The 144179-nt window shown below is 45.8% G+C and overlaps 1 protein-coding gene across 1 annotated transcript; it reads left to right on the top strand.

Annotated features, from left to right (window-relative positions):
• Positions 1-23079: 23079 nt before the first annotated feature.
• Positions 23080-142634, top strand: DRGX (dorsal root ganglia homeobox). The gene is made up of 7 exons (XM_086920091.1): positions 23080-23578; positions 45882-45959; positions 69386-69483; positions 72239-72340; positions 84254-84426; positions 94625-94737; positions 142075-142634. Exons 2-7 carry the CDS (start codon positions 45926-45928, stop codon positions 142335-142337), a joined length of 783 nt encoding a protein of 260 aa, XP_086776217.1. The 5' UTR covers positions 23080-23578; positions 45882-45925; the 3' UTR covers positions 142338-142634.
• The last annotated feature ends 1545 nt before the right edge of the window (positions 142635-144179 follow it).

Here is a 144179-nt window from a genome sequence, read left to right as displayed (position 1 = left end):
GCTCAGAACCTGGCTACATGCAAATTAGTCTGTCCCTGGCCCAGTGCATCATGGGAACAGGGCAGACCAAACTACCAAGCCAATTATTTTACTGGAAAGGAAACAAGCTTCCGGGGACCGGTTTCTGGCATTACAGCCGTCTTCGGCCCGGCTTGCTTGAATCCTGATGGTGCAGTGAGCAAGGGACTCATGTCTGAGCATACCCTTCCACGCTTATGGTGGACAAAACGATTCAGAAAAGGGGGTGGTGATGGACAGAGTATCTGAGTTAAGCAGATTACTACTACCCAGTCAACAGATCAGGGCTTGATCCATCACCGTTTTTTAGCTCACTGCACCATCCCAGCTCAGAACCTGGCTACATGCAAATTAGTCTGTCCCTGGCCCAGTGAATCATGGGAACAGGGCAGACCAAACTACCAAGCCAATTCTTTTACTGGAAAGGAAACAAGCTTCCGGGGACCGGTTTCTGGCATTACAGCCGTCTTCGGCCCGGATTGCTTGAATCCTGATGGTGCAGTGAACAAGGGACTCATGTTTGAGCATACCCTTCCACGCTTATGGTGGACAAAACCATCCAGAAAAGGGGGTGGTGATGGACAGAGTATCTGAGTTAAGCAGAATACTACTACCCAGTCAACAGACCAGGGCTTGATCCATCACCGTTTTTTAGCTCACTGCACCATCCCAGCTCAGAACCTGGCTACATGCAAATTAGTCTGTCCCTGGCCCAGTGCATCATGGGAACAGGGCAGACCAAACTACCAAGCCAATTCTTTTACTGGAAAGGAAACAAGCTTCCGGGGACCGGTTTCTGGCATTACAGCCGTCTTCGGCCCGGCTTGCTTGAATCCTGATGGTGCAGTGAGCAAGGGACTCATGTCTGTGCATACCCTTCCACGCTTATGGTGGACAAAACGATTCAGAAAAGGGGGTGGTGATGGACAGAGTATATGAGTTAAGCAGAATACTACTACCCAGTCAACAGATCAGGGCTTGATCCATCACCGTTTTTTAGCTCACTGCACCATCCCAGCTCAGAACCTGGCTACATGCAAATTAGTCTGTCCCTGGCCCAGTGCATCATGGGAACAGGGCAGACCAAACTACCAACCCAATTCTTTTACTGGAAAGGAAACAAGCTTCCGGGGACCGGTTTCTGGCATTACAGCCGTCTTCGGCCCGGCTTGCTTGAATCCTGATGGTGCAGTGAGCAAGGGACTCATGTCTGAGCATACCCTTCCACGCTTATGGTGGACAAAACGATTCAGAAAAGGGGGTGGTGATGGACAGAGTCTCTGAGTTAAGCAGAATACTACTACCCAGTCAACAGATCAGGGCTTGATCCATCACCGTTTTTTAGCTCACTGCACCAACCCAGCTCAGAACCTGGCTACATGCAAATGAGTCTGTCCCTGGCCCAGTGCATCATGGGAACAGGGCAGACCAAACTACCAAGCCGATTCTTTTACTGGAAAGGATACAAGCTTCCGGGGACCGGTTTCTGGCATTACAGCCGTCTTCGGCCCGGCTTGCTTGAATCCTGATGGTGCAGTGAGCAAGGGACTCATGTCTGTGCATACCCTTCCACGCTTATGGTGGACAAAACGATTCAGAAAAGGGGGTGGTGATGGACAGAGTATCTGAGTTAAGCAGAATACTACTACCCAGTCAACAGATCAGGGCTTGATCCATCACCGTTTTTTAGCTCACTGCACCATTCCAGCTCAGAACCTGGCTACATGCAAATTAGTCTGTCCCTGGCCCAGTGCACCATGGGAACAGGGCAGACCAAACTACCAAGCCAATTCTTTTACTGGAAAGGAAACAAGCTTCCGGGGACCGGTTTCTGGCATTACAGCCGTCTTCGGCCCGGCTTGCTTGAATCCTGATGGTGCAGTGAGCAAGGGACTCATGTCTGTGCATACCCTTCCACGCTTATGGTGGACAAAACGATTCAGAAAAGGGGGTGGTGATGGACAGAGTATCTGAGTTAGGCAGAATACTACTACCCAGTCAACAGATCAGAGCTTGATCCATCACCGTTTTTTAGCTCACTGCACCATCCCAGCTCAGAACCTGGCTACATGCAAATTAGTCTGTCCCTGGCCCAGTGCATCATGGGAACAGGGCAGACCAAACTACCAAGCCAATTCTTTTACTGGAAAGGAAACAAGCTTCCGGGGACTGGTTTCTGGCATTACAGCCGTCTTCGGCCCGGCTTGCTTGAATCCTGATGGTGCAGTGAACAAGGGACTCATGTTTGAGCATACCCTTCCACGCTTATGGTGGACAAAACGATCCAGAAAAGGGGGTGGTGATGAACAGAGTATCTGAGTTAAGCAGAATACTACTACCCAGTCAACAGATCAGGGCTTGATCCAACACCGTTTTTTAGCTCACTGCACCATCCCAGCTCAGAACCTGGCTACATGCAAATTAGTCTGTCCCTGGCCCAGTGCATCATGGGAACAGGGCAGACCAACTACCAAGCCAATTCTTTTACTGGAAAGGAAACAAGCTTCCGGGGACCGGTTTCTGGCATTACAGCCATCTTCGGCCCGGCTTGCTTGAATCCTGATGGTGCAGTGAGCAAGGGACTCATGTCTGAGCATACCCTTCCACGCTTATGGTGGACATAACGATTCAGAAAAGGGGGTGGTGATGGACAGAGTATCTGAGTTAAGCAGAATACTACTACCCAGTCAACAGATCAGGGCTTGATCCATCACCGTTTTTTAGCTCACTGCACCATCCCAGCTCAGAACCTGGCTACATGCAAATTAGTCTGTCCCTGGCCCAGTGCATCATGGGAACAGGGCAGACCAAACTACCAAGCCAATTCTTTTACTGGAAAGGAAACAAGCTTCCCGGGACCGGTTTCTGCCATTACAGCCGTATTCGGCCCGGCTTGCTTGCATCCTGATGGTGCAGTGAGCAAGGGACTCATGTCTGAGCATACCCTTCCACGCTTATGGTGGACAAAACGATTCAGAAAGGGGGTGGTGATGGACAGAGTATCTGAGTTAAGCAGAATACTACTACCCAGTCAACAGATCAGGGCTTGATCCATCACCATTTTTTAGCTCACTGCACCATCCCAGCTCAGAACCTGGCTACATGCAAATTAGTCTGTCCCTGGCCCAGTGCATCATGGGAACAGGGCAGACCAAACTACCAAGACAATTCTTTTACTGGAAAGGAAACAAGCTTCCGGGGACCGGTTTCTGGCATTACAGCCGTCTTCGGCCCGGCTTGCTTGAATCCTGATGGTGCAGTGAGCAAGGGACTCATGTCTGAGCATACCCTTCCACGCTTTTGGTGGACAAAACAATTCAGAAAAGGGGGTGGTGATGGACAGAGTATCTGAGTTAAGCAGAATACTACTACCCAGTCAACAGATCAGGGCTTGATCCATCACCGTTCTTTAGCTCACTGCACCATCCCAGCTCAGAACCTGGCTACATGCAAATTAGTCTGTCCCTGGCCCAGTGCATCATGGGAACAGGGCAGACCAAACTACCAAGCTAATTCTTTTACTGGAAAGGAAACAAGCTTCCGGGGACCGGCTTCTGGCATTACAGCCATCTTCGGCCCAGCTTGCTTGAATCCTGATGGTGCAGTGAGCAAGGGACTCATGTCTGAGCTTACCCTTCCACGCTTATGGTGGACAAAACGATTCAGAAAAAAGGGTGGTGATGGACAGAGTATCTGAGTTAAGCAGAATACTGCTACCCTGTTGACTGGGTAGTAGTATTCTGTTTAATTCAGAACCCTGAGGACACCGAGGGAGAGGGCCATCTTGCCCCACGACCTGGACCATCACAACCACCAGCACCAGTACCACCACCTCCCCATGCGGACAGGACCACCCCTGCAGCCACAGGAGGACAGCAACCACCCCATGTGACACCTATGGCAGTGGTACAGGCCACACCACCACCCAGGAGGCAGACACGGCGCTCAGCCACTGTGCGTTCACAGTCCAGCGGACTGATGAGGCAGCAGCGCAAAGTGGCAACACGCGCTGGCAGGGGGGGAACATGTCCAAGATCCAGGGCTGGGCATAGAACGCCGGATGCTAGCTGTCCACCAAAAGCAGGCACAGCACATGGCAGCCATGCAGCTGCAGCTTTATAAGACAGCGCGCAACCTGAGCCAGCTCACTGAAAGCGTGCAGGTGCTGACAGCTACAGTCAGGGAGAACAGCCAAATCATGGTGTCACAGCAGGACATCCCCCGCTGCCACCACCGCCAGCTGCTGACCCGGCTGTCAGCATATACCAGATCCAACCACCTGATTGGTAATGTGACCTCCCAACTTTCACACCGGTCCCTGGCGATGCAGATTCAGATGGTGCAATGCTGCCAGGAGGTTGCTAGGGCGTTGGAACAGGTCACAACCGCTGTCCAGAATCAGCAGGCGTGTGGCCATGGCCATGCAAGTTTGGGGGGATGATGCAAGTGAGGGCGCATCAAGTCTCAGAAGCCTGTCCATGCCGGTGGTAACCGAACGCCGCCGCAGCACCAGGCCCAGTGCAATATCACAGGCCAATACTGGCGAGGAGGTTGTGGAGAGGCGACTGGGCGCACTAGAAATAGTTCATTGTGATGTTGTTGCGGCACCTGTGTCCTTCTGCAGGATTCTCCCCGCGTGCATGATGCACATGTGCGGTGGGCGGTTGTCCCCCTCCGACTCACTGCCAGAGATCTCCACAGGTATCCTCCGCTTGGTAGCAATATTGTGGAGTATGGCACACACGGCCACGATGCGGCAGCAGACCTTAGGTTGGTATTTTAGGGCCCCACCAGTCTTATGTACAATGCGGAATTGGCTCTTTAACAGGCCAAATGTCCGTTCAATGCAATTTCTAGTGCGAATGTGTGCAGCATTGTAACGCCATTCCTGTGGTGTGGCAGGGTTGAGGTATGGGGTGAGGAGGTACTCACGGAGGCTGTAGACGCTGTCACCTGAATGAAAGGAGCAGAGGGTCAGCGCCTGTTATGCGCAGCTACATGGTCTCGATGTACTGTATGTGGGCATGTGTACTTACCTAGGAGGTGTCCTTCGCCATAGTCACCCCTGGCCATGTGGGTGTGTATGCCACTGTGCCGGAAGATGAAGGAATCATGTGTGCTCCCCGGGTATTGGGCCACTATGTCAGTGATGATTGTCTTTGCATTGCAGACCATCTGGATGTTTGGTGAGTGGTAGGACTTGCGGTTCCGGTACATGTACTCTGTTTCAGCAGGTGGGCAGATGTGGATGTGGGTACAGTCAATGCATCCAATTACATGGGGAAATTGTGCAATGTTGTAGAAGGCAAGCTTTGTTTGATTTAAGTCCTGTTGGGTGGTTGGGAAGGTTATGTAGTGGTGTATCCGGGTCAGCATGGCGTCCAGGAAACACCGTAGGCAGCGTGACAGTGTGCTCTGGGAGATCCCCCCTGCATATGCAACTATCCCCTGGAAGCTTCCGGAGGCCAGGAGGTGCAGGCAGCACAGGACCTGGACATGGGTGGGCACGGCATTGGTCCTACTTGTTGGGTGCTGCATCAGGGGGTCAAGGTCTCTGATGAGCTTGTGGATCATTGCCCCATTTAGCCTGTATTTGGAGTATATCTCCTCTTCAGTCTGGCCCAGGAGTGTTATCCGCAGCCGGAAGATGCACTCCTGAATCCTGCGTTGGTTCCGGGCTGCCCGCTGGAGCCTCAGCCGCCTTGCCACGATGTATAGACCTGGCATTGTGAATGTACTCATGCTACTACTGTGTCTCCTTAAGTGTTTTTGTTTTGCTCCGCCCATTGTTCCTGTTTGAATTTAAAAAAAAAAATTCCCAATTGAACTTCATGGTTACCACCTGGTTTGACTTCTCCTTAAATTGCGACTCGCATTTTGCGATTTTGGGTTTTTTCACAATTTGCGATGTTTGATTAATTGTATTTGCGATTTATTTGCGAATTCGCAAATTAATTAGCAGAATTAGTGGAAACTCGCTATTACAGATTCGCTAAGGGGAGTCCACATTGATTCTGCGAATTTATGTTTGCGAATTCGCAAATTGGTGGGTTTTTGCTTCATGAATTGCGGAAGCTGAAATTGCGATCACAGTTGCCGTTTCGCAGCTATTGCGATCGCAATTTCGGTTGATGAATCTATCTGTAAGACTCCTTGTTTCATCAAAGCGAAAGTAAAGGGCAAATGCCTCATTGTGTAGTTGGTACTGAGGAACATAGTAGTATCTTCTTTAACTAGAACTCACCTTAATCTTTATTAACAACACCAAAAAAACACATCCAACATCATTTGTAGGTTTATACTTTATGCGGCAGTTCCGTGATCAAGTATTTGGGGAAACAGACTTTGGTACATCAGCTTTACATTTTGGACCATCCGCACAGTCAATATTTTGACATTAGACAGCCACAACTGTGGCCCAGATTCACAAAGATTTTGTGTTGGATTTGCGTTATTTTTTCAACACAGACAGTGTGGAAAATCCAGGCTCATATTTACACACTAACACAAATGCATTGGTTTGCAACCAAAAGTAATGCAACGCATTGCCTGGTCTTACTTTGCATCAAGGGAGAGTCCCATGGATGGTGCGTTGTCATTCCTGGGCATCCACCAATAGATTTTGACGCAAATCCATATCTACAAAGGACTTTAGGTATAGATATGTGCCAACAACATCCTGTGCCTGCCTGAGACTGACGTAATGAGGAGATATATTTGTATTTCTCCTTTTTTCCTCCCTGTGTGTGTGCTGCACTCTGCAGCACACATACAGAGAGGAAATTACTTTAAAACATATGTTTAGTGCAGGAAGGGGCATCTTCCTGTGCAAAAACTATGCTTACCACAACTCAGATGTCCTTATGGTGCAAGAGTGCCTGCATTGGCGCATGGCTACACAAAGTGCACCAGTTGAGGGAGAGAGCAGGACTGTTCCACTACTTTCTAGATTCGGCTCAGTTCACCTCCTCCAGTTCATGCAACGCAGCACAGCAACTTTGCTTGCTAGCCCTGTGATGTGTCAACACTTTGTAAATCTGGGCCTTAGTTGTAATGACTTTGGGCACATTCGCATAGAAATCTTCTTTGGTACCTTGCAGTTACATTTGCACTCAATAGTAGGTTTACTGAGCGGTGGGGCTCAGCAAAAAGGCATGTTGATTGGCAATGGGACCCAGGGTTAAAGAAATGGGATCTATAATATGGTATAGATTTGGGTGTTTGAGATGCCAAATCCATTAATTTACCAGCCCAAAAGCGGTAATGAGGGGAATTTTGAAGTTTACAAGGCAAATCGCTGGCACTGATATCTAAAAGACATGATGTGGGTTTCACATTCATAACTCGTTTCACATATGGGCCATTTTGGCGTACTGGAATCACTCTATATACACAGCAGTTGGTTCCTCTCGGGCTGTCCTGAAAGGTTGTGGATTGGCTCTGGGAGAGTTGGGTGAACTCAGAATGTTCAGGTTGTAGGTGTGTATTTGAGGTTGGATTTGGACAGCACAATTTCCAGTGACCCAACATCTAACAACTAAACATGAGAAAGCCCCAGAGGTACTGAATCCCGTCAGATTGATTGATTGAATCCCTTCTAGTACTCACTCTGCTCTTCCTCCTACTTCTCAGTGTCTTTCATTCGATCTTCCCAAACTTCCCCTACCACTCCCTTTTACAGGTTGTTGGCATGATTGCATTCGTAGTGACATCTTACTTGACTCATGTGAGTCCTGTATCCTTTCTTGCTCTGACAGGCAGTGATTTGCAATGGACGCCAGATCTGTGAGCCCCATCGTTTGCCACGCAATACAAATGGCAGTGAGTTGTTCCCGGACCCAGGACAACAAACCTTGAACAACACTGCTTCCTGAGCATTCTCATCAGGTTAAGCATTTACCAGAACATCCTTCAAACACATCCATTAAACGGTCAAGAAGATCAGCAGGAGATTCACCTTTCTTTTGTTTGCTATTGGATATCTTCGTCCAGTCGTTCTTCACTGGACATACCTCCATTATGGTGCTTAGTAGTGTTTCCTTTGTATTTGTAAGGGCAGGCGTATCACCATGGGCATATCTTGGCCATTTATTTACTCTTTACTTCCAAACGATCCCTTACCCCACTTGGCATGGCAAGACATAGCAATTGATTCACATATGCCCAACCAGGGCTTATTCGTTAAAAACAGTCAAAAGCTCTTTACAGAATATCAGGGATTCTCACATACAATTTAAAAATTATTTCTTAATGTTGACCAGGTCTGCGGCAGATCCACGTACTTGAATGGTGGCTCGGCCGCCCGCTCCTGGGAGTTCTCTTGAAGTAAGGAGAGTATGGGTGGTCATAGAAAGGGTTTGGGAGATTATCACTTTCTGTGTCACAGGATGAGGGGGTGTATTGGTCATTCTTTGGACTTTCCTCAAATTCTCCAACTCTCCTCCCAGCAGCGCACCTCAGACTATCACGGGTTATAGTTGGGCTGTGCGCATTACTGAGTCAATGTCTAGCATTGGGTCAGTAAGGTGGTGTTTGGGAACAGATCCCAGCGATAGGGTGTGGTGTTGTGGAGTCCGCCTCTTGTCCTGCTCACCCTGTGCCCTCATCTGGCGCTTTGCCGCTGCTCATACTACCACTTTCTATGCTATCTGTAGTCACTGAACCTGCTGCATTCACTGAGCTCGCATCTGAATTGTTTACTGACACCTCTCCCACCAGCTGGTCTGCCAGTGAGGCTCCATTTCAAGATGCTGTAGTCGGAAAGCTAAAGACGTTTAGCAAATCCTCTTTCCCGTCCTCTGCGGGCTGATTTTTCAAATATAATTTGAGAAACAAATAAGGAGGAGATGAAGCAGTAGCTGTACTAGCCCTAACCCTTTCTTCAAACAGGTAAGTTGGTATTTGAGTGGCTCATGGGTATCCTTCATAGTTTGGACTGATTTTTGCATTTGTTCACTTCCTCATACCAGTTTAGGAAGACGGGCCACAGATCAGATTCTGCTTTAATCTTAGGTTCTACCAGTCTTTTTCTAAAGTCATTTGGGTACTCTAGATCAAAGGTACCCTCCTCTGGAAAAAACTTCTTTCCCTCCTTGTTTCTGAGTCCGACCCACTGTTTGATACACCTTCAAATGTGTTAGCCCTACTGATAGTGCGCTGCATGAGCGGGATTCCCTTTTGCTGCTGCTTGCTCTTACTTTGACTTCGTTGTCCCAATGTCCCTTGCTCCTTTTTAAATCACAATAAGAAAACACCTATGGGGCGGATTTACTGAGATTTTACGCTGTGTTTGTGTCACAAAAGTGACGCAAATCGGCGCAAAATCTTTTTATCTGATTTTCTTTCCAGCTCTGAACTTGTTTAGCCTGGAAATAATGTGAAAGTAACGGGAAGCAGCTTTTGCATTACTTAGCACCAAGGGGGAATGCCATGGGTGGTGCATGGCTGTTCACATGCAACCAGCCAAGGTTTCTGATCCTATACCCAAATTACTAGATAAAGTAGACTGAGTTTAGAGTCAGAAAATAGCACACCCTTCAATGAGGCGCTATGAAGGAAAAATGTTTTTTTTTCTCCTTTATTTTCTGACTGTGCATGTGTACTGCACTGTTCAGCAACAAAAAGAAACAACACAATCTCAGCTGTTATCATTAGGGGAGTTAGTTCAACCAGTATGTAAAATACATTACAAGGAAGGAAAGAGGGAGGCTCATGACAAGGTTTTCAAATGTGCACATGGCATCATATATTTAGGTTCAAGGTTTAAAAACGGTACAGTTGTAACAGCACTGTAGGCATAGAATGCATAGGCAGCCCGACTTGGACTTGGTGCACAAATGTTCTCATGACACATATAAGTGGCAACGTAAGTGAAAAAGTGAAAACTTAGAAAGGCGCACAGTGACAAAATTGTGAAAATATGTACAAGAAACTTTGTGGTTCAGCACAAAATAATTTACAATGATTGCGTGGATAACGATTGAGCGATTTAGTTTGAACCACAAGGAGTTAGGGCGCGTCAGTTGCGCTGAGGAGTCGACGACGTTTCGATCCTATAGAATCAGGATCATCTTCAGGACGGGGCTGCTGTTTATGTAGTGCTGAGGGTCAGGCTGGTGGAGGTAAACGGTGGGCGGGGGGTCGGTCCAGGGCTGGCGTGGCGAAAAGTATCTGGGGGTCAGTGGGCTGGAAGCTAAGTGGGACACGGTCCTGTGTCCACACCAGCGAGCTGGAATCAATTCGGAGTTGGGGGCTGGCAGATGTTAATGTTAATGTTAATGTTAATGTTATGGGTGTCTTATATAGCGCTCGGCTACTCCAAGGAGTGTTCCGGCGCTTTCTAACCCACAACAGACTACAGAGGGCAGGCAAAAAGGAGAAAAAGAGCAAGCAAATTACTGTCCATAAAGCCACGTCTTCAGACCCTTTCTGAAGGCCAGCAGGTTCGTTGCAAGGAGGGTTCCAACCGAATGGGTCTTGGACAAGGGCAAGGAAAGCCACATGGTTGGACTATTTGAACGCTAGGCAGGGACGCCCTGAATGAAAAGCGGCGTGGAGGGCACCGGAGACCGGTGAGTCTGGAGCCTCTGTGTTACCATAAGAGGTGGTGCCGTGCTGTAATTTGATGGGTGAGGAGGGAATCTGTCCAGGGTGGTGCTGTAATTCGATGACTGAGGAGTGAATCCGTCGGGGTGGGGGTGGGAGGGTGGGGGGTGGGTGGGGGGTGTGGCGCTTCAATCAGCCAGGCGCACAAACAAAGTGGGGAAATGTTTTGAATTAGTCTATGCATAAGTTTTTTTTGCTGGAAGGGTATCCTTCCAGTACAAAACCTATGCTTGACTTAGGGAGACACGCGTGAACTATGGCACAAAGGTGTCCCCATGACGCACGGCAGCTAAATTCAGCACCAGCTCTAGGGAAAGGGGAGGAGAGAGCCACATTTCTGTAAATTTGGTGCTCTCCTGTTCTCTCCTTCTCTTGCAGCGCAGCATTTGCGGCCTCTTCACTGCGCTGCTTAAGAAATTGGTAAATCTGCCCCATAGGGTCTACTAGCCTAATGCCCCAGCTCATCCCATGCATGGGGTGCGGTAAAAGGGGACATGGGTGTGGGCGTGACTAGCAGCTGTTTTTCTGTCTCTTCTTATGGAGGGAGGTAGGGAAGGCACGTTCACACGTGTTCATTGACCTTGCTTTGAAATTCTTCAGTCACAACCTACAAAAGCTCTCGCTGAGATTCCGGTGAGGCTGGACCAATGTCCCTCTCTCATTCACACATCCATCCTCTAGGGATTCTGCAGGGCCCCTGGCACTCCAGCATGTTGTACCCTCCCCACGCTGGTCTAGGGCGCCCTGCTCTGTACCCTAGCCAACATCCATACTTCCACCTCCATGTAAACCGGTAATCCACTGTACCTACGAACCTGGGTTCCCCTGTTGTCACCACCTCAGACAACAAGCTCTATTCTCACTATAAATAAAATGACGAGGCTTTAAATGTCCACATGTTTTAACTGCAATAATGCTGTCTGACCCGAAGTGCAGATCAAACGAGGGGCTATTGTCCACCCCAGTCCTCCTGGAGAAGAACATTTCCATATTTTTGGCTCCTGGGGTCATCTTGTGGAGTTTGGCCCAGCTCCGGCCCCGACTCAAGCTGACCCCAGACGTCCCCAGTTGAAACAACAAACTGTTGAAGAAACCTGCGCACACATCCGCCAGGCGTCTGAGGCCCTCTATGAACAAAACAGAAACATCACACTGTCAGCAACAGGGGCGAGTGACAGGTGCATCCTTCCAGGACCCGCTGAGCATCATGTTAAAATATACTGATGTGGAAGACAAATGTATAGGTTTTCATACACTGACCCTCTATGGAGGTCACATGGTCCAAACTGAAACAAAGAGGGAGATAGCTGGCGCGACGACAGAATGTGACATAGTACACATTCGACCTTCGAAAAATTACAAAAATGCCAACTTTGGTGCTGAGCAAGCGAGATTACAATCTCTTCCTTTCATGTTAAAGTAGTGCAGCTGCCGAGCACCTCGCGGTGTGTGCCTATATGAGCACTGCTTTCCAGCCGTTTCCGTCCAGTCCCCAGAGGTTTTGTGAAAGCGAGCTCAATGTTTTGACTTCGTCTTTTTTTTATGGGTTATGAAATTTTTTTTGGGGGGGGGGGGGTGAAACTTGAGAGCCGTACCAACACGTGACGGTTACTGACTGATTGATCCTGGTTGTCTTGTCTTTTACCTGCACGCCCTGTGACGAGCAATCTCACCGCCACATCCCGCAACCTTTGCCTTATATACCTCATACATTTCCCACGCGGATTCACCATTTTCCTTCCCACAGCAGGACGCCCGGGTGTTCTGTAACTTTCTTGTTTCGTCCGGTTTGTGCGTTCCTTCTTCCGCTGCGTGACGTTAACGCGGAATGCGTGTCAGTGGCGAGGGAGAGGCAGACCTTTCCAGGAAACTGGACTTCGTGCTGAGACTTTATGAGATCTCTAAACCGACCGGGACTCTCGCTGTCAGTGAAGCTTTTAGATGGCGAGTGAGGGGTGGTGGGTGTGGGGCGTAACATGCTCCCCTGGGATGATAAGTACCTGTAAATAAACATGCCATTTGTGCGACCGTCCATTATGCCATATCTTACTTATTGGAAACGCACTTTGTTGAGATAAGGGCGTGGCTTTAATTAAATTAACATTTCATTCCAAAACGCCTCTGAGTGATTTATAGGATGTTTTTTTAAAACTTCCTGTGCTGTACGGTTGAATTAATTATTAATAAATATGCGTTTCACACAGTAATTAGATTAATGGATAATACGGGTGGGTAACCGAGTAGCTGCATGGATTTTAAATAAAATATAGGGGTCGATCGATGAATGGAGAAATTATGGAAAAGGAAAAAATAGACATAAAGAAATCACAATACAAACACGCGCACGTACGGTCTTTTCACCGTAATGGTTTTTCCTCGACTTTCCTGTTACTTACTATAAAGCATTAGACCATAACTCTTTTTTTATCACCTTCTTATGCAGTGCTTTAAATGGGATGGTACTAGTGCTTAAAATGGAAAAATAGAAGTGCAGGTACTCTGTACCAGGGTATCTGCTTGTTTCTGACAAGTGCCGGTACTCTCCAATTAAAATAATTACGTCCGTCTTGAGAAGTGCCGGTACTCTCCCTCTCAAAATAAAAAAGCGCCGGTACTCCGTACCAGACAGTACCGGCCAATTTAAAGCACTTGCCGGTATGGAGTACGGACACTTTTTATTTTGAGAGGGAGAGTACCGGCACTTCTCAAGAGAAATGCAATACCTTTAATTGAAGAGTACCGGCACTTCTCAGAAAAAAAGCAGGTACTCTGGGGCAGAGTACCTGCACTTCTATTTTTCCATTTCAAGCACTGTTCTTATGTAAGGTTCCTATTTTCTAGTATTTGTCTGCAGTTGTCTGTTGGCAGTGAGCGAGGCCGCCGATACAGAAATAGAATGATCAATAGTTGTTCAGTTCTAGACTGGCGGGTTAATGTGCAGGTGGCCGAGAAACGGAGCATTAGACACGCTGAGAGCTCTGTCTGCCCAAGATATATATCTTCAGATCTCTCCCCATCCGCCTCCGCCGCCCATGAATCTCTTCTTAAACACCAGTCCGGTCGGTCGCCGTTGTGATGAGCGCTCAGTTTTTGTTTGTAACAGGTAGTTTGTAAATAACCGTTAAAAGCAGAAAATCTGTTGCCTCATCAGAACGAGAGGCCGTGTTTCCCGTGAATTATTTATTGCGCGGATCAAATAAGTGCTTGTTTTTTTGGTGCACCTCGGAGTTGGCTCTGAGTCGGGGCGGTGGGGGGTCGTTTCTCGGGGACGAGTCCCGGGCACGCGCACGCGCTGTGCTCAGACGTAGTAGGGGACCCCAGCCCTCATTAATGCGCTGATCCGGAGCGGTCCATTAAGAGGGAGCGGCGCACAGTCACCTTGGCCCCCGGAGCCCGCCGGGGCGACCAGGCGGCACGAATGGGAGCCGCTAATTACAAGAAACCGTTTATGGCGACGAGGCTGAGGGTGGGGGAGACTCCCCCGGGAGGGGCTGCCAGGGGTGGGGGTTGAGAGAGTCACATAGGACTGGGGAAGACCCAATGAAGGGGGGGGGGGGGGAGAGGGAAAGCACGAGAGAAGTTGAGGCTGAGGTCGGAGAGGAGCCCCAAAAAGTGATGGGGCTGCTGGAGGTGGGGAGTTGGGGGCCGGCCGGGAACGGAAGATGAGCCAAATAAGGGCCCGAGTCGGGGGTGCAGGCGGGTGAACGGCGCCCCCCCCCCCCCCCCCACTCTTTTCACAGGGTAGACCCCGTCCCGCCTGCCAAGAAGCTGGTCCCCACAGAAATAAGCTGAACGTCTCCCTGTGTAATTTTCAGACACAGAGACACGTTCAGCACGTGACGTCATGAGGTCATCTGCATATTGTCAGTCCCCCCCACTTCTTTTTATAGGACTTGTGCCCTGCCGAAATAAGTCATAGGGCTGAGTATTTTGAAGGCCTGTTGATTGGAGAGGGCGGAAGAGGAGAACACCCAATTACTACACATTTCGTCCACCTGGAAATGCTACAAAGCACCAGTTCTGACTTAACTAGATGGTGAATTAATCTGAAAGGATAGACATCAGCCGGTTGCGCACACACAATGTATACTGGGGCATTCTATGAGACTACTTTTAATATATATTTTTTTCTTGTGGAAAATTCTATGCATAACGGACAACCTATATTCTTTCCAATAACGGGGTTCTGGGGAAATGTATGGCTGCATAAATTGAGGCACGCGCATGTACATACACGCCCTGAAAAGACAGTGTCTATATATATATGTAAAGTAATCATCCAAATGTGGGTAATACAAGCACCTACGCTCGACAAGAGCTTTATCAAAGGGCTGGTTGGTGGTGGACCGTTTTGCTTGAAGCACACGAAATGTGCTTTATGGCTCACAGGCACTCTCATAAATGTCCTCTGAAGGGTAGACAGGCGCAAAGTTTCCTGGGAAGTAATGGAAGGGGAAAGGAAGAGAGGAAGTGGCAGGATGAAGATTGGAGCGAGGGAAGGAAGGGGTCAGGGAAGAATAAAAAGAGGAGTGAATAGAGAAATAATGAGGGTGAACACAGTGGTATAAACGTGGAACACAGCTAAGTATGGTGGCCAGATTTTGAGAAGCAAAAACTGGGACAGGCTAGACATAAAAGTAGGACTAACCGCCTTTAGTTTTACTTTTATGTTTGGTCTGTCCCGATTTCGCATATCTATCTATCTATCTATCTATCTATCTATCTATCTATCTATCTATCTATCTATCTATCTATCTATCTATCTATCTATCTATCTATCTATCTATCTATCTATCTATCTATCTATCGCCCTCTATATCTATCTATCTATCTATCTATCTATCTATCTATCTATCTATCTATCTATCTATCTATCTATCTATCTATCTATCTATCTATCTATCTATCTATCTATCTATCGCCCTCTATATCTATCTATCTATCTATCTATCTATCTATCTATCTATCTATCTATCTATCTATCTATCTATCTATCTCTGTCTGTCTGTCTGTCTGTCTGTCTGTCTGTCTGTCTGTCTGTCTGTCTATCTATCTATCTATCTATCTATCTATCTATCTATCTATCTATCTGTCTGTCTGTCTGTCTGTCTGTCTGTCTGTCTGTCTACCTGTCTGTCTGTCTGCCTGCCTGCCTGCCTGTTTGTCTATCTATCTATCTATCTATCTATCTATCTATCTATCTATCTATCTATCTATCTATCTATCTATCTATCTATCTATCTATCTATCTATCTATCTATCTATCTATCTATCTATCTATCTATCTATCTATCTATCTATCTATCTATCTACACACATACAGTGTGTGTGTGTATATAAGCACACATTTACAAGACATCTTTCACATAGCATTATCTTCAGACTTTACAGACACGTTCTCTGAAAGCCGGTAATGTTCGGAGATATCCGGGGCGTCTGCTCACCCCCGAGGGAAAAGCTGGGAGGGGTGTGAAAAGAGGAACACAGACGAGACATAACGAAAAGGAGCCATAATTGAAGAAAATAGGGATAGGGGCTGAAGGGAAAGAAAGACCGGTGAAGGCACGAGCAGAGGAAAACAAACAACGAGGAGAGAGAAGAGAAAAGCAGAGAATCCCTGAGGGGGGAAAGAAGCTAGAGGACCCGCGGGAGCAGAGATCCTGAGGGAATGAAAAGCGCTCGGGGGATAGAAGTGCTTACGAAATAATTCTTGCTTGAAAAATATTTTACCATAAATTATCCTCTAGTGCTACTCAAAAATAGTTTGTGAAGGGTCGTGATCTGCAAAGTGGGGGGCACCAATTATTAACTTATTCAAAATACTGTTTCAGCTACATCACAGTGGGAAAAGGTGGAGGGAGCGCACAAAAAACAAAACAAATTGAAAAGATCAGAGGGGCAACGTCACGATGGAGGACAGGAGGACCCCGGGACCCCGGCCACGGGTGTTAGCTGACTTGCTGCACAAATAGCTCCTCTCCTTTGAGGGAGCCGGCCAGTGTGCCTTCTAAAGATTAATGCGAAGGCCAGTCGCCAGCACTTGGGCTCCCAAGTCACTTAACTGGTGCCCTAAGGGCCATCGGGGTGACCAAACACGACTTCAACAATATTGGCTGGGCAATTCCAGTGTATAGCAGTCCAACTTTTTTGTTTGTCCTGTTCGTGGCGCCCTGCCTGCTCTTCTCTTCGTGTTCTTGCCTGCTCTGGTGGTGGGCCCTGATTACTCTGTTCTGGTCCTGTGGCCCCATTCTTGCTCTGCTCTTGGAGCTCTGCCCGCTCTTCTCTCAAGATGCCTGTGTGCCCTGTTCGTGGGACCCTGCCTGTTCTACTCTTCGTGTTCTTGCCTGTTTCGGTGCTGGACCCTGACTACTCTGATCCTGGGGTCCCTTCTTGATCCTCTCCTGGAGCTCTGCCTGTTCTTCTCTGAAGGCGCCTGGTTGTCATGTTCGTGGGACCCTGCCTGCTCTTCTCTTCGTGTTCTTGCCTGCTCTGCTCCTGGAACCCTGCCTGCTGTTCTCTGAAGGTATTTGTTTGCCTTGTTCTTGTGCCCCTGCCTGCTCTGTTGTTGGTGTTCTTGCCTGTTCCGTTTCTGAGGCCGCCCTTTCCTGCTCCCCAGCCCCCCCGTGCCCCTGTGCTTTCAGCAGGCAGCGTCTGCCTGTGCTGTGAGAGGCGAGCTCCTGGCCAGGCCCGGGGCAGACTGTGGCCCAGGGCAGGCCCTGGAAGCATGCACACACAGCCATCAGACCGACTTTATTTTCAGTGGTGCATAAATTAATTACACGCATTTAATAACTAAAATATCATTAGATTTCCCTTGTAATATCCTAGCGGCAGCCCGCCAGGGAAGCACTCAGAGGGGCCCGGGGCCATTACCGCCTGCGAGGCTATTAGCGCGCCAATTAGCTGCCATTACATCGATGCCTGCACTTGTGCTTGGATTCTGTCTTCACTTGATGTTCCCGGAGCTTCTGCCTCGGTCCGCGCGGGGGGGCTTCCCCACACCCCCAACCCCCCTTTCCCCCCAAAAATAAAATAGAACAGCCCCTGCGTTCCCTTGTCCCTTTTACCTCATCGCCACTCGACCCCCTCTGCTTTTGGAGCCATTTTGAACCAATAACCTCAGCCCCCGCATAATATTAATAGAGTGAGAACACCAGCCCATCTTTGAACACCCCCCCCCCCCCCCAAAAAAAAGCGCACTTCACACCCCCAGGGCACAAAATCAAAGGCCGCCTCTCACATTCATGCGAAGAGGAGCTCTGGGCGGGCCCGCCCTGCCCTGGCAGCCCCGGGCACAGCGGTGCCAGCTGCCAGCTCGCGGGCGCCCCTCCTGTCAGGGAGGGGTCAGGGGGAGGGGCGAGGAGCACCGAAGAGGCGGGCAGGGGTAATGGTACAGCAGGGAGCAGAGGCGGGGTTGGATATTAGCAAGAGCAGCAGGCATGGCCCGGCAGGGGTGTAGCGTGTAGAGGTGCTGCAGGTGCAGTGGCACCAGAGGCCCATTAAACACAAATTGCTGCATTTTACTACCCCAACAGCAGTCAAACAGACCATTGCCCTTGCTTGCACGAGGACATGTGGTATCTTTGCTACCCTCCTGCGGCCTGGGTAACTGCACGAGGAGCAGGCAGAGTTGCAGTCTATAGGAGAGCACGCGGGCTAGTAGGTATCTCCATAAAGAGCAGGCACTTGAATGAAGAGCAGGCGTAGGCACCTTTATGATGTGTATGGAGAGGTTGGGGCTGAAATGAGGAACAGGCAAGAGTTATAGGCCAGCAAGGGGGCCAGGCACTGAGTGGACAGCTGGTGGGGAAGGCAGGCACTTGCAAGAGAAGCAGGCGTAGCCTAAACACCGACGAGCAGGCAGGTCTTGGGGCTAGCAGAGCAGCAGAGGGTCAGCAAGAAAAGCACAGATGGAGTAGGTACTTATAGGAGGAGCAGCAGGGGATAGACACCTGCCTGAGGAGCAGGCAGTGATTTGGTGGCTGAGAGGAGGGGCACACAACTCGTCATCAAGAGGAGCAGGCAGAGGCAAACATGCCTGGGTTGAGTACCGTTGGGAGAAACAGGCGGTTGCGTGACTGCAAGGCAGGAGGCCTACAGGGGAGGCACGTACGACCAGAGACCTTCAGAGCGGGGTGGGACGGCCTGGCAGGCAGAGGAGAGGGAGGGGCGAGTGACATCCCCGCCACGTCATCACAGACCGGAGATCTAACGGAGAAACAGTGACGTAGATAAGGTGTATTAGGGCTTAGTGTAAGCAAGAGGGATGGCCCCCCTACAAAAGGTTTGGTAGTAAGAAAAAGGCTGTAATTGGGGTCAGTGGGCCCTTAACAACCCTGCGCGGAAAGGACCCCCAGATAAATAAAGCCTGTAGCAGAGGGCTAAGGCCAGTGTCCTCCGAAGGGGTTTGATGGTTCCTATTCGGAATAACATTATAATTTATTACACATTTCCTACTAATTGAAGTCCGCATAATGCCAAACTATACCGAACTATATATTACATTTTGAGGAACTGGGGCACAAAAAATAATTGAAATATGTTTTTACCAGAACCAAAAAAAATCCGAACTGCAGGAGAAGCAGGGAAGATGCGAGAGCCCTTAAGAGATGCTGGGCGAGAGGGCAGTAAACCTCCTGGGAGAAGCAGGGAAGATACAAGAGCCTTGCAAGAGATGCTGGGCGAGAGGGCAGTAAACCTTCTGGAGAAGCAGGGAAGATGCAAGAGCCTTGCAAGAGATGCTGGGCGAGAGGGCAGTAAACCTTTGGGAGAAGCAGGGAAGATGCGAGAGCCCTTAAGAGATGCTGGGTGAGAGGGCAGTAAACCTTTGGGAGAAGCAGGGAAGATGCAAGAGCCTTGCAAGAGATGCTGGGCAAGAGGGCAGTAAACCTTCGGGTGAAGCAGGGAAGATGCAAGAGCCCTTAAGAGATGCTGGGCGAGAGGGCAGTAAACCTTCGGGCGAAGCAGGGAAGATGCGAGAGCCCTTAAGAGATGCTGGGTGAGAGGGCAGTAAACCTTTGGGAGAAGCAGGGAAGATGCAAGAGCCTTGCAAGAGATGCTGGGCGAGAGGGCAGTAAATCTTCGGGCGAAGCAGGGAAGATGCAAGAGCCCTTAAGAGATGCTGGGCGAGAGGGCAGTAAACCTTTGGGAGAAGCAGGGAAGATGCGAGAGCCCTTAAGAGATGCAGGGTGAGAGGGCAGCAAACCTCCTGGGAGAAGCAGGGAAGATACAAGAGCCTTGCAAGAGATGCTGGGCGAGAGGGCAGTAAACCTTCGGGCGAAGCAGGGAAGATGCGAGAGCCCTTAAGAGATGCTGGGTGAGAGGGCAGTAAACATTCGGGAGAAGCAGGGAAGATGCAAGAGCCTTGCAAGAGATGCTGGGTGAGAGGACAGTAAACCTCCTGGGAGAAGCAGGGAAGATGCAAGAGACTTGCAAGAGATGCTGGGCGAGAGGGCAGTAAACCTTCGGGCGAAGCAGGGAAGATGCGAGAGCCCTTAAGAGATGCTGGGTGAGAGGGCAGTAAACCTTTGGGAGAAGCAGGGAAGATGCAAGAGCCTTGCAAGAGATGCTGGGCGAGAGGGCAGTAAACCTTCGGGCGAAGCAGGGAAGATGCAAGAGCCCTGCAAGAGATGCTGGGCAAGAGGGCAGTAAACCTTCGGGCGAAGCAGGGAAGATGCAAGAGCCCTTAAGAGATGCTGGGTGAGAGGGCAGTAAACATTCGGGAGAAGCAGGGAAGATGCAAGAGCCTTGCAAGAGATGCTGGGTGAGAGGACAGTAAACCTCCTGGGAGAAGCAGGGAAGATGCAAGAGCCTTGCAAGAGATGCTGGGCGAGAGGGCAGTAAACCTTCGGGCGAAGCAGGGAAGATGCGAGAGCCCTTAAGAGATGCTGGGTGAGAGGGCAGTAAACCTTTGGGAGAAGCAGGGAAGATGCAAGAGCCTTGCAAGAGATGCTGGGCGAGAGGGCAGTAAACCTTCGGGCGAAGCAGGGAAGATGCAAGAGCCCTGCAAGAGATGCTGGGCGAGAGGGCAGTAAACCCTTCGGGCGAAGCAGGGAAGATGCAAGAGCCCTTAAGAGATGCTGGGCGAGAGGGCAGTAAACCTTTGGGAGAAGCAGGGAAGATGCGAGAGCCCTTAAGAGATGCAGGGTGAGAGGGCAGCAAACCTCCTGGGAGAAGCAGGGAAGATACAAGAGCCTTGCAAGAGATGCTGGGCGAGAGGGCAGTAAACCTTCGGGCAAAGCAGGGAAGATGCGAGAGCCCTTAAGAGATGCTGGGTGAGAGGGCAGTAGACCTCCTAGGAGAAGCAGGGGAGATGCAAGAGCCTTGCAAGAGATGCTGGGCGAGAGGGCAGTAAACCTTTGGGAGAAGCAGGGAAGATGCGAGAGCCCTTAAGAGATGCTGGGTGAGAGGGCAGTAAACCTTTGGGAGAAGCAGGGAAGATGCAAGAGCCTTGCAAGAGATGCTGGGCAAGAGGGCAGTAAATCTTCGGGCGAAGCAGGGAAGATGCAAGAGCCCTTAAGAGATGCTGGGCGAGAGGGCAGTAAACCTTCGGGCGAAGCAGGGAAGATGCGAGAGCCCTTAAGAGATGCTGGGTGAGAGGGCAGTAAACCTTTGGGAGAAGCAGGGAAGATGCAAGAGCCTTGCAAGAGATGCTGGGCGAGAGGGCAGTAAACCTTCGGGCGAAGCAGGGAAGATGCAAGAGCCCTTAAGAGATGCTGGGCGAGAGGGCAGTAAACCTTTGGGAGAATCAGGGAAGATGCGAGAGCCCTTAAGAGATGCAGGGTGAGAGGGCAGCAAACCTCCTGGGAGAAGCAGGGAAGATACAAGAGCCTTGCAAGAGATGCTGGGCGAGAGGGCAGTAAACCTTCGGGCGAAGCAGGGAAGATGCGAGAGCCCTTAAGAGATGCTGGGTGAGAGGGCAGCAAACCTGGGAGAAGCAGGGAAGATACAAGAGCCTTGCAAAAGATGCTGGGCGGGAGGGCAGTAAACCTTCGGGCGAAGCAGGGAAGATGGTAGAGATGCAGGGCGAGAGGGCAGTAACCCTTCAGGGGAAGCAGGGAAGATGCAAGAGATGCTGGGTGAGAGGGCAGTGAACCTTTGGGAGAAGCAGGGAAGATGCGAGAGCCCTTAAGAGATGCTGGGTGGGAGGACAGTAAACCTCCTGGGAGAAGCAGGTAAGATGCAAGAGTCTTGCAAGAGATGCTGGGCGAGAGGGCAGTAAACCTTCGGGCGAAGCAGGGTAGATGGTAGAGATGCAGGGCGAGAGGGCAGTAACCCTTCAGGGAAAGCAGGGAAGATGCAAGAGATGCAGGGCGAGAGGGCAGTAACCCTTCAGGGGAAGCAGGGAAGATGCAAGAGATGCAGGGCGAGAGGGAAGTAACCCTTCAGGTGAAGCAGGGAAGATGCAAGAGATGCTGGGTGAGAGGGCAGTAAACATTCGGGAGAAGCAGGGAAGATGCAAGAGCCCTGCAAGAGATGCAGGGTGAGAGGGCAGTAAACATTCGGGAGAAGCAGGGAAGATGCAAGAGCCCTGCAAGACATGCAGGGTGAGAGGGCAGTAAACATTCGGGAGAAGCAGGGAAGATGCAAGAGCCCTGCAAGAGATGCAGGGTGAGAGGGCAGTAAACATTCGGGAGAAGCAGGGAAGATGCAAGAGCCCTGCAAGAGATGCAGGGTGAGAGGGCAGTTAACATTCGGGAGAAGCAGGGAAGATGCAAGAGCCCTGCAAGAGATGCAGGGTGAGAGGGCAGTAAACATTCGGGAGAAGCAGGGAAGATGCAAGAGCCCTGCAAGAGATGCAGGGTGAGAGGGCAGTGAACTTTCGGGAGAAGCAGGGAAGAGTGCCGATCTGCATAAGATGGCGCGGGCTTGCACGAGGAAGAGGCATCCATGCCAGGGTGGGTACAGAACCGCACAGGCCATGAAGGAAGCTCAGGTCTGTAGGAGAGAGGCCTGCATGAGGCTGGGCCCGCGGGAGCAGGGAGCCGTGCGGCCTAGGGGTCAGGGGGCATCCCAGTTCATGAGAACTAGCAGCGGCGTGGCTGTCACTGTGCAGCAGGTGCAGCGGCACCAGTGCTCCCAGAGGCCCACTGCATTCAGATTTTATTCCCAACCGGGACACCAGGGGCACTTTTCCTGGTTGGCACCAGGGCCCGTGCCACTGGACCAGTGTCTGGGAGCAGGTGGGGGGCAGGAATACGCACGCGGAGCAGCCGGAGGGAAATCGAGAGAGGGTAAAACACACGGGCGTTTTGCTGAGAAATGACGTTTCTCGTCAGGCGGAGCCTGAGTGGGGCCTGGAGACCTATCCAGGAGCAGAGAGGAGAGAGCCGCCAATAATCCGATTAAAAGCAATTACAGCGAGATTATAAAGGCAAGTGCCGGGCAGAACAGAGAGGAGAGCAGGGCCAGGGGAGAGGGAGGCTGGAAGCAGAGAGAGAGAGAGGGGAGACGGACAGCAGGGACAGATGAGCGCTGAGAGCTGAGACAGGGGAGGCCAGAGGAAGAGACAAATCAGAGACAGAAGGAAAGTGAGAGTCAACAAAAACAAAAGGAGAAGGAAGCAGATGAGGGCTGAGAGCAGAGATCGAGAGATACACAGAGCAGAGAGCAGGTGACAAGAATACAGAGAGGCAGAGAGCGAGAGGGACAGCGGGCAGAGAGTGACTCCCCGGACAAACACTGTGAGGCCGAGAGAATGGACAGAGGGCAGTAAAGACAGGGGTCTGGGAGAGGCGGCCGGATACAAAGTTCAGAGTTAAAGCAGAAATGGTTCAGTGATAAAACACAAGAGAAAGGGGAAACAGAGCAGGAACAGGGACGAAAGGGTTCAGAAGGTCTAGCCGCGGGGTCAGGAGCGTGGAGCCCAGACTCGGCACACACGGCCATCGGACACACACGGCCATCGGAGCAGCACCCGCCAGACCGCACCGGGACCGGCCGGCAGCAACCCCAGGTAGGCAGCCTGGCACCCTGCGGGCACCGTGGAGCTGGGAGAACCGGGCGCACGTGGGGAGGGGGCACACGAGGAACGCAGAATGAGGCTCACGGGACTGGGGCACACGGGACAGACAAACGGGACAGGGGCACATGGGACAGTGGCACATGGGACAGTGGCACATGGGACAGGCAAACCTACAGAGGCTCACGGGACAGGGAAACAGAACAGAGGAACACGGGACAGGGGCACACGAGAGACTCACACGGGACATGGGTACACGGGGCAGGCACACGGACAGAGGCTCAGGGGACAGGGGCACACGGGACAGGGAAACAGAACAGAGGAACACGGGACAGGCAAACGGGGCTGGGGCACATGAGACAGGCACACAGACAGAGTCTCAAGGGACATTGGCACATGGGACAGGCAAACGGAACAGAGGAACACGGGTCAGGGGTGGCACATGGGACAGGGGCACACGGGAGAGTCACACGGGACATGGGCATACGGGACACGCAGGGGAAGGGACAGGAGCACCAGGGGCTGAATCACCGGGTCGGGGACCGAAGCACTGTCAACGGAGGCAAAGGGAACAGAGACACGTGGCACTGAGGCAGGGGGCACCTGGGCAAGGGCACGAGGGACTGACACCCTCGAAACAGGGGCACGGGACAGCACACAGGGGTAGGAGGCAGAGGAGCAGGACAAGAGGGAAGGAGGAGGCGCACGGGGATGCACGGGACAGGGGCGCAGGGGACATGGTGACTTTTACCTGAGGCAGGAGCCGAGCAGAAAGGGGTCGCTTGTCTGAGGCCAACAACAATAAAAACATCAACAACAAAAATAATAATTAAAAAAGCACATTTTGCATATCAAAAATGGACCCAACCTACTGGACTTCCGGAAACGGCTGAAAACCTGGCTTTTTATCTCTCCTCGGCCTCCCAGTTTCCTCCCCTTATACCATTCACTGCATTCTTAGCTAGCGCCAAGACGCCTCCTGTGTTATTTGTGCTTTACAAACCCCAATAACAGAACACACGTTTCCTGAGTTCGTCCCAAAGATATGACACCTTCATCCCCCCCGCAGGCATCGAGATGTTTTAAAGGGAACACAATTAGACTCTGTAGTGATAGATTTCTAGCTGCCCGGGGTGGAGCTCCGGGTGCACACGAGATAGCAATTGATGTAAAGACAGGAGGGATTGAAAGCGACGTTTTGAATCTTACTTTTATTTCTGTAGCTTGTAATTGTAATGTGTCACTAGTATGTAATCTCAATTGTAACAATTGTAATGCTATTAATTGTTATTAGCCCTGGTGTAATAATACCGTTAGCAGTAGTGGTGTAATTATCGATAATACTATAATAATGACAGTGCTGCTACTATCACAACAACATTAACTGCGTCGCCCCTGGGGCAGGTGCGCTCCAATTTAGAGCGTTTAAATGTACTTTAATGCCAGGATAACTGTTTGCCCATACGGTGTGATCCTGGGCAAATTCCTTCCTTTCTCCGTGTCTCAGTTGCAGGATTTGCCAATATAGGAAGCGCTTGGAAACGGACAGGAGGCGCGTTTGATGCGTGGTACCAATACCTCTCTACTCGTCTGATGACGACAATGGATTCAGAGGTGTGACCTCACCTGGCGCACAGGGAGTGACAGAAACACGGGACCAAAGACCTCGGCCAGAGGGGGCGCTCTCTTCTGGGGACAGTGTCTTACTTTTTCAGCATCAGACTTTGTCTCGAAGAAACAGAGACAAGTGTTACAGGGGACTGAGTGAAAGGGAAACAGTGAGAGGGGGTCAAAACTGCGATAAAACAACCTGCAAGCGTGAGGGTACCATCCCACCACCCCCACCCCTCCCGTTGCGCGGTGGCGTGTAATTCTCTTGCACGTGTATAATTTGATTTTCAGAACTGCATTAACTTTCCCGCCCTTTAAGACCTGTCGCAAGTAGAGGCCGCTGCTTCTTAATTGGATTATCGCCTAATGAACCAATCAATAGTTACTGATCCATAAATCACACGCGAGTGCACGTTTCGGATTCGTAGGCGGGTTCACGGTAAATCTGAGAGACGTCCCTGCTCTTCTCACGCACGGGACAGTCATTCCACAGCAGGGAGAGTTCACAGAGATCGCGACCGCCGATGGACCGCCGGCATAATTATGCGGCAGCCACCCTTCTTACATGCCGGACTGGGATCTCACAGTGGGGCAGGGGGAGTGTTTACATGGCCAGGCCATCCTATATATGGGAATATTGTTATGTAGCAGGAACACATTTATATTGCGATTCCAGTTCTTATGTGGTGAATGCAGTTCTGCAGTGAAAGATGTTATGCGGCATGAGCAGTTCTTCTAGGACGCGGAGAGTTCTTATTTAGACGGTATATATTTTATATGGCATGAAAGGTCCCGCTATGGTGAGCCAGTTCTTAGAGAACGGGCAGGAAATATAGGACGGGGTGTTTATGTGTTTAGGACAGTGCTTAAAGTGTGGCCCGATTTTAAATGTTGGGACTAGTACGCGGGCCAGCTCATATGTGGCAGAGCCTGTCCTTGAAAGGAAACGGCTCGCGTTATATGCTGGACAGAACTCTATGTTGATGCCATACGTATGTATATAACACTGAGCAATTGTACACAAAGTTCATACATTGTGACGACAAGTCGTAGATGGATGCTTGAATATTTATACGGCAAGAACAATTGTTATGCGGCGGGACATTACTCACGTCATTACCATTCACCCATGGACGGAAGAGATCCTATAAGGCGGGAAACGTCCTTATTCTGTCCGCATAGCTCCTAAACACCACGGACGGTTTATTCCTTGCACGAGAGTTCTTGTATGACATACAGAGTGCATGTATGTCTAGGCAGTTCGTATATATGGCGTGGATGATGCTTGGATGTATAGGGCGTTCTAACTAGATGGAGAATAGAAGTAAGTATAGGGAGTGGTTATGCGGCACGGGGAATGCTCGTAGTTCTGTTGGGGTGTTTTTTATACGGCAAGGAACACGCGTGCAGGTATAGGGAGTTCTTACGTGGCATGGAGAATAGTGTAACTATGGGGAGTTGTTAAATGGCAAGGAGAATGCCAGTATGTATAGGGACTTCGTATAGTATACAATGAGCGCTTGTATGGTATGTAGAAGTCTTCTATGAGAGCGCACTCTTCCGATGAGCGGAGACGATGTTTACATCGCATGGATGCTTATTATGCGGTAAAGAGAGTTTTTATATGGTGCAGACAGTGCTGGGGAAGGCGTTGCTATGTAGCGGCGGCAGCTCGTATACGTCGCGGGCAGTTCTTGTAAGAGACGAGTTCTGAAATAGCTGGCACAGTTCGGACGCGGCATGGCCCCTTCGTGTATTGCAACGCCGTTTCGTTTTTGGCAACGCCAGTCCCTAAATTATACCTACAGTTCTTGTAGGACTATAAGGCGTTCTTCAATGGTATGGGCAGTTCATGTATGGGATGCCCAGTTCTTATAGGATGTGAACATTTCGTATGTGGCATGGTCAGGTCATAGCATGTGAACAGTTTATATGCGGCACCGTCTGTTCCATGTGCTGCGGGCAGTTCTATCACCTATTCGGTTCATATATGACACATGCATAAGAGTAAGAGGGCTCCGAGACTTGAACCACGGCCTTGCAATGATCTCAGTTTCACCGGTTAAAAATACCGACACTGCAGACTCAGCCGCCCATCCTTCTAGAGTCGGTAATTCCATTGAGCAATAGTATCATCTTTGATTTACAGCGTTACTGTTCACGTGCTCTGGACTGTTTACTTTTGGCATAATCACTTGTTATATTGCACTGTCAGTTCTTATATGGACAGCTCGCACACAGCACTGGAAGCTCGTGGGATATAGATACTTTGCGAATGCAAGGGGCATTTCTTGCACGAGGAACAGTTCCTATGAGTCCCGGCAGTTATCCTCTGGGTGGGGGGGCAGCTCTTACGTTGCGGGCCGTGTTTCATGTACTGGAGACATCTCTAATATATATATATATATATATATATATATATATATATATATATATATATATATATATATATATATATATATATATATATATATATATATATATATATATATATATATATATTAAAAAATCCTAACTATAACTACCTACTGGCGACCGCCAGTAGGTAATATATATATATATATATATATATATATATATACATACATATATATATATACATATATATATATATATATTCTTTTCGCAGATCTATATAGCGCGAACTCGACTTGAAGCGCTTTACATGCGCACCAGTTACATTACACAGTCACTTTTTGGTAGGCGCGGTCAAATTAAGTTATTTGCCCAGAATCACAAGATGCTGAGCCGACGCCGAGGCTCGAACCAGGTACTGCAGCTCCAAAGTCGGCAGCCCTGCAGTGGGAGCACATCCTCTCCCCATATTCCGATCCTGCTGTGTCGATAACAGTTCTGATGCTAAGTTCTCTCACGCCTAGAGTCGGCGCCGAAACTGTCCTCCCACTTCTGGGCCTCTGGTCCCAGGTTCTCGCCCAGCTGCGGGTTCGGCCGAAGTGAACTCCGTCCGGACAGACCTCGGACAGCGCTCGGACGGTCCCCCTCCGTCCGTGTGTTCACACTCTGCTCCTGACTCCTACAAACTCGAACCTGTGTCTACGTGGTGTGGGTGTTTCCTTTTTTCCCCTGAAGTTTGATAAGGGCCTTGTTTCTCTTATCGGTTATTTCAAAGCCCTTTCAGCAGGAAAAGAAATACAAGCTCTTTATTGTGCAGACCTGCCTCGCCTGAACTCTGAGCGCCTTCTTTAGACCCAGGCACTATGAGGAGAGAGGCTGGGGGTCTCTCTCCTCATCCTGCTGCCAGAAGGCGCAGGTATGGGCGTCCTCCCTCCCTCTCATGTGGTAAGCAGAGTGCAGTGTGTGGTATAGCTCCTCACTTGGTGAGGAGCTATACTACAGAAGTCCCGCGCGTGCTTCCGTAGGTGTCTGTGTGGCGGGGTGGGGTCTTGGCTTTATACTTTCTCACGGAAGCGCGTGAGTTATTATAGCGCCTGAGCACGACAGTGCGAGTGTGTGTGCCCGCGTGTGTATGCGAGGGGTGTATGGTTCCCCACTCATGAGCACAGGTGTCACTCACAGAGTCCGAACAATGCAGAGCGTGTGCGTCGGGTGTAGTGCGGACACACACACGGGTGCACGAGTGACAGTTCGAGCAAGAAGGCCGTGCGCGTTTGGTGGTTGTGGGGTGGTGTTAGTATGAGTTCACACACAGCCGGGCGGGTAGTTGCCTGCGGGCCGGACTGACAGACCCGGGCCTCGTAGCACCCCACAGAAGTGCATAGTGAAAGGTGTGTGTGTGGGGGAGGGGAGGGGGGGCGGGGGCGTTGGAGTGATCTTTTTGCCATGGGATGGGTGCTGTCGGCGGTACCACCGAGGGAGCACACACCGGCTACTCCCGGGGTTTTTAGGCACCCCTCATTACAGCTGTGACTCGAGAATGTGCACGCGGTGGTGTTCTGTACTTACACGTGCACGCCCAGGCGTTAACGCTGTGCCATGTGCACGCGCGTGCACGTTAAAGGCGTCCCTCCTGTGCGCGTGTTCACAATGACCGACTGGTTGGCGTGATAAAGTTTGTTAGTTTGCATTCAAATGCGTGACACCGCGGGTGTCACTCCCTCCAGACGCGTTCTGCGCCGCCTGCGCGCCCCCTCAGCCCCAGTGTCCAGTTGTCTTCGGCTCTCAATCGAAGTTTCTCTCCTTCATCTCTGAGGTATAAGAGGGTGTTGTGTCCGCCTGTCTGTTTGCATCATTGTATTCTTAATCGACCCCTCTATTTTTGTATCTCTCCCCCCCCCCCCCCCTCTCTCTCTCTCTCTCTCTCTCTCTCTCTCTCTCACACTGTCTTCCTGTCTCTCTCACTCTGTAAATTTCATTCACTCTCCCCACTTGAATATTTCTCATATCTGTACCCCTGCCTGTCCCTCTAATTGACTCTGTTTACTGTTTTTCTGTCCGTCTCAGTCTGTTTCCCTGTGTATACATATGTTGCAGTGCTTGAAATGGAAAAATAGATGGGCAGATACTCTGCCCCAGAGCACCTGCTTGTTTCTGAGAAGTGCAAACACTCTCCAATTAAAGGTATTGCATTTCTCCTGAGAAATGCCGGTACTCTCCCTCTTAAAATAAAAAAGTGCCGGTACTCCGTACCGAACAGTACCAGCCCATTTAAAGCACTGCATATGTTCCTGTGCGTCTGTATCTCTTGATGGCATTAGTCGTTTGTCTCCCTGTCTCTAATTGTTTGTCCATCTCTGTTTATTACACAGTTCCTGGCCATATCTGTCCCTTGATCACTATGTTTGTATCTTTCTTTGTGTCAACCTCCGCCTCGTATTTTATGTTCCACTTTTTCCCCAAGATCTGTTCGCCCTTCTCACCCATTTCCCTCTCCATATCGCCCTCATGTGAAAGGGGTTCGTTTTCGGAGCGGTTGTCAAGTCTTAGTGTAATTCGTGCCTTGCCGGTCTCACTCCGGAAGTCTCCCAGTCACCGGGCCTCTTTGTGACTTACAGCTTTCGGTCGCCTCATACATACTAACACTGGCGACCCTCACACATCCCACGTCCCTTCTTCAATGGCGAACCCGGATCGATGAAAATAAGGCCCAGCGCCCAGCAAAGAGTGCTGGTGGGCCACCTGTAAGTAAGCACGGACACTTCCGCCAGCTATGAAATACAATGTTCTCTATTTTCGTTGTAAGTACATTTTGGGTTTTGTGTGAGATGTAATGTGTCAGTTTTGGACTGGTCCCTCGGCCATGCTGGCTTTTGCCCAGTGAGATGCAGGTTCGGGGGCTTCTGAGAGCAGGACTGGCTACCATGACACACCCATGCCGACCCCTTTAGTGGCTGCCTCCTACAGTGTGGGGCGGGTTTGAACATTTTTGCCTGGGCTCTTTCTAAAATCTATTCTAGCCCCTCTATTCTTTAGGTGCAAAGTGGTGGGGCGGACGTAAGTGAAGCCAGGAAAGTAATACACTCCTTCCAGTGACATTATGCACATTATTTTCATATTTTTGGTTCAATGACAATTTTACACTCCCACCTCCCATTTCTGCATTCTTTAACCAAATGTTGAGGAAGAGAGTCACTTCATTGCAAGGGAGACAGGTGACTGAGCATTAATTACCCCCCACCCCCATTGCGGCACAAACATCTTTCATTTAATGAATCAGTGTATTGGTGGGTGATTATTAGAGGGGGATTAAAACACAGACTAGCTAAGCATACACAAGGGGGGCCAGGGTGAGACCACCAAACTCACTTCACATCCTATCACAGAAAAATTGTAGGTTTAAGTTATGTTTGAAACTGCATCCGAAGAGATCACAATTTATCAAGAGCCGCTTAGGATTAATGTGGTTCCTCCCTGTGTACAAACACAAATTTAAGAGTGTCAACGCCAAAAGTTACGTCACTGGTAGAGTCCATCACATGTACAATACCCCGTTAAACTCTCCTAGAGAGGGAATAGCAGTAGCACACCATGCTCTACCACAATCTCTTAGAGACAGATAGGCATAGCATTCAATATCCACTTACACTCTGCCAGTGAATAAATAGCTGTAGCACGCAATACCATAATATACTCTCTTACAGAGGGAATAGTCCTAGCATACAATACAATATTACACTATCCTAGGGAGGGAATCGCTGTGGAACACAATATTGTCCTATGGAGGGAATAGCCGCAGGATACAGTATCCTATTACACTCTGCTAGAGAATTAATAGTCGTAGCACTCAATACCATATTTCACTCTCCTAGAAACGAAATAGACATAGCACACAATACTCTACTACAGTCTCTGAGAGGGTGATAGGCACAGCATTCAATATCCAGCTACACTCTGGCAGTGTATGAATAGCCGCACAACACAATACCATAATACACTCTGTTAGAGAGAAAATAGCATTTGCCTACAATACAATATTACACTCTCCTAGAGAAGTAATAGCCGTAGCACACAATATTGTCCTGTGGAGGGAATAACCGTAGCACACAATATTGTCCTGTGGAGGGAATAGCCGTAGCACACAATATTGTCCTATGGAGGGAATAGCCGTAGCACACAATATTGTCCTATGGAGGGAATAGCCGTATGGAGGGAATAGCCGTAGCACACAATATTGCCCTATGGAGGGAATAGCCATCCCATTCAATATCCTACTACACTGTGCTAGTGAACTATTAGTCTTAGCACACAGTACCATATTACACTCTCCTACAGAGGGAATAGCTGTAACATACAAAACCATATTACGTCTGCTAGTGAGGTGATAGCAGTAGCACACAATATTGTACTAGAGAAGGAACAGCCGTAGCATACAGGATCCTATTACACTTTGCTAGTGAATTAATAGTCGTAGCTCTCAAAACCATATTTCACTCTCCCAGAGAGGGAATAGCCCCAACACACAACACTGCCCTACGGAGGGAACAGACGTAGCACACAATATTGTCCTAGAGGGGAAATTGCCAAACCATACAATATCCTACTGCACTGCACTAGTGAATTAATAGTCGTAGCACATAATACCATATTACACTCTCCGACAGAGGGAATAGCTGTAACATACAAACCCATATTACGTCTGCTAGTGAGGGGATAGCTGTAGCATACAATACCCCCATGCTCTTTGCTAGAAATGCAATAAGCCAGCGTTTACAAAACCGTGGGTCAAGGTTGCCTTTAAATCCTGTGTTTAACAAGTCACATTTGGTGATTCAAAGATTGAGGTCAAATGTCAGGTTGCTTTATTCTTTTTACATGGAGATTGTTTTTTTAAAATTCTTTCTCGGACTGAAAAGTGAGAGGAGTTTCTAAAATTAATTATGTGACAATGTAGAATGTTGTTTTTAGCAATACAAAGCATAAGCTAGCTACCTGGAAATTAACTATGAATCTAGCAGTTAGGAAAGCAGAAAGGAAGCACTTTTTTTGTAATTCTGAAGTGTATTGGAAACAAAGTTTTTATTTAGATCAAACAAATCAAGGCACTTGATGATGCACAAATTATAAATCTTCGCAGAAACCCGATTTTCAAACATTATGATTTGTGTGGTATATAATTTTAACAGTAAAACTGGAGCTCTGTACACATTTACTGGCCATTTCAATGGAAAATGTGCTGTCTTTAAATGACAATGGACTACGACGCAATGCTTTAGTTACATTAGAAAATCGCCCGCCTCATTTCCATTAAAGGTTTGTGGGTCGCGAAAATTTATTGTTCTAACAAGTGGGACATAGTTCGAAAAAGTCTGGAAACCACTGCAATAAGCTACATGTACCTTATCCTGATGAATTTTATTTAGTAGTGTAATAACTGTCTCAAATAATGCACTCTGATTTGGAGAGAGTAGACACTGAGAACAAGTTACTGAAACATGTTACAAAGTGCTTATCAATGCTTTGACATAGAATGCTACCAGGTCAATATGGATCAAGTTTTTTTTCAAAACTTCCATTTTGACAAATTTGTTGTCTAGTTTTTTGATTAACCAACAGAGAAAGCAAGATAAAAAAGAAAAAAAAACAATATTTTACACCTTGTATCTCCCTTCACAAACTTTCTTTAGTGCTTAATTTAAGTTGGAGACAATAATTAAAACTACATTTCCTTTGCAGGCAACATCAATAAATAATAATACACTTACCGCTGCATATTCCTTTTTTCATATTTAGGCTCAAAACCTGTGTTAAATATAATTTTAAATTGCAAAGGGGTCCAAAATGTGTTATAATATCTTGAGCACAGCTGCTGACACATATTTCACATATTTGACAGTCTTTACTGTCATAAATGCACTGTTAAAAGACAGACAAACACATTTTTACGTATTGTCAATATTAATTAAATTATTGTATTTATTTGAGAGGTTTTATGTAGCGCAAACATGACCCATCAGGGTATGAGAGCATTGTACATGAAATCAAGTAATTTAATCAGGAGAAGAATGAAGAATAACCCAGGTCATGAGAGATACACAGAAGTATAAAATGCATTGTCGGATATTACAAAACAGTGCAGTAAACAGGAAGTACATATTGTTTGGGTGATTTCAGGACTATTATTGCAAGTAGCTATTCAGGAACAAACTTTTGACTTTGTTTTTTAATGTGGTGATCGAGGGGTTAGTTCTGATTTCAGGAGGAAGAGAGTTCCATATTCTTGGAGCAAGACCAGAGACGGATCGGTTGTATGGTCTCTTTTTGTTGAATTTTTGAGGCTTCAGCAGTAGATTATTCGAACTTCTTAGGGCTCGATTCAAACCAGATAGTTCAAGCTTTTTTGCCAGGTAGACTGGAGTGTTGTAGTGTAGCGCTTTTTGTGGCAGGCAGGCTATCCTAGGATGTACCAGGTTACAACGCATACCATTACAACTACCTACTGTTACAACGCGACCATTACAACGCATACCATTACAACGCATAGCGCTTTGAGGTGCTGGATAGTGGTAAGTATAATTTACTATTCTAACTCCAGTCCCCGTGGACCCTAGGGAAGGTGTTGGATAGTAAATTATACTTATTCCCTATCCTAGAACACCCCCCAGCGCAATGCGTTGTAATGGTATGCGTTGTAAAAGTCGCGTTGTAACAGTATTGCGTTGTAACAAATGCGTTGTAACAGGTGTATACCGCTATCCTAATGTAAGGTTCATTTATACCCTCAGTGATTGGTTCCACGAAAGGCAAATGACAAGCCCCAGAATGAATACAGTAATGTAAAAAAAATGGGAACATGAAGAATGTAGTGCATGTACTATTTTTTCATTAACGACAGCATTTGTACGTTTTTTGATGGCGGCAAAAGGAACTAGTTAAATATGTAGCACCATGTTCTCCTAATATTTTGTTGTAGATTTACTAAAACATATTGCAAGGCAGCAGTCAACGTTGCTGTACTGCATTGTGCTAGAGGGCAAGAGCAGTGCAGAACCATATCAACTAAGATTTAGCACTGCTACTCTCTTCCTCAGCATTGGTGCACAAACAGCAGCCTAGCGCAGCAAAATGCTTTTCACCTTACTTTAAGGGCTACTTTCTAGTTCAATAAACATGTTTTCCCTCGGAAAGTCAATTCACCGTCACTACTTTGCACCTCATTCCATCACTTTGTGTGTCTGTGTGGTGGCGAGAATTGTTGATACATCTGCCCCTTTGCTTTCTTCTGAAAATGTATCATGCTCCTGCATTGACCAGCTATAAGTCATCTTATCTTTTTTTCTCAGCTCATTCAACTTTTGTCATACTTTAGTCAGGATATGAAAGATGACTTGAACCGTCTAAAGTGCATTCCTTATGTTCTACGCATTGTGGACGCAGCCAGGCATTGTATCATACTATAGCATGAGTCACGCTCACAGGCAATAAATAACACGCCGCAGGTACCAGCATTCATGCTTGCTCAGAGACCCTTCTACACACGACAAGATAGGTACTAGCGTAAAGTGTTTCAACTCAATCATTATTTGTGGCACTGTCATGAGGGCAAGTTTGCTTCCTCCTATGTAGGACGGTTTAATGGCTCCAATGAGAGGGACATTTCTGGGATGATCGGGACCTTTATTTTGTTGTCAATATTATTTACTTGGGTCCTTATAGATGGCATATTCATTATTTGGAAGAATACTCAGTTAGAATTGGTAGGATGTGGTGACTACCCGATTAGTAATGAAGCATTTAGGCCACCATTACAAGTGGTTTGACAATCTTCCCAGTAAGATTCCAGGAGGTATAAGCAACTTCAGGGGGGCAAAGTTATAGTGCAATTAAAATTGGGAGCTTTATGAGCCTTTTACAAATGATACATTTCTGGGGGAAGGAGTAATTCTGGGTCCCATTCATGGGTAATTCCTTTATTTGGCACATAGCTTCTCTTGGAGAGTTTGCTACCAAAATCTCAAGGTGAAACAAAGCAGAGCCACAATGTTCCTGTACATTTAATTAGTTTTATTGTACCAGTAGCTATTGTTACCAGACCCATCAGGAGTTTATGGCACCTTAGGGCCTAAGTGTTTAACCTATATTACACAATAATAGAACCAACATAGAGCAGCTGAATATACAGTTCCTTGAAAGAAATTGTGTACTGCATTCTAGGACGTAAACTAAACCGATTGCAATGAAATCCCTGCCATACTTGCCATAGAGTGCGCCAGCAAGTAGGGTTACGTTGGCAAATTTAGACTGCAAAGACATATCTTTCTAAAATAGAGTTTGCTTTTTTACTAAGGATTGTAAAGGATGTTCTGTGGTTCAATGAGAACCAAAGCATTGCTTTGATTTACTTACCATTAAAAAAGCCTGTGGGCACAATGCAAAATTGTACAGCAAGAAACGAGTGTTCATGTGACTCTGAAATAGAAATTGTAATCAGCCTTATAGTATATATCCATCCATAAGTTGCAACCAGTATTGAATTACTAAATTCAGAAAAAAATCACTTCCCACGAGTTTAATGACTTTATTCATTAACTATTCTACCTTCAGCATATTTGAGTGCTGGAGATGAAGAGTTGATTTATTTGCACACATGGGCATTTTTGTAAATCTATATTTATAAAGGCCGACATTTTTTTTGTTCAGTCTACGTTTAAAGGATTTACGCTTTTGCAAAAATTATTTTGCAGTCTATATTTTCACTTGGCATCGAATCAGAAGGTAAATATTTCTTTTGACAAACTCTTCAAAATGAGATGAAATAATAAGCATTATTTGTTATTTGAGGTAAAGGATTATCGTTGTGTCATTACATTTCAGCAGAGAAGATATCAGTCTATTCATTTTCCACATTAGTATGAACAATTTGGAGACAAGTTGGTTTAATATGTTAAAAAGAGGTGTGCCGACATTTATGTAGTACGGCTTGTTACAAGATTATCAGAATACAGTCATGATATGTATTGCTTATTGCAAATATACTGCCGATTTCTTACGTTGGACTTTCCTAATTTTTATGCAAAATGTACTATTGAACATGCTACATATTTTAAAAGCATAGTCAGTCCTGCTGTACCTTATATACAAAAGGACCTCCCCATGTGGTTGCCTTGTGCACCTTATTTTTACGCACGTAGCAAATGCCAAATGAGCAAATTGGGTATAAAAAAGATGGAATCAGAATTTAGATCGATCATAGCGTATTGCATTGTAATTGCATGTATATAGCGCTGACATGGCGTCAAAGTACTTTTTCTGCGTGTAGCACACTGCTCCGGAACCCATAAAGGATTAGTGGTGAATAGTATAGTGAATTATGAAAGTAATTTCAGTGGTGGATATGTTAGTTAGTTATTTGGATTGAGAAGGATAGTGGAGGGATAGAGGGAAAAAGGTTTACATTTATATAGCGCTTACTACCCCTGACAAGGCGTCAAAGTGCTTTTTATATATAGTGAAATATGAAATTAATTTGAGTGGTGGACATGTTAGTTATTTGGATTGAGAATGATAGGAATGGAAGAGGGAAAAGGTTTGCATTGATATACCACTTGCTACCCCTGACGAGGTGCTGAAGCGCTTTTTCAACAAGTAGCACACTACTCCGGAACCCATAAAGGATTAGCTGTGAATTAGTACCGTGAAATATGAAAATAATTTGAATGGTGGATATGTTAGTTACTTATTTGGTTTGAGAAGGACAGTTAAGGGATAGAAGAGGGGAAACGGTTTGCTTTTATATAGGGCTTGCTACCTCTGATATGGTGTTGAAGTACTTTTTTGGCAAGTAGCACGCTACTCCGGAACCCATAAATGATTAGTAGTGAATAAGTATAGTGAAAATATTAAAGTAATTTGAGTGCTGAATGTGTTAGAAATAATTCACTTCATATACTGCTTTAAAAAACAGCATACTTATTTTTTATGGGCCTGTCAGAGAAGCTTAGGGAGAAGGGTGAAAAGTATCAAAGAATGCTTTCAGGGCAGACACATATCACCAGGGACAATGCAATGATATATGTTTGAACTACATAGCTTAATGGAGATCACCTGAAAGAAGGGTACGTAAAATTAATGCCAGTGACTTTTTAGGATTTGTGCAGTATCAAAATACAGAAAATGCATTTCTGTATAGATTCCATATGACAATTTGCATTGTACGCTACACAGTCTACACTTTAAGTGTTCTGTGCTATTTGGAAGCGTGGAGTAACTTTGCCCCGGCACAGATTACTTGATTGGTGTTATAAGTCCTTACATGATGGTACTGTGCTTCAAACAATTACTAATATGATGTGGATATAGAACAGTTCTGTCCCAGTGTTCATAGCGCGCTGTAAACAAAGCACAGCCTAGCATGCTGGCTATGCTAGCAGCACGAGCAAGTTGTGTCCCACCACAGTTGTGAGTGAAAATGTTTTCACTGTTGTTGGGATGGTTTGTCACAGATTTTGCACTTCACACTATAAATCTTTCTAGTTATTTGTAACACATTGATGTGCATTGAAAAGCTGAAGCAAATGGTTCATTTTCCAATAATTGTTGGTTGGCTGTGTGCAAGTAACAATTGGAGATAAGAATTAACATAGCATTAATAGTTTCGAAAAGGCGATAAAAAATCCTTTTTCAGCTTGTAATAAAATCCAGAGTAAAGGATTGAGCTGAGATTAAAAGAAGCACCGATTAACCTTCCTCACCACTCGCCGAAGCGACATGATGCGCCCTTTGGAGAGGAAAGACCTCTCTTAGCTTATGTCCACCTGGTAGCACTAGGGAATTGCCAGTTTTTTTAGCACTTCGTCGTGCCAGGAGGGCCTGCCTCTGCGCTCTCGCAGCTGTTTCAGACATAAGAAGGGAAGTACAGGGACAAGACTTCCTTTGTGATGGACCCAGCCCCATCCAGCACTATGCTTTTAACCCAACATTGGACATGCTCCCCGTCCATCTGGTGGACCAGTGCTCTGAAGTGACTACAAGGTGACAGAACTCTAAAAAACAGTAAACAAATGGACATGGGACACCTGACTGCTGGCTCAGGCTGGAAAAGAGGTCCCACAGACAGCAATCTTCCTTCTGTGCCCTGCTCCTCCGTGACCGGGTGGTTTATCAAAGCTTTTGCGCTGGATTAGCGTCTCAAAAGTGAGGCTAACCAGCGCAAATATAGTTTTTGCTATTTTCTTTCCAGCGCATAACTTGTTATGCACTGGGAAGCACTCTTTAAGTAGCGCTGCGAAGCACTGCTTTGCGTTACATTGTGCTGAGAGGGCGTTGCATGGGTGGTACATGGGCGTTCCCGTAACCACCCATGCCTTTTGACCATATTTACAAATATTTGTAAACATGGTTTTGCGCCAAAAGTTAACGCCCCTTAAAAGGAGGCGCTAACAGGAGAAATGCTTGCATTTCTCTGTGCTTTTCTGACTTTCCATGCGTGCTGCACTGTGCAGCAAGTATGCAAAGTGGGAAAAGCTTTGCATCGTGCTTTGCATAGTATTTTGTACAGGAAGGATACCTTTCCAATACAAAACCTATGCTACACTCAGTCACACACCGTAGCGCTGCGGCGCTAAGGTGTGTGCATGGCGCGCGGCTGCTGAAATCAGCCCCGGCGCAAGGGAAAGGGGAGGAGAGAGCCATATCTCTGAAGATATGGCACTCTCCTGCCTCCTCCCTGGCGCGCAACGCGGTGCTGCCTCACAGGGGGCTGTACGGCATTGCGCGACTTTTTAAAAAATCTACCGCTTAGTGTCGGACTTAAAGTTTTGCTCAGAAGCCGCGGCCGGCACTATGAATATTGGGGATGCCATATGCAAAGGCTGCGTATCTTTGAGCCCACCTCATGCCCCTTCATCCACCAGCAGACACGCTCTGCCCCTTTATCTCCAGTGTTGTCTTAGGAACATTTTCGGGCCTGGGCATGACATGTATTTGTGGCCTCTGTTCGGAAAAAACTTTTAATTTTATTGCCCATTTTCTGCTAATTGAGGCCCGTATAATGGCGATCAAACTTTCAGAAATGGAGGTCTCTCAAGAACAGTTCAAATATGGCTTTAGAGGATGAAAGTGCCTACCGTTCATATTGCCGCTGTATTAAAACCAATAAAAAATTGTATTAAAAAGTAACATGCCTTGCACAGGACCCTACAATTTTTAAGATTACCCTGAAAAAAAGAATGACAGGTGTAGAGGTAGGCAAGACAGGAGAAGTTTCCATACATAAATAGGCAGAGCTGAGGCTGATGGGCCCTCCTTGAAAGGGTAAAAAGGGTCCGGGCAATTGCCCACTTTGCCCATTCCCTAAGACGTCTCAATTATCTCACTCTAGCAGGTTCTTTTTTATCCCTACTTTCTGGCCTTTGTCAGAGTTTGTTTTCCCATTTTTCTCTTCCTCTTTTTTTCCCCGATGTGTTTTTCAGTCTCTTGCTCTGGGTGAGTCAGATGTTGAAAAAATAAGTGCCAGCTCCCAAAAACGAGGGCCGGTGGGCCCCACCTGCAACCACCAGCTCAAATTAAGCACTGGCTTCATCAGGACAGCACCTCCTTCCTTCTGTTCCAGATACTTTCCATCTTCCCTTGTTGTCTCGGTAAGCCATGATCCCCTCTCTTGCCAGCAGTTCTAGTCCACTCTCTTCCCACATCCTTCCCCAATCTTTTGCCTTTCCCCATTCTCCAGCTGCCCATTTCCTACCCACTTTAGCCTCTCTCTTCCCTTCAGCTCTATGTGCTTTCTCCTTGCACCCTCCCTTCTGAAGTCAGTGTCCACACCCCCAAATTTACTGGGTTGGTTAGTCTTTGGCTTTACTGCCATTTTCAGGGTACCTTTTAGGGTTCGGACAACACACACAGGCTCTCACAGGACACTTTACAACACTGTAAACACATCCTGTGCACCACAGATGTGTACGTTGTTGGTCACATGATGCGCCCATCCCCACACATCTCTAGTCACATGCCGCATACACCGCGTCCAGCAGTGTGCCTTGTGCAGGATCTTCCAACCAAAAACCAGTAAAGATACCACAACAGTCTCTGTGATGAGACACCAGCATTATCATTATTATGTTTCTTATTATGTTTCTTATATAGCGCCTGAATCGACCCCCGAAGGGGTATCTCCGCGCTTGCCTTGGGAACCCGTCCTGGCTTTTCCCTGTGAGATAGCTCCTACAGGGCATCCCCAAGGTGAAAGCCAGGCATCCCGCCGCGGGGGGCCGTTGTGGAGATTAAGCAAGCTTAATGCCCAGAGTTGCAGAGTGTGAACCCATGATTAGGTCAGGCACCGAAGCGAGAATTATCGAGTCCATGGACATTTGAGCTCAAGGCCCTGCCGCGTCGGGAATTGAACCCTGGTCCCGGGTCTGACCTCTGCTTCAGGGTCTGGCTGCTCTAACCAGTGAGCCACACTTATCCAGAAAAAGATTGAACTCCTAATATTCACCCCGCACAACCCAAATAGGCATTGTATTTGTGATTATGGCACCAGATAGTACTTGTTGCCAGCAATTTTCTTACACATATTTATTTCTGTGAGCCAGGGCTCATTTGTACCATCTTACAAGATGGGGGCGAGTTTCGGCATGGCCCTTTGGTCTCAATCATTCACCCACAATTTACTGAAGTGGGCACAGTCAGCTGACTTGGGAATACGACCCGGTCACACTACCGACACACACCTTCACAAACCAAATCAGACTCCAGGCCACAATGGAAACCTTGAACTGTGTAGAAAAGGATCCCAGAAATCCCAAAATCAGTGTAATGGGATACCCGTGGCAAACTATGCACTATGCATATACGTACAACATTACATAGCATACCATGATCTAGCATATCATAATGTAATATAACAGTACAGATGGAATAGGATGAGATTTCCTGAAATACAAGCACCAGTTTGTAGTATAATGTAGATATTTACCTATGGATGTACTGTTGTGGTATTTGGCTACTTAATATGTTAAAACAGGACAAGCGTCAAAGTACGCGTGCTTGTTTATCAGTTAAATAAAGGTGAAATGATGCAATTTTACTACTTCTTTTATTTTCAAAATACAATTTAAATATGGATAAATGCCATTAATATGGGCAAAAACTAACTATGGCTAAATCTAGAGAATGTAAGAGAATGGGTGGCTCGGGCTTCTCGGTACTAGGTCCCACTTTGTGGAATTCCCTTCCAATTGAAATTAGACTACCTTCAGAATATTTCAGCTTCAGAAGAAAACTCAAAACATGGTTATTCACTCAAGTCTATTGTTAGAGCCGAAGGTTAGCTCACTTCTCCTCTCAGCGCCATGAGACCGTTGGCATACGAGCGCTTTATATATTCCATAAAAATAAACATAAACATAGATGGAAATATTTAAAAAATGAATACCATAAAACCAAGAGCCCAAATATTACACAGAATGGAATAAACACAGTGTACAGTACTCTACGTCACTCTCCCAGTGATCAAATAAATGTCATAGTCAGTACCCTGATATATTGTGCTTGTAGCAGAATTGGCACAATGTACTACACCCTGCAAGATGCTAGTTACATAATAGCTGCAGTGTGCAATCCATTTTCAAGCTCTGCTAACTATGAAATAAATAAAACATACAGCCTTCCCCAAATACACTATACGATGAAAGTATATCTGACCTTACATTTCTTCCCCAAAGTCGGCTAGTGAAGGAATGTCCACCTTTACATAACTATAATACTGTATGCTGGTCACAGAAATGCTACTGGACGCAATTATCATAAACCTTTTGGTCGTAATGAAATGCTGCTATGTACAATAATGAACAACAGAATGCCAGAACTGATAACCAATTCGCCTCTTAACAACAGCACATTGAAATAAAACAATGTAACCACAGGACCTTTGTTTCCATATGACTTAATCAAAGTTTATTTGTCAACATAGTCATTTCTATGAATTCATTTATTTAATTAAAAAGCATCAAAAACATTATTTTCACCACACTCGCACTGATTCTTCTTTTTGACATACCTCCACCTATCGTCAGTTCACTTTCATACACATTCTATCCAGTCCTTACCAGCATACTTTCACAGGCATCCACTATTCCCACTCAACACCCATTCAAGCAGCCATCCACCCAACCCACATTGGACAAATACAAAACAATACCATATTCAGAAATACAATTACCCTAAAGGCCAAAGAAGAGTAAATTCAAAAACATATACAATTTTTTAAAAGATTTTAACATGTTATATACACGCAATTGGCCACACACAGGTCGACGCGTTTCGAACCCCCCAAAAGTCCGGGGTTCTCCTCAGGACTGACAAGCTCAATCAAGTCACTAGATCAGCCGATCTAAGCTTCTGCTAACAAAAATCTCTTTATTCATGGAAGCCAACCAACGTAAACTGCACGAGGTTCAATCCCCACTGCGTTGTGTACAGGGTTTTGTCCTTTTGGAGTCCTGCCTTTTATTGATTGGACTGCCCATAGACGTGGAGGTGGAGTTTATTAGTGCGTTTTGGCTCGTGTCCTGTTTCCTTTAGATGCGAGTCCCTCCGCTGTGTATATCTTCGCGGGTCACCGAGAAGTTTGGTGCTCGCTTGGGGCGGAAGCGGATGCGTATAAAATGTGAACACTGCGCTGGGGCTCAGCCTTACTGATTGGAGTCCAAACCCTTCCTTTTTGTTTTGCTATATACAATAGCAATTCCCTATTACGTTCTGCCAATGATGGATTAAAATACTCTAATATACTCAGCAATTTATGAAACAGCTCTTGTTATAGTATACATTAATATATTTTGTTAATAGTAATAACACAATACCCTGATACACACATTCCAGCTGAGCTATAACGCATGTACAAGCCCTGTAGACATTGTGCGAGAGAAGGAATAGGCACCTTACAATGCTTCTATACACTCTGCTTGTGACAGAATCAGTGTACAAAATTCTGATGTACTCTATTGATGAAATGGCAGCTGTTTATTAAACCATCATAGTTCCTGGTAATAACACAATGAGTTTTGTATACAAGGCCTTGATGCACTATCAAAGTTATCAGATGTCACCAGAGCTTGAGCCAACTTTCCAACACCCAAGATGTGATTTTTTTCCTAGTTGCTCACATTTGGACTGGGGGTAACACCAAGAATGGAAGGTCCCAAAGGCAGGTGCGGGCCGGTTTGGACCGGCTTAGGACGGCGGCCAACGGTGGGTCCGTAGGTTCAAATTTTCATAGCATCCGCAGCGTCAGCCGTTCACTGGCGTGGGGGTGATGGGGTCACCTTAGGCGGGCGGTAGAGGCAGCCAGGTAGGATAAAATGAGGGGCATTTTCCTCCCACCATTACCTGGTTTTTCGCCTGTCTGACCCTGACGACCGCCAATGCTCCTGGGATCTGCCTGCATCTTGGACCTGCAAGAAGATTCTATTGCCCACCCACCTATCCCTGTAGATAGCCCCTTAGCGGGGTGAGGGATTCTGGTAGGGAAGGGGTCATTTTTGGACACAAAGCAGGTGGACAACCGGGGAATCAGGAATAGAAGTGCAGGCAAATTCAGTATGGAATTGAAAGCCTTTTGGCTCAAAATCTGGGCTTGGCTAACGCGGTAAAGAGAGACCGGCTCAGGTCGCCCGCTACAGCAATTGTCCTGAGCCTCCCACTGAACTCCATTACGTTGCCCTGGGGATGATGTTGGGGTATGGGGACTGCACCCGGGGACCAAGGTATGGTCCTGTTGCCCAGGCCCATCCCCCATTCGGTGCCAGGAGGGATCCCTTCTTTGGGTTGGCTCTGGAATGGTTGTTTTGGGGGTCCAGATTTCATCCTGGCCCACGCTCCCTCTATTTTGACGGAGCAGGTGAGTTTGCCTTTTAAAAAATGCAAGTTGTTGTGGGGATCAGGGCCCCCGAGACCATTTGGATTAGTTAATGCCATAGGTGCCTGGGGGGAGGTCAAGCATGACTCCTTCAAGAGCTATTGTTAAGAGATTCCATGTATTAGATATCCTCAATGAAGTGCTGTACATACTGTAAATAATAGAATGCAAGAATGTTGAAAATGTTTTTTTAATGTCATGTTTATGGATTTTAATAAATACGTCCAGAGAATTGTTATGTTCTCTAACGCAAAAATGACGTTAGCTTGTCTGTCATTTACGGGGGCGGATTCCCATCTCACATGGAGGAGCGGAGCAAGGCCTCTGTATGGATCAGAACAGGTCTCGGTATGGTTCCCCAGCTGCGATCTCTCTCCAGGTATGACACTGAGACTGGTCTGCAGGTGCTGAGATGACACTTTTTCATGCTTATCGTAAGCTGAAATGTGACTGGCTGCAAATTTGTTTTTGGAGGCCAACACGCAACAGGGCTCCCTGTCTTTGTAGCTAGCTTTTTGCTGTAGATGTCCACTGACATAGCTATAGAACATGTCTCCAAGCGTAGCGATCTAAAAATGTCTTGAAGTGTAGCGATATGAACATGTCTCCAAGTGTAGCAATCGGATCATGCCTCTAAGTGTAGTGATCTGACCTGACTCCAAACCCTTGATGTTAAAGTGGTTCTTAGAGTGAACATGGTTACGGCAGTCGTATGATTGGACGAGTGTGGAGTAACTCTTTCATGGCATAGGATTAGAATGACACTGTCATGGGCCCTGATCAGTCTGGGCCTATGATTTTAACTGGCTGGTTAGTTCAGGTTGGAGTGATTTTCAGATGAGATGTGAGCATGGTGGTCCTTGTACTTGACACGACTCAGGTGGGCTAGCAAAGGGACATGGGTGTAGTGGCCCTATATTAAAATACTGCTGACTTGGTCATGGCATAGTACTTGGGTTGGGTGGTTCCTGAGATGGGACCAAGCTTGGGTGGGGTAATATGTCACCTGACTAGGATCATCTCAAGATGGAACATAGCTCAGATGGTCCTGATTAACTTAGCCCTCGTACTCACAACGCAACGTATTGCTATGTCGTGGATATCTCCTTCCGCTTCTCAGCTGCTCTACTCCACTCTCTATCCACTGGGTGTGATCCCCTCTTCTCACATCATTTCCCAACTCTGTTGGCTTTCCTCGTTCTTCGGTTGTCCATTGTCAACCCACCTTACCAGTTCTAATCCACTGTCTTCCTAAGATTCACTGGGCTTGACCATTCCAGTCCAGAGTTAGGTTTTTGGAAGTATTCTTATATGTATACATTGTGAATTCTACAACATACTTCATGCTGGTGAAAGCCCTAGTTTGTATATTGTCCTCCTGCATACCTCCTAATACATTTACACCTTGTTTTGCAGCCACGGAGTCAGGACTCAGAATAACAACCCCCAGGACGGACAGCATGTTTTACTTCCACTGCCCCCCGCAATTGGATGGTGAGTATGATGTGTGCTGTTGGTGCATATAATCACTTAACATACATACATGCATACATAGATACATACATGTATGTTGCAGGGAGCAGAATGTGTGGTGCAGAAAGGTGTTAGTCTGTGTGATCTTGCATGGGATAATCATGTGGGTGTCTCACCTCCCTGGACACCCCGTCAACCTTGCTCAGAACAGTGACAATGATAGTAAATCCAGCTTGATGGAGCACCCAGAAAATAGGGCATATCTCTTCCTTAGAGGCTCTAAGCCGGAGCCAGATCTGCTGTATATACTTCTGCATGATTACAAGGCAATCAATGACTTTCTGCCTTTTACACGGATCGTTTGAGGCATTAATGTATATGTGTGTCATTCACATACATAAGTTGCTCATGTTAAACCTGACAACATTTTTTGCAAGTGGCTTCATGTAGATGTTAAAGAGGGTTGGGTTAGTGCAGAGCCATGTGGGACACCACAGGTGTTGTCTCTGTATGTGGACAGGTAGCATATTACCTGGCTAGGCAAGAAGTGAACCAGTTAAGTGCCACACCAGCAAATCCGTAGTTAGAGTGGCAAGCCTGTTGAGGACTACTCTAGTTTGGTTGTGTCAAATGGTGCAATGAGGCCAAGGTGGGTTAGAACCCATGCCTGCCCTGGTGAAAGGCAGTTAGCAGATTTCCCAAATGTACAAGAAGAATATTCAACTGAATCGTCAAGAACGTGACCCTCAATGGGACAGTGGATAGGGGGACAGCCAAGCATATATAATGTGAAACTGTACTACCAAGAACACAGCCAGTTTGGCTGCCACCCTGCAACGACAAAGCGTTGATGATTATATGTTGTGAAAAAAACAATATAAAAATGATATTTAAATAAAAAAAACAGCATCCTGGAACTTAGAATGTTTTCTTTCTTTGAGCTTAGTAATGCAGCCCTGGAGGTCCCAGGAGGCCTCCATTGCATCTGCCATAGATTGACCTCAATATGACTCCCTCTGTAACACCCAAGAAATACCAAAAATGCCCTGCGGTATTTAGAAAGTATGGTATTACATCCACATTCTGATTTCCACACCTCTGAGTGAGGGTTAATGCAATAATACTGTCCATTGTGTGGAAATCTGAATATATGTGTTTTTGCTCCATAAATTTCAGCAAGTATATCTGGCTAAATTTGTACGTGGACGATTAACTTGGTACAATATAACCACTTCAGTCGGAATCCCGATTCAGTTGCGTACTCCTTACTACCACAAACTGTATCTAACAGAGGAACAGTAGTTAAGGCATCTTTTTATTCTGGCTTCATGCTCACTTCTTTGACTTGCCAAGGACGCTTCTGCAGCAAACAACAACCAATCATTAAAATACATAGTCTGGAAAGCTGCAATTTGGTCTGTGCTGACTATGAGAGCCAATTGATTTAAATGGGATGACAACTAACATTTCCCTGGCAATGTTGAAGAGAATTTGTAAGCAAGATAAACCATAGACCTCAAACACTTGCACCTTAGGATCTGCCATTAATCGTAATACAGTAATTACTATTATAACTCCACACATGCTTTGATACTGGGGTAGGTTAGCAAGCGGACCGAAGCAAATATAACTGCACTTTTACTATTTTGCTACACTTTTTTGAAAGTACATAAAAACATTAGAGGAATTGGTCTTCATAGTGCACTGGTCATCAAAGACCTTCATATATATAAATATATGAGCACAATCTTCAAACCTCCACAGGCAGCGGCAAAAGAAGAAACAGACCCCACGTAGTCCAGGCAAGATGTTATCTATTCCATGTGCCTTCCAAAATGCAACGTTTCGACTACCAGCGTAGTCTTGTTCACACACCACATTTCAAAAAATGGAAACTTCTTTTATCTTTGCAGTGCTGACCCGCCCTAATGGGCCACACCTACCAAAACGTGAGTCACATGGTTGTGCCAAAATGCTGGATACAAACATTTTAAAGATACAGTGCACAAATTCGCTATGTCAATGTAACTTTGTTGCACCAAGGACATAGAACAGAAACAATACTACATGCTTAATAATTATTAAAGGCAATCCAAATTGATTTCTGGTAACATAAATATTAAACCAACAATTTTGCGGGAAACAAAATAACTGCATGAATGCACTGATGTTATTGAGCATCAGTAAATGAGACAAAATGATATGCATGAATGCATAATGTACCTCACAGTAACTCAATTACTGTGAGGTACATTATGCATTCACACAATTACCACTCAGGTGCATAGATCCACCAAACAGAGAAGCGGACTCTTAAATTGATTCAAATCACTGCCGGCTGCAGTAACCTTTGATTGATCCATAAAGTGCAAGTTAATCGAACAAATGACGCATTTCGGCCAGCGAGGTGGCCTTGCTCACATATATGTATATATATAGCTAGATATATAAATCTCTCAATCTCTCTCTTTATATATACACAAACACGATTTACCTAATGCCCATGTCTTTCCTTCCTCTTCCTCTCATCTCCTACGTCCCGATTATTTTTACCCATTTCACTAAGTACACGGCATTTACCTAGGGTGATGCGAACATTGCCCCCTCTCTTCTCTAGATTTTATTTTTCCTCAGTATTTATTTTCTCCCTGCTCTATGCCTGTGTTTTTGTTAACACGTTCAATTCTTTCCGTCACTTCCTTTCCTCTGCTCTCACATTGCTATATCACCCGCCGCCCTCCTCCTGTCCTAGGACGACTCCTCCTGTCCTAGGATGGTCTGCCATGCACCTGGACTGTGCTGTCAAGTGCTTGGGTCCTGCTCACAGAACCATTACTTTCCCCTTGAAACTCCCTCCCATGGCTTTCTTCGCCTGTCATTTGTCTGGGCCATGCTCTTGACAGGCCTCGTCACTCTCCACTCCCTTCCTGCTCTTCTTTTTTTTGCAGATTTATGTAGCACGAACTCCACCCGAAGGTATTTGAGCGCTTTATAGGAGCACCAGTTAAGTTACACAAGGACACATTCATTTTTATTTTTTTTGGTAGACACAGGGCACAAGTCCTAAAAAAAGAAGTGGGGGGATGCTGACGTCACGACAGGAAGTGACGTCACGAAAGGTGGCTTGCACCATCAGACTCATTGCCTCCCCTCGCTCACCCCTTAGATGCGATTGCATCAGAGAAGCCAGCGCGTGAGCAGCGTTCTGAATGAGCTCCGATCTCGCCCCAGAGAGGCCAAAGAGTGAATGTGTGGCTCCATTTGGCTCCAGTTATCAAGCTCCCGGTAAAAGAAGTGGGGGGACGGCGTCTACCCGCGTGGTACCCCGACTAGAGTCCTGGGTAGGAATAGGGAGATGAAGTGATTTGCCCAGAATCACAGGATGTGGAGTCGACCTTGAGGCTTGAACCTGGGTTTCCCAGCTCCAAAGTCGGCAGTCTAGCAGTGAGACCACATCCTCCCCCCTTCTTCCAGCTCGTGCCTGGCTTTGCAGGGAGAGCCCCATTTCTATCACTAAATATCCTTTCCCTCTTTTTCTTGTCCTGCTCTGCTCTAGGCTTCCCTTCCCTTTCCCTGTCGCGGCCTTCTGGCGCGTGTAACTCCGGTTCTCCTTTCTCCCGTTCCTTTACCTCACCCCGACAGAGCTCCTCTCATCTCTGCTCCCCTTTCCCGGGCTCTCGGCCTGTGCCGGGCCAATGCTGACAGGACTCCCCGCCACTCTCTATGGCTCTCTTCCCTCGCCCCCTCCTCCCGCGCCCGGGGGCAGGCTCACGCAGCCCCGGCCCCACCCGCACAGATGTTGGGTGTCATGCCTCTAATTGACACCGTGAAGCAGGCCCGGCCTGTGGCGCATCAATCTTTAATGCTGTTTTACAAACATCCTGGAAAGCGATGAAAAGATGTTTTAAAAGCTTTACAGGAGCATCGATGGCAAATCCCATTTTCAGCATCAATAATACACTCTCCCCCTCCCACCGCCGGCCCCCCACCCCCGGCCTGCTGGGACGGCTCCAGATGGCGCGTCTGGGCTCAGGAGGACACCTTCTGCCTCAAATGAGCAGAAATACAGCAAAACGCGAGCCCATCGGGACAAAATTGCAAACATTTCACCATCGTTATATCTCCAAAATCGGTTGAATCAAAATAAAAGTGCAAACGCATTGTCTCTTTGTGGTGCGTGTAAAATCCGAGCACTACAAGACAACCTTGTGTATTTACCTTGTGTATTTGCGCTATATAATAAACGCATCAATAGGGTTTCTCTATTGCGGCTGCCTACATTGTTCTATTTTTGAGGGACATATTTTTAATTTTACAAATAAAATGTTAACAAACCTATAATATTTCAGGAATAAAAACATCGTATAGGCAAGGATTTAAAATATAACATAAAAAAATTAACCAAGCAAGGAACGTTTACAGAGTAAATCTTTTTGAACTCCGCACTCTAAAATTAGGTTTGCTTCATGTTTGTGCAGGTTAATTGTGTGACGCCCATTGGACGGTTAATTGCATGATATTCGTTTTTTAAATGGTGTATGTCTGTTTTTGTGTGTTGGATAATTTCCATTCTTGTATAGGTATATAAATACAGCATCTCCCTAAACTGAAGGGCAGAGGTCAAGGTGGGTGGGGGTTGATGGCCTTCTAGGCGCACAGCTGGATCATAGGGGCAGGAAAGCAAAAGACACAAATGATGAATCAAATGTTGAACAAATCAAACATTCACCCCCAGTCAATCCATCCTTCTTTTGCTCACCACAGCACCCCAGTTTAGACCAAGCCATGTGCAATGCAGTCTTGACCCTGCCCCTAATGGGAGCAGTCCAGCCTGAACTTCCAAACCAGGTTCTGCCTGAACCAGAAACAAGCATCCAAGGACCGGTTTCGAGGTATCACCCCTCATCAGCCATGCGAACTTGAATCCCATGGCTCACTGAGGCCGGGACCCATGCAGTTCAGGATGGAATGTTCCCAAGGGGAGCAGGGTCAAGACTGATTTGCATATAGCTGGGTCTAAACTGGAATGGCATGGTGTGCAAAAAAAGGATGGATTCAGGCCCAGATCTCTGTACTGGGGTGAATGTTTGACATTGTTTCAGCATTCGGTCCATCAATTGTTATTTTTCTTTTGGATCTTAGGGGAAGCAGAAAAAAGAGTAAGTGCTAGTGGGAGAGAGGCTGAGGAGGAAAGGTCAGACGGAGCAGCATAATACAGTGAGGGGCAGAGGCTGAGCAGGAGGGGACCTGGAGATGGCAGTTATAGAGGAAACAGGCGGAAGTGAGGAGTAAATAAGATGAGTGGGAGCTAAGGGTGACTGAGGTTCGGCTTTGGATGCCATAAGGGGAAGCAGGAAACAAAGCCCTTGGAGTAGAAAAGGGGTTAAGCTCAAGCTAGGTTGGTGTGAGGTCGAAAGAGTCCATTGAACAGCATGGAAGAGAGGGCTGGAGATGCATGAATCCTACTGATTCCTTGGTATTTTCACACAAGAAAATGTGATGTGCAAATTTTAGTTTTCACCCAAAAAGCCCAATCCAGCCATTCTTTGAACACCCACATGAGCAAGCAGAGCAGTAGCATAGCAAGGGTACCATGGGCCCTAATGCAAACCAGGAAAAGGGGTCCTCATCCCTTGGATTGGCAGCAAAAAACAGCAATAATTTGTATGCGGTGGCCCCTCAGATCCATGGGCCCTGGTGCCACTGTATCTGCTGCGCTGTTGGTAGCCAGGCCATTGACTCAGGGCGTTTATAAAGCCACACTGGGCCTAATCAGTTAGGTGCAGCCGTTGCCCTCTGCTATGGTGAGCTCAGCTACACTATGACCAACTTACACCCATGCCAGTTAGAGTGCATCGAGTGGTGGGCTATATTCCCAATTCAATCTCAACCCCTGGGAATTACTCTGAGTGCATTAAGTTATATGGCATTTGATGCAAATATGTGCTCACCCTGCCCCGATGGTGGAGATCCCCTCTGAATTGGAACAATGAGCGGAGAGTGGTCATAGGGAGATAAAACAAGAGAGACTTAGAGGAACAGCATCACTGGTGAGGGAGTGCATGAACGCGCCCTGACAGAAGCTGAAGGAGGCAACGGTAGGGCTGAAGAGATAAACAGATGGGCTCACGGGAGAAGGACATAGTCAGAGCTGACAATGTCAAGAGTGGTCCCATTTTCAAAAAAGTTTTTCTGAGCATCCCTCCAATCGCCCTTCTGTTGTGCCCAGTTTTTTCATTATTTTATCTAAAACGTTGATGAACATCAGGATCCTGCATATTGCAACCATATATGCCAGCAATATAACTAGGAATATAACTAGCTTTGTCATGGAGGATTGCTTACAGTAACCGATTGTTCATGAAGGGATCTGTAACTGACAGCATCATGTCAGTAAGTGTCCTGCGGATGTGTACACAGTCTCCAACATGAGCCTGCTCACCTTCTAGATGTTCCTGAAGGAATCCATGCTCTACAGATATAAAGCAAGTCTAATAAGCTTTTCTAATGCAAGGAATGGGCAGGAACCTTCTCTTCAAAATCCCTCAGGTGAGTCTTCATGAAGGCAAATATTGCGATCTGTGGCTCGTAATTTAACAGGATGGCTTTTTTTAGGCAGAGGTCACATGCAGGTTTGTAAGAAACCTTTAGGGGCATAACATCAAGGGCCTGAAGATATAATTATCTCTGCTTTAGCGTCCGTGCGAAAAGCCGCGATAATCATATCACATAATTTGCAAGGACACGCTATCGCGTGTTTCCTTGCTTCAGCTCCTGTTTTGTTCACGCCTCGCTTTGCATCTCTAATGCCAAACAAAACACCATGGGAAAATATCGCTACCCCAGCTTCGTGATATCATCAATAAGGGGTAGCGATATTTTAAATCCTGGTAACTATGCCTTAACGCAGGAATTTAACGTCTGTTAAATTCCTGACTAAGGCATAGTTAACATGGGAGGTGGATTATGGTGATACAACCACATGGTCAGTATCACAAAGGCTATCTCCGTTTTGGGTGCAACATCGCTAGTTTTCGAGCGATGTTGGCCCATTTGTTTGGAATATTAGCGCCCTGGAGTAACACGTTGTTAATAACGCGTTACCAGGGCGATAAATTCCTGCGATGGATGGCGATAAATAAACAACGCTAAGTGCGCTTTGCGTTTATTTATCGGCGTCCTAGTGAATATGCTCCTTAGTTTCTCTCTCTGTGATAGCTCCTCTTTCTATCAGATGCCAGTCTTCCAAGCCGGAAAACAGATATCTGAAAAAGGGAACAAAAATCCTAGTTCTCCACTGTGTAACGCAATAGGTGGGTGACCATTTATGGCATGAATGAGGAATCTGAAATATATGATAATACGCTAAGGACCAACATTCATTTGACTACCATCACGCCTTCCAGGGCCAGTTCAATAACGCACAGCAGGCTATCTCCCTGCTTGCAAATTTACCATGTTTAAAATAACCCTGGACTTCAAGTGTAGACAAGTCAGTGCTGTTTTGATCAAATAAAACAGCACCCAGGCACTCCTATCTGTACGGACTGCTCTCAGTGGATAGAGGTCATTTAGTTGATTTCATGTCCCTAATCCGAAAGCTCCCAAACTGCTATTGTTCTCCTTAGGAGGTGAACTGGGTACTTGCTTAATCTCGTACCCAGTGCTCAATTTGAACTGGTGGTTGCTGGTACTCTTTCTTTTACAAGTTAAGCACTGATCGTACCTATTAAACATAAGATCCTGGGGGGAGGAGCTATGCCAGCAAACAAGATGGCCGCGTAAGCTCCCGGCTCCGCCGACCTCCGACTCCTGCCAGAAGATCCTGGTTTTTATCCTGTTTTTGCGCCCTGCCTCCGTGTGTATGAACCGGACTGGAGCTTAACGGTGCAATCCCGAGATTTCTACCAGTTTGGTAGACAAAGATACGTCGTGTGGCAGTTTGCGGCCTAGACCAGCCTGGAAGCCGGGGTCTCGAGTACTGGCCCTGCCGGGTTTCAGTTGAACAACATCGGCTGTAGTTGTGTGACAGGGTCCGGTCTACCGAGGTAAACATTTTTTTTTCCTTGGACCGAAGTTGACGATGGGTGGCTAAATTGGTGAATATCGAAGGAGGGGTGACGACGTACAATTGGAGCGGCGGATGGGGGTTCCTGGCCCGGTAGCCCGGTTAGGGCCCCGCCGGTGTTCGCTGGGATGGGATCTCCGCCGGCGGTGGCTGAGTTCGGATTGTTATTGTCCCCAACGATAAGTCCCCCTCTGAAGCCGTCCGTTCCGCATCCACCTATTCCCCTTCGGGGAGACCGGGCTCTCTGGGTACGCGAATATGACCGAAACTGAGCGAGACGTTGTGGAGTGGACTGAGAGTGACCCGTCACTACGAATGGTGTTGGCAGCCATAAGGTCACTTCATGTTTACGTTGAAGACCGCATCCATAAAATGATAGTGTTTTTGTCTGGAACTGGGCAGCTGGGACCGGACCCTGGTCCACTACAAGAAACGAAACGACTCGAGATACCCAAGATGGCCACTTTGATGGAGGAAGCAGACCCCGTACTATGGGAGACGTTGGAGCCTTTGACCAGTGTGCTGGGTGCTGAGAGCAAGCTTGATGCCGCAATTGGATTGTCAGGCCTACGATCGTTGCCGACTATGGAAGGACTACCTGATGCTCCCTTTCCGGAGACTTTTGATGGGAACTGTTGTTGGTTTGGAACTGCGTCACTCCCCTATACATCGGCACCGCTAAGATGGCGGACGAAACAACTTTGGGAATCCATGACGGTGTGGGGAGTCTTTGGACTTAGCGGAGTTCTCAACACTTTCATCTCTCTGCTTCGTCTCGGTTTGAACTTTGCTGCAGCTTTTCTGTGCATTGACTATCCTGCGTAACCAACAGTTTGTCCGGAAGGGGCGCACATGTTTGATCGGAAGGGTCAGGGATGAGACTGTGTGATTGAGTTTGCCATCAGGTATTACTGGACACGGGGTTTGCAACCACGATGCGTTCGGGAGGTGGGGCGGTGTTTGGAGTTTCCCCTGTTGCGCTACGTATTTGCAGCTTAATAGATTTTGAGACCTTAGTCTGGGGATTCTTGGTTTTGGCGGGGGAGCGGAGACCGGGGGCATATATGAAGATGCCCTCCTCCATTTTTCTACTTTTAGTATTTAGTTAGTTGGGGCGACAGGCACACTGCTAGTTGGGGTTAGGCGACAGCCATATGCAGGGGTGCAGGGTGGGGGGATGGGTTTATTGTTTTGTCTTCTTTTTTGTTTTTATGGTTTCTTTTCTTCACACTCTCTTTCACTTTCCTTTTATAAGTATAGTTGGTGGAACATCCTGGCTTTGTTGGTATTCCAGTATCTGGTGCTCATGCTTCTCCTATTATCCTGATTTTATGGGTGGGCAGACTCTGGGAGCTTGCGCTTAATGTGAATTGTATATTGTACTGTGGCACATCCTGTTTCTCATACATTGGCATAGGCGTCTCAGCCATTTCCTCACTGCTTAGTATCCATCCTGTATCTACATCAGTTCGCCGTTTTATTATGTCTGAATGTATGGCACCTGATATGTCTATTATTTTCTTTGTTTTGAAACTAATAAAAAGATTTATAAAAAATATATATATATTAAAAAAAACAAAAAAACATAAGATCAGTGCAGGAGACCTCATGGCTCCAGAGGGCACATGCTGGGAGTGATCCACATGCTGCAGTTTCTAGATGCAGAGTGTAGTACCTGGTGGTGTAGAAGGCTGCTTTACTTGTTGGAGCTCAGGCAGTATTGTCCTTTGGTGAGCTCCATTTGAGTATGACAGGATATACTTCCCTATGACAATATTTGTGTTCAAATTCTGATTTGTCCTGCCATTACAACATTTTGAGTTCAACACTGTGGCAGTACATGTACACTTTGTCGGGAGATGAGGTGCCATAATAAAGAGACAGTAATAGTCACAGTGCTTACTCTGTGAAAGGATAAGTGATGGGTCCAAATGTTTCTCAGAAGCCTGTCAACATGGCAGTCAAAGGTCGCGTTTGCTGAATGCCAAAGCGTATAGCCTTAATTTCACCTCATGACTCTTTCTTCCACCAACATGGTCTTCCTGCCTCTTTATTTCACTCTTCGAGGTGCTTCTCCATCCCTGCTTTAACTCTTTGTTACTGTTACTGTCTTTCTCTTCCTCCTCCTGATGATTAACAATAGTCTTGGTCTCCAAAAAAGAGTGCTGGTGGGCCCCTCTTGAACCACTGGTTTAAATTAAGCAATGAGATTAGTTACATTTTCAGATCAAGTGACCGAGGAGACAATTCTAAAACGTTTTACATTCCGAAAAGTCATTTAATATTTGAAATTTGGGACAGTGAAAGCAAATAGCATATCTGGATTTGTGAAATCGGGACTTCTATACCACTATGGTTGCAGATGGACTGAACAATCTACCAGGTTTCCAGATTTTAGTCATATTAGTCGAAACTTTGAGTATTCACAAATATCCACTGTCTATTTCCCTACCGTAAACTGTCACACAACTATTTAACAAAAAGGTAGAAATAAGCGTAATCTCCCAAATAGCTTCATCTTTGCAGAAGAGGTAGAAACCATTTCTCCACATGGGAAATTGCTTTCAATCAGTGGCATAGCTAGGCATTTCTTTTTGCCACCTACGGTGGTACCAGCCTTTGCCACCACCGCCATAAGAGTGGGGAGGGGGTGGGGGGGAGGTGGGGAGGTGCAAGGGGGAGAGGATCGCCCCTCCCACTCCCCCTTGCTACGCCACGGCTTTCAATTGTGGAAAAAACACCAAGATATTTAAGCCTATGTTGCTGTTGTCTTCACAATTTAAAGTAATTTTCTATGTGGAGAAATGTTTTTTATGTACTGCCTAAAATGGGTTGTACGTGGTGCCTAAACCTACACCTGTGGGGGTTTCCTGCCTGCACATAATCTACAGAGGTAGGCATAATTGAAGAAAATATATCCCCTCGAAATCTACTGTTTTCAGAGATTTCCCAGAGTACCGTTTAGCATTGACAGGTCAACAATACAAAGCCTTAGAACCGTCATATACATTAAAAAAAACTAATTTACTGTCTGATTTTGGCAAGTTTAAAAGGTCAAGTTAATAATTTTCCGCCAATATCCCCCCCACTTACTGTCCCCTGACATATTTCCTGTAGAGTAAGTGTCACATTGTTACTTTTTTTAATTTATTTTTTATAAACTTTATTTATGCAAGTTTTATCAAGTAACATTGTTACTTTCCTTGGAGTAGTCACACCAGAGTAATTAAGCACATACATAGATCGAGTAACAAAGTAACATGTGCCTCCTGTTAGTAAATGCCTCTTTTTGCGTGTTCACTGATGCTGCTGGTTTTTCGACTCTGAGAGTGCACTGAGGCTTGCTAACAAGAGTGCCAGTGTTCCAACCCTAAACCAAGTTATGTTGAATTGGACACACCGAATTGACAAGTACTGGCTTACTTATAAGTCCCTAGTATATGGTATCCCAGGTATCCAGGGCATGTATGACAGAGCGTTCACCCAGGGCTGCAGCACTGTTTGTGCCACCCTGCATGTGACACAGACAAAATGGATCTGACAGAGCAGTGTGTGACACTGCCAGATCAACTCTGCCATTACACCTAATGGCAAAGCCACCACTTTCCTTAAGTAATATATGTACGCCTCCCCCAAGAAAGGCCTATAAAGTCCTACGGCAAGGAGCTGTATATATTAGTAAGTAAGACACATGATTCTCTTAGCAGCAACACTTCAAAATTGTCGTTTTGCTGTGGAAAGGTTAGCAGCCCTATAGGCTAACACAGGGTTATGAACTGGCACCCCTGCTTGGCTAACGTCTGAACGGGACCACCTAACGAAGTCAAGAGAGGAATCAAATTAACCCCTTCGATGCTGATGACGAGCTGAGCTCGTCATCAGCCACGGTGGTCGTGTGCGGATGACGAGCTGAGCTCGTCATCTAACGCAGCTTTTAGAAAAAAGCCGCGTAGCGGAAAAATAACCGCCGCAGCGATGCGGTTAATGGTGACATTGAATCTAACCAAATACCCAGGCAAGATTTAAAGTCACTATTAAAGTTAGGCAACTTTCAGAAAGTTGTCACTCTGCACTCAAGGTAGTACAGTGGCTTCACAAAAGCACTGACACATAGACAGGTTTCTGACCACCTGGGTAGACATGTGAATGACTCCCAGGCCCGGGAACAGAGGTAGTTGCTGCAGAGTGAGGTGTCACCTCTTCTCTCAGGATGGCTACACAGAGTGTTAGCCCAAAAGTCAGGTTTCAAAGGTGAAGCTGCCTTTGCTGCCTCTGCCTTTGTGACAACATCCCTGAGCAGGATACCTTTTGTTCCTCCAGACAATCAGGAGGCAGGTGTAAGGAAGGGAAACCTCTAGGGTGGGCTACCCTGCTCCCGACGACTGAGAAAGGGTTATGGCCAGATACCACACATCACAGGAACTTCATCGCTAGAGAGGAGGGAAGCCAGTAGCCCGTTGGCTTGTGACAGTATGGTTCCCTCAGGGAAATTTCCTGGGATCAGTAGGGCACCCCTGGCATCCTACCCTTCAGTTCACAAACAAAATGGGAAAAGTACTCAGGAAGCACTTCCCAGATGCCTTTTAGCTGCATGAAGAGAGGCTGCACCGTTGTGATGACTGAAGCCGCTGTACCTTTGGGCTAGCAATATTGGGACTGTGAATGCGGCTCCTGCAATGAGGGAAAGTACATTTTTTGGCCTTTACCAAGCCCAGTGTCTCTGAAGATCAGTCAGCCGATCTCCTGGAACCAGCTCAAGGACACCAAGAGCTGAAAGAGGCCAAACAGACAAGTTGGTAGCCACTGCAGAAGCTTTGCCCCTACCAGCCGCAGGGAACCAAAAAGATACAATCCAGGATAGCCAAAACTTGTACCCGAGTCTTCTGGACCCAGGAGTGCTGTCTGAGTCCAGAGTCGTTGCACCCAAGGGACACGAACCCCCACCAAAGTGTCTGCATCCAACAGCAGTCATGCAAGACCGGTAGTGCAGCATCGGGTCCCCGACTACTGCAGCGTAGAGGACTTCAAGTGACCCCGATCTCAATGGCCAAAGTCACCCCATGACACCCATGGTCCGAGGAACTACCACCAAGACAACCCTGTCACCACAACAGGAGCATCCTTTGGAGCGTCTTTGCCTGCATCCCTCAGCATCAGGACCACTCCAATGACTTCCATGGCGGTTGTGCTGTAGAGTTTGAAACTTGCTCTGGTGGCCAGGTAACTGCCCAAAGTATCCATATTGGCCCCCTTCAACTCGTATCTTTTGGATTTGGCCACCTAACTCGGGCCTGAGTACCCTCACTAACTTTTGAAAAAATGTACAACCTTTTTGATGACTTGCTTGTTTGTGGTTGCATTTAAAAGTGCAACATGGAGGAAATCGAGTGACCCCGGCCTCCATGGCCAAAGTTGCACCACGACACGCATGGTCTGAGGAACCACCACCAAGACACCCCTGTCAACCACACCACAACCTGAGTATCCTTTTGAGCATCTTTGCCTGCATCCCTCAGCACCACTCTATTGACTTCAATGGCGGTAGTGCTATAGAGTTTGAAACTTGCTCTGGTGGCCAGGTATATGCCCCAGCAAACACCAAGGAGATGATGGATGGAGCGATGAAACTTTTCAGACACTCACCCCCAGTCACTGAATCCATCATCGTTGCCACCTAAGGTCAGACCCAGCACTATGCAAATCAGTCTTGACCCTGTGCCTCATGGGAACAGTCCAGACCGGACTGCCAAGCCAGATCTTCCCTGGACCGGAAACAAGCATACTGGGGCTGGTTTTAGCATAACACCCCTCATGAGCCAGGCTAGCTTGAATCCAGTGGCAAAATGAGCAAGTGACCCATATCTAGGCATACCCTGCCAACTTATGGCGAACAAAGCAAACACAAGGAGATGGACGGAGCGCTGAAACTTTTCAGAAACTTACCCCCAGTCACAGGTCTGGGTTGAATCCATCATCGTTCTTTAGCTCACTTCGCCATCCCAATTCAGGCCCAACCATATGCAAATCAGTCTTGACCCTGTGCCTCATGGGAACAGTCCAGACCGAACTAACAAGCCAGACCTTCCCTGGACTGGTTACAAGCATCCTGGGACCGGTTTCGGGGTAACACCCCTCATCAGCCCCCTTGACCTCGTACCTTTTGTATGTGGCCACCCAACTCGGGCCTGAGTACCCACACTAACCTTTCCAAACTTATGAAAAGTTTACTAACTTTTTGTTGACCAATGCTTGTCTGTGTTTGCATTTAAAAGTGCTAAAAGCGTATATAATCTGTATCTCCGTACTTTAATGATCAAGGGCTTTAAAAACTCATTAAAATACACTTTATTTTTATAAATTGTTATCATGTCTTTTCATTGATTTGTGTTTTTCTTATTTTGTTGTTTGGTGCAGTTAAATGATTCACACTAAGTTCCTTTGCCAAACCATACTGCTCACACCCACAGCTAGCCAGGGTTGAGCTAAGGTTGAGTAAACATCTTGAATGGTAAGAGTTGACTGCTCTCACTTTATAGAATTTTGGTTAGCCATGTGGTTCTTTTAGGAATTACACTTAGGCTCTGTACTGCATGACAGTGTTTGACAATGGTTTGCACTTTCTGGTTAAGGTGATTGGATCTCAGAGTATATGCATTTCGGCTATTTACAGGACAGCATGGTAACCATTAATTCATTCCTTCCCTTCTCTCTGTTACTTCACCTTTTGAGTGCAAATCCTACTCATTTTCATGTATTAGTTTTATCTATATCTTAAATGGCTAAGATATAATGTGTGATTGGTTCATATTTGTTGTGTTGTAGATTCCCAAGGAGGATATACCAGACTCTATACAGCTTTTGTGTGATGAAATGCATCCCCCGAAGAAGGGTTATCAACCCGAAATGCATTCGGATTGTCTCTGTTAATATGATGTAGACAGGGATTGTTATATGTTACGGATTGTATACATATGAAGCTAAACTAATTTGTTTTTTGTTATTACGATGGGAATCTTTATATTTTTCATAATATAATATTTTGTTTGTGATGAAATTAACCACATCATCCAGTCAACTTTACTGTTGAAACATGTACTGATTACGTTTTCTGAATATTGTATATTTGAACATAAAATTCTTTGTCTAATCTATCGAAGACATTTTTTGTCCTCAGCTGTGCTCCACGTAGGCTGTGGCTTTTCATAGCCTCCTTTTGTTTTACGAGTATTGGGAGCAACGAGGGCTATACCCTCAATTAACGTGGATGCACACAAAATTTGAGTACATTTGTTTAAGGTACAAGTATGTTGCTTGACTCACTCTTTAGAAATTGGTGTGCTGGCCCACTCCAGGTATTAACTAGGATTGGGGAGGCAGAAGGGAGAATCTCCTCAATCGAAGACAAAATGGTGCAGCAGAAAACGGATAGCTCCTCCCTGAACACTCTTCGAGAAGATATTAACTGGAAGTTAATCGACCTTGAGAATAGATCTAGGAGAAACAACCTGCGAGTCCTAGGTATCCCGGAAGGGATTGAAGGAAGTGACATTCGCCAATTTTTCATCGGACTGTTTTCAGAAGCTTTCCCTGAGTTGACCCAATGGCAATGGGAAGTGGAATTACAGAGGGTCCACCGATTCTCTTTCCAAAAGCGGAATGGTACTAGGGCGTCAGCTTCTAAACCCAGAGCAATATTAATTTGTTTAAAAATTTTCTGTCACGAGAAGATCTGTATGACCTAGCTAGGCCTGACCATAAGAGAAAGGGGAAGGGGGTTGAATTTTTCGTACGTCCAGACTATTGTCAGGCTACAGTACAGCAGAGGTGGCATCTGCGCCAACTTATACCACTTTTTCAAGCCAAAGGGGCACAGGCATATTTACTCAATCCCTCCAAACTTAAAATTATTTATAAGGAGAAAACGTAATTCTTTATGTTTGAGATTTCTGCTAAGGATTATTTAGGCACAATCTAGGGCGGTGATATGAGTTTAGAACACTACATAGCTATAGCCTCTCATTGCGTTTTCACACTTTTTTTTCTCTCTCTATGCCAGGCAGACAGGGGTTACCGGCGGAGTGCATACTGCCTTTCTCCTCATCACTAAAGGGGACTATTCAGTCCCTTCGCCTCATTTGGGTGGGTGTTTCGGTGGGTGAGGGTGGTTTTTGGGGTAGGTCGGTTGGGGTGGGGTGGGGGGTAGTGGGGCAAGGAATAGCAGAGATAGGTTTTTGAGTGCCAAAAGCAGCCAAAATGTGCTAAATAAAGATTTTCCAATTGTATATCCTGTTTTAGCTGTGTTAACTGTTGTGGTTAGGTATTATGTATCATTGTTTGTAAATTATGCGGTTTATGACAATGGGTAAATTTAAGGTTTGTTCCTGGAATATTTGCGGGCTGAATGACAGAAAGAAAAGAGGGATAATGGCCCAGATTCCTAATTCTATGAGGGTGGATTAATTGTGTCTACAGGAGACTCATATTGTATGGAACAACAGGCAATGGTTTAAAGATCTGGGCATGGAATTAGTGGGATGTACACGACAAGGTACAACAACAAGAGGTGTGGGTATATTGAAAAGATTTGGTTGAGGGACATGTAAACAGGTAAAAGAAGATTCTTTTGGTCGGTGGGTGATCTGTGAGCTCTCTTTGGAAGGTCTTTCTTGGACCATCTGCACAATTTATGGCCCTAACCTAGATGATCCAGACATGCTGAACCATCTTAGCATTGAACTTGCGGCCTGGCCCTCTCCTCTAATTCTATGTGGAGATTTTAATCTCCACTTGGATGGGCAGGTGGACATAACTAGTGATTTTTTTAATGCTACCAGAGGGATAATTAAAGAATTTGGATCAGTTGATGTAGGGCACGTGACAGGACTGGGAGCTCCAGGGAGCACCTTTTATTCCGCCCCTCACCAGAACACGTACGATTAAACTACTTTTTTGTTACTGCCGGATATGTCAAGAATGCTATATTTGATATTCTCCCTAAAATAATCTCCGATCATAACCCCCTTACTCTAGAATTAGATATCAGGTTTAGCACTCCTTGTAGGGCCTGGACGTTTAAGCATAAATTATTAGCTGATCCACTTTATGTCGAACAAATGGGGAAATGGATTGTAGAATTTTTTGTATGAATCATGGATGCGCTCCCACACACGTGGTCTGGGACGCTTTTAAGTCAGGGGTAGGGGGAGAAACACTAAGTTACTCAATAAACAACCAACAGAAAATGCGAGAAGCACTAGCGGCCCAGATGAAGAAACTACAAGAGTTAGAAACTAAACTTATGGAGGCCGTTAGCTCTGGTCAGGACATCAATCAAATTCTGACTGACTTAGTTGTTCAAAAGTCGAGGATGTATGAGAATTATGCTACAAAGTTAGCAGCACAAACTGCAGTATACAGATCAGAGGTTTATGAAGTAGGAGAAAATTCGTGCCGTATATTGGCCAAAAAGATACGACAGAAGGAGGTTGCTAAATGGATAGATAGCATCTAGGATGAGTGAGGGCAATTTCATGATAAACCGGAAGAAGTTCTAGAAGTTTTTTGTCAATTCTACAGCAAATTATATAAGGAGCAAATAGATGTGATCCTGAAGAATCTTTATCGGACTTTAGTGCCAATGTTGAAACATCAATATTAACACCTGATCAGTCTAAAGAGTTAGAAAGAGATATAACATGGGAAGAAGTTGAGGTAGCCATACTATCACTGGCGGTTCGTAAGGCAGTGGGCCCAGATGGCATCCCTCTTGAGTTTTTTAGGATGTTTCGGCACCTCCTGAAGGAAGACTTGATGTTAGTTTTTCTGGAAGCACAGAAGAGAAATGCACCTCTCTCCTGGCGGAAATCCACAATTATAGTATTTTTAAAAAACAGACAAACCATCTTTGTTGCCTTCTTCTTATCGGCCCATCTAGCTCATTAATGCAGACAGCAAAATCTATTCGAAGATTTTAGCATCACGGCTATCTGGCATAATCTCATCTCTTGTCTCCAATTTTCAGCACAGATTCATTCCTGAGCGCGACACAACTGATCATGTTCGGCGCCTGATTGCGCTTGTGGATTAAGCACAGGCAGCTAAGTCTACAATGGGGGTAACCCTGTTGGATGCCGAAAAGGCATTCAACAGGGTTGCCTGGCCATACTTGTGGGATCTGTTAAGAGTGAATGGTTTTGGCCCACAGATGCTCTTGGCATTGAAGGTTCTCTACTCTTCCCCAACTGCCTCTATTCGTCTAGCTGGCCAGGAATCTGCCTCTTTTTTAATTTATCGTGGAACACGGCAAGGGTGTCCGTGCTCCCCGCTTTTATTTGCCTTATACATAGATCATTTTTTAAATAGGTTGAATCAGGGTGAGAACATCAAACCTGTTCATGTTTGTCAAACAGATTATAGAGCTCTCGCTTACGCGGATGATATCGTAGTGGTTACTACGGACATCCGCAGTGCGGTACCAGCTATTAATGAACTAGAGCATCCGCGGCTGTCTTGGGGCTGTTTTCGACTGGTTTCAGCGAAACAGCCTCAAGTGCAACCCTGATAAATCAGAGGTGCTTTTCTTTGGGTGTCAGGCAGACCCGCCTTGGCAGGATTGGTGGCCGGTGAATATGTTTCTCCCGTCATCTTCCTCCTCGGTGGCTAAAAATCTTGGGGTTAAAATTGATAACAATTTATCACTGAAGTCCCAGATCACAGGCCTCACTGGCACTTGTTTCGGTCTCCTGAAAATGTTACGTAAATTCCTCCCTTTGCTTCCTCTGGTCCATAGGAAGATGACGGTTCAGGCCCTAATTTGTTCCAGACTCGAATATTCTAACGTTCTATATTTGGGTCTCCCGGACTACTTGTTGCAAAAACTCCAAGTGGTCCAAAATTCGGCTGAGAGGGCCATTTTTCGCCTTCCCCGCCATGCCAGAGCTTCGGATCTGTTACTTTCCCTTCACTGGCTGCCTGTCAGGAAGCGGATTGTTTTTAAGGCACTCACATTGGCCCATAAGGCACTCCATGCTGTCGGGGCTAGCTACATTCAGAAACGGCTTACCTTTTATAAGCCCACAAGATCCCTCAGATCTGAATCCCTTGGTCTGGCAACTGTCCCCATCATTAAAAAAGCTAGGACAGGGGGACGTTCTTTTAAACATCTTGCCCCCAAGCTGTGGAACACCCTCCCTCTGGAACTCCGCTGTACTCCAAATCTGCTGGCTTTTAGAAAGGGTCTGAAAACGTGGCTTTATAGTCAATGATAGATCTGTTATCTGTTTCTCCTCTTTTCCGTTTTCAGCTATGGGTCAGAAAGCGCCGGGACACTCCTTGGAGTAGCCGAGCGCTATATAAGACACCCATAACATTAACATTAACATTAGAAGTTCAGTTTGGATCCTTCTAAGGTTACAAGTTAAATATTTCCAAGACCCAAATTCTTTATGCTGGTGAGGACCCTCCCGCAAACGTCAGTACTGTCTCAGAGGTTACCTATTTAGGAATCAAAATCTCACTCCCAGTCTCTAACATTCCAGAGTTAAATATGAATTCTATCTTGGTCAAAGTAAATTCAACTCTTGAGAGATTAGATCACCTGCATTTATCTCTGTATGGGAGATCAAATGTCTTAAAAATGATGGTACTACCTAAGCTTTTATATATGTTCTGAACGATTCCGCTAGAATTCCCTGCTAGTTGCTTTAAGAAATTGGAGAGGATCTCTTCCATATTTCTGTGGGGTTACAAGCGGCAAAGAAGGGCATATAAAAAGATGATTTTGACAAAAGATCGTGGTGGTTGGGGTATACCGTACTTTAACTTTTATTATTTGGCGGCCGTACTGCAATTTATTAGTCCTCATGTAGTGGGGGATAGGGCACGAATCTTGCCGTGCCATGCTCCATCAATTCTCAAATTTGGGTTGGGTGAGACGTGTAGAGGTTGTTTGGTCAAAATTATAGAACCCAGCTACTTCAAAAAAACTAAATGTAAAATTCTGAAAGCAGCTCATACAGTATGGAGACTTGTTCAGCGTCAGTTGGGGCTCCCATAGATTAATGCCTAAACTCCGTTTGCAGCACCAGATGTACTACCCTTTATCTTCCGGGATCAAATCGCTAATAGGTGGTGCTCCAAAGGAATTCAGTGTTTAGGCGACTTACTGCAAGACGGACATTTAGCATCGTTCACTGAGTTGCAAAGTAAGTTTGGTTTGCCTAAACACGATTTTTTTAAGTATCTACAAATCCGCAGTTATCTTAATACGTTAGGCCCTCAGATGGAATTTCAACTGAGGAAATTCTCCTTTATTGAGAGTATGACCAGGAAAACATTGATAGGGCAATTTTACTCTTATCTTATCTCAGCACTACCAGATGATCTTGAGAACTGTCAAAATAGGTGGGTAACGAAGCTAAGTATAGAGGGAGTTAATATTGTGGAATCACTAAGTTTAGCAAATCGTGTCTTGATGACAGGGAGGATGCGTACGCAGCATTATATGGCCTTATATGATCTGTATTATACTCCTAGAAAGATATCCAAATAGGGTACTACTGCGGGGACTAAATGTAGTAGATGTGGTCAGTTTGCTGCTGACGCTGTACATATGCTTTTTTCTTGTCCCAAATTAGCTGAATTATTTACCTCTGTTGAACAATTTTTAGGGTTAATAATGGGTCTACCAATAACCATAACCGGGGAATTGGTTTTGATTGGTGCTACCTCAGATAGATCTGTTATTCATTGTCTAAGACTAGGAAATATGTTGTATTTATTTGTATGGCTGTGGTATGTGCATGTATCACGAATGACTGGATCAGTCCTGATCCTCCCTCTTTCTTTAGCTGGCGCGCTTGGCTATTAGCAATGTATAATTTGGAATTAGCTATATACAAGACTATCCCCCAGATTCATCATGGTCATGTTTTGCGAGTCCTTAATAGCAAATTTTAAGGTTTCGCTATTAAAGACTCGCAAAACGGGATGTATGTAGAAATCGCAATATTTTATGCGATTTCTACTGCTTCCTTATTTGCGATTCGCTAATTGCTAATCGCAAATAAGGAATGGCTTTCCCATTCATTCCTATGGGCCTAAAGGCCCATAGGAATGAATGGGGAGTCATTCCTTATTAGCAATTAGCGAATCGCAAATAAGGAAGCAATTTCAAGGGTGCCAGGGTGTCCAAAGGACCCCTGAAATGGTAATGTACACTGGTGTTGCGCACACACATGTCCAAAGGACATGTGTGTGTGTAACATACAACTTAGAAAAATGATCTAAAGTGCATTTTTCTACGTTTTTGCTATTTACCGCGTAGTTAGACTTCGCGGTAAATAGCGGCCCCAGATTGCGAATTCGCAATTTTTAAATGGTTCATGAATTGCATTTAAGGAATCTCAAATTGAGATTCCTTAAATGCAATTAATCGCAATTTAGCGATTTCTAGAATTGAGATTTTTGCATTTGGGATGATGAATCGCAAATGCAAAAATAGCGTTCGCAAAGGGCCAGATTCTCAGAATCTGGCCCTTTGCGAGCCGTTTTCGGCTTGATGAATCTACCTGTAAAGGTAGTAAAAAGAGGGCCATTTGAGCCAAGATCTGGGCTCCTATAACAGAATGGATTTAATGGTACCCGCTTTTATATGGAATTCTGTCTAGATAGGGTTTTGTTTTTTGTTCCTTTTCTTTTTTTATGTGTTTGAAAGCTCCAGGATTCTTGTTTTGCTGTTCGCCATATTAATGTGCTTCTATCCGTTTTTTTGCTGATCTGTTTTCTTTTTTATGTTTTCTTTTCTTTTTTCTCTTTTTGTTATTCTTTCTTTTGGACTGAAAATGCTTGATTTATGTATTTAATACGCTTGTATGTACTCTGCTTTCCTTGCAAAAAATGGGGTAAAAAACGAATAAAAAAATGTTTGAAAAAAATGATCACAGTTTGATGAGGAAAAATAATTGCAGGTCCCCAAAAATAAGTGCCGCTGGGTCCCACTTGCAGCCAATGGCTCAAATTATGCACTGCCAAGCGGACTTGCAGAGAAAAGAGCAAAAAATGACCCCACCCTGTTAGGGTATTAGTTTTTTGTTTTACAGAAACAATCAATCGAAGAGAACTAGCTACAACATAGGTGCTGGAAGTGTATGTTTGTTCATGGGAAAACACATTGTTTTTTTAAGAAGACCCTCACTCACCAACCTAGTTGGTGACATGCTTCATCACTGGGTCCCACCCAAGGTCCCGAATGTCCCTTGGGTGTGCTTCGACGCCTGGATACAGCGGAGCTGTTTTGTGCAGTGAGTGTGCAGTGGTGGGTGAATGAATTTGAGTAAAAAAACTGTCCTATCTCTATCTTCTATCCTCAGACATAATCTCAAAAATTCCAGGAGAAATCTGTGTTTTAACTAGGAAACTCTGTCTTTGACATAAATCAACAACTTCCACCACAGAGTAAGAGTCCTATCCACAGGAGGCAATTTTGCCCTATATGGGACACCTTTTGTACTGCGTCTGAAGCCATATTTCCCTATCTCTCATCCACTCCAAACCCTGAAAATACTTTATCCAAGGAAAATACACCCCTTACCTCTAGAAACATCATAGACAATCCACCAGAGCTATGTTACTCAAAGTCTGGCGACATCTTCACAGTACGTAGAGAAAATTGTCCTCAGTACCAGGAGACTTTGATGGCAACTGCAATCAGGAATCTTCCACACCCTAAAGGAATTTTTTGTCGTATCTTAGACTGTCTCTACAGCAGTCTTAAGAAACAGTTTAGTCAAATCCTTCAGACACCTTCCATAAACCTCTTTGTTTCTCCCTCCACTAATTCTTCTGGATATGACCTCAAACAGCAGCCAATTTCTTGTGAAATACAATATCAAAAGAAAATAACTTTATTTTCTGAGATAAGAGTAAACAATCGCAGGTATTCATGGAATAAACACAAACAAAACCCTTGCAACACTGCCTCTCGTATGCCAATGTGTATCTCCCCTATATCCTCTCCAAACCCTCAAGTCTGTATCTTTTTAATAATCAAGGTTTGTTTTATGCCGCTGTATCTTTACACTGCATCTCTTGCCCCAACATTTGTGCCTTATTAGATTTTTCTACTTATTTGAACCTTTCCCCTGAGTCATGGGGCTCTCTATTCATATGTCTCTTACCCTGACTCTCTTTCTCCCCTGTGCCATGTTTCCTCATTGTGTTGTTGTGATCCACACATTGTCACTCTTGGATTTGCAGGCTTAGTGCACTTTGGCAGCTCTTCTACCTAGCCTTGGCCCTTCTGCCTTACTTCCAGTTCCTCTCTTTTCTTGAGTCTCACAGCATGTCTATGTGTCTCACTCCCCATTCTTCTCTTGTCCAGGCTCGGCTCCCTTCGGCAATCACTCTACAGCAGATTTTGATGATGGGTTTTTGCGCAGGAAACAACGGAGGAACAGGACAACTTTCACCCTTCAGCAGGTGAGATCTTATATTGTATTTTCAAGGTATGCAGATGTGGAGTTAAGAATAATAAATCTATGCTTGCCTATAAATACTTATCTTGACTATATAGTGTGTTTCTGTCTGTCGAATTGTTGCAGGGTGATATTTTGCCACTCAATATTGTCACATATATGTGGTGGGATCAGCCACAGAAAGGGGTAACCATGATTCTAGTCTGCATCCTGAAATATCTGAGATGCTTGGAAAAACTTTCGGATGATCGTTGACTATCTTTACAAATAAACTTTTACCAACTGGAGATTCATACATTATATGTGGACTCTCTTTTACTGAACTTTACTACTTATGGCTTGTTAAATATGAAGTTGCTATATAGCATATAGACAATCAGGGTTCCATTGTGTATTAGGTCAGGCATTTGAGACAGTTTCAGGTGTTTGCCGACTATTGTTTCCCCCCCCAAAAAAAATCACACATGGTATAGGTAACCAGAGGCGCCTTTGTTCAGAAGACTATATCCATTGGTCTGTTAAACTGTCATTCACATTTTGCTTCTGGCCACCCCAGCATACAGCATATGGCACCTGGTCAGCCCACTTTACCCATTTGCTTCTCTTTCTTTCAGTGACTACATAAAGCCTGTGCACAGTATCCCCATCTGCTAAAAAATAGTTTCTTTCCCTTAAGTGACAAATTGGTTCAACTGGTGTTTTTATTCGATTTATTGTTTTATAATATCTGAAATATCAGCTATTTATTTTGCCTGCTCTTCGTTTCCCAGTTACATTGTGATCTGTTTGTCTTCTTTTTAAAGTTGTTGTTATAAAATAATTGCCATTGTAGCATTGTAGATGACTGTAATGAGTGCTTGGTTAGGTCATGGTTTGTTCTTGCCTCTTTCATAAAACAATAATAATAAAATATGCATGGCACAAATAGAAAGCTTTTTTTTCAAACCACTAATATAACAGCCAAATCAGTGATTTTTTTAAATTTTAAATTATTATTGCAATCTTGTAACGACCACGTTTCTGTATCACCATATTTTCTTTTCTTTTTGTAGCATGTGTTGCAATAAAAAAAAACATAACCCCTGCACTAGCATTTCAAGGTCAGATCTATTGGCTTTGCCAGTGCTTGCTCGTGTTATGTCTCATATTCAGTGACCTGTAAATTTGCTCTTTCTGATGAATCGATGCAATCATTCACTGTTTTATATTCAATGACATTATGTGGTCGCATCGTAATCAGCCCCTCGGTTTACTTTCCGACCCCCGCATTACAATGTGGCAGTCGGAAACTAAACCAGACGGTCATTCCGGCTAACTTCTGACTGGCTCAAGGAGCCCGCCGGTTAGTCAGAACCGGCTCGTAATCCCAAAGGTTGGTGGCCAAAGGGGCTCTGTTGATACCTGCACTCAGTGAGGTGACTGCCGTGGGGGGGGGGGGGGGGGGGGCAGAGATTAACATCACCTCCCATTCCACTATGGGAGAATGTATTACGGCTGGTTTATGGCTGTAATGCATGCTCCCTTAGGGAAATGTAGGAATGTGACCGAACAGTGTTCGGTGGCATCCTAATTTGGCGGTCGGGACCGTCGACCAGAGGTCAGTTGGTCCCAGGACTTAGACAATATCCCCCCCTGACATCGTAATTAGTCCCTAAGTATGAATTTACGTGCTGCGTGAAACGTATCAAAAAGTGTCAGAGGTAGAGGGAGGTTACATAACTGTTTTCAATTTGACTTAATGTTGGCGTTGTATAACGGCTAAACAAGTGAAAAGAAAGCTTCTCATTTTCTGTAGACAATTATGGCCCTGAAAAGTCTCAAGGGTTTGCAGAGAGGGGGGCTCATTCTCATATGCCACGTCAATTGTTGTAGTGGTACACAAATGCGAATAAAATAACACAATTTTCTTGTGACTTAGTTGCATTATACGAGGCACCCCTGGTCTCGGATGCAAAGCGACGAACACAGCCAGAGGATAAGTGTGTAAACGTCCACCCCAGTCTTTCATAAACAAATAAAAGTCGGTTATTCGTGACCAACAAAAGACTGGTCTAGGCTAGCGCTTAGATGCGCGCAATAAATGAGTGCTCTGAAAGGCACCAAATCTAGCTGGGCCTGTCTGTGAATATGTTCTCATGCTTATTTCTGCCCTTGTCTGTAGATATTCATATATTTTGCCAGTACCTGTCTCTGCCTGCACGTGTGAATGTGTGGCTGTATATTGTACTTGAGTATGTCTGTAGTGCACCCACGTCTACTTATTTTCTCTTGTCTGTGTTTATCTGCTATCCCGCCTGTATGTGTCTGTCTCTGCCTATGTCTTTCTGTACCTTCATATCTGTACGCCTGTAAGTATATCTGCGCTTGACAGCACTATCTGTGTTCTGAGAGATTTTTTTTCCTTTGGTCATGTCCGACAAATGCATTAAAAAAATGCAAAAAACGTGCAAAATAAATCATTCAGAGAAAATCTATTAACTAGAAACAACAGGCGTGGAAGTGATGTAAAAACTTTCACCCCACCTCTCCTTTGCCCCTCCCTCGTCCCACGTTCCCCGCCTCAGCGCCCCGCACGCTTGCGCCCCTCCTCTGGCCCCTAGCAGGTTGTACTCGGATATTTAGCCCCTCGCGCCCCCTCCCGCCCTCAGTCTGCTGCGCGCGGCTCCCCGGGCCTGGCGGCTGCTGGTGGCCGTTGGTGACGCGGGCCCATGAATATTGCATGGTATTGATATATAAATATTGCTCTGTTCTGCCCACAGCTGGAGGCCCTGGAGGCGGTGTTCGCCCAGACTCACTACCCAGATGTCTTCACGCGAGAGGAGCTGGCGATGAAGATCAGCCTGACGGAGGCCCGCGTGCAGGTACCCCGCGCGCCGCGCTGGGAAGGGGGCGGCGTTGGGGGAGGGGTGTGTGTATGTGGGCGGGGGGTATCATGACCATACCACTCGTACACTCCATGGGGCGTGTGAGGCATAAGGCCAGTTTTTTCATGTCTTTACATGTTGTGTTGAACAGGTGTTGAAGGTAGTTGGGATTTTAAGCCTGTAACGGTCAGAGTGTGGCAGATTTCTCAATGTAGTATTAGATGATAACATTAAAAAAACATAATATTTGATCATCCACAGATAGGGTGCATGGCAATTGGTGAACTGTATGTTGTGGTACAGGCTGAAGGGGGCTACCCTTGAACTCAGAAAAGGGAGGAGTGCCATGGAGAGAGACGATGAGGCAATATAGTTTAAATGTGTCAAGTGGAAGGCAGGTTTTAAGAACTCATGCCTCATGAGCTACCCAGAGGGCAAGAGGTCAGACCACAATCCCTGTCTGAGGAAGTATCCAAAGGTGACCACTTTAAAATGTCTTATGAGTAGTGGACCCTAACTGGTGAGTGGACAGGGTAGTACATGATTGAGTCTTGCTGCAGAAACAGTATTATTATGCCGGCAATAATGAAATGCTGTTCATGTACCCTTTGGTCCATTTTCAATACCCTTTGTCTGTTTTTCACATTGGTCAATCCATGAGATATTTTTTCTGCCCCTGCTCTGATTAAACTGTGGTGCACCCATCAGCTGCCTCCTTCTCACAGCTTAAAACACCAGCTTTCACAATTAGACCCTACGTCCTTCCAGGTGTGCTCACTTCTTCTGCCCCTGCTTCCACCCCATTGCCCCTCTTTTGTTAGTTATGTGCTACCCATGTATTGCCTGCCCTCGCACCCCGTTCTGCATTCTAACAGCTCTACTTCCAGCATGTTGTCTCCTGTTTCCTCTCAGTGCTGCTCGCCCCAGAAGTCCAGAACCTGCTTCCTCTGTCCCTGCTGTCCTCCTCAGTCATCCTCACCCACTGCGATCCCTGCTCCCATGCTCGTATCCCTGCTAAATTCGTAGTCCCCGGGATATAACGTGGTCCTGTCCCTCCAGTCCTTCTGGTATAGGGGCACAGAGGGGCAGGGTAGGAACTCTCAAATGACCCCTACTCAGGCGCGCAACACCCATTGGGCTCAACCCCTGTCGTGTGTGTGAGCCCGGGCTGAGACAGTTTCGCGGGCTGGCGACCGTCTAATAGCAGCCGCACCCGAAAAGACCATTTACTTGTTAATGAGGCTTTTGTTGTGTTTTCACCCCTTCTTTGAGCCACTCTGCCTATGGCTGGAAGAATTAGCCCCCCCACCTCTGAAATCTTTTTTAGTCCCCCCCCCCCGAAATTTGGCTCTAGTTGCCCGCCTGCCCCTATTCAGTATACACAGCTCAAGGCCATATATATATCTGTTGGATGACAAGGCAAAGTAAAGTTCTAGGGCCACACTAGCATATTTCCCATTTTGGGAGGGGGTGGTGGATCCTTATGCATTTAGCTACTATGCTATCCTTGCTTACCCACAGAGCCCCTGCTGTCCCTCCACTCACCCTTTCAGTCATCCTCATCCCCTGCAGTTCCTACTTTTAGCCCGTAGGACTGCTCCCTTCTAGGTCATGCTCTTCATTTGCATGTCCTGCCTCGCACGTCTACCATGCTTCATATCAGCCCTGGTTCACCACTGCCACATACTTCCTCTCATTCCTGCCCAGCACTGAAGTCACTCAGGAGCGTATTTATCAAAGAGTTGACGCCCTTGCGCCACGCAAAGTGGCACAAGAGCGATGCAACTCTTGCAAGCCATGCAAGACCTACTTGCATGGCCCTGAGTGGCTTCATAAATCTTGAGGGGAAAATGGCTGTGTTGTGTTCCTCTGCCTCAGAGAGGCGGTCTATGGGTGAAGCGAGGGTGCTCTCATGCACCTGCCCATGGATTTTGTCGCATTCCCAAATTTACCATTACTGGTAGACGTAGGAGTGTTTCAAAATTCTACCCTTTTCTAGGTGAGGCATTATGTAAAGAAATATGTTTATTTTCACTAGTTTCTTCCTCCATCTATGTGTGCTGCAGTCTGCAGCACACAGAAAGAGGAAAATGCCTTAGGGGATTGTTTTTGTGCAGAACGGTCCCTTCCTGCACAAAGCAATCCTGCTTACAACGTAGGCACCCTTGCACCATTGTGCTTGGTGCTGGCTATCACTTTGTGCCCCAGCGCAGGAAAATGATAGGAATTGGCCCTATAATGTTAAATATGGCGCACTTCTGCCCTTTCCTATCACGCAGCATAGCGAGGTGGCTTGCTGCGCTGCATGATTTTATAATAAATATGCTCCTCAGCTTTTAACAGAGCCAGTGACTGCAAGTGATGGGCACAAGCAATATTTATTTGGGACTTGTTTTTCATCATCAGAATTTGAGCTAGAAAAAGAAAACAAATTCAGAAAAGGGAGAAACAGGAAGGAATAGAAAGATAGGAAAACAGTGACAAAGGAAGAATGGGTGGATTAAAAGAATCTGCAAGCTTGACTTAAAGGGGCTGGAAGTGCAGGGTTGTTCCAAAAGAGAGGCATGAGGTGGAATCAAGATCAGGTAACATGGGGTTTCAGTAACCCTGCCATTAGGATGTAACCTGTGGTGGGCTCCTAAGAAAAATGTTGGGCTCCTGCAATTATTTTTTAATTTTGCAAATTATGCAATATATTACTGATGACCTTCCTCTGTCCCTAGTCTGGCCTCAGTGCAGGCACTGCCCTCCTTCCTCTGTCTGACTTCCCGCCTCGATTCATGCTCATCCCTGCAGGCTGTGCACTCACCTTCACGTACCGCTCCCTAATGGCCCCTGCTTTCATCACTGTGCCACTTTCTTCCTATAAGACTCTGCTCTCTCCCTGCTTTGCCCTCTTCTTTACCCCCCCTTGCCATGCCCCCCCCCTGACGCTGAGTGCACTCCTGGCTGGAGGAGGCAGAGAGAGATACGATCTGTCACTTTCATGATGCACTTTAATAACATCAACATAATGTGGAATATTAGATTAGGTTGATTAATCGCTCATTCATAATTAACTAGTGATAATGTTCTACACTAATTTGTCCGCGTCTCTAAGGTCCTAAATTACATCAAAGCCAAGCATCAATTTCCAGCACTGGAGGAACAAACCTGAGCCCACTCCCCTCCTTCCACAACACACAAACACAGCAGATCAAAGCCGTAAGGGTTTAGTACCTAGGAGATTTGGAAAATCTTGCATCTAGTGTTTTGGAATCGGAACATCAGGGCTTTGTCTGATTTAATGGTTGGTTTGGATATGAGACAGTCAGTGTCTTCAGAAATTGTTTTAGGGCTTTGAGGATAAGGTATTTTTGATGTTGAGAATCATAGATTTCGGTTTATAAGAATCTTAGTTTAAAGCTTAGGCCTATTTAAAGCGTTTGGGATATCAACAATCTAGTAGTTGGGGGATCATTGATCTAGGAGTTTGAACTTCATAGATTTGGGAGTATCAGGTAAAGGGATTTAGAGTTTTGGAGGCCAAAAATTTGAAGGTCATGGATGTAAAGAAAAAGAGATCAAACATTTAGAGGTGTAGAGGCAGTGATTCAGAAATTCAGTTTGAAAGACTTGGGCTTTATGGAAACAAAGATATGTAGATAAAGTAATACGATATTTAGAGATCTGGATCAGTGATTAAGATGTTTGCAGGTACTTAATATAAGTGTTTGGGTCAAAGATTAAGAGTCTGGAGTGAAACATTTATGCTTCATGTGCTATGGAAACCATTGTTGTGTGTTTTTGGGCAATGGGGAATAAAGATGTATTGGCCCAGAGTATTGGGGGTTGGTGATCATTTTTAGGGATTGTAAATTTAAGAGTTCTGGTCTCATTTGTGGAATTGAATGTAAGGTTTAGGGGAAATGGGAGCCAAAGAGATTGGGGTGCAGGTCAGATATTTAAAATATTGTGATAAAAATGTAGGGGTTTGTGAATACAAGCTTTGGATATCAGAAATTTATAAGGTCTTTATCCGCCTGTTAGTGGATCTGGGTTCTAGTTTAGTAACTTGTCAATCACATTTTTTGTGGGTACTTGTTTATGTATTTGGTGATCAGATATTGAGATGTGGGATGCCCTTGTTAAAAAAGGACACCTTTTATAACAAGTATGTACACGTGGACTTGTTTTCTTCTAGGTGTAACTTTATATATGTTTTTCACAAATTATTCTACTCTGTGGGGTGGTAAGTGCAACATTAATAAAATGCCATACCTGTGTTTGAATGCAGAGGCAAATCATAGCTGGTAAAAAATACATTTTGTAACCGTGTGTATTCAAGTATTAAACTTGGCACATAATAATTATGCACATTGTGACACATAATGTGGTCTCATGAAATAATACACAACATATGTGCCTGTCCTTGCTAGATGATTTTCTTGTACTTTGGCCCATAATGTATTGAATGCTGATTCATAAGTTGTTCTTCTATTGATGCATAATTCCCCTGGCCCTTGGTATCTGGCAGTATGTTATATTATTTTTATTGGTATAACACACTATCTACCATGAGTATGGCTTCACAGCACTATTGGCTGTTCGGGTTGCCAACATTTCCAAAGTTTTTTTCCACAGAGAGGAGTCTGAATCAACCTCTATGGGGAATGTTTGATGTTTTGCGCTCTAGAGTGACTCTAAAAAGGTTTTGCGTGGATTGCAGCAGGGCATTGGGTTCAGCTTGTGAATGTCATCTGCAGCGTACTGAATGGCTCGGTAGTAATGTCTAATTTATGGAGCTCTGGATACATGTTTATACGCATGCGTGGGGTTCATTGATAAGGCTTTTTCTTTTGATGTCAAAATTTCTAAACATATGAATCTTGAAAATGGATGCCTTTATTTCGCTTTCTTTGGTCTAAAAAGTGCACTTGATGAGGGTGACTTGTGGTACTCGTGATAGGCATCTATCCAGGTAGAATTGAACTCCGCCTATGCCTCCATTCACAGGTTTGATATGCTCCAGAAGGGAGCCACCTTGTAACTATTTATTTTCAAAGAGGTGCAAGTCAGAGTGGCACCTTGACACCCTCCTATTCAACATACATAGTAATCCAGTAGCTTATTCTCTGAAAGAGGTTACAAATGACGTCCACGGAAGGGAAAATAATAATACATTGGATTCAGGAACATGACCCTTTTAATGAATTTAATACCTAAAAGTCAAAGCGCAGCCACGTTTCAAAAAGATGAACGGCTAAAAATTTCAGGCAAGAAGTTTCATGAACTCTTTTTGCACCAGAAGTAATATGGCGGTAAAATGGGTCAAAACATCTCCCTAGTACAATATTGTCCAAGCAAAAAACCTACGACTTCATGGTGCAATCTATTTAATTCGGTCACTGCAGTTCTGTTGCTGTAGAGCAGAGTTGAATGAAGAAAGTGATCAATCGCGCCAATTCTACTGCGCGTTGAGTCTTTGCTTTTCTTTCTTTGCACTTGAAAAAATTCTCATCAGTTGTTTACATTTTCTTCTTTCTTTTCATTTTCTCGTTCCTTTAATTTGTTTGTCTCTTTGGTTGGATGGATTATTTTAATAGTGCAGTCTGGTTTCAATTCTGCTTTCTGTGGTAAAGTCTAATCTAAGTTATATTTTCTATCGCATTGTGTGGTTAGGGCTACGTTTCAGTACTTTAGTATGTATTGCCCCATGGGCAATACAGTATTGAGTGATGATTGATGTTTGCAAGGTTTGTTATTTTTTCTTGTCCTCTCTTGTACAGTCGAGATCGGGTTGTCTTTTTCTTGAGGCAGTCTGACTTTTGATGTATTTTCCTCGATATTTTGGGCTCTAGTTTGGGTTGTGCTTTCTGTAGTACCCCTTCTTTAATTTGTGCTTCTTATGTTCAGTTCGATTTATGTTGTATTTTTCGTATATGAATTACAGTGCATTCCACTTTTTGTTTTCCTCCATATGGCACACTCTCTTTTGACTGTGTTTTTTCAGAGCACTCTTTGAATCACGTTGTATATACTATCCCTTTATCTGATTTAAGTTTAATTTCTGTGTCCCACCCTGGTTTGGGTTACCCTTTTTTTGGTGCCTAGGGTTGTGAGCTGTGTTTTCTGTGGTCTGCTCTTGTTTGCAGTGTTTCTCTTATGGGTCTATCTCCTCTTCGGTTTTTTTTCTTGTGCAATGTCTGTTTTCCAATGTTCATGATTTTGAAGGAATTTCGTCTGGAAACTGCGCTGCTATTAGAGGCAAGCTGGTAATGTGTCCTTCCAGTTCCTATTATATTACTGTTCCATACTCGGGATTTTTCTTGGACCTGCGGCACAGGACTGTGTAAGGATCTAATTGTAGGATATAGAACCCCCTCTTGCACATGGTCCCCTTCCACCTCCCCCCTCCTTCTTTCTCCCCTGGGTCATATTAGCAGCGCTTAAGCCCAGTGACTGAGGACAGATAATGAGATTCTGGGGCAGTAAATTGGGCCTATTGTAAACAAATTATTCTCCCCTAATCGGATCAGGCGATGCTGATTATTAAATCTCAACATGACTCACTGGTCATAGGCGGGCAAATTAAAGTCAGATTATTATTTGCCAAGGAAAATTCTCTCTTGGTGGAGGTGGCCTTTTTTGTCGCCTCTTGCTGCAAATTGAGATAAATGAGCCATTTGCGGGCCTTTGAGAGGAAAATGCTCATGAATTTTGCCTCGAAGGTGCAAGGGTGAGATAGGACCGGTGACGGGGGGCTTTCCTATAACCCCCTTCGAGACTCTATTGTTGCGTATTATCCCAGAACACAAGGTAGGTAGTAGGCCTCAGAATGGAAGCGCCTGTGTGAATGAAGGCGGGGGTCCTAAGATTAATGTGGCGGCCCTAGCATAATGCAGGGCCACAAGGACCAGCAGAGCCGCTGACAGTGGCCTCTATATGTAGGACATTTATTTAACATTTGTTATTGATTTTAACCAGAGCAGTCATTATTCTACTACAAGCCTTACTTCTAGTCGGCGAGGATGCCTTCCCGCTTGTTGGGCTGTCGTGGTGATTATCGAGAGTGATGTAGGGTTGTATTTAGGTATTCATTTATTTAGGTGTTTTATAGAGCTCTGTAGTGCCACCTTGCTACCATCTCAGAGTATTAATTAGGCATGTTAGCCAAGGAATTTCACGAAAATCGAGATTTTATATAATGTATAAAATATATTGTTCTTGAGGATATTTTTGGTGACATTGGCACCTTAACACCGGCTTTTCCTCACATTTTATAATTTTTATTTTTTATTTTACTATGTTCATTCAGTGAAGAAAGGAACAATTCTCATGAAAGTTTTGTTATTGACAATGTCTGTTGTAAAGGTATTTTTTGTTGAAAATGTGTTTTTATGTTTTTTTTGATCATCTCAATTGCTTGTAGAGCACTATGCAATGAGTGTGTTGTGTTTCCCTGTGTGAGTGAATTAGTGTGTGTGTAAGTTTATCGCTGCTTCCCGGCCCAGTGTGTCATGAGGTACTCTTAGGTTTTGACAGCATAGATCTAAACAGACCTAGTATTAAAATTGTATGTAGAGTGGGCTTGGGGTCCACCTCTTTCAGTCATTGGCTTGAAACTTTGTCAATCACATTTTGGCTCAGCCCAGTGAAGGATCCATCTAACACCTAATACTTTTGGCTCTTTGGGCGCATTCTTCCACCTCCATTTCTGTACTTGCATAGCAGTGCATACGAGTCTGTTTTACAACTGCATCTCTTTCTGTTCACTGATTCCTTTCCTTGTGTCTAGCTGTAATGTACTAACGCTGTATGCATTAGCACATTAAACCCAAACCGATTTTCTTTGCCAATGCTTGTTAAGTCCTGAACATTTGCCCACCAGTACTTCGCACGTTGCCGTGTACAGTATGCTTTTCCCATTATAGCCATGGTCCAAAAAAATCTCTGCCCATAAATTGATGTAGGTTAAAACCCCATAGGGACAATTGGCGTTTATGAAATTCTCTTTTGCAAAGTGAGACTTTGGTATATAATGTGCACATGAATAAGTCACACATTTCCCTCTTAAAACGGTGCATCTTATAGTCGTTTTATTAAAAAAGACTGAACCCATTTTACCGTATTTGTACTGTGCACAGGCTCTGCGAACCTGTGTAAGTAACCATGGCTGATAATTGGCTCCACGTCATAGGGTCCTCTTTGCCAGTTCAAGCTTTCTATACACACGCTTTCGTACCTGAGTTGCATCGTTTTGTATTCCAATCTAAAGACAGAACTACAAGTCCCAGAAGGCGTGGTGCTGTTAGCAACAAAAAAGTAGAGGTGCAGCAGACACCCAGAACATCACTCAACTAGTAGTTATGAGTAGCTATGGAATCAAGTGAAAAGGTCTAAAAAAAGGTTCTGAAAAGACTCCAGTGAAAAGACAAAAGGATATATAACTGTTAACAAACCACTCACAAACTATGCAATTCTGCACCACTCTTCACCAAACTTAACATAAATAAAGTTAACCTAGGTTAAACCTTGAAAAGTGTTGTGATGGTCATTTCAAGCTTTGGAAAATGAAGGGACGTGTCAATACTCAATGGAAAGAGCAAGGTGGCCCTAACTGCATGGACTCATAAGGAGGGTGACATAGAGGCTCCCTGCCGCCAAGACAATATGTTTCTAGTTCTGGGATGAGCTTTTATATGTAGTAGTTGTTGTATATGCGTAGTAGAGAAGCAAGGCTACAATTCCCAGAGTGCTCCGATTTGGCAAAAGAAAGTTCTGTTCAGGTAAGTGGCGTGGAGGTGGCATGTAGGGATCTGGGCACACTGATGCAGATGGCGCTAACACATGCACACACACACGTACACACGCACATACACAACAGAGATCTGTTCATATTTTCTTTTTCATTAAACGGCAGATCACTACTAGTTTCCGGTGATTCTGTCCTATCCTATTTATTTGGAATAACCTGATTTAATATGCTCAGATCCACAAGTCTTGGTGACTCCTCCTGATGGGGGTGGCGGGGGCGAGGGGTTGGTGGGACTATTGTGGTACTAATGTACCAGGTACTACAAGCCATAATATATACCCCGCTGCTATGGTGCCACCGCCATGGTTATACTACGTACTGGAGCCATCTGGGTCACCAGGCCCAATCCGAGCTGTGGCATTGCACAGATGTATCAGACATCCCTGGTTCTTCATGTAAAGCCTCCACCTGTGGTGTCACTGCCATTCCTATACTCCTGTACCTGGGCTACATAACTCTCAAAAGATGCGAATGCATCGCTATGAGGTAACCTTATACAGGGCAAAACACGTCAGTGATTTTTACATGGCTTTGAGACAGCTATGCTTTGGCACATCAGTGAAACGTTTCTTTAAAGCAACAACATCTTTAGATTAAAAAATTACTTTGAACGTTGTGATGAAATTATTGTAGCGTTGTATAGCCACAACTTTTACGAAAAGGGCTAGAAGGATGGGGTAGCGGTGGATGGGAAGTGACAAAGTATGAAAATAGTGAATATTTATTTTCTAATGTACTCTAGAAACATATATTTCTAACTTACTGGACCAGGACTCTGGAATGAATTAGACTGCCGCCTGATATACCAAACGATCGCCCATTCATTCTGGAAGTCTCTGGGAATATTCATGTAAATGAATGAATTTATAAAAGCATTTATAAAGAAGATAATTCCCACAGCTTACATTGCACGAGGCGGGCGGGGAGTGAAGGGTGGGGGGGGGGGGGGGGGGCTGATTCTTCGGACCTCCTCTTTCAGGGAGCCCCCTCTGCCAGCGAGTACCCAGGGGACAACGCGTATAAGAGCCAGTCCCTTCACCCCTTCATTCACATGTGATTAATGCCCTGGAAAGGAGGCCCCTAATCAGAGATGATGTTGTCAAACAATAACTAAATGGGCGAATAAACGACTCCATCAGGCACTTTCCTCAGAAGAAGGGATCTGTCAGCGCAAAGTCATTAAAATATGATAATGAAAAATTGCCCAATTAAAGGGCCTAACACTGACGACCTTCACTGAATTAGGGCTCAGGGGAGGGGGCGCGGGGGCTCGGATAGAGATGTCCTCAGCAGACAGTCGGTGCTCAGCACTCCAGCACCAATATTCCAAGAAGAGGGTCATGTATGAGGAGCATCGCAGACAATGGAAGAGCTGTCAGAATATAACACAAAGACAACAAAATGAAGACATTCAGCATCACCCATCGGCTAGGGCGACCAGATTTTGAGAGGCAAAAACCGGCATAGGCCAGGCATAAAAGTAGGGCTAAAGCCTTTAGCCTTACTTCTATTTCTAGCCTGATCCGTATTTTTCCATAGCCTTGTAAATAAATGCACATATACATAGACATACACACAATAGGCGTGTAAATGCATGTGGCTGTTTCTATATGTGTGTATGTGTATATGTATGTGTATATATATATATATATATATATATATATATATATATATATATATATATATATATATACACACACACACATACACAGGCTAGACTTGTATCAGTCTCTCTCTCTCTCTCTCCCTCTCTCGCTCGCTCCCCCCCCCCCCAGCTTACCCTGCCCGCTTACCCAATCTGTCTCCCCACTGCTAGGAGCTGGCAGTATCCCCATCCTGTACTGCCTGACAGAAACGGACACATTGCTGAAAATATTTCAGTTTTTAGGAAGCCCCTGTGAATGGGAGTGTTTAACTTTTAACGAGGAGAAATATGTTTATTTCTCCTCCTGTTTTCTGTCTCTGTGCTGCATTCTGCAGAACACATAGAAAGAGGAAGACGCCTCTTAGGAGGTACCCTTGCACCATGATGCTAGGTAGCATACGTTGGTGCAGGGCTGCCGAAAAAGGCGCCAGCGCACGCAGATAGGCCAGTCCACTTTGGCATAGTGCAATGCTGCAAGGTGCCTTGGGCCTTATGCCAGAATCCCATAAATGACCCCTAAGTGCTACTAATAAAAGGTAATGTCTCAGGTAATAGGTGAAGGAGTGCAGGTAGAAGGTGAAGTGCTGAAGGCCAAAGTGCAAGTGCTGCAGCAGGTCACCAATTAAGGGCTGAAGGTTGCAGGTATAGTTGCCAGGCAGCACATGATGAAGGTAGGGACCATTACAATGGCTGCAAGTAGCTAGCAAAGACTGCAGGTCAAGGTGGGCGGATGTAGGTAACAAAGACCTGTAAGTGAAGGGCAGTGGCTTCGGGTAATAGGTGATTGGCTGCAAGCTACAAGTGAAGGCCTGCAAGTAGCTCGGGTGCAGCTGTAGGTAATAGGTAAGAACCGCAGGTAACACGAAAGACTGCAGTTAATAAGCAAAGGCCTTCACGTAGCAGATGCATGCTGTAAAATGTGAATGGCTGTAGGTCACAGGTAAAGGGCTGTAAGTAAAAGGGGAAGGGTTTTAGATAATAAGCAGAGGGCAACTTACACTTGCTGAATACACATTGGTGTTTCTGATGTCACTGCTCACCTCTGCATCATTATAAAGCACTCTTCGGCCCATCCATCTCTGGTGCGGCATATATAAAAACAAACCAAACGATAAATAAATAAACAAATACATAGATCAAACCCGAGACCTTCAGGGCTGCATCAATTGCATTAACCCAGGGAGACTTGTGTTGTTTGGTTTAATTTCTTATAAAGCATCACTTTACATCATCAGAGGGCTTCACAGCACATGAGACAATGATCACTTTTTTGACAGATTGGTATGTATAATTTCAAAGTGCACTAAAATAAAAAATGAGGCAAACCTACAGAAGGTGGTCTTTCTATTAGTTATGTTTCCAATGATCTATATGTATACAGTATCGGTGTATAACACAAACAATAGAAATAAAGCGCAGTGTGCAGAGATGCAGCCAGAAAAGTGATCAGGCATGGTTCTTATTTCAGGTGTGGTTTCAAAACCGAAGAGCAAAATGGAGGAAAACTGAGAGGGGTTCCTCAGACCAAGAAGGGCCAAAAGAACCCATCTCGGAGGGGACACAGCCTGGAAGGAACCTCAGCTCGCCATCGCCGGGGGACCAGAACAGAAACAAGAAGGAGTCTCTGGAAATTCAGCAAAGGTGAGTGGACATGTGACAGTCAGTCACTGTGTAATACTGCCCACTTACTCGAGGTGCACAGTTAACTGGACTAGTGCTTGGTGCATAAATGATAGGTGCTGTTACTCAGCTGGCTCTCTCAGGATCGAGGCCTATGATCTTCATGATACCAACTGAGTGAGTTCTGAAGAAGGCAGGCAAACACCAAGCTGTCATATTAAGGCCCCATTGTGTACCTGGACTGTCAGGGTCTTCTGGCTGTTAGACCTGAAATCTGTTAGCAGTGTCCCTAATATTTTTTTCTTGATCACAGCCAGTGACGGCCTGTCCATTGGGGTTGAGGGGCAATGCCCACCCACCTGTTGCCCCTCATGAACAATGTCTGTCAGGCTGAACAAAGGTCAGCCTGACAGACACTGTTCATTTCCAGGTCAGGCAGCCAGGCAGGAGCTAGACATGCGCTAAATGCTCAGGCTCCTGGCTGCCTGAGTTGAACTTTGCTGGGCTGAGGAAGTCATAGCTCCTGTGGACGTGACCTCCTCAGCTCAGCAAAGGTCCCCGAGGCCCTCCCCTCAGTGACGAGGGGTAGAGTCACTGATTGCCTTGCACCTAAGCGCTTCAGTTTTAAGCCCTGAAGCGCTCAGGATCGAGTATCAAATTGTCAAGCAGTGATACTTCATCACAGAGTGGTGGGGTCAGCAGTCTCACTGACCCCATCCCACTCTGTGATGAGGATGGGATTGCTGCCTTCCCTCATTGGCTTAGGTCAGCCAATGAGTGAAGGCAGCAGTCCTAAGCCTCCTGGGACCGCTTCTGCTTCGGCGGTCCCAGGAGGCTTAGGACTGCTGCCTTCACTCATTGGCTGACCTAAGCCAATGAGGGAAGGCAGCACGCACTTGTTTATTGGTGTCCAAGCCCCACTCTGGATTCCTACCCCAGTCCTACCCCTTCCCCTACACTCAAAATTCTAGGCTTTAACTTCGAGGTCTGGCTTCAGCTCTGCGGAAATTGTCACCTCAGCATGATTCTTTCATCTTAAGCATCTCTGGAAAACCCTGCCCTACTAAAGTGAGACGACAGAAGGCCCGAAATGAAAGCGAAAGGGTCTAAGATTATAGCTAGCAACACCAACTATGTTGGCACTGCAAGGTATTTGTTGAAATGTTCATCATTTATAATTTACCCACAATGTGTCAGTTAGACTGGTTCTGAAGAGGATGTGTGTATGCCCTTCATACACTGCCTCGATGGGTTCTAGTTGAGGGCCGGACTGGGAACGCAAACCAGCCCTGGCAACTGAGTCAGACCTTCCACAGGTGGGGGGGCCAGGCCAGTCCAGCCCTGTTCTAGGTTCGCGTGCTAAGTTTTCTGTATTGTTCATAGATGAGCTTACAGCCTTGTCTCAGACTTTAAATGGCTACGTGTCTAAAGGTACCAACTTGCACAGACCCTGCAATTTGGTGAAGCCAACCTCTTGCCGGCGCCCTTCTTTTGGAGGCATAGTGAGCGCCCAATTGTTTTTCTGGCTTGGCATTGATTGGATGTGGAGAAGGTAGCTCGCCTGTCTGACAATACTGCTTTGCATATTGCTGGGTCCAATCTGAAGTGACTTGGTGGGCAAAAGAACGATAGGTTGGAGTGCTACTCCGAGCGATTACCAGTGGTTAGACTTATTGCGAGCATCCTCCCATCTCCTTTTTGTGTGTCCATCTCCTTTTTGTGTGTTTTCATTTCAAATATTAGACTTCGTGTGGCTAGAAGCTCTTCGTTGTTTGCCTGAGTTTGCTCAGACACTGATCTGTCTGCTGGTTGCACTCGTTGTGGTGGTTTGTTGTCATACATACTACGGTCTCGTGGAGCGCAGCACTTCCGGTTTTCACCTGAAACACGCCCAGCGTCGCATTCTGGGCTCTGCACCCTCATCACAGGGCTACCTAGGCAGCTTATGCTATGCTTTTATGCACTCACATTCCTATGTTTACAAGAGGAAGGCTGAATGAATAGGGTCAACCTCCTGGACGAGGTCCCTTCCTCTCGCCTGTGCATTGGAAATCACGTGGTCATTTTTCCCATGCAGGCTGTCGCAAGGCGCCCTGGGAATCCAGAGCACTGAGGAGAGATTCTGAAATAAATCAGTCTGGGGGTTGGGAGAGGCACAGCTGGCTGTGGTTGGATCACGTCCCGCACAACCACAGGAAGCTGGCGGGTCCCTTCCATTGTGGGGCAGATGCGGTTCACACAGCTGGCACCGGAGGGTTAAGACAGCAGGCGTTCTCTGAGATCTGTCTGAAGCCGGCTGGAATAAAGGGGGGGACAGGAACTCGGTCCTGCAGTGAAATAAATAGGAAAACCTACCTCTGCCTCTGGGCTAGAAACAAACTACACACCCAGGGCCTACAACGGAGAAGGCGAACACACTGCCAGGCTGCAGAGGCCGATACAGCTCTTTCCCAAATGGTGTTCAACGTTGTGCTCTTGCAAGGGAGCCAGAAAGGAACAGCTGCTATTAAAGTGTGCTGGATGCACGATCCGGGTGCGTGGCGGAGTGCACACTGGGTGTGTGGCGGACCGTACACAGGATGCATGGCGGAGACGGAGTGCACACTCCGGGTGCGTGGTGGACTGCACACTCTGGGTGCATTGCGGCAAGGTGGAGTGCACACTCTGGATGCATGACGGAGTGCACACTCTGGGTGCATTGCGGCAAGGTGGAGCGCACACTCTGGATGCATGACGGAGTGCACACTCTGGGTGCATTGTGGCAAGGTGGAGCGCACACTCTGGGTGCGTGGCAGAGCACACACTCTGGGTGAGTGGCAGAGCGTACACTCTGGGTGCTTGGCATAGCGCACACTCTGGGTGAGTGGCAGAGCGTACACTTTGGGTGCGTGGCGGAGTCCACACTGGGTGTGTGGCGGACCGTACACAGGATGCATGGCAGAGTGCACACTCTGTGTGCATGGCGGAGTGCACACTCTGGGTGCGTTGCGGCAAGGTGGAGCGCACACTGTGGGTGCGTGGCAGAGTGCACACTGGGTGCGTGGCAGAGTGCACACTGGGTGCGTGGCAGAGCACACACTCTGGGTGCGTGGCAGAGCGCACACTCTGGGTGCGTGGCAGAGCGTACCCTTTGGGTGCGTGGCGGAGTCCACACTGGGTGTGTGGCGGACCGTACACAGGATGCATGGCGGAGTGCACACTCTGGGTGCATGGTGGAGTGCACACTCTGGGTGCGTAGTGGACTGCACACTCAGGGTGCATTGCGGCAAGGTGGAGCGCACACTCTGGGTGCGTGGCAGAGTGCACACTGGGTGCATGGCAGAGCGCACACCCTGGGTGCGTGGCAGAGCGCACACTCTGGGTGCGTGGCTGAGCACACACTCTGGGTGCATGGCGGAGTGCACACTCTGGGTGCGTTGCGGCAAGGTGGAGCGCACACTCTGGGAGCGTGGCAGAGCGCACACACTGGGTGCGTGGCAGAGTGTACACTGGGTGCGTGGCAGAGCGCACACACTGGGTGCGTGGCAGATCGCACACACTGGGTGCGTGGCAGAGCGCACACTCTGGGTGCGTGGCAGAGCGCACACACTGGGTGCGTGGCAGAGTGTACACTGGGTGCGTGGCAGAGCGCACACACTGGGTGCGTGGCATAGTGTACACTGGGTGCGTGGCAGAGCGCACACTCTGGGTGCATGGCGGAGTACACACTCTGGGTGCATGGCGGAGTACACACTCTGGGTGCATGGCAGAGCGCATACTCTGGGTGCGTGGCAGAGTGCGCACTCTGTGTGCATTGCATTAAGGTGGAATGCACACTCTGGATGCATGGCGGAGTGCACACTCAGGGTGCATTGCATCAAGGTGGAATGCACACTCTGGGTGCGTGGCGGAGTGCACACTCTGGGTGCGTGGCGGAGTGCACACTCTGGGTGAGAGGCGGAGTTCATGCTCTGGGTGAGTGGCGGAGTTCATGCTCTGGGTGCATGGTGGAGTGTACGTTCTGGGTGCATGGCGGAGTGCACACTCTGGGTGCGTGACAGGGTGCACACTCTGGGTGCATGACGGAGTGCACTCTGGGTGCGTGGCGGAGTGCACACTGGGTGCATGGTGGAGTGCACACTCTGGGTGCGTGACAGGGTGCTCACTCTGGGTGCGTGGCGGAGTGCACACTCTGGTTGCGTGGCGTAGTGTACACTCTGGTTGCATGGTGGAGTGCACTGAAGGAAAGCCCCATTGCCTCTCAACCATCCACAGCATAGTCTGTGCTAATGCCACTTTCAGGGGCCCATGATTCGCCTGTCTAGTTTGCCACTGGGACTGTCACGGAGACCAACACATGCCAACAGACACAAGACAGCAATGAAAAGATCAAAGAGTGGGTGGAATGGAACATAAGTGGCTTCTTGAGATGTTCACAATGAACCCATGCAGCTCTCATGCAGTACTGAGTGCGCATGTGCACTTGAGATGCACCCAGTCGCATTCTGCAATATGCATATGGTCTGTGGGGATAAAAGCATACCGTCTTGGAATGTGCTCGCTACCTCTTGAGATGGACATGCTCTTGCGATGTGCTCACCGCCTCATGGGACGTTCTCGTAACTTGTTGTGATGTTCTTGTGATGTTCACCCCAAATCTCGAGATTCAAACTGTTTCTTCTGAATCCCAGTGTGTCATGTGTAACGCACTCCTTGTCTTTTGTGATCTGGTCAACCCCCCCCCCCTCCACCCCCACCCCCACACTAGGGTGACCAACTGGCATTGGTGCATATTCAGGACGGTGAGTGTAAAAATTCAGGACAAAGGGTCAAAATTAAGGACACAAATTCAGGACAGGAGGTCAAAATTCAGGACAAAACTTCAGGACAATATGATAAGTTTTACAGACAAATCAGAGGTCGCGCAATTGTATATAAGTAAGCCCAGCCATATCTAGACATATTCAGCCATTTGCAAACCTATCCATCATGTATCCTTCCATCTTTCATTTCACTCATCCATCCCTTCATCCATCCTTTCACTCATCCATCCATTATCCATCCATCCGCCCTTTCACCCTATCCATCTGTACACTCAGCCATTCACTCTTCTACCCATCCATCCATTCACTCATCCATCCAGCGATTTACCCTTTCACCTTTCCAGCCATCCTTTCACCTACTCATCCATCCACCCAGTCACTGATCCTTCCACCCATCCACCCTTTCAGTCATCCATCATCCTCCCTTTCTCTCTCCGTCGACTCTTTCACTTAGCAATCCTTCCATCCATCCATCCACCCACCCATCCATCCATCCATCCATCCATCCATCCATCCATCCATCCATCCATCCATCCATCCACCCATCCATCCATCTACTCATCCGCTCATGAATCAATCCATTGACCCTATCACTCATTCATCCTTTCTCTCATCCATTTATCCTTTCACTCATTCACTGGTCTATTCATCATTTTGTCCATCTACCTTCCCTTTCACTCACTCATCCATCCTTACATCCACCCTTTCACTCATCCGTCCATCCATTCGCCCTTGCACTTATCAATTCATCAATCCATCCATCATTTCACTCATCCATCCATCATTTCACTCATCCATCCACCCACTCACTCATCATCCACCTTTTCACTCATCCATCCTTTCACTCATCCATCCACCCTTTCACCCATCCAGCTACCCTTCCACCCATACATCCAGCTATTTCTGTCTTCTCTCTTCCATCCTTCCACTCACTCATCAATCCATCCATCCCCTCCCATTATCCATCTATTCACTCTTTCATTCATCCATTCACCCTTTCACTAATTCATCCAGCCATCCCTTCACTCACTCACTCGCTCACCTTTTCATATTAATTTTGATCTGAGCCTTTTTGAGAAGAGGCCCATCAAGAACTACACCCTCGCTGCAGGAGACATTCTAGGCCTGGGACAGAAGCCACCCAGGGAGAGACCGGATGGGTGGGGGAGGATGGGTGGGGGAGGGCTCCTTACCTCCTCCTGGATAAGACAACGAGAAGACAGGCTCTGTTTCCAAAATGTTAGTTTTGCCCCCCTCCCCCCACACTGATGTACAGTACTGAAAGGAGATACTCCAAGAGAACTGATTGTCCTCCATACTTTATTAATCAGTGGGAGTGTGATTGTGCCATTTCTCTATTTTATTACAATATAGACTGCATGTTTGAAGAATCGAGGTTTGTTTACAGTTTAGTGACAGTAATTAAGCTCTGTGAAGTGAACCACGTGCCGCCTCGGTGTAATCAGGGCCGGTTCTAGGATATTTGGAACCCTGGGCAGAAAGGGAATGTCTCACACCAATTAAAAATACAAGACGCATTCAGTGCTATTTGCATCTGAATAGATGCCCCTGCTCCGAAGCTGCCGCCCCTTCTTCTGTCACCTTCAAGCACCTCTTAACAGCTCATCAAGGGCTGAAGGTGTGAGGGTTGCCATCCCGCTATGCCTCGCCAATGCTGATGGGTATCTGAGCTTTTGTACTGCCTCCGAGTTTGTTACACACGACCTCAGCAGCATCACAGTCAAGAAGGGAGGTGGGGGCCAGCTGTGCCGGTTGTGCGACCAGTTAAAATTATGGACAAAGGGCGTCCGTTAAACAATCCTTCACGGACAACGGACAGACGGCCGAAATTACGGACTGTCCGTGAAATTTACGGACGGTTGGTCACCCTACCCCACACACATGTAAACTTTCAAATAATCCATGACTTTTGTGCGAGACTCTCATGACCCTTCCTAGTATGCTCACTACCTCTTGTGAAGTGCTTGCTCTCTCTTGTGGTGTGCAAGTGGCCTCTCCTAATGTACTTGCGATGTTCATGATATCTCTTCTGATGTCATCAGTGCTTCTTGTGCTGTGCTTGAGGCCTCTTGTCATGTGATCATACTCCGCTTGTGACATGCACACTGTCTCTTGTGATAGGCTCATACCCCTCGTGATAAGCTCACCACCTCTTGTGATCTACCTATATCTTCTACTGAATCACCTATTGTGACAGTTCCACAGTCTAATGATAAGTTGTCTTGATCCTTTAAAGCCCATAAGTTCTCTTATATGCAAATGTTTCTTTGGATAAGCTATCTCGCTTCTGTAATTTGCTTACGCCCCCTTAAGAGAGCCACATGCTTCCTTGTCAAAACAGTGAGATCCCCATTTTCTCTTGTGTTGTGCAGCTAGCCTACCCTCATGTTCTCTCTGCCTCCATATTGAGCACATTCTGTGCGTTTGGAGATCACAGTGACATTTCAAGCTGCCAAGTCTTCCACCGGTGATGTGTCTACCCTGAGAAAACTACAGCGACATGTCTCATAATCTGCGTAGACTGATTCTGCCTTTATCATTTTATCTCAGTAGTCAGAGCTTGCAATGGAAATCCAATATAGGGACAGATCTCACAGCTCCCCTTTCTATCGAAGGTTTTAGAAAGACTGGTAACAAAACAACTGTCAAGTTATTTAGAAACCAACAAACTCCTCGACGCCTCCCAAACAGGTTTCAGATCTAATAACAGCACAGAAACAACGCTACTGGCCGTAATGGACGACATTCGTATGCAGGTCGATAAAGGCAAAACGGTTGCCCTGATACTTCTCGATTTATCAGCGGCATTCGATACCGTGTCCCATAAACTGTTAATTCACATACTTGCCGCAAAAGGAATTCAAGGTAAAGCCCTAAACTGGCTGGAGTCCTTTCTATCAAACAGATCCCAGTCTATTTGTTTAGGCAACTTTACCTCCACCCCCCGTAAGATTAAATATGGAGTCCCCCAAGGAGCCACATTGAGCCCAACATTGTTCAATGTATATGTCTCCTCTTTGGCGTCGATTGGCAAGAAATGGGGCATTAATATCTGCTCCTACGCTGACGATACTCAGCTGATGGTTACCCTAAATGGAGATAACGATGCCAAAAGCAGACTACACAACTGCCTGTCAGAGCTATCCAACTGGATGCAGGGCCATTATTTAAAACTGAACGCTGACAAATCAGAAATTCTACTCTTTGGTGGGGCCAAACAGCTCTGGGATAACACCTGGTGGCCAACTACTTTAGGTTCTCCACCAATCCCTACATCATCTGCTAGAAATCTAGGAATTCAGATGGACACCACCCTATCAATGAAAAGCCATGTCTCCCTAATATGTGGCAAAGGATTTGCCATACTAAAAAGGTTGAAAAGGGTCTTCCCCTGGATCCCACTTGAATGTAGACAGATCCTAGTCCAGTCGTTACTAGTGAGCAGGCTGGATTATGGCAACTCACTATTTGTAGGTATGTCGGACTACTTATTTAGAAGACTACAGCTGGTCCAGAATGCCGCAGCAAAAGCTGTCTGCAATAAGAAAAAGTACGATTCAGCCACAAGTTGTCTGAGAGCCTTACACTGGCTGCCCATGAGACAAAGAGCCACGTTCAAAATGCTATGTATTGCCTATAAATCAATTCACAATACTGGCCCCTACATTTTACGAAATAGAATTAAGTTCTATGCCCCAGCGCGGAACTTACGCTCACAAGCCTCAGCCAAAGCAGCCACCACTCGGATTAAGCTATCCAGAATGGGCGGAAGTGCTTTCTCTCACATTGCTGCGAAATGTTGGAATGAATTACCCATCAACCTCAGACTCACGGATTCCTACCCCACCTTCAAGAAAAAACTAAAAACCGCACTATTCCCCACATCAGAGTAAACAATAGGCTTCCTGTCTGCTGCCTGGGTTTTACTGTTATTCTTTCCAGCGCCGTGATATCCTTGCAGGATGAATGTTGCGCTCTACAAATACACCTAACAATAACAATAACAATTCACACCTCGTCTTCTCATTGGGCGTTCACAGACTTGTGTATACATCCGTCTTCTGCCATATCACAGGAACCCCATACGCCTGGTCCATCAAAGAGGACGTACTGAACGGTTTCACATCATTCTAAATGGTTTTGCAAGAATAATCTCAAGATCTTGTCTATGGACTTCAATTTTGCAGTTACCTGCTCATACAGGAAACATGTCATAATTTTCCATATCATATGCAGAAAGGGCCCTCTCTATACATCCCTTCTCAAAAAAGGGCCCTCTCTGTTCATCCCACTCTAGCCAACATCAAGTGAGACACCTCTGGTGCTATGCAGCAAAAAGCTGGCCAGATATGGAGACTACGCCTTTCCCACGGAGGAATCATGTCATGGAATCGCACTCTCACCTCTGTCCACTGCCGGACTCTTCTGCAAATATTTCCAATCTTGCTGTTACTCTCTCTTCTCACAATCCTTCCGAGGCTGATCCCCTGTCATCACTTGTTATAGCTACAATTGCTGAAAGCCTGCTGTTTTCCCAGTTTTTGTGGATGGGCCCTCATTATGCATCTTTTAAAGCTGCAATGGATGGATGGATTGATGGATGGAATGATTGATCAATGGAAATTTGACCTGTTCGACTGAAGCTCCAGAGGAGCCAGGGTAAATTGTTTGCTGAACATATATCTTGATGACCAGTGTTAGTGGTTAAGGTAGCTTGCGCTTATTTCGACATACATTCAGATAGGCAGTCTTTGCAGGGTTTTGAAGGATGTTCTTTATTAATGCTTGGGTTGAAGACAGAATTATCAAATAGTCTTATGGTGAAATACCTTGGAGCTGCCTCAATAGCCATGTCGACCTAATTCCAGGAATTACGTATATCTACATTTGAAACCCATTAGAAGTCCATGAGTGTCTCTAGAAATGTGCTGGGTGTATCGATTGATCCGAGGGAGGGAGGGCAGAAGCTCAGAGGGCCACTATGCATATCAGCCTTGCCACTGGCTCAGAAAAGGCAAGTGAATTATAGTTCTTAACCAGATCGCCCGAAGATCATCTCCTATGTTGCTCAATTGGCTAAGGGGACATATCATACATGTCAGAAACCAATAGAGACAGAGGGGGGCGGATTTCCAGCACAATCCCCAGACCCACTGGGTAAACTATGAAGGGGTTCATGTTCTCTGTAACTGTCCAGACAGCATTGGGAGTGAAAAGAATGGCCACTGTACTTCCAAAGCAACATTCCACTTAATTGTGCCAGCCAGTTTGTTTGTGTTTCTTTATGTGTGATGGTGATGTTGATAATGATGATGTGTGTTCCTGATTCTCTTGACTCCTGTTCTGCTCTCTGAAGTCAGGATTCTTCTCCATGAACTTTCCTGTTTCTATCCTAGTTTGAGCCGAGCCGTGGGACCCTCTGCCCCATTCTTCCCATCCTGCTTACCTGGAAGTCTCCTCAACACAGCGACCTACGCTCAGGCCTTATCTCACGTAGCATCTCTGAAAGGTAAGAACATTTTAGTGTTGGGCTACAGAGGACGGAGAGAGAAGCAATAGGAATACGCGAGGGGGGACAACAGAGCAGGTGGGAGAGAATTAGGAGGTATGCTGTGAAAGGAAGCAAATAAAAAGTGAAACGGAGTGTAGAATGTATTTTGATAGAAAGCACGTCAGAGTAAATGGAGAGACACAGGAAAGAAATAGGAAGTGTTAGTATGATTTAGATATTATTAGCATATATATATGACAAATCTTCATGAAACTTGAAAAAAACATTCATCCACCGCAGCTCTTTCCTAGAACGTTTAGTTTTTTTCAGGGGGCCCAGAAAAAGGGGTCTCAGAATACATTTTCTCCATGCAATTTTGCTTAGGAAAATTAAGCACTGCTACAGCCAAAACAGCAGAACGGAATTACACCAAATTTGACAGAAAGCTAAATCTTGGGCCAGAAAGTATGCTTTTTGTTATTTTGTGTAGTATTCGAGAAATTAAGGTTAAAATGTATGTATATATTATTCTGTGGTGGCTCTGTGGATCCATTAGATCAAAAGATAACATCTGATTGGCTGCCATCACATCAACAAAGATGTGACAGTTGTCATTTTAGGACACTTGGACGTGGCCCCTGTCCTAGAAAAACAATAGAAAAATAAATAGATGGAAGTGTAGGGATACCCAGCACCCCTAGACCTGGTGGTGGTCGTAGAGAGACTCCCCCGAAGGCAAAAAAAAGTATTTTGTTTTTCTTTTTTACTGGTACCGCGGCTCTGGGGAGGATCCACAGATCCATGCTGCATATTAAACAAAAAATGTCAGGGACCCGCCCTTGTACAATAAGCCTCCCCAAGGTTGGCCAAGGCCAAGCGCACTTCTCCTTTGTTATTTGGGGAGGGGGCATGCAACCCACCTTCCAACACTAATGGAGGCCCCAGGGGCCCCATTCTCGGGGCTAATACAGTTAACAATGGAGTGGGGGGTGTACCCCCCTCCCTGAGCCACTACAGGACCCGGGGACCCCAGGGCCATTGGTATCTTTTGGGGGAGGGGCTGTCAGGGCCCTCCCTTACTGGCTGTGGATCACTACCTGGTCCCCCATTCCCTGGGGTCCAATACCAGTGCAGTGTCCTGGGGACCCCATCCCCGGGGATACTATTGTTCCCTGCCTGGGAGAGTGCCGGCAGGGAATAGAAACGTTGTACCCTGCCCTCTCTATGTCGGGCAGGAAGCCCACTCTGGGGCAGGAAACACAACTTTGTTCCCACCCGGACGGGAGCAGAGAAAAATCCTGCTCCCGCCCGGGAGATAAGCGACAGTTCCAGCCAGCACCAGGTGGTAGCTGGAGAGCTGGCAGGGACTGCAGGGGCTATGGGGCTGCCCCAGTGACTCCTAACAATAACATTTTTTAAAAAGTGTGGTTGCTCAAGGTAAGCACCCAAAAAGACAAATAAATGAGCGGCAGGAGACGCTTATTTATTATTCACTGCTCTTGCAAGGAGCTCCCCATAATGCCCTGTAAGGGTTTTTTAGTAATGTATTTGATTATGGTGGTGCCACTAGTCAGGGCAGGGTTACCACCAAGCATTTTATAATGTCCTGTTGGGCTGCAGGGAGTGCAGCAGCCCCCCAGCAACATTAGAAGAAAAACACAGTAAGTCTACTGGGCCACTTGAATATTTGACCCCAGGAGATCTTACTATATGTTTTTTAAAGCACTCCAAGCTATAGCACTATGCTTTTCAGCTGGGGGGCAGGGACTTCTGTAAAAGACATTTTAATGCTTAAAAAAAAAGTTATATTGAACAATATTTTATAGCAATCACTTTTATTAAACATTGCTATGTGTGAATTTATACCCCCAAAAATATAATATTGATAATGGTTATTGGTGATTATTTGATGAAGGTAAGAAGTATTCTTTGTATATGTTGATGTGCTGAGTCCTTCATAAAGGCAATAGCCCCGCTTTTTATATTTGAGTCTGTTCATCTGACTTACCTAAAATGACACCCTTTACATTTTTAAATCACAAAAAGCAGCCGTGCCTGCCTGTGAGGGGTTGCTCCAGGTGCAGGGCCAGGCCCTACGCCCATCCCCATGCAACACACGGCCAAAGGCTGTGTCCTGCGAGGGTTTGCATAGTGCCTAGTGAAGGACATTTTACCTTTTGTTAAAAAATATAGAAATTCACTAATCAAAACAAAGGCTAAAGTGATGGTATAGTTAGGAATTAGAATAATATATCACTTTATATAAAAAAAAATAGAATTTCACTGTATAAAAAAAAGGTTAAATGAACTTAATAGTTTGGTGAAAATGGCAGTTGAAATATCCCATTTAAAACTATCAAAACCATTGAGATTCACTGGTAATATTTATCTCAGGTAACTGTAGCACATGCCCTAAACAGTGGGTGCTCCTCGAGGGAGTGCTGCGGGGTGGTGGTGCTGGGCAGGGGTGGGGCAGGGAGGGGGGTAGTAAAATCGCATACGGCCAAACAGAGTTAAATACATAAATAAATAAATAAAACAAATGACATTGTGCGCGCTGCATCGCCGATTGAGTTGCAGTGCGCGCAATGTAATTAGTTTTATTTATTTATTTATGTACTTAACACGGTTTGGCCGAATGCCGGATTTTACTAACCCCGACCCAGCCCCTCCTCCGCCCCGCAGCACAGCACTCCCTCAAGGAAACGCCACTGGCCCTAAAGTAACTATAACGTTTGCCCTCGCCATGCACTGCTAGTTATCTCATGTTACATCACTCATGACGTGTTCTATGACATTGATAATATCACTCCAACATCTGAAAGCACATAATTAATTACAAGGTTGTACATGGCTGGTGCGCAACCTATAGTTACTACTAGATAACTATGAATGGTGAATTTCTGTGGTTTTGTTAAATTAAAGCAGTATGTTTTAACTGGCATGTTCACCTAACTATATTGTGCCTTTTATCTTTGGTTTTCTCAGTGAATACATATAAATGTATCGTCCTGCAGTGTTCTTAGATATGTAGCATGATGCTGGTTTCTACACAGGAATTGGCTTTCTTGAAAATAAGAGTCTGTTGTGCTGTGTGTTTCAGTAATATTGGGTGGGCTAGTAGTGAGTGGGAGGGGTGTGTGTCCTATAGATTGTGTGTGATTCTTGCTGTATTGCGAAAACTCCATTTTTTTACTGGAGAACTATTGGGCCCCCACTGAATGGCATGATTATCAGTGTTTACTTCCAATGACCGGAGTGTGTTTTTGTGAGAAGCCATGAGAGTGAAATGCATTCCTGACTTTACCTTTTAGCTTGCCCTTTGATACCCCTCTCAATGCCCTGCCAACTCCTGGTCTCAGAAGTCATGAAGGTAGCATAAAGGCCAGAAAGGAAAGGGGGCTCCAAGAGAAAGCCCTCTTTACTCTCTGAGGCATTCAGTCCTTTCTTCTCCCTTAGGTCCAAGTACAAATAAGAGGCTGTTAAGGTGCCTAAGATGGGACTAGTGGTCAACACTAGGATGTTATTAGGGATCGAAGAGTGTCCAATGTCACTTCGACTACAAGTGCATTTTTGGAGAATCTACATTCAAGGACATTGCAACAGGCTGTGCCCTTATCCTGTTGGGCACAGCTGTGTCCAATTATTATCACGGACAGGTGTATTGGGTGAAGATATGGGTGAACTGCATGAGCAGGAAATGTGGAAAGGGGCGACCACTCGGTCCCCCCGAACGTATGGCGGAGTACCACGATCCCCCCGGGAAGCCATCTTGGGCGGGAAGCGAGTCTCGGCTGGTATGCCCGAAGCGGCGTAGCCGGGGCGCGCTTTTTCCCGCCCTGGAGTGGGCTGGCCTAGACACTGACGCGGCTGGCCACGCCCTTGGGGCAGGCAGGGGCGGGTTTACGCCCGCCCTGAAGACGGATAAAAGGAGACGCAAGACCAGAAGACATCCTCTTGTTCCTGTGCTCTGAAGCTGCACCTCCTCGCTGCACGTGAGCTCGAGACGGAACGAAGAGCCAATTTTGAGCGTTTTAATCGTTCTTGTTTGTTTTCCAGATACTCTGTTGGAGAATGCCGAGGAAGGCGGGAAAGCGCATGACTACTGACCAGATGCTGCGCGTTCTCATGAAAGAGATGACCGAGTTAAAGAGGCGAATGGATGAAAATGAGGAAGGGGGACCGAAACGTCCTTTGGCGGGAGCAGCCCCGGGAGGGAAAAACAAGAGGCCCAGGAGAGGAAAAGCTGGGGAAGACATCCCGGGTCCCAGTACCCCGCTAGAGGCACCCACCCCCGTGCCGGAGGAAGGGAATCCGATTCCCGTTGTGGTCACCCCCGTGTCCGGGGACGATATGCCGCCCGAGCTGGCAGCACAATTAGCAGCGTGGTTGGGTAAGGATAATGAGGGCGCCACGGCTGTCGACGCGCAGGGGCTGATGAAGCAACTGCGTGAAACAAGGGAAGCAGCGAAGGCGTCCACGCCGGCTGCGGCAGTAGAGAAGCCACAGGGGACAGGTTCAGTCGCAGAGACACCGTCCGGTTCAGGTAAGCGGCCATTGCCGATTGTGAGGGATGAGTCAGCACCTTCCCGTAGGGAGAGGGTGGGTCAGCATGTTCCTTTGGCTATAAAAGAGAAGATATGGGCAGGGGAATATATCAACATCTTCTCGTTGCTTACTGATCACTATGAGATGGAGCATGTTAAGGGCCAGAAGGATCTCATGCACCCGAGTGTTTGGCGCGCAAAAATGGCCGCCTTTAAAGTTAATGAAAACATTGGCAATTGGGGCAAAGCGTGGGGGGTTTTTACATCGATCTTGGGGGAACGAAGGCCTGATTTGCTACACGAATTGCCGATTTATCAGTCACGAATCATGGGGTACTCGGTATCACATGAGGGTAATCATTGGTTTTGCTATGACAATTTGTTTAGAAAGGCTAAAGAACATGATAAAAACTTAACTTGGGATTGTTATGATTCTGTGTCATGGTCCAAAATGAAGGAGACTGGTATGCTAAATGTGCCATTAGTAGGGAGTAACGTTGGCGAATCTTCCCGCCAGTATGCGGGGACGCCCTTTCGATCAGGTGCGGGTACCGACAATCACTCGAGGCCTGCCGGCAGTACAGGAAAAAGGGGGGTTTGTTGGAATTTCAACAGGGGGAAATGTACTAGGCCCCAGGGATCGTGCAAATTTAGACACGAATGTAGTGGGTGTGGGCAATCATCCCATCCTGAGTCCAGGTGCAGAGCCAAAACGGGTGATGATGGAGGGAGGGGAGGCGCCAAACAGGTCTAACATAGTCCGAGGGGCGCCTTTACCTACCCCGATTGATACCTTGGCAATGATTCCCTGGCTCAGTGAATACCCGGATCGTACTTCTGCTGGGGTGTTGCGGAACGGGTTTTCTTATGGTTTCCGCATCCCAGTGGGGGACTTTCAAGGTGTAGGGACATGTAAAAATCAGCTATCGGTCTTGCAACATACGACCGTGGTACAGGATAAAATCCGGAAGGAGGTTACTCGGGGTCGAGTCGCCGGTCCGTTTAGTGTACCCCCAGTTCTTAACTTTGTTTGTTCCCCTCTGGGTGTGGTCCCGAAGAAGGACCCAGGTGAGTTTCGGCTGATACATAATTTATCAGCCCCACGTGGTCTTTCCGTGAACGAAGCGATAGACCCGGAAGTGTGTTCGGTGCGGTATGCATCCTTCGATGAGGCCGTAGCCATTTTGAATCGCCTGGGGCCCGGGGCGCTGATGGCAAAATCTGATATCGAGTCAGCGTTCCGGTTGCTCCCGGTACAGCCAGCCGATCAGCGGCTCCTAGGTTTCATGTTTCAGGGTCAATATTACACGGATAGGTGTATGCCGATGGGGTGCTCTATATCTTGTGCCTATTTCGAGAAATTCAGTACTTTTCTACAATGGGTCTTCACAAGGAAGACGGGTTTCCAACATGTGATGCATTACCTTGATGATTTTTTGTTCCTGGGACCAGCTGGGGATCCGGAATGTGGGCAGGCTTTGGCTCAATTTTGTGTTTTAATGAATCAGTTTGGTGTGCCCTTGGCACCAGGTAAGACTGTGGGGCCTTCTACTTGCCTCGAGTTTCTGGGGTTCGATTTAGACTCCGAAGAGGGTTGTTTTCGTTTACCAGCTGAAAAGGTGTCCAAGTTCAGGACATCCCTGCAAATGTGTATAAATGGATCGAAGGTCAAGCTGCATCAGTTACAGCAGCTGGTTGGCCAGTTGAATTTTGCCCTGAGGGTTATACCGATGGCCCGCCCCTTTTCTCGTTCGATTGCTCAAGCCATGGTCGGCCTGCAGGAGGGCCATCATCGCACAAGGCTCTCGGCCGAGGTCCGCCAGGACATGCGCATTTGGTTGGCATTTCTAGCGGACTTCAATGGTCGGGTTGTCTGGAACAAACCAGCCGTGTCCTCTGAGGAGCTGGGGCTGTGGACGGATTCGGCAGGGAGCATAGGTTTTGGTGCCATCTTCGGCACAAGATGGTCTGCGCAAAAGTGGCCGACATGGTGGCATGACAGTGGATTGACAAGTAACATTGCTTTCCTGGAACTTTTTCCTATTCTAGTGGCCCTGAGAACTTGGCCCGAAGGGTTCAAAGATCACTCTGTGGTATTCTGGTCTGACAATATGACCGTGGTCGAGTGTATCAATAGCCAGGCAGCACGATGCAAATGGATTTTGAGACTGCTCAAGGAAATTGTCTTATTGTGTATGCAATTGAATGTGTTATTCAGAGCAAGACATGTCCCAGGGGTAATGAACCAGGCAGCTGATGCACTGTCTCGTTTTCGTATGCAGGCTTTCTGGGGTTTTCTTCCCACAGCGGACCCGGAGCCGGCACCCTTTCCCGAAGCTCTTTGGTCTCTCGGTGCCCCGAACTTCGTAACCTCGTGGAAGAGAGTTTAGCACCCAGGACAAGGAAGGCATATGAAGGGGCGTTCCGATCCTATTTAGCCTTTTTGGGGACTGCTAGGGAGGAGCTTTGGGGCCAGGAGGAATGGGTAGTAAACTTTCTGATGTCCTTACATCTGGCAGGGAAATCGGTTGCCACGGCCCAGAGGCATCGGGCTGCCATTTCCTTTGTCGCTAGGGCTCATGGGATCCAAGACCCGACAGCGTCTTTCGTTGTACAAAAAGCGCTACGTGGGTGGCAACGCCTTGAGGGTCGCAGAGTAGATGATAGGCGCCCGATAGGTTTGGATAGGTTAGCCCAGTTGTTATCCACACTCCCTGCTACATGTTCATCTCAGTTTGAGACAGTGTTATTCCGAGCCGCTTTTACGCTGGCATTTCATGGGGCAATGCGTGTAAGCGAACTAGTGGCGAGGAACAAGCAGGATGTGACAGGGGGTTTGTGCCAAGAGCACGTTCAGATCAGAGGGGAGACGATGACTGTCTCATTTGTCAGGTCCAAGACCGATCAAAGTGGGATGGGTGACTGCATAATCATACGCAGGATTCCCGGGTCTTCCATGTGTCCGGTAAAGTGTTTAGAAGATTACCTAGCACGAAGGGTGGCATCATGGGGGGGGACCTTGTTGAGACACGCTGACGCCACCCCACTGACAAGGTTTCAGTTTCAGCGGGTGCTTGCGATGTCGATTGCCGCTGCGGGCTTGAACCCGGGCGAGTTTGGGACCCATTCCTTCCGGATAGGGGCTGCTACAGAAGCTACAGCCAGGGGTCTGAATGTGGAACAAGTTAAACGGGTGGGGCGTTGGTCCTCCAATTGTTATAAAAGGTATGTGCGGTTGCACATGTTGTGAAGCCATAACGTAGTACTCACGCTTCTTGTTTTTGTTTGGTTTTCAGTTTCGCAAGCCTACGAGGCGGGGCGGACTATGCAGTCGACCCAACACCGGGCCAGCGGTCAGACATCACCGGCTGTGAAAAAGGAGGTGTGGGTCGTGGGCCACTCATACGTGAGGCGTGCCGCGGACGTATTCAAGGCAGGTGACATGATTCACGTAGCTGGGGAATACGGGTACAGGGTGTCCTTCTACGGAAGAGGCGGTCTCTGTATTGACCAGTTTCAATCATTTTTCGAGGGTTTGTTAGGGCGGATGAGGTCACCGCCGTCTGTAGTCATAGTACATCTTGGGGGCAATGATTTGGTCACCACTGGTAGACGACTTCTCCTTGAGGCGATGCTTTCCACCGTAAGTTGGTTAGCAAGGAGAGTTCCAGGGTGCACGATTGCGTGGTCACATATGATCCCACGGAAAGTGTGGCGGGGGGCTATTTCTGTTCCCGCCTTGAATCATTCTGTCAGAAAACTTAATAACAAAGTGAGTAGGTTGTTCCGTTCCAAGACATTGCATTCTATTTCGCATGGGTGTATTACTGACGATAGTATGTATTTGGGGGATGGTGTGCATTTGTCTCAGGTGGGGAATGAGTTACTGATAGGAGACTTCCTAGCATGGCTAAAAACGTTATAACATGACCTTTAGGTAGGAGTTTTGTGGGGGGTCCGGATAGCCGGTCAACTATCCGACCTGTGGCGGTAAGGTCATGATCGGTGAGCACTAATTGGAAGATCCCTATGAGTGGGCGTCACCCAACACGGATGGGAGCGCTCGGGGGAGGTGGCCATTGGCCCCTCAACGGGGAGGCGGTCCCTTCTAAGGATGGGTCGCCGAAAGAAAAGGAAAGGCGGTCAAGGCCCCTTCCTGGATAGGAGGGGTTACAGCCCCCTCCTGGGGAATTTCCCGGGGCCAGGACGTCTGCGACGGCAGATGTGGTAAGTTGTGTGGGGTTTGGGGGGGGGTCTACGCTACCTTCTAGATACCTCACACGAGTCCTCGGACGACCTTTAAGTGGCGTCGAGTTTTATTGGGGCCCCCGTCAAGTCAAGGGAAATTGATAGTTGCACTTGAGGTACGCCTCTGTGCTGTCGCCCCTCACAAGTGGGGGGGGGTATTTCTGGTTTAGGGATCTTGACACCGGTTACGACCTTGCCGTTGGCCCTTAAACGTTAGGATGTACAATTTCAAAATTTCAAGTAAATGTTTTGTAGGATGTTAGTTCGGCTAGGAGAACCTCTGTATTAGAGAATCTGTTAAGGTTAGCCAAACATCGCAATGTGGTAATGAAATTGTACATTAATATGAAACTGTTGATTTAATGTTTTAATTTTGTTTCATATTTTAATAAATACGGCCGGGAGGGTCACTCCCTCCCTCTTCCAAAGACTTCAGAACTGTTTCCGGTTTCCCTTCCTTTGGGGATTGTGTTGAGAGGGGGTGGCGGGTATCTCAGCCATATGGAAAGGGGCGACCACTCGGTCCCCCCGAACGTATGGCGGAGTACCACGATCCCCCCGGGAAGCCATCTTGGGCGGGAAGCGAGTCTCGGCTGGTATGCCCGAAGCGGCGTAGCCGGGGCGCGCTTTTTCCCGCCCTGGAGTGGGCTGGCCTAGACACTGACGCGGCTGGCCACGCCCTTGGGGCAGGCAGGGGCGGGTTTACGCCCGCCCTGAAGACGGATAAAAGGAGACGCAAGACCAGAAGACATCCTCTTGTTCCTGTGCTCTGAAGCTGCACCTCCTCGCTGCACGTGAGCTCGAGACGGAACGAAGAGCCAATTTTGACCCACCCACCAGCCCCTGAGGACAGCCAGTTGTTTTTGAATAAAAGTTGATGGATAACTCTAATTTCGTTTACAGGTTGTGGTCTTACCGTGATGATTTTGAGTATGTAATAAAGAATGGTCTATTTGGGTTATGTTTCGTGAATAAAGAAATGCTGCTTTAGTGTTCATTGGTAAGCATGCTTTTAAGTCAGTTATAGTAGCCAATGTCTTTGTAGTTTAGTGAATTAGTTAGCTTTGTCGTATTTATTTTGGTCGGGCGGTAAGGTCATGATCGGTGAGCACTAATTGGAAGATCCCTATGAGTGGGCGTCACCCAACACGGATGGGAGCGCTCGGGGGAGGTGGCCATTGGCCCCTCAACGGGGAGGCGGTCCCTTCTAAGGATGGGTCGCCGAAAGAAAAGGAAAGGCGGTCAAGGCCCCTTCCTGGATAGGAGGGGTTACAGCCCCCTCCTGGGGAATTTCCCGGGGCCAGGACGTCTGCGACGGCAGATGTGGTAAGTTGTGTGGGGTTTGGGGGGGGGTCTACGCTACCTTCTAGATACCTCACACGAGTCCTCGGACGACCTTTAAGTGGCGTCGAGTTTTATTGGGGCCCCCGTCAAGTCAAGGGAAATTGATAGTTGCACTTGAGGTACGCCTCTGTGCTGTCGCCCCTCACAAGTGGGGGGGGTATTTCTGGTTTAGGGATCTTGACACCGGTTACGACCTTGCCGTTGGCCCTTAAACGTTAGGATGTACAATTTCAAAATTTCAAGTAAATGTTTTGTAGGATGTTAGTTCGGCTAGGAGAACCTCTGTATTAGAGAATCTGTTAAGGTTAGCCAAACATCGCAATGTGGTAATGAAATTGTACATTAATATGAAACTGTTGATTTAATGTTTTAATTTTGTTTCATATTTTAATAAATACGGCCGGGAGGGTCACTCCCTCCCTCTTCCAAAGACTTCAGAACTGTTTCCGGTTTCCCTTCCTTTGGGGATTGTGTTGAGAGGGGGTGGCGGGTATCTCAGCCATATGAGCTGTGTGGTTTCATAGTTAGCCATAAATAAAATAAAAAATCCGTTTTTAATTTTCATGGTAATGTTGCTTAAACTGAGGTTTTTAAGAGAACATATATATCAAATTGTTGTAGGTTCTACAGCAGTTTTTCGATGGAATTATGCAAGACTCATTCATTCATTATTTTCTTAATTCATAAAAATTATACAATCCCTTTGTATAGCCCTAATGGGAATCCTGCTGTCTGTAAAGTGTACTACAATATGCACCTGTTGTCATTAGTACTGCTCAGCAATTAGAGTTGGGCACAACTTGCGGAGTTTCACCTTGCGGAATTTTACGGAGTTACTTAACAACTGTTCCGCCAACGGGAATACTTTGCGCTGCTTGCAGTGAAATTTAGCGCTGGTAGTGCGAGTAGCGCTGAAAAAATCTGCGCTAACGGCATCATGCACTGTTCAAGAGCATTTGGCCATTCGTGTTGATTTTGCTGCTGCTTTAGTAGAAAATCTACTTGCGCTGCAGCAAATGTTCTCGAGCGGCAGCCCTCTGACCGCGACTGCTTGTGACTGTCCATGACCACTTGTGTTAAAAAATCGTGCTAGGGGTTGCCAAATCTCACTTACGCTCGCCAGCATGCCTTTACTGGAGCCTAGTGGGAGAAAATTTCCACCATGCAGTGATTGGTGGATTTTTTCTAAAACTCTGTGTTAAAGAGTAACGCAAAGTGACCAAAATTCCGCCAATTCCGCTGGCGAAACGAAACATTCTCTTCACGACTACATTCAAAGCATATTTTCCTGTTTCAAATAAGCAAATAACAGCCAGTTGTGGTGATATTCACCAAACACTTAACCTCATTGTTTGTTAATATTTCACCAGACCCCCTTACTGGCAGCATATGTCAATAATACACAATTAGATGTTTTTAGACTCTTTATCGATGGGCACATAAATATGAAAGTGGCACAACATATGTTGTCAAGATGGCTCAGTGAGTTAAACATTGTGGTGGGATCTTAACTGACAATGTTGAATATTGGCAAAGCTAGCCCGGGCTTTTAACTTTCTGAGATCAATCATTTGAAGACCAGATTTGTTCAGCAGTACCACCCATTTCTTACAGTGCTTATCAATGGCTTATCTTTTGAAATCTTTGACCGAATTTCACCAAGTATTGAACAGCTTCTTTTTCAAAACTCTTTGCATCGAACGCCTATAAACCTGACATGCACATACAACCTACTTAGTGAAGACTGCATAAGCATTTCTGAATATGCAATGTAAAAGGCAGTCGGAGCTGAAAAATATGACGCGCAGTATTTTTACAAAGCGATTCCCATGTTCAGTTAATGTCAGACCAAAATAAAATGGGCATGACATACCAAAAGTGGTACGAAGTCCACTTCGTTAACTATATGTAGAACTGAGCCCAAAAAATATACATTCACTCTAATGCGTGTACTTCAGGCAATTAAATGTAGATTAATTCTAACCAATGCACTTTCATCCCTCCAAAGAATATATAAACATGTGAATGTACATCCATATCTGACAATAACTTTTGTTAAATTGCATTTGCCCCTTCAGCATTTGGTACCATTAGGAACTCGAGGCAAATTGCATAGGCGTTAGTGTTTACACAGGTTGCCACACCTAGCTTATAGCTGATGGGAATTGTGTGTGCCGTGCCACACAGGGTGCAAAAAAGTGTGCAAGGTGGAATAATTGAGGCGACACTGGTGTAAACTTTTGTTCACATTTTTCTCCCATTACCTACGGTTAGTAATCAGGTGCAACCACACACCAGATACCCAGTGCTAAAGTTGTTTGCACTGGGGCTTGCTTTGCACCTACTATTGTCTCCAGTACATCAATGTGTGTGCATTTCCAGTGTGCTTTCCTACAGTACTTCCACAGCATCAAATTCACAAAATTCAACTGAACACGTACGAATGAACAAATCAGAAGTCAACATGATCGAAGGGAACAGATCGTCAAAGAGCACATATTCAGGAAAAATCAAATATTGCATTCACATGCATTTAAGTAAATACATATGGAAAGATAGCAGGTTGAACCTGGAAATACCTGTAAAGTATGCTAGAGAACTACACTGACCTAGTCATTGTCATTCAATTAATACTTAGGGCCTCATTTACAAGAGGCTCCTTCTGTCGAAGTGTCACTTTACGTTACTCTTCGGTGGGGTAGGCCTCTCAATCATATCTACGGGGCCAAGCAAAGTCGCCCTGCGTGGCTTTTCATGGACTTGTAGATATGGTATAAGGCAAGGCAGCACAAGTCGCTGCGTTGCCTCAGACTGCGTCAGGTTGGCTGTTCTCACACAACGTCCATAGATTTTGACACATTACCTGATTTACAACATAGTGTAAATCTGGGACTGCACTCCAACAATGTAGACACCCTTGCACCATGATGCAAAGATGGGTGCATTGATGCAAGACAGCCATAGGTGTGCCAGCGCAGTGAAAGAGGACAGGAATGTACAGTTTCTCATACATACGGTGCATTCTTGCCTTTTTCTTTTGGCGCAGGGCAGCGCAGCAGAGTAACTTACTGCTTTGCCCTGTGTCAAAAACTTTAAATTAGGCACTAAGTTTTCCATGGGAATTAAGATGACAGAGGGTGAAAAGTACAAGACTATAAAAAACATTTAAAAATCTAAAAAGCACTAAAATAACATGCCAGGTGTGCCTGAAAAAAAACACACAATTAAGCTTCATAAAAACCTTAACTCTTCCTCACTAATCACTGGCGAATTAGAACACATTTCCAGCATTGATTATCCAGGATGAGGTAAGAATTTGTGTAGCCTTAGAGAGTGTTTTTTTCAGGAAAGAACGCCAGGCTATTTATTTCAGTACTTATGAGACTTTTTCTTTTTTATAGTTGTAATCTGCACTGGTGATTTTACGTCCATTGAAAGCATTATTTTAATATGCATAAATAATCTATATTTGATATAGAGCTTGATAGAGCAGTATATCATCATGTTAGCCCGTTGTTTGGAAGTATGTCTTTAATTTATGCTTCATTTAGTTTTCAAATATCAACAATTTTTTAACAATTGGCTGACAGCATTAGGAAAACAAATAAACCCTCACTATGTAGTATTTTGCAATTTTTGGTACATTTTATTAGCATTTTCTTGAGAAGGCAGAAGCCTTCTTAAAGAGTTTGTTATATCGATGCCTCTTGATGAGCGAGCTGTGGGAGCTTGCCTTCTTTTTGCTCTGCACTGTGTGCTGTAAGACATCCTTTCCTATTGTGAGGACGGAGAGGAGGGATTTGAAACCACCAGAATTTGTTTCTGCCCTTCCGGTTTCACCCCTACATTCAGACAGCAGCAACGAGCACAACAAATTGTTTGTTATTATTATATTTACTACGATGCTCAGGAAGGTGTTAGGGTTTAGTGGCAATGCTTGCTTGAAAAACTTGTAATTCTGGGACATCTCTTAATGTGCCTGTTCCTAAAAAGATAAATATGTGTAATGTTATTGTATAATTCAAAAAGGTAAACCCCATTTGATGGACACATCCTCATAACATCTCACAACACCCCTGCCCCCCACTATGTACAGTTCTCTGTTGTGCCACAGGCTGTTTGTGCTACAGAAATACCAATGCATACACAAATAAAGTGAACAAGCCAATAAAGCATGTGTGTCCATGTGAAACACCAAACAAGAAGACGTTTCTTTATAAAAAAAAAAGTTACAACACTTTGACTCTCTCCAATGTACTATCCTGCATTTCACCCTATACCCCTCTCAATATATCCTCTACCTTCACTCTCTGGCGCAGCTTAAACGTCATTTTACTACTATTATTTCCAGAACAACCCCTTCTAGACTCTTCCCTCCTCAATCCCCCTTTGTCTCATCCTAAAACTCATTTTACTACTATCATCTCCCTAATCCACTTCTAGAGATTCTTCCCTCGCCTTACACTCATCCCAAAGCTAATTTTACTTCTATAATCTCACAGTAAACTCCTTCTATACTCTGCACTGGCGTAACGAAAAGTGAGGGGGCCTCCCTGCACGGTACTTAGAGGGGCCCCCTCCGGGCTCAATCAGGAGCTCTTCGGCCAGAGTGCAGTGCCGAGGGGGCCCCTTTGAGCTAGAGGCCCCCCCTCACCGCACGGGTTGCGGGGGCCCGTGTTAAGCCCCTGATACTCTGCCCTCTTCAATCCCCCATTATCCTTTTCAATCCAACTAACAGACTCACATGTTCACTGCCCGAATTAACTCAATGTTCACTATACTAATCCACCATTAATCCTTTTTGGGTTCTGGAGTAGCGGGGTACTCACTGAAAAGCGCTTTGACGCCTCATCAGGGGTAGTAAGTGCTATATAAATCCAATTACAGTGCAATGTGTGAATTGTTTACAGACAGGCCTGTGACTTTATTGAATGGGCTGGCATTGCTGGGACCAGCTCTGGTGCTGCCTTTGAGAGAGGCAGGACAGGTTAGGCTTCAGATGCTAGAAGGAGCTTAGTGACAGGAGGAGGCGAATTCAGGTAGGCAGCACTGTCTTCCTGCAAAACTCCTATTAACTTTCTCCCTTCCATATCGATGTCTAAAAATGTGCCAAAGCATAGATTCTATGGGTTATTTTTATTTATTTATTTATTGAAGTTTTGTACAGGGCTAGCCTGACCGGAGGGTATCGGAGCGCTTCACAGCAATTGCATAGCAAAACATTCGGGCGCACAACATATTACAATAGAGTGAGCAAAAGGAGCAGAACAGATAGCAAAACAGTGAGACAGTCCGGGCGGAAGTCGTAGTAAAGAAGATGTTGAGTGGGTCCATTACAAGGACTTGCTATCCCCCAGCCGGGAGAGGTAAAGTGTCATTTTCCGCCCTCCGATGGATCCTATCTGATCGCTGGAGATCGATCGAGGAAAAGTATTTTGAGCTGACTTTTGAATTTAGCGAAGGGGGGAATAGTTCTGATGTGTGGTGAGATAGAGTTCCATATTTTAGGCGCATTTCAGGCGAAGGATCTGGCAGCGTTTTTTTGTTTTTGAGGTTTTAGCGGGATAAGCAGTAAGGTATTGGAGCTTCTGAGGTTCCTGTTCTGACCTGCTTTTTTCAGTTTAGACGCCAGATATTGGGGTTTGCCTGTGTGAAGGGCTTTGTGGGTGAGACAGGCCGTTCTGAAGTTTGCCCACATTTCTATGGGTAGCCACTTGAGTTCTTTGAGGGCAGGAGACATGTGGTCAAATTTCTTTAATCCCGTTACCATTCTGGCAGCCGTATTGAGGGTAGTTTTTAGCGGAGCAAGGTGTGTTTTCGCAATTCCAGAGAGGACTGCGTTTCCATAGTCCAGTCTTGACAGCACCAATGCTTGAGTGGCTTGTTTAAGTCGTTGGGTGGAATGAAAGGTTTTATTTTGTTTAGTAGCTTCAGATTAAGGTAGGCGCTCTTAGCCGAAATCTTAATGTGTTTGGTCATGTCCAGTTTTGAGTCTAGCGTGATGCCTAATGATTTGACAGACTCGGCCAGTTGCATTCAACCTGAATGCAACTACAAACCTGCGATGAATGCATGTTCATCTGCAGTCATTTCGTGAATCTGCTTGTCCAGTTTTAAACCATGGCACCTATGGTTACTTGTATCTTCTGCTAGTTAAAACGAATAAAACAGAATTGATCCATAAATTAAGATTTAACGTGGAATAATGGAAATTGAGACTGACAGTAGCAATACTCAGTATTGTCCTGTTACACCTCCACAAGCTGCAGTGCTACGCTCCATGTCTGAGCTGCTATAACTATATGATTGAAAGTACAACACCCCCATCTCCGGTTTACTGGTACTGATCACTAATACAGCGGAGATGCTGAAAAGTGCTAGTGCTAAAGGTATAGAATGCTGGCCGGCGGGCCCATGAGGTCAGTACTTGTCTCTGAGATACGATCTGATGTGGATACCATGGGTTAAAATCCTGGCAAGGCCAACACAGCCTTCTAGTGTTCCGGGGTCAGTAAATTGAGTACTATTAAAGTGGGTGCTAGTAACATATGCTGTTTAGAGTGCTTATGAAATGTAGAACCTCCAATTAAAGAAGCAGTTGTGAAAATGGGCAGAGCTCCTTTGAGAAGTTAATTTAGTTTTGAAACATAAGAACTAAGCAGAGAAATGAGGCTACTTTTAGTATCTAAGTATATTAGTCCTGCTGAGAAGTGCCTTCAAAATGTAATTAAAAGCATAGCAACCCCTCAGAAAAGTATTATTACTGCTCCTCAGACATGCACAAACGATTTTCTAAACAGAGGTTGGAGCTAAGATAGGCAGACGTTATCTGGGAGCTCTTTGTTGTGCAGCCCTTGTTTCCTTCCGTTTGTGCCTCTGGTTAGTTCTGTATATGTGTGATCTTTTACTGCTAATGTGGATCTGGGGCCCCTGCCTTTCTATCATCATAGAATGATAAGCCTTGAGGCCTGCAGGTTGATGCTGGCACCTATGGGCTCACACTAGGACACGGGTAGGTGTGTGCGATAGTGAATATCCTTTGAATGGTTGTTTGTGGTAGATGTCCTAGAACCTACCTCTGGATTTTCTGCCTTGAGATCAGACTTTAAAGGTATAAGAGTAACAACATTCAGAATGGTATTTCAGGCACTCGCATGGCCTGCTTTAGTTGTATCTTCAACCTGCCTGTATCATATAATCACTGGATTTTAGTACTTGACAACATCTTTTATGGTGCAGATAAAGCAAAGTTTAGCTCACTCATGTCTACTCTTGCCATTACAAGGGCCCGAGGGCTGGATATATTCCACGCACATTAAACAAGCAGAAGACAACATAGCAGCTGATTGCATGTCACCCAAATTCCTTTATGGCCGAAGAGGTGCTTTCAAGATGGCCCCTGAAAGCCCTTGTGCGGGAAGACTTGGTATCAAAGTGTATTATTCCCCTTCCATTCTAAATGAGCAGTACAGAGCTGGGGACTAGAATAGACATTGCCTAAATTTGCCATTCCACTGCGTGGCACTTCCCCCCAGACCAGAGTCTCTAAGTTGGCGGCATTACCTCTGGTAGTGGGCAGTGCCCCACAGAACACAAAATAAATCCTGCTCACTCCAACTAATTATGAAAATGTGTAAAATTGTGTACAGAAAACACAATCTTAATTAACCACACAGTAACTAATAAACAACTATAAACAAACCAATATTAACGTATTTGTGCACTAATATGCTCCAGGCCAGTCATTTGCTGTGCGTCCTTCAGGAAGGTGTTTCATTACTCCCCGAGACCTAGAATTAAATTCCGACACGACGGACTATGTCTCCACAAACCTGCAAATTATTAATTCAATCCTGGCTTAATACTTCCCAGCTTACTGCACATAGTAAATAGCGATTCAACAGATGCTGTCCAATTACATGGACAGATCACTCAGCTGTCTGTTTCAATATTCTCCCTTCGAACCCAATCCTCACAAAATCTTGCAAACCCAACACTTTTAAATCCTGGAAAAACATTAATGTTCTTGAATTTATTAATGATTTAAGTCCTTTAAAGGATATTGATACCTCTGATCCAGAAGCCGCGGCCATTGATTGCACCACATGTATCAAAACTGCAATTGATATTTCTGTCCCTATAAAAAAAAACGCTCTACTAATAGAGTTTTAAATTCCGCTCCATGGTTTACTGAAGCCTTTAGGTTGGAAAAATAAAGTTGCAGACGACAGGAATGCAAGTGGCGTAGCAACTATGACCCTTATGAAACAAGCTGCTATAAAGAGAAGATAAAGAATTATAAATCATCAATTATCACTCAAAAAAGTATCTTTTTTAACAAACAAATTGAAACAGACCCAGAGTCAATTAAACAGCTTTTTCAGGTGGTCTCCCATCTGTCCGGACACAACAAATCCCCAACTACAGAAGCCTCTCAACCTATGTGCAATGCACTCTCTACTTATTTTCAAGAAAAGGTCTGTGATATCTATTCCAACTTTAATAAACTCTCTAAAGATTCATATCAGGCCCATACTTTGACCAGACCTAAATTCATACCCCCTAATCCTTCCAATTTCTCTTTTAATCACATTTCGTCTGAGCTAGTTCATAAACTCATGTTGACTACCAACTCTGGCTCATCCAACGACCCCTGCCCACCTTCTGTTTTCAAAACTGCTCCAGAAATGATCTCAACTGTTCTTGCAGATATTTTCAATGCTATGATCACATCAAACATCTATCCTACCATATGGAAAAAGACAGTAATTAAGCCCTTGCTCAAAAAAAGCACATTAGCTCCTTCTACGGTCACGAGTTACAGACCAATATCATGTATTCCTTATCCATCGAAGATAATTGAAAAAATTATGAATATCCAATTATCTGAATACATAGATACCAACAACTGCCTAGACGCTTCCCAATTCGGATTCAGGAAGGGACATGGGACGGAGACGGCATTAATAAAAGCTTCAGATGAGATAAGAATGATCCTCGATAAAGGAGGTGCCGCGGTGCTCATATTACTTGATCTTTCCGCGGCATTCGACACAGTCGATTATTCTATTCTGATCGACCATGTCGGAAAAGCCGGAGTCTCATCAAGTGCCGTCTCACTCCTTGCCTCCTTCTTGACAGACCGAGAGCAATCGGTTTCCATGGGCGCATTCTCCTCTGACTCCTTTTCACTACCTTGTGGAGTCCCCCAGGGATCCTCGCTGAGTCCAACACTTTTTAACATTTATGTGGCGGACTTAGCGAGGGTCATTAAAGCTCATCGTCTAGCAGTAACATCGTACGCGGACGATACACAGCTTGTCCTGGCCATTAACAACAATGGAATGGAAGTTGCTGATAACTTCCAAAAAGGAATGCTTGCCATATGTAATTGGATGAATTCAAACTGTCTGAAACTTAATTCGGAGAAAACCGAAGTGATGGTGTTTGGAAAACTCATTCCTGCATGGTCCCCCACCTGGTGGCCTCAAGATCTTGGCCCCCACCTAATCCGGTCACCAAGGTTAGAAACGTGGGTGTAATTTTTGACAATAGACTTTCATACATTCATCAAGCCAACTCTATAGTTTCTGCCTCCTTTTTCACACTTAAAATGATTTAAAAACTTCAACCCTACCTTCCTTTAAATATCATAAATACTTTGATTTCAACTCTATTGATGTCTCGAGTTGACTACTGTAATGCTCTTTTGCTTAATGCTCAAGAACAAGTAGTCAATAAACTTCAGCTGGTCCAAAATGCAACTGCAAGACTCGTTACTGGTACACCCAAATTTAAACCCATTTCAAACATCATTCGCAAACTGCATTGGTTACCGATCAGGCAGCGAATTAAATTCAAAGCCCTGTGTATTGCTTTTAAAAGCATTTATGAAAAATCTCCTTCTTTTCTTAAAGATGCCCTCTGTCCCTATCAACCATCACGCACTCTCAGATCTGCTAATGCTAACCTTTTGAAGGTAGCCAAAACCAATAAGGCCACTTGGGGAGACCGATCTTTTGCAGTGGCCACGGCAAAATTATGGAACACCTTGCCAGGTGATCTTAAGAACATCCCTACACTAATAGCATTTAGAAAGCAGTTGAAGACCTGGTTATTTAAATATTAGAGTCCGTCATGTCTTGGGTATAACCTTCAATTTTTTCTGTCAAGCGCCAAGACACCCTTGGGTAATCGTGCGCTCAACAAATTGCATAAAATAAATAAATAAATAAATAAGAAGTGGACTGCCGAGCCCTTCACGCCGGCACTGTGCTCCTACAGTATGCCTTCCACGCTATAATTAAGCCACAATCAACCCCGACCCCACAAGCAGCTTTGGTTAAACTCCAGATTAAGTTTTTACATACGTGCCCCTTCACTACTTCTGGCTGGAAGTAGTCCTGTTTCTGCGCCTTGACCGAGGCTTCATCACTTGGTACAGCCTACCCACGCAAGCGGTATCTCTTGAATCCCTGAGGAGACCACAATTACAACCCTTCCTGTGCCAGTGCCATCCTCACAACACTTTGAGATTTCAGACTGCTCACTATATGTCCTGATGATGATCCTAAGTCGCTAAGATCGAAATGCTGTCGACCCCTACAACAGTAACTCCCTCCATTGCATATACTCACGTGGAGTTCCAATGTTTGTTGTCAATGCGATGTTATTTTTTTATTCCACTATCACCTTGTCACATCATGCCCACTTTCACTTTGTGTGAGCACCTGAATATTACTTAGAGTACTAAGTTAAACTGGTGTAAAATAAATTGCCTATTTTACACGACATATGTTCCCCTACTTTTGTGTTTCTAGTATGATGAATTGCCCAGTTTAACCTTGAATTTCGGTGTCCCCTTTAGGGATCACACTTTTTGCTCTGGGCCCATTGTGGCCAACATTGAACCATTGTTTTTCCTAAACATATGTCAACCCCAGGTTCTTCACATATCGGGGTACCCTTGTTCTCCCATACTGCCACTAATATAACTTGGCATGACCTAAGGGGGGGAGGAGGGGGGGAGGGTTGGAGGCTTGATTCATGCCCAAGACCCCATAAGAGAAAACGAGTTCTCTACAAAGGGAGAGGTTACTCAGAACCGGCACCGCCATTGGATATGAACAGCCAGCCGCGGCTCGTGCAGGTTAGAGCGGTGGGGCATGATGCGGGCTGGGGATTTTGACGGATGATGAAGATAAAATTAAATAATTAATTTTCTCTCCTCATCGTCTGCCAAAATCACCCCCCACCCAGCCCCATCACTCTTACCTGCACGGTCCTCTGCTGTGAACAGCCGTAAGCTCAAAGCATACAGTTGAAATCTGAATTACAGTAGCACAAGGACCTCTATTTGCTGACTTGACGTTAATGTGTCTGTACCCTCTCTGCATCTTTAAAGAAATAGCCTTAAGTTACCTCTGCTGCATAGGTACTTTCTCCCGGGGTACTGACCACACAGAAAGGGTAATCTATCCTTTCCATTGATCCTTAAGAAGATGTGGGGCTGAAGAAGGTCAATGGCAGACATCCACTGTCTCCTTCGTTTATTGGACCATGCGCATAGGCACCTGTGGCTGGTCAGTGGTTTCCTTCAGACCACTCAAAGGATTGGCTCCCTTGCTTGTATTCGAAATAAGAATGTGAACGGAGATTAATTCTTACTTGAGTGAGCCTGACTTGCAAGAACCTCCAGCTAGATCTAGAGGGGAAATAGCCTTTACAACGTGGTTTGTACCACGTTGTACATTTACCGTGCATTTTTTAGCGTACATGTTTTTAGAATCCATACGCTTTTACAACGTATGCCTTTACCACGCATTTAAGGTAATTTCAGGGTGTGGGGGGTCTCCCCCCCACAAATACATTGTTTATATTAATATATATATATATATATATTTATATATATATATATATATATATATATATAAACCATGCTTGGTAAAAGCATACATTGTTGAAGCATATGCTTTCCCCAAAAATGTGGGGTAAAAAATGCATGGTAAAGGCATACAGAGTATTTTCCTGCGTTCTAACATACAACCGATCTAGAGACCACGAGAGCACAGACCATTGCTGTGAAACTATGTGGGGCTATGTATTCTCTTAAACACATACACTGACACCATGCAGGGATGCAAAATAGGCTGCTGACTGTGATTTTGCACAACAGTAAGCTTTTTGCATTTGGATATAGCACAGGTAGTCACTTCACTTCCCCACACGGAAGGAAACATTTGCGTTCGCCATTGTAACTTTGAGTCAAAAGGAATCTTTTCTAGAGGTACTTAACCCACGGCCAGGTAACAGTTGGGTGTCCTTAAAAGTGGAGTGGAGGAGGGAGAGGTGACGGTAGACAAGGTGGAACCATTCCAGAAATGTGTTGATAGGAAGTTGAAGGCTGCTGCTTAAAATCCTGGGTCTTGAGCTGTTTTCTGAAGCAGTGTATGGATTCAGTGCACACGCAAATGTGAAACACACCTCAGGCCCTACACAATTACGCTCTGGCTCGCGAGCACAGAATTGACCTTCCCATATTGGCTCATCTTTAGTTTTGGATGGGCTTACCAATTGTCCGAGGACATATACTACTTTTTTTTGTCTCACCATATGGTCACTTGTGCATCCTTTTGAGTCCACTGATAAAGAACCTCAAGCTTCTGTCACCGAGTGCTATGCAGAGTCGAAAGAGGAGATCACTGCTTACAATATACTCTAGAAGTGACGCGGTGTTCGACCAGTGCCTAGAGCACAGCTCAATACTCCAGGGTTAGACAAATGGTCTAGTTGAGAGTGGACTTGAAGCTCAGATAGTTGGGTTTGAAGGTTAGACTAGGAGGCCTAATTGGACAGGATTAAAATGGTGTCTTGAGACATAGGTCCTGTTCTCAGTGATGGCCAACCGCAGTGCAGTCTTTGCGCTTCCTGATGATGTGCATGCTGTCATTGCACTGGTGATGATCATGCTGTGGGTACCTGTTTGAGATGCATGCTGCCATCGCACTGGTGACGCTCGTGGCTTGTGTACCGGTTTTGCCACCAATGGGATATACGTGTTTATCTTGGATGTGGAAACCTTGAGTGCCCAGTAAAGGGAATGCAATGAGCACCCGATGTTGAAAAAGAAATGGGCACCGCACTCCAGCGAGGGAGACTCTTTCACGGAGCAGGATTTCGAGTATGTATTTTAACAATTAAAATATACTTCTGTCAGGGGGAGGCAGGAAGTGGGTCCATTTGTGCTGCCAGCCCTGGAGTGGATCAATGAAGGCGCAGAGGAGATCTCAGCCTGTATTTATTACATTAAGTATTTAGAGTGAGGCCGGCTCTCTGAACGGTGATGTCATCAGCAAGGAGCCTTTCCAGCCACTCAGCATAAAAGGCATGGGGTGGGGGGGAGTAAATGTTTGTTTAGTGCACAGGGGGCCACATGCACTTAATGCCCAGAAGTGCTGAACTCAGATTGTTGTAAATAAGCATTGGAGCTTTTCATTACCCACTGTTGGGGAATGTCGAGAGGGGTCTCCTGACATGGTTGGGGGAGGGTGGGCAGCGGCTCTGGGATTTGTTAACAAGGTCACTGATTGCCAGTTTCCGAGTAGCATATTTTGAGAGGGGAGACCGAGGGAAGCCCATGAGGATATCAGTGGGTATGGGCTGGAGGGAATTCTGTGGGGTAAACCAAAAGAAGAGGCAGAAACAAGCTCACACTGTGGACAATGAAGGGGAGGAGTTTCCTGTGATGCCACGTCACACCAGTGGAATAACTGTGGCTATACTGAAGGACAAGTATTTCCATAAAAACCCATACTGGCAGAATTTGACATCATTGCACAAATTAGCGAATGCATTTTGGGAGTCGTAGTCTTCCATTGCTCATTTGAATCATTTTATTAATGAGCCTGACATTGATTTATAAGAAAGGTACTTGGCACAGGAAACATGGGGTCCTGCTTACAAGGAGTCATCTGGCAGTGAAATAACACCAGCAGTCACATTGTTAGACATCGGCAGACCTGAGATCAGACAGATTGTATGGGGGAAATTGCACAGTGATGTTTTGTAAAGCGTGTGATTTCTTGAAGTGGTGCCTGGGCTTTGCATATTGTGAATTATTATGTTTGTGTCATACTGAATGAATAGTCAGATGTGCAGCTCGCTGGGGTATGCCAGTGTATCAGACTGCCATTCACAAAATGTTCTGTAGAAATGAATCCTCAACCTTCAGCACTTTTTGTGCAATTTGTGCCAGGAATTGGGTGTGAGGTTGATTACTGTAATTCATGTGGTGGGTTGGAAGATGAAGTGGGACCCCCTAACTCTCTTCCAAAGGTGTTTAGCCATGAAGTGTGCCGCGATAATCACAGAGGGACTCTAAGCTGAGGCAAGGCTGAAAAGTCAATGCTTTCGCTTGACCGGTCTCCATAGCATGTGGCCTGACTTACGAACCCGCCAGCCAAAGCATCCGCCGGATGAGAAATATGATTTTCTCTGGGCAGGCTCCCACCTGATTGTGTTAGCTGTGGTTAGTGCGTTTGGGGGCAAGAATCCTTTGCTTGTGCTAATGCTTGGGTCCGGCGAAGATATATCCTTTGTGTGATCTGAAGGCCAGTGCATGGTAGAGCTGGGAACTCACCTTTCGCCCCAGAAAACAAACAGTTATCCATCGCTAATTTACTCTGAGCAGGCTAGTTTCGGAATATATCAATCAAGGTGTTACTTGCTGAGGAAGGTGTTTGCAAACATTCCTGCCGCAAAGACCTACATTTCAAAAGCAGGACATACTTAAAGAAGAATTTAGAGCTTGGACAAAACTGAAAAGCCTCAATTTTCTACAGGTAACTCTAAATAAGGAGTAGATTCTTCTTGATGAATTTCCTCCACAATACCATCCCTGTGGTGGAGGAAATACACCGGTATTTAGGACTTCCAAAAATTGGAGGATTTTCAGTTCCCTTCAAACTCTGGGGGAGGCCCTTGGATTTAACTTCTTCTCTCTTGCTGCATGGGTTGGATGATATTTCAGGGCAGCTGTCTGATCAAGGCTGTCAATCATATCCAGAATATTATGGCAATTTAGGTTAATGAAATTGAGGCTTCATGTTTGAGCAGTAATATCCAAATGTTGATATTTAGAATCAGATATTCGCATAACGCCTCTGCCTGACATGCTTTAGCACAACATTCTTTTCTACAGAAAATGGGGAAACTACCTTGTGATATTTTAAGCAATGCCTAAAGGTTGTACGACGTTACAACGCATGCTTTTACCCTGAATGCCATTACAACGCAAGTTTTTACAACTTGCTGTCGGGGTGCCCTGGAGTTTGGAATAGTATAATTTATGATTCCAACTCCAGTCTGTGCAACAGTAAGGAAGGTGTTGGAGTTAAATCCAACACCTTATATCCCCCAATAGCAAGCAATTTCGTTGTAATGGCATGCGGGGTAAAAGCATGTGTTGTAACAGTTGTTTCCCATGCCTAAATATGTGTCTTGCAGTTGATGCAGGCAACTTCTATGTTGCTGGACCCCGTCATTGGCTTATAAATTTGTGCCATAAACATATTGTACCATTTGTGTCGCTACTAGGATGGTCTTCAAACATTAGCTGTGCAGATGATAGCAGTCATTAGCCATGCATTTGGTGTCAGTCATTGGCTGTGCAGGTGGTGTCAGGCATTAGTTGTACAGTCAGCATCAGGCTTGAGCCATGTAGTCAATGCCAAGCAATAGTCCTGCAGTCTGTACCAGTCATTAATAATGAAGTTAGTGTCAGGCATTAGCTGTGTAATCAGTGTCCGGATTTAGCTGTGAAATTTATGTCAGTCATCAGCCATGCAGTTGTTGTCAGTTAATGGCAGTGTAATTGTTGTCATTGACTGTGCAGTTGGTATCAGTCATTAGCCATTCAGTTGGTATTATGGATTAGCCATGCAGTTGGTGTCAGTCATTGGCTGTGCAGTTGGTGTTATGGATTAGCCATGCAGTTGGTGCCAGTCACTGGCTGTGCAGTTGGTGTTATGGATTAGCCATGCAGTTGGTTTCAGTCATTGGCTGTGCAGTTGGTTTAAGGATTAGCCATGCAGTTGGTGTCAGTTATTGGCTGTGCAGTTGATGTCAGTCTTTAGTTATTCACTTGGTGTCAGATATTTGCTGCTCAGCTGGTGTCAGTCATCAACCGTGCAGCTGGTGTCAGTCATCAACCGTGCAGCTGGTGTCAGTCATAAAGTGTGCAGTTGGTGTCAGGCATCAGTCGTGCAGTTGGTGTCGGTCATCAACCGTGCAGCTGGTGTTAGTCATCAACCGTGCAGCTGGTGTCAGTCATCAACCGTGCAGCTGGTGTCAGTCATCAACCGTGCAGCTGGTGTCAGTCATCAAGTGTGTAGTTGGTGTCAGGCATCAGTTGTGCAGCTGGTGTCAGGCATCAGTTGTGCAGCTGGTGTCAGTCATCAACCGTGCAGCTGGTGTCAGTCATCAACCGTGCAGCTGGTGTCAGTCATCAACCGTGCAGTTGGTGTCAGGCATCAACCGTGCAGCCGGTGTCAGTCATCAACCGTGCAGCTGGTGTCAGTCATCAGTTGTGCAATTGGAGTTAGTCATTATCTGTGCTGTTGGTGCCAGTCCTTAACAATGCAGTTGGTATTAGTCATTAGTAATGAAGTCAATGCCAGTCATTACCTGTACAGTTGGTGTTCGGTGTTATCCGTGCAGTCGGCGCCTGCCATTAACCATGGAGCCAGTCATGAGCTGCACAGTTAGTGTCAGTCATCAGTCGGGGACAGTCTTCAGTTGTGCAGTTGGTGTCAGTCTTCAGTCGTGCAGTTGGTGACAGTCTTCAGTCGTGCAATTGGTGTCAGTCTTCAGTCATGCAGTTGGTGACAGTCTTCAGTCGTGCAGTTGGTGACAGTCTTCAGTCGTGCAGTTGGTGACATCTTTTGTCGTTCATTTAGTGTCAATTATTAGCTGTGCAGTTCAGTCGTGCAGTTGGTGTCAGTCTTCAGTCGTTTAGTTGGTGACAGTCTTTTGTCATTCAGTTGGTGTCAATTATTAGCTGTGCAGTTGAGGACAGTCATCAGCTGTGCAGTTGGTGACAGTCATCAGCTGTGCAGTTGGTGACATTCATCAGCTGCGCACTTGGTGTAAGTCTTTAGCTGCGCAGTTGGTGTCAGTCATCAGTGGGGACAGCCTTCATTCGTGCAGTTGGTGTCAGTCTTCAGTCGTGCAGTTGGTGTCAGTCTTCAGTCGTGAAGTTGGTGACAGTCTTCAGTCGTGCAGTTGGTGACAGTCTTTCGTCGTTCAGTTAGTGTCAATTATTAGCTGCGCAGTTCAGTCGTGCAGTTGGTGTCAGTCTTCAGTCGTGCAGTTGGTGACAGTCTTTTGTCGTTCAGTTAGTGTCAATTATTAGCTGCGCAGTTGGGGACAGTCATCAGCTGTGCAGTTGGTGACAGTCATCAGCTGCGCAATTGTTGTAAGTCATTAGCTGCGCAGTTGGTGTCAGTCATCAGTCGTGTAGTTGGTGTCAGTCATCAGCTGCACAGTTGGTGTCAGACATCAGTCATGCAGTTGGTTTGAGATGTTCACCATGCAGTTGATGTCAGGCATCAGGTGTGCAGTTGGTGTGAGATGTTCACCATGCAGTTGGTGTCAGGCATCAGGTGTGCAGTTGGTGTGAGATATTCACCATGCAGTTGGTGTCAGGCATTAGCCTTGTGGTTAGTTTCAGTCATCAGCTTGCCAGTTGGTGTCAGTCATCTGTCGTGCAGTTGGTGTGTGATTTTCGCCCTGCAGTCGGTGTCAGGCATTAGGTGTGCAGTTGGTGTTTGTCATCAGTTGTACAGTTGGTGTGAGATGTTCACCGTGCAGTCGTTGTCAGGCTTCAGCTGTGCAGTTGGTGTCAGACATCAGTCGTGCATTTGGTGTTAGCCATCTTACGTGCCGTTGGGGTGCGATGTTCACCATGCAGTCGGTGTCAGGCAACAGTCGTGCAGTTGGTGTCAGTCATCAGCTGCGCAGTTAGTGTCAGTCATCAGCTGCGCAGTTGGTGTAAGACATCACCTGCACAGTTGGTGTCAGACATCAGTCATGTAGTTGGTGTCAGTCATCAGCTGGGCTGTTGGTGTCAGACATCAGTCGCTCAGTTGGTGTCAGACATCAGTCGTGCAGTTGGTGTCAGCCAGCAGTCGTGGAGTTGGTGTGAGATGTTCACCATGCAGTTGGTGTCAAGCAACAGTTGTGCAGTTGGTGTCAGTCATCAGCTGCGCAGTTGGTGTCAGTCATCAGCTGCGCAGTTGGTGTCAAACATCAGCTGCACAGTTGGTGTCAGACATCAGTCATGTAGTTGGTGTCAGTCATCAGCTGTGCAGTTGGTGTCAGCCATCAGCCGTGCAGTTGGTGTCAGCCATCAGCCGTGCAGTTGGTGTCAGACATCAGTCGCGTAGTTGGTGTCAGCCAGCAGTCGTGCAGTTGGCGTGAGATGTTCACCATGCAGCTGGTGTGAGTGATCAGTCATGCATGGTTTGAGATGTTCACCATGCAGTTGATGTCAGGCATCAGGTGTGCAGTTGGTGTGAGATGTTCACCATGCAGTTGGTGTCAGGCATCAGGTGTGCAGTTGGTGTGAGATGTTCACCATGCAGTTGGTGTCAGGCATTAGCCTTGTGGTTAGTTTCAGTCATCAGCTTGCCAGTTGGTGTCCGTCATCTGTCGTGCAGTTGGTGTGTGATTTTCGCCATGCAGTCGGTGTCAGGCATCAGGTGTGCAGTTGGGGTGCGATGTTCACCATGCAGTCGGTGTCAGGCAACAGTCGTGCAGTTGGTGTCAGTCATCAGCTGCGCAGTTAGTGTCAGTCATCAGCTGCGCAGTTGGTGTCCGACATCACCTGCACAGTTGGTGTCAGACATCAGTCATGTAGTTGGTGTCAGTCATCAGCTGGGCTGTTGGTGTCAGACATCAGTCGCGCAGTTGGTGTCAGACATCAGTCGTGCAGTTGGTGTCAGCCAGCAGTCGTGGAGTTGGTGTGAGATGTTCACCGTGCAGTTGGTGTCAAGCAACAGTTGTGCAGTTGGTGTCAGTCATCAGCTGCGCAGTTGGTGTCAGCCATCAGCCGTGCAGTTGGTGTCAGCCATCAGCCGTGCAGTTGGTGTCAGACATCAGTCGCGTAGTTGGTGTCAGCCAGCAGTCGTGCAGTTGGCGTGAGATGTTCACCATGCATCTGGTGTGAGTGATCAGTCATGCAGTTGGTGTCAGCCAGCAGTCGTGCAGTTGGCGTGAGATGCTCACCACGCAGTCTGTGTCAGGCACTCGCCGTGCGGTTCTGCTGGGTGAATTATTCAGCAGTGCCAGGCTCTGGGCAGCTGGCTGCTGAACTGTGATTTCAGGGAGGAGAGCGAGGGCGTAATAACTGATCTAATTATTAAGCCAAGAGCTCAATTTGGTCCTGGAGACTGATAAATATTTGATTTCCTTTCATCCATCGAGTGAAGATTACTTTTAAAGGATTAAATGTATCCCATTGATTGGAGGAACTTTGAGCACTTAAGTGTTCCCCTGATCTAAAATTAGCAATGTGCAGCCTGCCGTCCGCCATTGTTGCTCATACGGGGAATTCGGGTAATAGACACAAACACAGTACAATACACTCGAGCCTCCGAGACACGCACAGACACATCGCGTAGACCCACACTCGCACGAACAAGCGAGTCTATAAACACACTCCGATAACACACAGATACTAACCCACAAACACTCTCTGACCACACAGACACAGGACCACAAATAAAATCAAAGGGCCCCACATAACCCTGCCCAGACATTCGGACATACACACAAACACCTGTCCAATACACAACACACACACACACACAAACCGAATACACAAAATTAAGATTCTTATTTCTGTACCACTTTGACATCGTAGCCTGAAGGGGTCATCTATTTGTTTTGAAATTGTAAATAAATCTGTGTTATTCATAATTCATAATAAAAAAGGATTATTTTCCGCAGTCAGTATTTTTTATCAATTCTGAAAATGAACTTTTGGACATACACCCAAGATTGTACTCAGGTCGCAAGCCTAATTGTGCAAAGACAGACACCAAGGGCCGCATTTACAAGGCCATTGCGCCCTTGGTGTGTCAGTTTTGCTGGTGTGGGTGTTCCCCCGCAATATCCATGGACCCTGACAAATTCCCAGATTGACAAAGTTTTGTAAAACAAGGTAATGCGTCAGAATCCCATGTCTCCCCAGGGGAGGCTTTGGAATGGTGCAACGAGGGGAAAAGCTTGAATTTCTCTTCGCTTTTTCCTTTTTCTATGTGTGCTGCATTGATACCATCAATAACTGTTTTTGTGCCAGATGTCCCTTCCTGCACAAAAACACTCACTCCCGCAACGCAGACACCATTACAACATGACACAAGGGTGCCTGCGCTGGTGCATGGCATCCCATTGTGCGTCAGTGCAGGGGAAAGCACACTGATGCATCATATTGTTGTTAATACGACGCATCCCTGTGCTTTTAAAACGACGCAGCAAAATGGCTTGCGGCGCCCCGCTGCTTAATTGTTTTGTAAATGAAGCCCCAATTTCTAAGTATTGCAAACCGTTTCAGCTTATCCGACTCCATCTCTTTCCTAATTATTGCTCTTAGGGAAGAGGGAGCTGCATTATTAATTTTGTGTCCCCATCTCATAAAGGCTCCATGAGCTATAAACGTTCTTGTCGTGAGTGTCATTTCCAAATGAACTATAGAAGCTGAGATACTTTGGTGAATGGTTTGTAGAGTGAGTTATAGACTTATCCAATAGCTGCACCGAGAGAAGTCCCTTTTGCAGCTGGATGTTGGATCTGAAGACAGAAATTAATTTTATGTGTGAGTATAAACTCCAAGATCCTAATAGGAAAACACCCTCTCCAACAGGGTTGGACTGGGACCAGGGGCGTAGCTAGAGCTTGTGGCGCCCGGGGCTACCCCTCAGATTGCCGCCCCCTCCTTTGCTGGGGGAAAAAGGACGGTGAGCACTTGAAAGATGTCCGAGTCTCCGAGAGACACGTAGTATTGCTGCTAACAGTCACCTCGATCATGCAAGTTACATGCGCATACATGACACGGTCATTGGCAAAGCCAATAGCTCTGGCGAAATACGTGACCTATTGGCTATGCCAATGGTTGTTTTGCTTTTTATAGGCACTGTGAGATTAAATGATTTGCCCAGAATCACAGGATGTTAATTGCAAGCACTGGCAAGCTGCTAATATATAAAAGTGGTGGGGTTTCTATTGAATTCCAGGAGTGAACATACCAGGAGAATGCAGCTCAGTAATTCAACTGCATCACGGAAAAACAGCAGCAGCGTAATTTACTAAAGGGAATGTTTTCTATCATCTACTATTTCCATCCATTTCCAATCAGTATGGCAATGGGTAACAGGGTTTACAGAACGAAGAGTGGGTCCAAGTGACACTAGATTAGCTGGAAGTGGAGAATATTCCTTAAATAGTATTATCTGTACAACTAAGTGTTTTAAATGAAACTCCCAGACAGGAGGTAAGTTTCAAAATGTATTCCATAAGTACTTGCCAACGACAGGCAGTGGCCAGCCGGCTTGGATCCCAAGATGAATGGAATTGTTCAGTGGAATCATCGCCAGCCGCTCCATTTGCCTGCTTGGGCCTAAGTTGAGCGATACAATTGTCACAAGCATTAGAAATGTAGCTCTAGCATGGTGGAGCACAAGCTGCACCATGCACAATTCACGGTCACCAGCTCACCTTCACTTGAATTATTTTATAGTTGCGTGCGTGCCGCTCACCACACAGACTAAAGGCAGCAGGCTGGCTGGGCAAGAAGAATGGTGGTGGTCTCCACGCACTCCGACTCCAGTTCGGCTCGACACGACGAGGGGCGAGCGTAGGGGGCTGTGAGCGCGTAACGCGTCACACTGATGAAAAGACGACACAGCCACTTGGCAGCCGCAGCAACTGAAGTAGCTCAGTTGGTTTGAGTGAGAGGCTGGCTGGGCTGTTTCCCGTAAGGTGCATCTGTGGAAAAACATGTCTCACATAAGCACACACAGGCCTGTAAGATGTATATATTCGGAAAGAATGGTTTACAGTGCAGCTTGTTTAATGTGTTGCAGTAAGAGATCCGTGCAGAGAGCAGTGGTCTAACGAGGGCATGACGGACGAAAACGCCTACAGTCACTAATAGTTTACCTAATTAACATGGTTTAACCTAAACTTTGCTTCAGTGATGGTTAATGCTCCACAGTGACACGTCAATAATGCAGTATAAATGAGAGTATGGGTGTGTTACCCATACTCTCATTTATACTGCATTATCGACGTGTCACTGAGTGACGGCCTCAGGACCTATAGTTGTGCAAATAAAGCCACTGTGGTACCTCCCTCACTGTGCCCCGGCAACTGCAGCTATTCTTACCCACCCTGAGACTGCTCCAGTGCTGATTTTTGCCTGCCATTGTGCACAGGTGGACTGACCTGCCCGAAGAGCACAGAGACCTTCTGTGATGGCAGTGCACACAACATATGCATGCCATACAAAACACACGCAGAACAGGCAACACAAGCTTCAATAACAGAAGAGGCAAGGGCGGAGTACACTTGACTCCAATATAGTAAAGCTGAATAGCCAGCGGCACAGACATATCTACATTCGTAACCAGAAGAGCCTCATCAGAGGAAATGGCAGCGCAAGCTTCAGTTTCATACATACTGAAAAGCCACTGGCAGTTCAGTGTCAAGAATACACAGAGATTGTACGTCATAAAAAGGCAGAATTTAATGTGATCGAGACGAGAATTCAATTTAAAATGAACAGGTTATGCCTTACGCATTAAAATAACCACCTACTTACTGATGGTCATGCTGGCGGCCGATCAGGAGGCTAGCGTCACGTGTGATGCGTCACTCCGGTCCCGGGAATGTGAATGGAAACATTTCTGCCTCGTGATAGTGACCACTGCCGTTTGCATACTGTGCAGCGCGCGGCGGACCTTGGGACGGCCGCGGTGCTTTGGCGGGAAAGCTGCAAGTGTTGTGACGGACTGCACATGCGACGTGGGAGCGTTTTCAAACACACACTCTGCAGTTTTTTTAGCCCAGGAACTGTAATGTCCTTGCGAGGTTTCCTAGACGCGTTTAACTTTATGAACCAGCGTGACTGGCTGATAACAGCTCTGGAAAATACAACTCACAAATACACTGGGAAAAAAACACAGACTAGCTCAGCTGGACAGTAGAAGTTATTATGAGCCATCCTTGCACACATTTAACAATTCCCCGTTAGCGTTTCACAGCCCTGCTTGCCGAGTCCTGCCGTGGTGCTGCGCCTGCGCTACGTTTCAGTGCGAGGGCTGGCCAATTAAACCCAGGGCCGTCATGGTAGCGCTTTTGCGCGCTACATGATTGACGGCCCTGGGACTTAAACAACAAACTGGGTAGGTCGCTACAGTGCTGCCTGCTGAACAAGCATTGCGAATGCGAGCGCTTGCTGTTAACACGGGGGCAGCGCAGCCTGTGGCTGCGGCCGTTATCATTTATTTGGGGACATGGACACTACTGAGGACTGAGTACTGAGTCTCCAAATAAATGATAAAGGCCGCCGCCACGGGCCACCAGTGCGCGCGGCCGCCGCCTGCACAATAGTGCCGCCTGGGGCGGACCGCCCCCCTCGCCCCCCCCTAGCTACGCGGGTGACTGGGACACAAAATAGGGTTGGCCACCAAAGTAAAAGTAGCCCCTATTAGTGAAGCGGATCGGTAAAAAAAAAAGCGGTAATATTTGATTTAGATTTTTTGGGATTTATATAGCGCACGATTGCCGTGGAGCGTCTAAGGCTCTATTTGCGGAGGAAGGAGCCAGAAGTGGCGTATTAGTTCGAAAATAGCCATGTCTTTAAAAGTTTTCTGAAACCGAGCAGTGTTTGGCAGCTTTCGATGTTTAGTGGAAGCGAATTCCATAACCTGACAGTGCCCAGTACAAAGCTTCTTCCTCCCCAGCTGGCCTTCTTAAATCTAGGTGTCTGGAGAAGTTTGCTCTGCTTTGAACGTAGTTGCCTTAAAGGATGGTACCAAATGAGATGTTGTTTAAGGAAAGTTGGTTCATTTCCGTGTACAGCCTTGTATGCTAAGCATAGGGCCTTAAAGTCTATCCTCTTCTTAATCGGAAGCCAATGAAGTTTTCCTAGACCTTCGGAGATGGATTGAAACTTGGGAATGTCCGGCAGTAGTCTGGCGGCAGCGTTTTGTGCTCGCTGCAGTTTGATCATGTGTTGTTTCTGCAGGCCTAAATAATGTGCATTACAATAGTCCAATTTCGTCAAGGCTAGGACAATCACTAGTGTTTTCGTAGCTTCAGGGGGAATGAAGGGGTGTACTTTTCGGATTCATTTTAGAGTGAGGAACACTGACGAGACGACTTTGTTAACCTGTTGTTGGAAGGTCAGTCTGTTATCAAAGATAACACCCTGGTTCTTTACTTTCTGGGCTGGAGTAGGGATAGCGCCCATACTAGAGGGCCACCAATTTTGTGCCCAAAAAGATGTGTCCGATCCTAGTAGTAGTAGTACTTCTGTTTTTGAGCCGTTAAGCTTCAAGCAGTGGGATCCTATCCAGTTGTCAGGGATATCAACAGTAAAAACCGGCCCACCTGACCATCTAACTGGCCCGCAACTGCTAAAAAAAAGCTCCACACACTGATCTGTCAGACCAGCCCACCTGGCACTGTCTGATTGCCCTATAGCCCAGTCCGACATTGATCTCTGACGTTTTGATGTACATACCAATTATAAGTAAGAGAAGACAATCTCTGCCCTAATATCATAAAATGATGCTTCTTAGCAGAAGGGTGGAGTCAGGACATAACAGGTTGAAGACTAGTTGGTTTTAAATTCATCAGCATGACATCATCGGTTCATATAACAATAGCTACATTTGTATTACCAATGGCTCAGGGAAAATTTGTGAACTGAGCTTATCACTATGGCTAAGTCATAAACGACAAATTAAAACATCACGAATGCTAATTAGCAACCGTATTTTTACCCATTTGCAGTTAAATGGCATGTCGTTGACCGTGGTCAGAGCCCATTAAGTACCTTGGTCCAAGTGTCAGTGTATTGAGACATCGTCTATGTTGGAGGTTTCCAGGTGTTTGTAATGAGGCCGACTTACACGCTACCAAGGAATACTTTAGAATTGTGGGCTGTCATGATTTTGTTAGTAAAACACAGATATGATGGTTTAGAGATTCCCAAATTCATTAATCATATGAAGGAAAGAAGACGCATAGACCCTGATTACAAGTGGTACAATTACTGCCAATCCCTGCGTAAAAGTCTTCTTGTGCAGGGTAGGAAATTACGCACCCTTTTAATTTACCTGGGGCATGAATATGATTTGGATTTCGAAGCATGCGTAATACTACATGAAACAACCAAATGCAAATGCAATTCCTCATTTTCCATAGTAAAATTTGGAATATAAGATATTTACTGCAGTTGGTAAATACTGCATGCTTTACAGGCCCGCTTGTAAAAAGAGCCTTTCAGATATAAACATCTAGAAAAGAGGAAGGGGTACTTGTTTGCAATCCTAGGGCCTGATTCACAAAAGTAAACTTAGACCAAAAGCCTCACTTTGACTAAAGTTCTAACTTCACTACTACTAAATAAAAATTGTTGTTCTAAGTTTAGACCAAAAGTCTAACTTTACTACTAATAAAGTTAGACTTTTGGTCTAAACTTAAACTTCAGGTCTCTTTGGTCTAAGTTTACTTTTGTGAAGCATGCCCCTTATTTCTGCTGACAACAAGCAGGAACAACGAGATACACAACAAATTTATTCTGGGGGCGCTTTTCATCGTAAATCAGATTTTTTCTCTCATTGAATTGATTGCACTTTGATTTGTATCATCTGCTTGCTTAATTGCAGCTCCAGTTATAGCATCTGTTGTGTGTGGTTTTGCTGTTTGCAGGCCTCCACACACATTTAGAAGTGTACTTTTCCAACATGCTGAAAGTTAAACTAATGAAGTGAAAAGCAACTGAACTGTCTCCTGGACCACAAATTCAGTTTTTGGGGTTTATTGTTGTAATGTAATGTGAACAAATTAAAGAGGAAAACAGACTAAAGCATACAAAAGTGAACTCTGCTAGCCAAACAAGGCCTTCTCTCTGTAGCTGAGAAAGTCTGATGTCATTTTTTTCAGACTCGTAAGGAGACTGCCTGATAAGACTGGAATCCTAAATCCAGCTCTGGCCTTACATGTCATAAATCTGTGTATTCTGGAACTGGCTGTATTAACAGTCCCGTAGACACAAGTGTAAAAGAAAAGGTCCAATCACGAAGTAAGATGGAGTCATATGTGAACCCTGTCATACGATGAAACTGGTCACCTGTATCTCAACAGCTCCTTTATTTTCATTCTTTGTTTTCAAATTAGCTATCAGTTTTTCTTTTCCTCATTAATATAATTGAAGATTTCTTGAATGAGAATGCAGACTGAGCTGCACCATCCCTCTCAGTCCAGGGATGTCTTATGGAGACAACGCACTATGCACACTGTTCGTGTGGCAGGTGTAGAGTCAGAGAGTGTGCTACATCACAGCAAGTGTTGCTTCCAGTGCAGGCACGAATCCACACATGCACTGGGAACGCCACTTACTGAAAGGTAGACCAGCAGTTTTTAAGCCATCAGCTCGCATTTCACCGGAGGCCACTACTCCATTTCAAAGGGAGGTAGCGATCCACTTGAGAGCAAGTGCAGTGAATGACTGCAACAGCCTAAATGCACCCGTCTGAAGGCTAAAGCCTAAGGGAACCCCTTAGGGGTGTCCTCAGGGGGCACACTACACTCTAACTAGTTGTGGCTCTGTAGCGCCTAGTGACAGCCGCTTTGCCTCTGCACCTGCATCTCTTATAAGCACCATGCACAAACAAAAAGGATTCTCTAATGTGCCTGTGGCCACGCCCCCATGCAAATGAGGTATGGTCCATTGAGATCGTGCAAGTGCAAAGTTAGCCCTGGTGCAATCTGGATTACAGAATGGGTCGCACAAGCATCTGTTGCCCTTTTGTGATGGTGTGCACCTGTTTCAACGCATTTTTTACAACGCACTACTTTTACAACGCATCCATTACAACGCGGATACTGTTACAACTCATGTTTTTAAAACGCATTTTTTTACAACGCAGGTACCCTTACAACGCATACCATTACAACGTAAGTATTGGTAAGTATATGGTTATATTTTAAATGTTATATGTTTGGGGTTAAGGGGTATTTTTAGGGGTTAGGGTCAGTTTTGGGTTTTAGGGTTAAGGGGTATTTTTAGGGTTCAGGGTCAGTTTTGGGTTTTAGGGTAAAGGGGTATTTTTAGGGTTCAGGGTCAGTTTTGGGTTTTAGGGTAAAGGGGTATTTTTAGGGTTCAGGGTCAGTTTTGGGTTTTAGGGTAAAGGGGTATTTTTAGGGTTCAGGGTCAGTTTTGGGTTTTAGGGTAAAGGGGTATTTTTAGGGTTCAGGGTCAGTTTTGGGTTTTGGGGTAAAGGGGTAAAGGGGTATTTTTAGGGTTCAGGGTCAGTTTTGGGTTTTAGGGTAAAGGGGTATTTTTAGGGTTCAGGGTCAGTTTTGGGTTTTAGGGTAAAGGGGTATTTTTAGGGTTCAGGGTCAGTTTTGGGTTTTAGGGTAAAGGGGTATTTTTAGGGTTCAGGGTCAGTTTTGGGTTTTGGGGTAAAGGGGTATTTTTAGGGTTCAGGGTCAGTTTTGGGTTTTGGGGTAAAGGGGTATTTTTAGGGTTCAGGGTCAGTTTTGGGTTTTAGGGTAAAGGGGTATTTTTAGGGTTCAGGGTCAGTTTTGGGTTTTAGGGTAAAGGGGTATTTTTAGGGTTCAGGGTCAGTTTTGGGTTTTGGGGTAAAGGGGTATTTTTAGGGTTCAGGGTCAGTTTTGGGTTTTGGGGTAAAGGGGTATTTTTAGGGTTCAGGGTCAGTTTTGGGTTTTAGGGTAAAGGGGTATTTTTAGGGTTCAGGGTCAGTTTTGGGTTTTAGGGTAAAGGGGTATTTTTAGGGTTCAGGGTCAGTTTTGGGTTTTAGGGTAAAGGGTAAAAATAAATTAAATTCAATTATAATTTAAATTATTTATTAGCAAATAAATTAAATTAAATTACTTTGCATTATTTTTGGGGTTGTGGGTCAGTTTTGAGTTTTTGGGGTACAGGGGTACAGGGTAAAAATAAAGTAACATTTATTTACATTAAAATTAATTTACGGAAATTAAATTATTTAAAATTACATTAAATTATACTTTTAAAATTAAGTTACTATTATATTATTCTAATTAATATATACTTACCAATACTTACGTTGTAATGGTCCGCGTTGTAAAGGTACCTGCGTTGTAAAAAAATGCGTTGTAAATACCTGCGTTGTTACATGACCCGCGTTGTAAAAACTGCGTTGTAACAGTATGCGGAGTAAAAGTCCGCGTTGTTACATCATACATCCTTTTGTGATACCAAAGCGCTTCGGGAGTACAAAAAGTAGGAACAAACACTTGATGCGCACCTGGGCACTTTCTATAATATGACAGTAGGATTATTCTGAGAGCTGTGTGAGCTCTCTAAGCATGTGAACGAGCAAAATAAAGCAAATCTAATAGTGAAAACAAAATACTTGTATCAAAGGACCCGGAAGTAGGATTTCATTTTAAAACAATGAAAATAAACGTGGTACAGAAGAGAGAAACCAGTCCTTTGGAAGAGTAGGCTTTTAATTAGACTGTAAGATAAATTAGCCTTACTTAATTTCTTTCTCCCAAGGTAAAACATTTTTATATTGCTGTTCGTCCGAAAGTTTTCTGTTGTTGCAATGATCTGAGTATCTATACCCTTAGCATGTCTACTTGTGCTCCTTAGCACATAGAGCTTCTTCTGCATGTAGTACTCTATTTGTACCAGAAGAGGGATCCCTCGGCTCAGGAGCAACCTGGGCTTAGACCACCTAAGTAAGGATTTCCTGCTGCAAATGATATTACTGGAGGATGTTTCCACTGGTAAATTAGTCTAGCAGAACATCTAATCAGTGCAGGAGTGTAGAGAAATCTCTTTTTTTTCCGGATCAGGTAATGGGCCGCGAGGTAAGCGAAGAATCCATGAAGGTCGCTCTTATTCTCGCGAAAGTAGAGCTCGTCCTTTAAGTGGAAGTTTTTGCACGAGGTTTTGTATATCACGCACGTTTCAGCACTCCCTACTATGTAAGCTCTTTTAGGTAGGGCAGGGGTGGATTTGCAAGTTATTTTTCTTGCAATTTTGTGAAGTCCTGTGGAAAGTTAAAGAACTTCGGAAAGTTGCCGATTTGTTTGCACTCTGCAGAAATATCTCAACTTTTGCACAGAATATGTTGCAGTTCAACGCATTTTACCCTGAAAATAATGTTTTAGTTTAACATAATTTGCATAGAAAAACTCAGTAAAGGGTAAACTCCCGAGAAGTATTCGGCAAAAAGTAAACCTGAATAGAAAAGTTCTAAAAGAGGTTTGCAACTCCCTTTGGCTACATCGAAGATTATCTTCCTAAAGCCATCTTTAGGAATAATCCCTTTAATTCACCCTCTCCAGGCATTATATTACAAGGGCCCAGTAATTTCAGAAGGGCTAATACCGAGGAACTATATTTAAGGGGTCAGAATTTAGTTTTAACTGTTTTTTTACTGATAAATACAGTCAGAAAGCAGTGTCTTTCCTGTCTGTATTTATTAATAAAAACAGAAAAATACAGAAAATGGACCTTCTTTTGATTGACCCATTCTGTCATTCAGATTGACAGCATGGGGAGTTAAACGATATGAGATGTCATTAAACGTCTGCATATTTCAACATATGTTTGTGCTACAATGCTAATATTTTCATGAGGTGGTACACTTTTATTCTATTTTGCTGTGTAAAATGCAAAAACCTGACAGGCAGCAAAGTATGAATACACTTTTATTGGTTAAACACATTTTATAATATGAGTTTCACAAATTCATTAAATCAAAAAAACTAAATAGTTATGGAGAAACGCCAACAAGATGGCTACAAAAGAAATATGGACAAATACAGACAAACATTTTAAAGGATATAAATACAATAAAATCTGAAGCCCTAATTATATATTTTAGCAAAGACATGCGGGAATTGAGCTTACTGTGCCGACTCCCACATTTTTCCTGGGTATTCCACCCAACGACTTTGCCTCCTTGCTATAGATGAAATCTCCTGCCGGGAAACTCCTCAAAGCTGGCGTTCATGCTAAATTTATAATTCTGATAGGGACGGTAACTGTAGTTACCTAGAAATGGAGCAAGGCAGTGCTTACTTTGAGCCAGTGGTTTCAGGTGCTCAGCACCAACACTTATTTCACAGGGCCGGGACTACGATTTCTGACCCTGCAGGTGGTGGTCGCAATATTAATTGTTCAATGTTAAAATTAAAAAAATGATATACCTTGCAGGATGACTGCCTGGTATGTCTTCATAGACTGGCCTACCCCCTGTCCAGACAGGCATGAATGTGTATCATCACCTCCCAGCTGTCATGAATAGTGGCGGCTGGCACTGATCAGGGGTGGCGAGGAAAGGAGATGTACATTTTGTATCATTTTCTTTTTCTTTTAGTTACACTGCTCAAAAGCAGTAGAGCGATGCTCCTCTGCCTTAGTGGAGGAGCTGCTGGTCACAAATCCAAGAAGTCTCATCAATCAATGACTTGTATTTCTATTCACCAGTCTGCTGCACCCCGCCACTGCCCCAGCCTCTCATTGGATAATTGTAGCTGGGGGCTGGTGCATGGCTGAGTTGAGGCAAGGAAGGCTGGGAGAGCGCATTCTGTACTTGGCAGTGAGGGCTCGCTAGGAAGAGTAAACAAAAGTATTGATTTTGCACTTGCTCCCTAGCCAGAGCAGTATAGCATATATTGCTACTATCCTTAACGTGCTCGACGCGGCTGTGGCCCACCTTTTCATGCTCCGTGAAAGTTGTATCGGTGCACTACCTCATAGCACGCTAATTGCTGAGCATGCATGAGTCCAGGTGGCCGCAACATCCGTACTTACTAACATTGGCAGCTTTGCGGCTGGAGGCAATGCTTGCGTTGTAGCAGGCAGGGTCAGAGCAAGCTGAGCACTGTATGCCAATGCCGTCGTCATCCCTGGACCAAACTAATTACAGGCAGCATAGCAGTGACGTGACCTTCTGTGATAAGTGTTCCTGTTGAGCAGCTGCCTGTTCCGTAACGCAGTCGGAACACTCCCATCTGTACGTCCAACCCTATGTGTGTTCTTGGCTTCTTCCTTGTGAGACATCTGCGAATGGCCGGCAGTTTCTTCCCGCCTGAACAATGTGAGCGGGAGCCTTCACCACACTTTGGCATGCTGTTCCTTTTGAAATAATCAGTCAAGAAAGTTAATCATCTGAGATGGGCAATTGTAAGTATTCCCACGTAGATCAGTGAATGGAGCACTTGCCTTTCAAATACTAGTGATCTGCACATCACACTTTCAAATCCTGGCCTGGCTGAGCTAGAATTATGTCCATTGGAAAGTTGGCAAATGAAGGGTTATTGGGTAACGTTCATTTAACGTGTCTAGAGCTGTGGTCTGATTGATTTTAAATGCAGTTTGTAAAAGTGCGCATAGATTTTTAATGCTTATTGTTGTACTTAGATTTCTTGCTGCTCAGCCAGTATGCATGAGTGTGTGTGTGTGGAATGTTGGAATGCCTGATGACAGAGTAGAATGTTGGTGTGCCTGGTGGACTGGAGGATTGACAGAGAGAGTGGGCTGGGCAGCAAAGATGCTGCTCCTGGTGGGGCCTCTTAGCAGCTGAACTGATGAACAACTATCCTGTAACTTACCTAATAAACCTCTACTTATGTTATACCTCATGGCTACAATCCACCCTTTCAACACTTATCAGTATATCTTGGAAAACATGCACACAAGTAATTGTTATATCTGTCTGTGGTGAATTGGGAGATTGTACACATCCACAGGTTCCAGTGAAAGGCAAATCATGTGCCTCGATATTTTGGGGACATTTCTCTAGACAAGGCAATGCACAATCTGAACTGTAGTTACCAAACTAATATGAAGTATAGCTGTGTGTGTGAGTTTCAGTGGCAACTTAAAAGTGCTTGTACAATACTCAGTGGCAGGGGCGTAGTGAACCCCCTGCTTTGGCAGCGACAGCAGGGATGGGGCTCTGTAGGAGCCTCTTTCGTCTGCAACTCGGCTGACCAAATCTCATAAATAACACTATGAAGGAATACAATGTCAATAGAAGAGCAAGTGGGAGCAAGGAAACAAAACATGGGTAAATCGAAAAGGGAAGGAAGCTTGAATAATAAGAAGGGTGAAAGGAAGGAGGGATGAGTAGGTGGAGGAATGTGTGCATTGATGGATTAATATGTGAAATAATGACTGCATGGAGAAGTGGATAGACAGATGAAAGGATGGCCGGTTAGATGGGTGGGTGAATGAATACATTGGTGGATGGACACGTGAAAGGATGGTAAAGGGATGGAAGAATGCATCAGTGGGTAAAAGGATGAGCAAATGGGTGGCAGAGTGGACAAATGAGTGAAACTTCTTAAGCAGTGTAAGGATACCCTCTTGCCCCCCTTAATGGAGATTATGAATAGGGCAATGCGGGATGGCATTTTCCCTTCTCAATGGAAGAGAGCGGTGGTCAAACCCCTCTTGAAAAAGCCAACCCTAGACCCAGAGGTTTTTAAAAACTTTCGCCCCTTTTCGTTGCTCCCTGCCCCAGGTAAGATGCTGGAAACCCATCTTAACCAGCATCTTGCATCCTTTCTGGAAGCCTCCGGTCACTTGGATCATTCGCAGCACGGAGTTCGGAAGGGACACAGCACCGAGTCGGCCCTCACTGTGGTGCTTGATAACATCCACACCACAGTTGACAAGGGCATAAGTACTCTGCTGATCCTGTTAGATCTTTCGGCTGCGTTTGATACCCTATCTCCCTTCGTGTTAAAATCTCGACTGAGGGAGATAGGGGTGGAGGGGGCTGCTCTTAGTCTCTTGGCCTCCTTCTTGGGCCAGAGGGAGCAGAGAGTGAAGCTGGGGGAGTTTCTATCTCCATCCCTGCCGGTCAAATATGGGGTCCCACAGGGGTCGGCGTTAAGTCCGACCCTGTTTAACATCTATGTGACCCCTTTGGCCAGGCTTGTCAGATCATTTGGGATGGAGGTAGTTTCCTATGCCGATGACACCCAGATCTTGCTGTCTCTCGCCCAGTCTGTCAGCTCCTCTGCCTCCAATTTTAGACACTGTATGGAGGCAGTGGCTCAATGGATGATTGACAATTCATTGAGGCTAAATGGCGAGAAGACGGAGATCCTTGTGTTCGGCGGGAAAGATGACATCTGGTCGACGGAATGGTGGCCTACATCCCTGGGGACTTGCCCTGTGCCTACCCTCCTAGCTCGAGACCTGGGGGTTATGATTGACCCAGCCCTTGCGTTGGATTGTCAAGTCAACAGAACAATCTCTACCTGTTGGGGCATCCTTAAGATCTTGCGGAAGATCAAGCATTATCTATCCGCACAAGCCTGTAAACAAACTGTGGTTGCACTGATAGCCTCTAGGCTTGATTATTGTAATGCCCTATATGCGGGTATAAATAAGTGCTTGCTACAGCGATTGCAAATTGTGCAAAATGCTGCGGCGAAGTTTGTTTTAGATCTGCCTAGGAGGTCGTCAGCCACTGCTGCCAGGAGATCCCTGCACTGGCTCCCAATTGAAGCCAGGATTTCCTTCAAGGTCCTCTGTTTGGTATACGGGGCCCTGTCCAGAAAGGAGACAGGAGGAATAAAAGATCTGCTGATTCCCTATGCTCCTTCCAGAAGCCTTCGTTCCTCAAAGAAGTTTCTTCTTTTGGTTCCCCGAGTGCGAAGAGCCAAGTGGGGAGGCAGAGCCTTTTCAAGCCTTGCCCCTAGACTGTGGAATTCTGTACCCTGCGACATTAGGACTTTGCCATCGATGCAGTCTTTCAGAAAGGCCTTGAAGACCTGGCTTTTCGTCAAAGCTTACTCTTAGTCATCGGATTGCCCTTTCTTTTATGATTTTTTTTTATAGGCGCCTTGATGCCTTCTGGCAAAGTCGCGCATTATAAGTTTTTATTCAATTCAATTCAATTCAGAGAGGATGGAAGGATGGGGGATGGACTGATGGCAGAGTGAATGAGTAGTTGGATGCATGTATTGGTGGCAGAGCGGATGGATTGATGGAATAGGAAAAGATTGAATGATGCATTGAAAAATTAATGGCTGTAAGAATGTAAAGGTGAAGAAGTGGATATCAGCAGGTAGATAGAAGGGTGAAAGGATGATTAGATAGATGGCTGGATGGAAGAGATAGTTGAGTTCTTCTAGGGAACGGTAAGCTCACTTGCATTCGCTTTCTTTGTCCCATCAGAGATTTCATTTCAAAGTGGGGGTACTTTAATTTTTTGGCTACACCCTTGCTCAGTGATGTAGCCGACTGTCATGAGTCCTAGTTTACCGAAGGAAATTGCCATGTTTGAACTGTGAAATGCAGCAATAATCAGATTTTTGTGGGGCCCTTTTGTGTTGCTGGACCAATGAAAGCTACCCCGACGATGCTGCAAACACGTGAAAATGCTCTTCTCATCTAAGTTTTGTTCAGCACAAGAGGAAAGGGACTGGCACACAGGATGGGACCCTGCGCTTGGAACCATTCTTTCTGATGGCAATATTAGCACACATTAGGCAATGTGAGTGTTGAACGGGGGACACATAGGAGGTAATAGTGGGCTGTGGCCTCCTGCGAAACATTTTCTGGCACCGGAAATTAAGCACCGGGGCAAGGGGAGGCTGAGGAGCGATGTGAGTGAGGAAAACTGAGAACTTGACATTAGGAAGGACAAAAGGGGACATAGAAGGAGAAATGTGCACAAGGCAGCACAGAAATTTCAGGAATGTTAAAGCTATATGAAAGCAGTGAAGATAAATTGTATTGTATCTTGTGACCGTTTTTCCTGCAGATTGCTACGGTTTTCACAATAGATTTTATCCTTTTTTCCCGATAAACAAATAAAAAAAAGACTTCTTTAGATTTTTAAATTTAGAATCCGATTACCACTGCTTCGACTTCTGACGCAACAAGCGACGCAAACAAAGCAATGGCAGAGATCACTTCTTCCTCTGAGTATAATCATCATAGAGGCAGTGGGAGGCACTAATATCCAGTAACTTGAAGAGCCTCGCACCAGTCACAAAGGCACACACACATATCACTTTAAAGGATGTTTTTAAGATTTCTCCAATTATAATATTTCATAGGCATATTTCACTTCAAAAGTTCATTCTCAAAAGAAATCATTCTCCATGTTATTATTTCCCCATCTATTATCTCCAAATAAGACCCTTCCCTCTTCTATCCCTCCACTTTCCTTTTCTATCCATTGCATGTCCACAGATCAAATTAATTTCATATGTTCCTATACTATTTTACCACCGATTCTGTTTTTCTCCGGCTCTGGAGTAGCGTGCTCCTCATCAGGGGTATCATGGTCTCTTATGGGTGAGTGATTCAGTTTAGGACTTGAGAGGTTGAAATCATAAATACATTGCAAAATAAGGGTACCTCTTGGACAATAGATCAAAGATTATTTCGTCAATGGAGTACTACAGAAGTTGTCTCCACATATACTCACTTAATGCGCTATTAAGTGTCCATATGTGGAGACAACTTCCCTTGACGAAATAATCATTGATCTATGGTCCGAGAGATACCCTTATGTTGCAGTGTCATCAGAGGTAACCAGCACTATATAAATGCAAACCCTTCCCTCTTCTATCCGTCCACTATACTTTTTCAATCCAAATAACAGACTCACATGTCCGCCACTCAAATTAATTTCATATTTCCAAATACTAATTCACACTAATCCTTTTTCGGTTCCGAAGTAGCGTGCTACTCGCTGAAAAACGCTTCAACGCCTCATCAGGAGTAGCAAGCGCTATATAAATGCAAACCCTTCCCTTGTCTATCCCTCCAATATTATTTTTCAATCCAAATAACAAACTCACATGTCCACTGCTCAAATTAATTTCATATATACTAATTCACTACTAATCCTTTTTGGATTCCAGAGTACCGTGCTACTCGCCGAAAAGTGCTTTGTAGTAAGCGATATGTAAATGCAATTACAATTACATTTCATTACTCAGTGTATCCTTCACTGTAGGTCCCAGCGTATTTTGTTACCTACGTACCCCCTTCACAGGAACTGATGTCAAGCAAACCTTGACACACCAATTGCGCTAACACCACTGAAACAACTGAAACACAAACACAAAGCATATATTTGAGAGGATATTGCACACCTATATGTTACACATTACACACATCCACACTCACCTACAATACAGTGCTCAACCGTTAACATCAACACCATACTTAGACCATCTCTAACTCTGGATGAGGGGCAGGCAACTGACCTTAAAGATATATGAATAATTCGTAAAACCCTTCGGCCATACCTCTCCTAGCAGGATCCTTACTCATTGACTAAGATGTTACTATCACTCGTAGATACATCCATAACATATCATCACAGAACAATTGATACGTTGGTCTATGATAGGAACTTTTGGATAATGTAGAAAGACACATCAGGCACTTTCCAGAGCTATGAGGGCATTCTAATGTCAGAATTATGCGTCATTTGAGTACCCATAGCATAGCATTAACATAACACAACACAAGGCAAAGATTTTGCTCAGCTTTGAACTCGGTCTTGGTCTTTTATATGATCCCTTCCTTGTTGACTGGGTTTGTCTTTTTTATGAATAGAGCTTGGTATATTGGATCAGTAATGTTGCTATGTAGCCATATTTCACAATAAAGAAGAAAGTATGCTCCCACACAGCTGTGTTCCCTCTTGAAAGAGTGTCTTAATGTAGGTCTCTTTGCTGGGTACTCGCCTTTTTTGGAATTATGTGTGCACCCATTTCTCCAACCGGGAAGTGCCTTTTGGCAAATCATTTTGCAGAGGCATGCTGTGCACACCTTTGACCGACTTTACTCTTTCTAACCCTGTTAGGAGAATCCTAATGATCCCCTTGTACTCCCTTTCTTGTAGGCCATTTCTAATGTGTCCTTCTTTCTTCCTTCCAGGGAGCTCCATCTGTTCCTGTTGTGTCCCCGACCCCATGGGGCTCTCCTTCCTGCCCACATATGGATGCCAGAGTAACCGCACAGCCAGCGTGGCAGCACTGCGCATGAAAGCGCGGGAACACTCTGAGGCGGTGCTCCAGTCAGCCAATCTTCTGCCTTCCAGCACCAACAGCCCCAACCATCCACCCAATGCTGGACCTGAAATCTGCCAGGACACGCCCTCCCAGGGCAAAGACCCGGCACAAGGTGCCAAGAACTTATGAAGATTTTCGGCTGCAATATTTGCAATATGCACCTCTCCCCTAAACACAAAAGTGGGGTACAAAAACACAGCGCCCAGCAGCGCCCTGCAGGATTTCTGCGCACGTCCCACAGAAGTCCTCAAACAAGCCCCGTTGGGGGTAAACATTGATGGATATTGCCCTCCAGTGGCACATGACTCATTCAAGTTTCTCCTTCCAGCTCGTGTATTTATGTTATTTATTCTTCAAACAATGCTGTGTGATATTGATGTGATTTTATTTTTGAGCAATACCAAAATATATCTTCTCCTAAATGATGTCCTTCTTGCCTTCATCTGCTTGGACATCACTGACAAGAGGTTGTGCGGCTTTTGGTTTGAATGCAGTTGGCCTGGGCTCTTTTGCCTTTAGTGGTTGCAGAGTGCACACCGGTGTGCCATTTTCTGTATTGCTAGCTCTATTGTTTTTGGAAGAAGACGGCAGCTGTAGATTGCCAGTAGTCAGAGATCGGTGCAATACAGAAATGGAAGGATGCCCACTGGTTGGTGCAATAGGGGTCATGTTTTGCCATGCAGGATGTGATGACTGAAGTCATGAAGCTGGGGCTCCACATTAGCAAAGATGTAGACATGAGGTATGCCAACAGGTCTACCTTTTCTGCCTGCTGCAACACAGTAGAATATGCTCTGGGCCACCAGGATCATGCAGCTAAAGTGGACCAAATTATGTGTCACTGTTAACTAAAATTATACTGCAAGAAAAGGCAAAATATGTGTCATAATACAGTACATTCTGTTAAGGTATTTTTTGACTCTCGTATCGTTCTTACACACATTAACACGGTCTGGACAAACGCACGGCCTCATTAATACCAGTTTAACATATCAATGCTGCAAGCAGCAACTAAAAGGTGCACAGATAACTTTTAGAAAGACTCTGGCACTGCAGGGTCCCATATGACACAGAAAGATTCTGTCACTGCAGGGTCCCATGTGACTCAGAAAGATTCTGTCACTGCAGGGTCCCATGTGACTCAGAAAGACTCTCCCCCTGCAAGGTCCCATGTGACTCAGAAAGACTCTCTCACTGCAGGTTTCCATGTGACTCAGAAAGACTCTGTCACTGTAGGGTCCCATGTGACTCAGAAAGACTCTCACTTCAGGGTCCCATGTGACTTAGAAAGACTCTCACTGCAGGGTCCTATGTGACTCAGAAAGAGTCTGGCACTGCATAGTATCATGTGACTCAGAAAGACCCTGTCACTGTAGGGTCCCATGTGACTCAGAAATACTCTGTTACTGCATGGTCCCATGTGACTCAGAAACACTCTGTCACTGCATGGTACAATCGGACTCAGAAAGACTTTGTCACTGCTGGGTCCCATGTGACTCAGAAAGACTCTGTCACTTCATGGTACCATGTGACTCAGAAAGACGCTGGCACTGCATAGTACCATGTGACTCAGAAAGACTCTGGCACTGCAGGGTCCCATGTGACTCAGAAAGACTCTGTCACTGCAGGGTCCCATGTGGCTCAGAAAGACTCTGTCACTGCAGGGTTCCTTGTGACTTAGAAATACTCTGTCACTGCAGGGTTCCTTGTGACTCAGAAATACTCTGTCACTGCAGGGTCCCATGTGACTCAGAAAGACGCTGGCACTTCATAGTACCGTGTATCTCAGAAAGGCGCTGGCACTGCATAGTACCATGTGACTCAGAAAGACTCTGGCACTGCAGGGTCCCATATGACACAGAAAGACTCTGGCACTGCAGGGTCCCATGTGGCTCAGAAAGACTCTGTCGCTGCAGGGTTCCTTGTGACTCAGAAAGACTCTGTCGCTGCAGGGTCCCATGTGGCTCAGAA

Source organism: Lissotriton vulgaris, chromosome 5 (genome assembly GCF_964263255.1).
Source record: "Lissotriton vulgaris chromosome 5, aLisVul1.2, whole genome shotgun sequence".
Taxonomy (NCBI): domain Eukaryota; kingdom Metazoa; phylum Chordata; class Amphibia; order Caudata; family Salamandridae; genus Lissotriton; species Lissotriton vulgaris.
Note: the sequence above shows the minus strand (reverse complement) of the source record. Positions and strands in the feature narration are given on the sequence as shown.

Excerpts from the sequence above, each read along its gene's own strand:
- DRGX (XM_086920091.1), top strand. The coding sequence starts at position 45,926 with ATGTTTTACTTCCACTGCCCCCCGCAATTGGATG. Across the intron at positions 69,484-72,238 it reads CAACTTTCACCCTTCAGCAG|CTGGAGGCCCTGGAGGCGGT; the intron begins GTGAGATCTTAT and ends TTCTGCCCACAG. Across the intron at positions 94,738-142,074 it reads TCACGTAGCATCTCTGAAAG|GGAGCTCCATCTGTTCCTGT; the intron begins GTAAGAACATTT and ends TCTTCCTTCCAG.